Source organism: Pleurodeles waltl, chromosome 1_2 (genome assembly GCF_031143425.1).
Source record: "Pleurodeles waltl isolate 20211129_DDA chromosome 1_2, aPleWal1.hap1.20221129, whole genome shotgun sequence".
Classification (NCBI taxonomy): Eukaryota; Metazoa; Chordata; class Amphibia; order Caudata; family Salamandridae; genus Pleurodeles; species Pleurodeles waltl.
The window spans coordinates 726,558,270-726,702,448 of NC_090437.1; positions in this window are offsets into that span (position 1 = coordinate 726,558,270).

The following is a 144,179-nucleotide window of genomic DNA, read 5'->3' on the forward strand; positions in this document are numbered from 1 at the left end:
TGTCAAAAAATGTGATGTGTCCACGTTGTGTTTTGGGGCATTTCCTGTCGCGGGCGCTAGGCCTACCCACACAAGTGAGGTACCATTTTTATCGGGAGACTTGGGGGAACGCTGGGTGGAAGGAAATTTGTGGCTCCTCTCACATTCCAGAACTTTCTGTCACCGAAATGTGAGGAAAACTTGTTTTTTTAGCCACTTTTTGAGGTTTGCAAAGGATTCTGGGTTACAGAACCTGGTCAGAGCCCCACAAGTCACCCCATCTTGGATCCCCTAGGTCTCTAGTTTTAAAAAATGCACAGGTTTGGTAGGTTTCCCTATGTGCTGGCTGAGCTAGAAGCCAAAATCTACAGGTAGGCACTTTGCAAAAAACAGCTCTGTATTCTGTCAAAAAATGTGATGTGTCCATGTTGTGTTTTGGGGCACTTCCTGTGGCGGGCGCTAGGCCTACCCACACAAGTGAGGTATCATTTTTATCGGGAGACTTGGGGGAACGCTGGGTGGAAGGAAATTTGTGGCTCATCTCAGATTCCAGAACTTTCTGTCACTGAAATGTGAAGAAAACATGTTTTTTTAGCCACGTTTTGAGGTTTGCAAAGGATTCTGGGTAACAGAACCTGGTCAGAGCCCCACAAGTCACCCCATCTTGGATTCCCCTCGGTCTCTAGTTTTAAAAAATGCACAGGTTTGGTAGGTTTCCCTATGTGCCAGCTGAGCTAGAGGCCAAAATCTACAGGTAGGCACTTTGCAAAAACAGCTCTGTTTTGTGTCAAAAAATGTGATGTGTCCACTTTGTGTTTTGGGGAATTTCCTGTCGCGGGCTCCAGGCCTACCCACGCAAGTGAGGTATCATTTTTATCGGGAGACTTGGGGGAACGCTGGGTGGAAGGAAATTTGTGGCTCCTCTCATATTCCAGAACTTTCTGTCACTGAAATGTGAGGAAAACGTGTTTTTTTAGCCACTTTTTGAGGTTTGCAAAGGATTCTGGGTAACAGAACCTGGTCAGAGCCCCACAAGACACCCCATCCTGGATTCCCCTAGGTCTCTAGTTTTAAAAAATGCACAGGTTTGGTAGGTTTCCCTATGTGCTGGCTGAGCTAGAAGCCAAAATCTACAGGTAGGCACTTTGCAAAAAACAGCTCTGTATTCTGTCAAAAAATGTGATGTGTCCACGTTGTGACTTGGGGCACTTCCTGTGGCGGGCGCTAGGCCTACCCACACAAGTGAGGTATAATTTTTATCGGGAGACTTGGGGGAACGCTGGGTGGAAGGAAATTTGTGGCTCCTCTCAGATTCCAGAACTTTCTGTCACTGAAATGTGAGGAAAACATGTTTTTTTAGCCACGTTTTGAGGTTTGCAAAGGATTCTGGGTAACAGAACCTGGTCAGAGCCCCACAAGTCACCCCATCTTGGATTCCCCTCGGTCTCTAGTTTTACAAAAATGCACAGGTTTGGTAGGTTTCCCTATGTGCCAGCTGAGCTAGAGGCCAAAATCTACAGGTAGGCACTTTGCAAAAAACAGCTCTGTATTCTGTCAAAAAGTGTGATGTGTCCACGTTGTGTTTTGGGGCATTTCCTGTCGTGGGCGCTAGGCCTACCCACACAAGTGAGGTATCATTTTTATCGGGAGACTTGGGGGAACGCTGGGTGGAAGGAAATTTGTGGCTCCTCTCAGATTACAGAACTTTCTGTCACTGAAATGTGAGGAAAACGTGTTTTTTTAGCCACGTTTTGAGGTTTGCAAAGGATTCTGGGTTACAGAACCTGGTCAGAGCCCCACAAGTCACCCCATCTTGGATTCCCCTAGGTCTCTAGTTTTCAAAGATGCACAGGTTTGGTAGGTTTCCCTATGTGCCGGCTGAGCTACAGGCCAAAATCTACAGGTAGGCACTTTGCAAAAAACAGCTCTGTTTTCTGTCCAAAAAATGGGATGTGTCCACATTGTGTTTTGGGGCATTTCCTGTCGCGGGCGCTAGGCCTACCCACACAAGTGAGGTATCATTTTTATCGGAAGACTTGGGGGAAAGCTGGGTGGAAGGAAATTTGTGGCTCCTCTCAGATTCCAGAACTTTCTGTCACTGAAATGTGAGGAAAACGTGTTTTTTTAGCCACGTTTTGAGGTTTGCAAAGGATTCTGGGTTACAGAACCTGGTCAGAGCCCCACAAATCACCCCATCTTGGATTCCCCTAGGTCTCTAGTTTTAAAAAATGCACAGGTTTGGTAGGTTTCCCTATGTGCTGGCTGAGCTAGAAGCCAAAATCTACAGGTAGGCACTTTGCAAAAAACAGCTCTGTATTCTGTCAAAAAATGTGATGTGTCCACGTTGTGTTTTGGGGCACTTCCTGTGGCGGGCGCTAGGCCTACCCACACAAGTGAGGTATCATTTTTATCGGGAGACTTGGGGGAACGCTGGGTGGAAGGAAATTTGTGGCTCATCTCAGATTCCAGAACTTTCTGTCACTGAAATGTGAGGAAAACATGTTTTTTTAGCCACGTTTTGAGGTTTGCAAAGGATTCTGGGTAACAGAACCTGGTCAGAGCCCCACAAGTCACCCCATCTTGGATTCCCCTCGGTCTCTAGTTTTAAAAAATGCACAGGTTTGGTAGGTTTCCCTATGTGCCAGCTGAGCTAGAGGCCAAAATCTACAGGTAGGCACTTTGCAAAAACAGCTCTGTTTTCTGTCAAAAAATGTGATGTGTCCACGTTGTGATTTGGGGAATTTCCTGTCGCGGGCTCCAGGCCTACCCACACAAGTGAGGTATCATTTTTATCGGGAGACTTGGGGGAACGCTGGGTGGAAGGAAATTTTCGGCTCCTCTCAGATTCCAGAACTTTCTGTCACTGAAATGTGAGGAAAACGTGTTTTTTTAGCCACGTTTTGAGGTTTGCAAAGGATTCTGGGTAACAGAACCTGGTCAGAGCCCCACAAGTCATCCCATCCTGGATTCCCCTAGGTCTCTAGTTTTCAAAAATGCACAGGTTTGGTAGGTTTCCCTATGTTCCGGCTGAGCTAGAGGCCAAAATCTACAGGTAGGCACTTTGCAAAAAACAGCTCTGTTTTCTGTCAAAAAATGGGATGTGTCCACGTTGTGTTTTGGGGAATTTCTTGTCGCGGGCACTAGGCCTACCCACACAAGTGAGGTATCATTTTTATTGGGAGACTTGGGGGAACGCTGGGTGGAAGGAAATTTGTGGCTCCTCTCATATTCCAGAACTTTCTGTCACTGAAATGTGAGGAAAACGTGTTTTTTTAGCCACGTTTTGAGGTTTGCAAAGGATTCTGGGTAACAGAACCTGGTCAGAGCCCCAGAAGTCACCCCATCTTGGATTCCCCTAGGGCTCTAGTTTTCAAAAATGCACAGGTTTGGTAGGTTTCCCTATGTGCCGTCTGAGCTAGAGGCCAAAATCTACAGGTAGGCACTTTGCAAAAACAGCTCTGTTTTTTGTCAAAAAATGTGATGTGTCCACGTTGTGTTTTGGGGAATTTCCTGTCGCGGGCGGCAGGCCTACCCACACAAGTGAGGTATCATTTTTATCGGGAGACTTGGGGGAACGCTGGTTTGAAGGAAATTTGTGGCTCCTCTCAGATTCCAGAACTTTCTGTCACTGAAATGTGAGGAAAATGTGTTTTTTTAGCCACGTTTTGAGGTTTGCAAAGGATTCTGGGTAACAGAACCTGGTCAGAGCCCCAGAAGTCACCCCATCTTGGATTCCCCTAGGGCTCTAGTTTTCAAAAATGCACAGGTTTGGTAGGTTTCCCTATGTGCCGGCTGAGCTAGAGGCCAAAATCTACAGGTAGGCACTTTGCAAAAAACAGCTCTGTTTTCTGTCAAAAAATGTGATGTGTCCACGTTGTGTTTTGGGGCATTTCCTGTCGCGGGCGCTAGGCCTACCCACACAAGTGAGGTATCATTTTTATCGGGAGACTTGGGGGAACGCTGGGTGGAAGGAAATTTGAGGCTCCTCTTAGATTCCAGAACTTTCTGTCACTGAAATGTGAGAAAAACATGTTTTTTTAGCCACATTTTAAGGTTTGCAAAGGATTCTGGGTAACAGAACCTGGTCAGAGCGCCACAAGTCACCCCATCTTGGATTCCCCTAGGTCTCTAGTTTTAAAAAATGCACAGGTTTGGTAGGTTTCCCTATGTGCCGGCTGAGCTAGAGGCCAAAATCTACAGGTAGGCACTTTGCAAAAAATAGCTCTGTATTCTGTGAAAAAATGTGATGTGTCCACGTTGTGTTTTGGGGTATTTCCTGTCGCGGGGGCTAGGCCTACCCACACAATTGAGGTATCATTTTTATTGGGAGACTTGGGGGAACGCTGGGTGGAAGGAAATTTGTGGCTCCTCTCAGATTCCAGAACTTTCTGTCACTGAAATGTGAGGAAAACATGTTTTTTAGCCACGTTTTGAGGTTTGCAAAGGATTCTGGGTAACAGAACCTGGTCAGAGCCCCACAAGTCACCCCATCTTGGATTCCCCTAGGTCTCTAGTTTTCAAAAATGCACAGGTTTGGTAGGTTTCCCTATGTGCCGGCTGAGCTAGAGGCCAAAATCTACAGGTAGGCACTTTGCCTAAAACAGCTCTGTTTTCTGTCAAAAAATGGGATGTGTCCACGTTGTGTTTTGGGGCATTTCCTGTTGAGGGCGCTAGGCCTACCCACACAAGTGAGGTATCATTTTGTATCGGGAGACTTGGGGGAACGCTGGGGGGAAGGAAATTTGTGGCTCCTCTCAGATTCCAGAACTTTCTGTCACTGAAATGTGAGGAAAACAAGTTGTTTTAGCCACGTTTTGAGGTTTGCAAAGGATTCTGGGTAACAGAACCTGGTCAGAGCCCCACAAGGCACCCCCTCTTGGATTCCCCTTGGTCTCTAGTTTTAAAAAATGCACAGGTTTGGTAGGTTTCCCTATGTGCCAGCTGAGCTAGATGCCAAAATCTACAGGTAGGTACTTTGCAAAAAACAGCGCTGTTTTCCGTTAAAAAATGTGATGTGTCCACGTTGTGTTTTGGGGCATTTCCTGTCGTGGGCGCTAGGCCTACCCACACAAGTGAGGTATAATTTTTATCGGGAGACTTGGGGGAACGCTGGGGGGAAGGAAATTTGTGGCTCCTCTCAGATTCCGGAACTTTCTGTCACTGAAATGTGAGGAAAACGTGTTTTTTTAGCCACATTTTGAGGTTTGCAAAGGATTCTGGGTAACAGAACCTGGTCAGAGCCCCACAAGTCACCCCATCTTGGATTCCCCTAGGTCTCTAGTTTAAAAAAATGCACAGGTTTGGTAGGTTTCCCTATGTGCCGGCTGAGCTAGAGGCCAAAATCTACAGGTAGGCACTTTGCAAAAAAACAGCTCTGTTTTCTGTCAAAAAATGGGATGTGTCCACGTTGTGTTTTGGGGCATTTCTTGCCGCGGGCACTAGGCCTACCCACACAAGTGAGGTATCATTTTTATCGGGAGACTTGGGGGAACGCTGGGTGGAAGGAAATTTGGGGCTCCTCTCAGATTCCAGAACTTTCTGTCACTGAAATGTGATGAAAACGTGTTTTTTTAGCCACGTTTTGAGGTTTGCAAAGGATTCTGGGTAACAGAACCTGGTCAGATCCCCAGAAGTCACCCCATCTTGGATTCCCCTAAGGCTCTAGTTTTAAAAAATGCACAGGTTTGGTAGGTTTCCCTATGTGCCGTCTGAGCTAGAGGCCAAAATCTACAGGTAGGCACTTTGCAAAAAACAGCTCTGTTTTCTGTCAAAAAATGTGATGTGTCCACATTGTGTTTTGGGGCATTTCCTGTCGCGGGCGCTAGGCCTACCCACACAAGTGAGGTATCATTTTTATCGGGAGACTTGGGGGAACGCTGGGTGGAAGCAAATTTGTGGCTCCTCTCAGATTCCAGAACTTTCTGTCACTGAAATGTGAGGAAAACATGTTTTTTTAGCCACGTTTTGAGGTTTGCAAAGGATTCTGGGTAACAGAACCTGGTCAGAGCCCCACAAGTCACCCCATCTTGGATTCCCCTCGGTCTCTAGTTTTAAAAAATGCACAGGTTTGGTAGGTTTCCCTATGTGCCAGCTGAGCTAGAGGCCAAAATCTACAGGTAGGCACTTTGCAAAAAACAGCTCTGTTTTCTGTCAAAAAATTTGATGAGTCCACATTGTGTTTTGGGGCATTTCCTGTCGCGGGCGCTAGGCCTACCCACACAAGTGAGGTATCATTTTTATCGGAAGACTTGGGGGAACGCTGGGTGGAAGGAAATTTGTGGCTCCTCTCAGATTCCAGAACTTTCTGTCACTGAAATGTGAGGAAAATGTGTTTTTTTAGCCACGTTTTGAGGTTTGCAAAGGATTCTGGGTAACAGAACCTGGTCAGAGCCCCACAAGTCACCCCATCTTGGATTCCCCTAGGTCTCTAGTTTTAAAAAATGCACAGGTTTGGTAGGTTTCCCTATGTGCCGGCTGAGCTAGAGGCCAAAATCTACAGGTAGGCACTTTGCAAAAACAGCTCTGTTTTCTGTCAAAAAATGTGATGTGTCCACGTTGTGTTTTGGGGAATTTCCTGTCGCGGGCGCCAGGCCTACCCACACAAGTGAGGTATCATTTTTATCGGGAGACTTGGGGGAACGCTGGTTTGAAGGAAATTTGTGGCTCCTCTCAGATTCCAGAACTTTCTGTCACTGAAATGTGAGGAAAATGTGTTTTTTTAGCCACGTTTTGAGGTTTGCAAAGGATTCTGGGTAACAGAACCTGGTCAGAGCCCCACAAGTCACCCCATCTTGGATTCCCCTAGGTCTCTAGTTTTCAAAAATGCACAGGTTTGGTAGGTTTCCCTATGTGCCGGCTGAGCTAGAGGCCAAAATCTACAGGTAGGCACTTTGCCTAAAACAGCTCTGTTTTCTGTCAAAAAATGGGATGTGTCCACGTTGTGTTTTGGGGCATTTCCTGTTGAGGGCGCTAGGCCTACCCACACAAGTGAGGTATCATTTTGTATCGGGAGACTTGGGGGAACGCTGGGGGGAAGGAAATTTGTGGCTCCTCTCAGATTCCAGAACTTTCTGTCACTGAAATGTGAGGAAAACAAGTTGTTTTAGCCACGTTTTGAGGTTTGCAAAGGATTCTGGGTAACAGAACCTGGTCAGAGCCCCACAAGGCACACCCTCTTGGATTCCCCTTGGTCTCTAGTTTTAAAAAATGCACAGGTTTGGTAGGTTTCCCTATGTGCCAGCTGAGCTAGATGCCAAAATCTACAGGTAGGTACTTTGCAAAAAACAGCGCTGTTTTCCGTTAAAAAATGTGATGTGTCCACGTTGTGTTTTGGGGCATTTCCTGTCGTGGGCGCTAGGCCTACCCACACAAGTGAGGTATAATTTTTATCGGGAGACTTGGGGGAACGCTGGGGGGAAGGAAATTTGTGGCTCCTCTCAGATTCCGGAACTTTCTGTCACTGAAATGTGAGGAAAACGTGTTTTTTTAGCCACATTTTGAGGTTTGCAAAGGATTCTGGGTAACAGAACCTGGTCAGAGCCCCACAAGTCACCCCATCTTGGATTCCCCTAGGTCTCTAGTTTTAAAAAATGCACAGGTTTGGTAGGTTTCCCTATGTGCCGGCTGAGCTAGAGGCCAAAATCTACAGGTAGGCACTTTGCAAAAAAACAGCTCTGTTTTCTGTCAAAAAATGGGATGTGTCCACGTTGTGTTTTGGGGCATTTCTTGCCGCGGGCACTAGGCCTACCCACACAAGTGAGGTATCATTTTTATCGGGAGACTTGGGGGAACGCTGGGTGGAAGGAAATTTGTGGCTCCTCTCAGATTCCAGAACTTTCTGTCACTGAAATGTGATGAAAACGTGTTTTTTTAGCCACGTTTTGAGGTTTGCAAAGGATTCTGGGTAACAGAACCTGGTCAGAGCCCCAGAAGTCACCCCATCTTGGATTCCCCTAAGGCTCTAGTTTTAAAAAATGCACAGGTTTGGTAGGTTTCCCTATGTGCCGTCTGAGCTAGAGGCCAAAATCTACAGGTAGGCACTTTGCAAAAAACAGCTCTGTTTTCTGTCAAAAAATGTGATGTGTCCACATTGTGTTTTGGGGCATTTCCTGTCGCGGGCGCTAGGCCTACCCACACAAGTGAGGTATCATTTTTATCGGGAGACTTGGGGGAACGCTGGGTGGAAGCAAATTTGTGGCTCCTCTCAGATTCCAGAACTTTCTGTCACTGAAATGTGAGGAAAACATGTTTTTTTAGCCACGTTTTGAGGTTTGCAAAGGATTCTGGGTAACAGAACCTGGTCAGAGCCCCACAAGTCACCCCATCTTGGATTCCCCTCGGTCTCTAGTTTTAAAAAATGCACAGGTTTGGTAGGTTTCCCTATGTGCCAGCTGAGCTAGAGGCCAAAATCTACAGGTAGGCACTATGCAAAAAACAGCTCTGTTTTCTGTCAAAAAATTTGATGAGTCCACATTGTGTTTTGGGGCATTTCCTGTCGCGGGCGCTAGGCCTACCCACACAAGTGAGGTATCATTTTTATCGGAAGACTTGGGGGAACGCTGGGTGGAAGGAAATTTGTGGCTCCTCTCAGATTCCAGAACTTTCTGTCACTGAAATGTGAGGAAAATGTGTTTTTTTAGCCACGTTTTGAGGTTTGCAAAGGATTCTGGGTAACAGAACCTGGTCAGAGCCCCACAAGTCACCCCATCTTGGATTCCCCTAGGTCTCTAGTTTTAAAAAATGCACAGGTTTGGTAGGTTTCCCTATGTGCCGGCTGAGCTAGAGGCCAAAATCTACAGGTAGGCACTTTGCAAAAAACAGCTCTGTTTTCTGTCAAAAAATGTGATGTGTCCACGTTGTGTTTTGGGGAATTTCCTGTCGCGGGCGCCAGGCCTACCCACACAAGTGAGGTATCATTTTTATCGGGAGACTTGGGGGAACGCTGGTTTGAAGGAAATTTGTGGCTCCTCTCAGATTCCAGAACTTTCTGTCACTGAAATGTGAGGAAAATGTGTTTTTTTAGCCACGTTTTGAGGTTTGCAAAGGATTCTGGGTAACAGAACCTGGTCAGAGCCCCAGAAGTCACCCCATCTTGGATTCCCCTAGGGCTCTAGTTTTCAAAAATGCACAGGTTTGGTAGGTTTCCCTATGTGCCGGCTGAGCTAGAGGCCAAAATCTACAGGTAGGCACTTTGCAAAAAACAGCTCTGTTTTCTGTCAAAAAATGTGATGTGTCCACGTTGTGTTTTGGGGCATTTCCTGTCGCGGGCGCTAGGCCTACCCACACAAGTGAGGTATCATTTTTATCGGGAGACTTGGGGGAACGCTGGGTGGAAGGAAATTTGAGGCTCCTCTTAGATTCCAGAACTTTCTGTCACTGAAATGTGAGAAAAACATGTTTTTTTAGCCACATTTTAAGGTTTGCAAAGGATTCTGGGTAACAGAACCTGGTCAGAGCGCCACAAGTCACCCCATCTTGGATTCCCCTAGGTCTCTAGTTTTAAAAAATGCACAGGTTTGGTAGGTTTCCCTATGTGCCGGCTGAGCTAGAGGCCAAAATCTACAGGTAGGCACTTTGCAAAAAATAGCTCTGTATTCTGTGAAAAAATGTGATGTGTCCACGTTGTGTTTTGGGGTATTTCCTGTCGCGGGGGCTAGGCCTACCCACACAATTGAGGTATCATTTTTATTGGGAGACTTGGGGGAACGCTGGGTGGAAGGAAATTTGTGGCTCCTCTCAGATTCCAGAACTTTCTGTCACTGAAATGTGAGGAAAACATGTTTTTTAGCCACGTTTTGAGGTTTGCAAAGGATTCTGGGTAACAGAACCTGGTCAGAGCCCCACAAGGCACCCCCTCTTGGATTCCCCTTGGTCTCTAGTTTTAAAAAATGCACAGGTTTGGTAGGTTTCCCTATGTGCCAGCTGAGCTAGATGCCAAAATCTACAGGTAGGTACTTTGCAAAAAACAGCGCTGTTTTCCGTTAAAAAAATGTGATGTGTCCACGTTGTGTTTTGGGGCATTTCCTGTCGTGGGCGCTAGGCCTACCCACACAAGTGAGGTATAATTTTTATCGGGAGACTTGGGGGAACGCTGGGGGGAAGGAAATTTGTGGCTCCTCTCAGATTCCGGAACTTTCTGTCACTGAAATGTGAGGAAAACGTGTTTTTTTAGCCACATTTTGAGGTTTGCAAAGGATTCTGGGTAACAGAACCTGGTCAGAGCCCCACAAGTCACCCCATCTTGGATTCCCCTAGGTCTCTAGTTTTAAAAAATGCACAGGTTTGGTAGGTTTCCCTATGTGCCGGCTGAGCTAGAGGCCAAAATCTACAGGTAGGCACTTTGCAAAAAAACAGCTCTGTTTTCTGTCAAAAAATGGGATGTGTCCACGTTGTGTTTTGGGGCATTTCTTGCCGCGGGCACTAGGCCTACCCACACAAGTGAGGTATCATTTTTATCGGGAGACTTGGGGGAACGCTGGGTGGAAGGAAATTTGTGGCTCCTCTCAGATTCCAGAACTTTCTGTCACTGAAATGTGATGAAAACGTGTTTTTTTAGCCACGTTTTGAGGTTTGCAAAGGATTCTGGGTAACAGAACCTGGTCAGAGCCCCAGAAGTCACCCCATCTTGGATTCCCCTAAGGCTCTAGTTTTAAAAAATGCACAGGTTTGGTAGGTTTCCCTATGTGCCGTCTGAGCTAGAGGCCAAAATCTACAGGTAGGCACTTTGCAAAAAACAGCTCTGTTTTCTGTCAAAAAATGTGATGTGTCCACATTGTGTTTTGGGGCATTTCCTGTCGCGGGCGCTAGGCCTACCCACACAAGTGAGGTATCATTTTTATCGGGAGACTTGGGGGAACGCTGGGTGGAAGCAAATTTGTGGCTCCTCTCAGATTCCAGAACTTTCTGTCACTGAAATGTGAGGAAAACATGTTTTTCTAGCCACGTTTTGAGGTTTGCAAAGGATTCTGGGTAACAGAACCTGGTCAGAGCCCCACAAGTCACCCCATCTTGGATTCCCCTCGGTCTCTAGTTTTAAAAAATGCACAGGTTTGGTAGGTTTCCCTATGTGCCAGCTGAGCTAGAGGCCAAAATCTACAGGTAGGCACTTTGCAAAAACAGCTCTGTTTTCTGTCAAAAAATGTGATGTGTCCACGTTGTGATTTGGGGAATTTCCTGTCGCGGGCTCCAGGCCTACCCACACAAGTGAGGTATAATTTTTATCGGGAGACTTGGGGGAACGCTGGGTGGAAGGAAATTTGTGGCTCCTCTCAGATTCCAGAACTTTCTGTCACTGAAATGTGAGGAAAATGTGTTTTTTTAGCCACGTTTTGAGGTTTGCAAAGGATTCTGGGTAACAGAACCTGGTCAGAGCCCCACAAGTCATCCCATCCTGGATTCCCCTAGGTCTCTAGTTTTCAAAAATGCACAGGTTTGGTAGGTTTCCCTATGTGCCGGCTGAGCTAGAGGCCAAAATCTACAGGTAGGCACTTTGCAAAAAACAGCTCTGTTTTCTGTCAAAAAATGGGATGTGTCCACGTTGTGTTTTGGGGCATTTCCTGTTGAGGGCGCTAGGCCTACCCACACAAGTGAGGTATCATTTTGTATCGGGAGACTTGGGGGAACGCTGGGGGGAAGGAAATTTGTGGCTCCTCTCAGATTCCAGAACTTTCTGTCACTGAAATGTGAGGAAAACATGTTGTTTTTGCCACGTTTTGAGGTTTGCAAAGGATTCTGGGTAACAGAACCTGGTCAGAGCCCCACAAGTCACCCCATCTTGGATTCCCCTCGGTCTCTAGTTTTCAAAAATGCACAGGTTTGGTAGGTTTCCCTATGTGCCAGCTGAGCTAGAGGCCAAAATCTACAGGTAGGCACATTGCAAAAACAGCTCTGTTGTCTGTCAAAAAATGTGATGTGTCCACGTTGTGATTTGGGGAATTTCCTGTCGCGGGCTCCAGGCCTACCCACACAAGTGAGGTATCATTTTTATCGGGAGACTTGGGGGAACGCTGGGTGGAAGGAAATTTGTGGCTCCTCTCAGATTCCAGAACTTTCTGTCACTGAAATGTGAGGAAAACATGTTGTTTTAGCCACGTTTTGAGGTTTGCAAAGGATTCTGGGTAACAGAACCTGGTCAGAGCCCCACAAGGCACCCCCTCTTGGATTCCCGTTGGTCTCTAGTTTAAAAAAATGCACAGGTTTGGTAGGTTTCCCTATGTGCCGGCTGAGCTAGAGGCCAAAATCTACAGGTAGGTACTTTGCAAAAAACAGCGCTGTTTTCCGTTAAAAAATGTGATGTGTCCACGTTGTGTTTTGGGGCATTTCCTGTCATGGGCGCTAGGCCTACCCACACAAGTGAGGTATAATTTTTATCGGGAGACTTGGGGGAACGCTGGGGGGAAGGAAATTTGTGGCTCCTCTCAGATTCCGGAACTTTCTGTCACTGAAATGTGAGGAAAACGTGTTTTTTTAGCCACGTTTTGAGGTTTGCAAAGGATTCTGGGTAACAGAACCTGGTCAGAGCCCCACAAGTCACCCCATCTTGGATTCCCCTAGGTCTCTAGTTTTAAAAAATGCACAGGTTTGGTAGGTTTCCCTATGTGCCGGCTGAGCTAGAAGCCAAAATCTACAGGTAGGCACTTTGCAAAAAACAGCTCTGTATTCTGTCAAAAAATGTGATGTGTCCACGTTGTGTTTTGGGGCAGTTCCTGTGGCGGGCGCTAGGCCTACCCACACAAGTGAGGTATAATTTTTATCGGGAGACTTGGGGGAACGCTGGGTGGAAGGAAATTTGTGGCTCATCTCAGATTCCAGAACTTTCTGTCACGGAAATATGAGGAAAACGTGTTTTTTTATCCACGTTTTGAGGTTTGCAAAGGATTCTGGGTAACAGAACCTGGTCAGAGCCCCACAAGTCACCCTATCTTGGATTCCCCTAGGTCTCTAGTTTTAAAAAATGCACAGGTTTGGTAGGTTTCCCTATGTGCCGGCTGAGCTAGAGGCCAAAATCTACAGGTAGGCACTTTGCAAAAAACAGCTCTGTATTCCGTCAAAAAGTGTGATGTGTCCACGTTGTGTTTTGGGGCATTTCCTGTCGCGGGCGCTAGGCCTACCCACACAAGTGAGGTATCATTTTTATCGGGAGACTTGGGGGAACGCCTTGGTGGAAGGAAATTTGTGGCTACTCTCAGATTCCAGAACTTTCTGTCACTGAAATGTGAGGAAAACGTGTTTTTTTAGCCACGTTTTGAGGTTTGCAAAGGATTCTGGGTTACAGAACCTGGTCAGAGCCCCACAAGTCACCCCATCTTGGATTCCCCTAGGTCTCTAGTTTTCAAAGATGCACAGGTTTGGTAGGTTTCCCTATGTGCCGGCTGAGCTACAGGCCAAAATCTACAGGTAGGCACTTTGCAAAAAACAGCTCTGTTTTCTGTCCAAAAAATGGGATGTGTCCACATTGTGTTTTGGGGCATTTCCTGTCACGGGCGCTAGGCCTACCCACACAAGTGAGGTATCATTTTTATCCGGAGACTTGGGGGAACGCTGGGTGGAAGGAAATTTGTGGCTCCTCTCAGATTCCAGAACTTTCTGTCACTGAAATGTGAGGAAAACTTGTTTTTTTGTCACGTTTTGAGGTTTGCAACGGATTCTGGGTTACAGAACCTGGTCAGAGCCCCACAAGTCACCCCATCTTGGATTCCCCTAGGTCTCTAGTTTTAAGAAATGCACAGGTTTGGTAGGTTTCCCTATGTGCTGGCTGAGCTAGAAGCCAAAATCTACAGGTAGGCACTTTGCAAAAAACAGCTCTGTATTCTGTCAAAAAATGTGATGTGTCCACGTTGTGTTTTGGGGCACTTCCTGTGGCGGGCGCTAGGCCTACCCACACAAGTGAGGTATAATTTTTATTGGGAGACTTGGGGGAACGCTGGGTGGAAGGAAATTTGTGGCTCATCTCAGATTCCAGAACTTTCTGTCACTGAAATGTGAGGAAAACATGTTTTTTTAGCCACGTTTTGAGGTTTGCAAAGGATTCTGGGTAACAGAACCTGGTCAGAGCCCCACAAGTCACCCCATCTTGGATTCCCCTCGGTCTCTAGTTTTACAAAAATGCACAGGTTTGGTAGGTTTCCCTATGTGCCAGCTGAGCTAGAGGCCAAAATCTATAGGTAGGCACTTTGCAAAAAACAGCTCTGTATTCTGTCAAAAAGTGTGATGTGTCCACGTTGTGTTTTGGGGCATTTCCTGTCGCGGGCGCTAGGCCTACCCACACAAGTGAGGTATCATTTTTATCGGGAGACTTGGGGGAACGCTGGGTGGAAGGAAATTTGTGGCTCCTCTCAGATTCCAGAACTTTCTGTCACTGAAATGTGAGGAAAACGTGTTTTTTTAGCCACGTTTTGAGGTTTGCAAAGGATTCTGGGTTACAGAACCTGGTGAGAGCTCCACAAGTCACCCCATCTTGGATTCCCCTAGGTCTCTAGTTTTCAAAGATGCACAGGTTTGGTAGGTTTCCCTATGTGCCGGCTGAGCTACAGGCCAAAATCTACAGGTAGGCACTTTGCAAAAAACAGCTCTGTTTTCTGTCCAAAAAATGGGATGTGTCCACATTGTGTTTTGGGGCATTTCCTGTCGCGGGCGCTAGGCCTACCCACACAAGTGAGGTATCATTTTTATCTGGAGACTTGGGGGAACGCTGGGTGGAAGGAAATTTGTGGCTCCTCTCAGATTCCAGAACTTTCTGTCACTGAAATGTGAGGAAAACGTGTTTTTTTAGCCACGTTTTGAGGTTTGCAAAGGATTCTGGGTTACAGAACCTGGTCAGAGCCCCAAAAATCACCCCATCTTGGATTCCCATAGGTCTCTAGTTTTAAAAAATGCACAGGTTTGGTAGGTTTCCCTATGTGCTGGCTGAGCTAGAAGCCAAAATCTACAGGTAGGCACTTTGCAAAAAACAGCTCTGTATTCTGTCAAAAAATGTGATGTGTCCATGTTGTGTTTTGGGGCACTTCCTGTGGCGGGCGCTAGGCCTACCCACACAAGTGAGGTATCATTTTTATCGGGAGACTTGGGGGAACGCTGGGTGGAAGGAAATTTGTGGCTCATCTCAGATTCCAGAACTTTCTGTCACTGAAATGTGAGGAAAACATGTTTTTTTAGCCACGTTTTGAGGTTTGCAAAGGATTCTGGGTAACAGAACCTGGTCAGAGCCCCACAAGTCACCCCATCTTGGATTTCCCTCGGTCTCTAGTTTTAAAAAATGCACAGGTTTGGTAGGTTTCCCTATGTGCCAGCTGAGCTAGAGGCCAAAATCTACAGGTAGGCACTTTGCAAAAACAGCTCTGTTTTCTGTCAAAAAATGTGATGTGTCCACTTTGTGTTTTGGGGAATTTCCTGTCGCGGGCTCCAGGCCTACCCACGCAAGTGAGGTATTATTTTTATCGGGAGACTTGGGGGAACGCTGGGTGGAAGGAAATTTGTGGCTCCTCTCATATTCCAGAACTTTCTGTCACTGAAATGTGAGGAAAACGTGTTTTTTTAGCCACGTTTTGAGGTTTGCAAAGGATTCTGGGTAACAGAACCTGGTCAGAGCCCCACAAGTCACCCCATCCTGGATTCCCCTAGGTCTCTAGTTTTCAAAAATGCACAGGTTTGGTAGGTTTCCCTATGTTCCGGCTGAGCTAGAGGCCAAAATCTACAGGTAGGCACTTTGCAAAAAACAGCTCTGTTTTCTGTCAAAAAATGGGATGTGTCCACGTTGTGTTTTGGGGAATTTCTTGTCGCGGGCACTAGGCCTACCCACACAAGTGAGGTATCATTTTTATTGGGAGACTTGAGGGAACGCTGGGTGGAAGGAAATTTGTGGCTCCTCTCAGATTCCAGAACTTTCTGTCACTGAAATGTGAGGAAAACGTGTTTTTTTAGCCACGTTTTGAGGTTTGCAAAGGATTCTGGGTTACAGAACCTGGTCAGAGCCCCACAAGTCACCCCATCTTGGATTCCCCTAGGTCTCTAGTTTTAAAAAATGCACAGGTTTGGTAGGTTTCCCTATGTGCTGGCTGAGCTAGAAGCCAAAATCTACAGGTAGGCACTTTGCAAAAAACAGCTCTGTATTCTGTCAAAAAATGTGATGTGTCCACGTTGTGTTTTGGGGCACTTCCTGTGGCGGGCGCTAGGCCTACCCACACAAGTGAGGTATAATTTTTATCGGGAGACTTGGGGGAACGCTGGGTGGAAGGAAATTTGTGGCTCCTCTCAGATTCCAGAACTTTCTGTCACTGAAATGTGAGGAAAACATGTTTTTTTAGCCACGTTTTGAGGTTTGCAAAGGATTCTGGGTAACAGAACCTGGTCAGAGCCCCACAAGTCACCCCATCTTGGATTCCCCTCGGTCTCTAGTTTTACAAAAATGCACAGGTTTGGTAGGTTTCCCTATGTGCCAGCTGAGCTAGAGGCCAAAATCTACAGGTAGGCACTTTGCAAAAAACAGCTCTGTATTCTGTCAAAATGTGTGATGTGTCCACGTTGTGTTTTGGGGCATTTCCTGTCGCGGGCGCTAGGCCTACCCACACAAGTGAGGTATCATTTTTATCGGGAGACTTGGGGGAACGCTGGGTGGATGGAAATTTGTGGCTCCTCTCAGATTACAGAACTTTCTGTCACTGAAATGTGAGGAAAACGTGTTTTTTTAGCCACGTTTTGAGGTTTGCAAAGGATTCTGGGTTACAGAACCTGGTCAGAGCCCCACAAGTCACCCCATCTTGGATTCCCCTAGGTCTCTAGTTTTCAAAGATGCACAGGTTTGGTAGGTTTCCCTATGTGCCGGCTGAGCTACAGGCCAAAATCTACAGTTAGGCACTTTGCAAAAAACAGCTCTGTTTTCTGTCCAAAAAATGGGATTTGTCCACATTGTGTTTTTGGGCATTTCCTGTCGCGGGCGCTAGGCCTACCCACACAAGTGAGGTATCATTTTTATCGGAAGACTTGGGGGAAAGCTGGGTGGAAGGAAATTTGTGGCTCCTCTCAGTTTCCAGAACTTTCTGTCACTGAAATGTGAGGAAAACTTGTTTTTTTAGCCACGTTTTGAGGTTTGCAAAGGATTCTGGGTTACAGAACCTGGTCAGAGCCCCACAAATCACCCCATCTTGGATTCCCCTAGGTCTCTAGTTTTAAAAAATGCACAGGTTTGGTAGGTTTCCCTATGTGCTGGCTGAGCTAGAAGCCAAAATCTACAGGTAGGCACTTTGCAAAAAACAGCTCTGTATTCTGTCAAAAAATGTGATGTGTCCACGTTGTGTTTTGGGGCACTTCCTGTGGCGGGCGCTAGGCCTACCCACACAAGTGAGGTATCATTTTTATCGGGAGACTTGGGGGAACGCTGGGTGGAAGGAAATTTGTGGCTCATCTCAGATTCCAGAACTTTCTGTCACTGAAATGTGAGGAAAACATGTTTTTTTAGCCACGTTTTGAGGTTTGCAAAGGATTCTGGGTAACAGAACCTGGTCAGAGCCCCACAAGTCACCCCATCTTGGATTCCCCTCGGTCTCTAGTTTTAAAAAATGCACAGGTTTGGTAGGTTTCCCTATGTGCCGGCTGAGCTAGAGGCCAAAATCTACAGGTAGGCACTTTGCAAAAAAGAAGCTCTGTATTCTGTCAAAAAATGTGATGTGTCCACGTTGTGTTTTGGGGCATTTCCTGTCGCGGGCGCTAGGCCTACCCACACAAGTGAGGTACCATTTTTATCGGGAGACTTGGGGGAACGCTGGGTGGAAGGAAATTTGTGGCTCCTCTCACATTCCAGAACTTTCTGTCACCGAAATGTGAGGAAAACTTGTTTTTTTAGCCACTTTTTGAGGTTTGCAAAGGATTCTGGGTTACAGAACCTGGTCAGAGCCCCACAAGTCACCCCATCTTGGATCCCCTAGGTCTCTAGTTTTAAAAAATGCACAGGTTTGGTAGGTTTCCCTATGTGCTGGCTGAGCTAGAAGCCAAAATCTACAGGTAGGCACTTTGCAAAAAACAGCTCTGTATTCTGTCAAAAAATGTGATGTGTCCATGTTGTGTTTTGGGGCACTTCCTGTGGCGGGCGCTAGGCCTACCCACACAAGTGAGGTATCATTTTTATCGGGAGACTTGGGGGAACGCTGGGTTTAAGGAAATTTGTGGCTCATCTCAGATTCCAGAACTTTCTGTCACTGAAATGTGAGGAAAACATGTTTTTTTAGCCACGTTTTGAGGTTTGCAAAGGATTCTGGGTAACAGAACCTGGTCAGAGCCCCACAAGTCACCCCATCTTGGATTCCCCTAGGTCTCTAGTTTTCAAAGATGCACAGGTTTGGTAGGTTTCCCTATGTGCCGGCTGAGCTACAGGCCAAAATCTACAGTTAGGCACTTTGCAAAAAACAGCTCTGTTTTCTGTCCAAAAAATGGGATTTGTCCACATTGTGTTTTTGGGCATTTCCTGTCGCGGGCGCTAGGCCTACCCACACAAGTGAGGTATCATTTTTATCGGAAGACTTGGGGGAAAGCTGGGTGGAAGGAAATTTGTGGCTCCTCTCAGATTCCAGAACTTTCTGTCACTGAAATGTGAGGAAAACTTGTTTTTTTAGCCACGTTTTGAGGTTTGCAAAGGATTCTGGGTTACAGAACCTGGTCAGAGCCCCACAAATCACCCCATCTTGGATTCCCCTAGGTCTCTAGTTTTAAAAAATGCACAGGTTTGGTAGGTTTCCCTATGTGCTGGCTGAGCTAGAAGCCAAAATCTACAGGTAGGCACTTTGCAAAAAACAGCTCTGTATTCTGTCAAAAAATGTGATGTGTCCACGTTGTGTTTTGGGGCACTTCCTGTGGCGGGCGCTAGGCCTACCCACACAAGTGAGGTATCATTTTTATCGGGAGACTTGGGGGAACGCTGGGTGGAAGGAAATTTGTGGCTCATCTCAGATTCCAGAACTTTCTGTCACTGAAATGTGAGGAAAACATGTTTTTTTAGCCACGTTTTGAGGTTTGCAAAGGATTCTGGGTAACAGAACCTGGTCAGAGCCCCACAAGTCACCCCATCTTGGATTCCCCTCGGTCTCTAGTTTTAAAAAATGCACAGGTTTGGTAGGTTTCCCTATGTGCCGGCTGAGCTAGAGGCCAAAATCTACAGGTAGGCACTTTGCAAAAAAGAAGCTCTGTATTCTGTCAAAAAATGTGATGTGTCCACGTTGTGTTTTGGGGCATTTCCTGTCGCGGGCGCTAGGCCTACCCACACAAGTGAGGTACCATTTTTATCGGGAGACTTGGGGGAACGCTGGGTGGAAGGAAATTTGTGGCTCCTCTCACATTCCAGAACTTTCTGTCACCGAAATGTGAGGAAAACTTGTTTTTTTAGCCACTTTTTGAGGTTTGCAAAGGATTCTGGGTTACAGAACCTGGTCAGAGCCCCACAAGTCACCCCATCTTGGATCCCCTAGGTCTCTAGTTTTAAAAAATGCACAGGTTTGGTAGGTTTCCCTATGTGCTGGCTGAGCTAGAAGCCAAAATCTACAGGTAGGCACTTTGCAAAAAACAGCTCTGTATTCTGTCAAAAAATGTGATGTGTCCATGTTGTGTTTTGGGGCACTTCCTGTGGCGGGCGCTAGGCCTACCCACACAAGTGAGGTATCATTTTTATCGGGAGACTTGGGGGAACGCTGGGTTTAAGGAAATTTGTGGCTCATCTCAGATTCCAGAACTTTCTGTCACTGAAATGTGAGGAAAACATGTTTTTTTAGCCACGTTTTGAGGTTTGCAAAGGATTCTGGGTAACAGAACCTGGTCAGAGCCCCACAAGTCACCCCATCTTGGATTCCCCTCGGTCTCTAGTTTTAAAAAATGCACAGGTTTGGTAGGTTTCCCTATGTGCCAGCTGAGCTAGAGGCCAAAATCTACAGGTAGGCACTTTGCAAAAACAGCTCTGTTTTCTGTCAAAAAATGTGATGTGTCCACTTTGTGTTTTGGGGAATTTCCTGTCGCGGGCTCCAGGCCTACCCACGCAAGTGAGGTATCATTTTTATCGGGAGACTTGGGGGAACGCTGGGTGGAAGGAAATTTGTGGCTCCTCTCATATTCCAGAACTTTCTGTCACTGAAATGTGAGGAAAACGTGTTTTTTTAGCCACGTTTTGAGGTTTGCAAAGGATTCTGGGTAACAGAACCTGGTCAGAGCCCCACAAGTCACCCCATCCTGGATTCCCCTAGGTCTCTAGTTTTCAAAAATGCACAGGTTTGGTAGGTTTCCCTATGTTCCGGCTGAGCTAGAGGCCAAAATCTACAGGTAGGCACTTTGCAAAAAACAGCTCTGTTTTCTGTCAAAAAATGGGATGTGTCCACGTTGTGTTTTGGGGAATTTCTTGTCGCGGGCACTAGGCCTACCCACACAAGTGAGGTATCATTTTTATTGGGAGACTTGAGGGAACGCTGGGTGGAAGGAAATTTGTGGCTCCTCTCAGATTCCAGAACTTTCTGTCACTGAAATGTGAGGAAAACGTGTTTTTTTAGCCACGTTTTGAGGTTTGCAAAGGATTCTGGGTTACAGAACCTGGTCAGAGCCCCACAAGTCACCCCATCTTGGATTCCCCTAGGTCTCTAGTTTTAAAAAATGCACAGGTTTGGTAGGTTTCCCTATGTGCTGGCTGAGCTAGAAGCCAAAATCTACAGGTAGGCACTTTGCAAAAAACAGCTCTGTATTCTGTCAAAAAATGTGATGTGTCCACGTTGTGTTTTGGGGCACTTCCTGTGGCGGGCGCTAGGCCTACCCACACAAGTGAGGTATAATTTTTATCGGGAGACTTGGGGGAACGCTGGGTGGAAGGAAATTTGTGGCTCCTCTCAGATTCCAGAACTTTCTGTCACTGAAATGTGAGGAAAACATGTTTTTTTAGCCACGTTTTGAGGTTTGCAAAGGATTCTGGGTAACAGAACCTGGTCAGAGCCCCACAAGTCACCCCATCTTGGATTCCCCTCGGTCTCTAGTTTTACAAAAATGCACAGGTTTGGTATGTTTCCCTATGTGCCAGCTGAGCTAGAGGCCAAAATCTACAGGTAGGCACTTTGCAATCTGTCAAAAAGTGTGATGTGTCCACGTTGTGTTTTGGGGCATTTCCTGTCGCGGGCGCTAGGCCTACCCACACAAGTGAGGTATCATTTTTATCGGGAGACTTGGGGGAACGCTGGGTGGAAGGAAATTTGTGGCTCCTCTCAGATTACAGAACTTTCTGTCACTGAAATGTGAGGAAAACTTGTTTTTTTAGCCACGTTTTGAGGTTTGCAAAGGATTCTGGGTTACAGAACCTGGTCAGAGCCCCACAAGTCACCCCATCTTGGATTCCCCTAGGTCTCTAGTTTTCAAAGAAGCACAGGTTTGGTAGGTTTCCCTATGTGCCGGCTGAGCTACAGGCCAAAATCTACAGGTAGGCACTTTGCAAAAAACAGCTCTGTTTTCTGTCCAAAAAATGGGATGTGTCCACATTGTGTTTTGGGGCATTTCCTGTCGCGGGCGCTAGGCCTACCCACACAAGTGAGGTATCATTTTTATCGGAAGACTTGGGGGAAAGCTGGGTGGAAGGAAATTTGTGGCTCCTCTCAGATTCCAGAACTTTCTGTCACTGAAATGTGAGGAAAACTTGTTTTTTTAGCCACGTTTTGAGGTTTGCAAAGGATTCTGGGTTACAGAACCTGGTCAGAGCCCCACAAATCACCCCATCTTGGATTCCCCTAGGTCTCTAGTTTTAAAAAATGCACAGGTTTGGTAGGTTTCCCTATGTGCTGGCTGAGCTAGAAGCCAAAATCTACAGGTAGGCACTTTGCAAAAAACAGCTCTGTATTCTGTCAAAAAATGTGATGTGTCCACGTTGTGTTTTGGGGCACTTCCTGTGGCGGGCGCTAGGCCTACCCACACAAGTGAGGTATCATTTTTATCGGGAGACTTGGGGGAACGCTGGGTGGAAGGAAATTTGTGGCTCATCTCAGATTCCAGAACTTTCTGTCACTGAAATGTGAGGAAAACATGTTTTTTTAGCCACGTTTTGAGGTTTGCAAAGGATTCTGGGTAACAGAACCTGGTCAGAGCCCCACAAGTCACCCCATCTTGGATTCCCCTCGGTCTCTAGTTTTAAAAAATGCACAGGTTTGGTAGGTTTCCCTATGTGCCAGCTGAGCTAGAGGCCAAAATCTACAGGTAGGCACTTTGCAAAAACAGCTCTGTTTTCTGTCAAAAAATGTGATGTGTCCACGTTGTGTTTTGGGGAATTTCCTGTCGCGGGCTCCAGGCCTACCCACACAAGTGAGGTATCATTTTTATCGGGAGACTTGGGGGAACGCTGGGTGGAAGGAAATTTGTGGCTCCTCTCAGATTCCAGAACTTTCTGTCACTGAAATGTGAGGAAAACGTGTTTTTTTAGCCACGTTTTGAGGTTTGCAAAGGATTCTGGGTAACAGAACCTGGTCAGAGCCCCACAAGTCACCCCATCCTGGATTCCCCTAGGTCTCTAGTTTTCAAAAATGCACAGGTTTGGTAGGTTTCCCTATGTTCCGGCTGAGCTAGAGGCCAAAATCTACAGGTAGGCACTTTGCAAAAAACAGCTCTGTTTTCTGTCAAAAAATGGGATGTTTCCACGTTGTGTTTTGGGGAATTTCTTGTCGCGGGCACTAGGCCTACCCACACAAGTGAGGTATCATTTTTATTGGGAGACTTGAGGGAACGCTGGGTGGAAGGAAATTTGTGGCTCCTCTCAGATTCCAGAACTTTCTGTCACTGAAATGTGAGGAAAACGTGTTTTTTTAGCCACGTTTTGAGGTTTGCAAAGGATTCTGGGTAACAGAACCTGGTCAGAGCCCCAGAAGTCACCCCATCTTGGATTCCCCTAGGGCTCTAGTTTTCAAAAATGCACAGGTTTGGTAGGTTTCCCTATGTGCCGTCTGAGCTAGAGGCCAAAATCTACAGGTAGGCACTTTGCAAAAAACAGCTCTGTTTTCTGTCAAAAAATGTGATGTGTCCACATTGTGTTTTGGGGCATTTCCTGTCGCGGGCGCTAGGCCTACCCACACAAGTGAGGTATCATTTTTATCGGAAGACTTGGGGGAACGCTGGGTGGAAGGAAATGTGTGGCTCCTCTCAGATTCCAGAACTTTCTGTCACTGAAATGTGAGGAAAACGTGTTTTTTTAGCCACGTTTTGAGGTTTGCAAAGGATTCTGGGTAACAGAACTTGGTCAGAGCCCCACAAGTCACCCCATCTTGGATTCCCCTAGGTCTCTAGTTTTAAAAAATGCACAGGTTTGGTAGGTTTCCCTATGTGCCGGCTGAGCTAGAGGCCAAAATCTACAGGTAGGCACTTTGCTAAAACAGCTCTGTTTTCTGTCAAAAAATGTGATGTGTCCACGTTGTGTTTTGGGGAATTTCTTGTCGCGGGCACTAGGCCTACCCACACAAGTGAGGTATCATTTTTATCGGGAGACTTGGGGGAACGCCTTGGTGGAAGGAAATTTGTGGCTACTCTCAGATTCCAGAACTTTCTGTCACTGAAATGTGAGGAAAACGTGTTTTTTTAGCCACGTTTTGAGGTTTGCAAAGGATTCTGGGTTACAGAACCTGGTCAGAGCCCCACAAGTCACCCCATCTTGGATTCCCCTAGGTCTCTAGTTTTCAAAGATGCACAGGTTTGGTAGGTTTCCCTATGTGCCGGCTGAGCTACAGGCCAAAATCTACAGGTAGGCACTTTGCAAAAAACAGCTCTGTTTTCTGTCCAAAAAATGGGATGTGTCCACATTGTGTTTTGGGGCATTTCCTGTCACGGGCGCTAGGCCGACCCACACAAGTGAGGTATCATTTTTATCCGGAGACTTGGGGGAACGCTGGGTGGAAGGAAATTTGTGGCTCCTCTCAGATTCCAGAACTTTCTGTCACTGAAATGTGAGGAAAACTTGTTTTTTTGCCACGTTTTGAGGTTTGCAAAGGATTCTGGGTTACAGAACCTGGTCAGAGCCCCACAAGTCACCCCATCTTGGATTCCCCTAGGTCTCTAGTTTTAAAAAATGCACAGGTTTGGTAGGGTTCCCTATGTGCTGGCTGAGCTAGAAGCCAAAATCTACAGGTAGGCACTTTGCAAAAAACAGCTCTGTATTCTGTCAAAAAATGTGATGTGTCCATGTTGTGTTTTGGGGCACTTCCTGTGGCGGGCTCTAGGCCTACCCACACAAGTGAGGTATAATTTTTATTGGGAGACTTGGGGGAACGCTGGGTGGAAGGAAATTTGTGGCTCATCTCAGATTCCAGAACTTTCTGTCACTGAAATGTGAGGAAAACATGTTTTTTTAGCCACGTTTTGAGGTTTGCAAAGGATTCTGGGTAACAGAACCTGGTCAGAGCCCCACAAGTCACCCCATCTTGGATTCCCCTCGGTCTCTAGTTTTACAAAAATGCACAGGTTTGGTAGGTTTCCCTATGTGCCAGCTGAGCTAGAGGCCAAAATCTATAGGTAGGCACTTTGCAAAAAACAGCTCTGTATTCTGTCAAAAAGTGTGATGTGTCCACGTTGTGTTTTGGGGCATTTCCTGTCGCGGGCGCTAGGCCTACCCACACAAGTGAGGTATCATTTTTATCGGGAGACTTGGGGGAACGCTGGGTGGAAGGAAATTTGTGGCTCCTCTCAGATTCCAGAACTTTCTGTCACTGAAATGTGAGGAAAACGTGTTTTTTTAGCCACGTTTTGAGGTTTGCAAAGGATTCTGGGTTACAGAACCTGGTGAGAGCCCCACAAGTCACCCCATCTTGGATTCCCCTAGGTCTCTAGTTTTCAAAGATGCACAGGTTTGGTAGGTTTCCCTATGTGCCGGCTGAGCTACAGGCCAAAATCTACAGGTAGGCACTTTGCAAAAAACAGCTCTGTTTTCTGTCCAAAAAATGGGATGTGTCCACATTGTGTTTTGGGGCATTTCCTGTCGCGGGCGTTGGCCTACCCACACAAGTGAGGTATCATTTTTATCTGGAGACTTGGGGGAACGCTGGGTGGAAGGAAATTTGTGGCTCCTCTCAGATTCCAGAACTTTCTGTCACTGAAATGTGACGAAAACGTGTTTTTTTAGCCACGTTTTGAGGTTTGCAAAGGATTCTGGGTTACAGAACCTGGTCAGAGCCCCAAAAATCACCCCATCTTGGATTCCCCTAGGTCTCTAGTTTTAAAAAATGCACAGGTTTGGTAGGTTTCCCTATGTGCTGGCTGAGCTAGAAGCCAAAATCTACAGGTAGGCACTTTGCAAAAAACAGCTCTGTATTCTGTCAAAAAATGTGATGTGTCCACGTTGTGTTTTGGGGCACTTCCTGTGGCGGGCGCTAGGCCTACCCACACAAGTGAGGTATAATTTTTATCGGGAGACTTGGGGGAACGCTGGGTGGAAGGAAATTTGTGGCTCCTCTCAGATTCCAGAACTTTCTGTCACTGAAATGTGAGGAAAACATGTTTTTTTAGCCACGTTTTGAGGTTTGCAAAGGATTCTGGGTAACAGAACCTGGTCAGAGCCCCACAAGTCACCCCATCTTGGATTCCCCTCGGTCTCTAGTTTTACAAAAATGCACAGGTTTGGTAGGTTTCCCTATGTGCCAGCTGAGCTAGAGGCCAAAATCTACAGGTAGGCACTTTGCAAAAAACAGCTCTGTATTCTGTCAAAATGTGTGATGTGTCCACGTTGTGTTTTGGGGCATTTCCTGTCGCGGGCGCTAGGCCTACCCACACAAGTGAGGTATCATTTTTATCGGGAGACTTGGGGGAACGCTGGGTGGATGGAAATTTGTGGCTCCTCTCAGATTACAGAACTTTCTGTCACTGAAATGTGAGGAAAACGTGTTTTTTTAGCCACGTTTTGAGGTTTGCAAAGGATTAAGGGTTACAGAACCTGGTCAGAGCCCCACAAGTCACCCCATCTTGGATTCCCCTAGGTCTCTAGTTTTCAAAGATGCACAGGTTTGGTAGGTTTCCCTATGTGCCGGCTGAGCTACAGGCCAAAATCTACAGTTAGGCACTTTGCAAAAAACAGCTCTGTTTTCTGTCCAAAAAATGGGATTTGTCCACATTGTGTTTTGGGGCATTTCCTGTCGCGGGCGCTAGGCCTACCCACACAAGTGAGGTATCATTTTTATCGGAAGACTTGGGGGAAAGCTGGGTGGAAGGAAATTTGTGGCTCCTCTCAGATTCCAGAACTTTCTGTCACTGAAATGTGAGGAAAACTTGTTTTTTTAGCCACGTTTTGAGGTTTGCAAAGGATTCTGGGTTACAGAACCTGGTCAGAGCCCCACAAATCACCCCATCTTGGATTCCCCTAGGTCTCTAGTTTTAAAAAATGCACAGGTTTGGTAGGTTTCCCTATGTGCTGGCTGAGCTAGAAGCCAAAATCTACAGGTAGGCACTTTGCAAAAAACAGCTCTGTATTCTGTCAAAAAATGTGATGTGTCCACGTTGTGTTTTGGGGCACTTCCTGTGGCGGGCGCTAGGCCTACCCACACAAGTGAGGTATCATTTTTATCGGGAGACTTGGGGGAACGCTGGGTGGAAGGAAATTTGTGGCTCATCTCAGATTCCAGAACTTTCTGTCACTGAAATGTGAGGAAAACATGTTTTTTTAGCCACGTTTTGAGGTTTGCAAAGGATTCTGGGTAACAGAACCTGGTCAGAGCCCCACAAGTCACCCCATCTTGGATTCCCCTCGGTCTCTAGTTTTAAAAAATGCACAGGTTTGGTAGGTTTCCCTATGTGCCGGCTGAGCTAGAGGCCAAAATCTACAGGTAGGCACTTTGCAAAAAAGAAGCTCTGTATTCTGTCAAAAAATGTGATGTGTCCACGTTGTGTTTTGGGGCATTTCCTGTCGCGGGCGCTAGGCCTACCCACACAAGTGAGGTACCATTTTTATCGGGAGACTTGGGGGAACGCTGGGTGGAAGGAAATTTGTGGCTCCTCTCACATTCCAGAACTTTCTGTCACCGAAATGTGAGGAAAACTTGTTTTTTTAGCCACTTTTTGAGGTTTGCAAAGGATTCTGGGTTACAGAACCTGGTCAGAGCCCCACAAGTCACCCCATCTTGGATCCCCTAGGTCTCTAGTTTTAAAAAATGCACAGGTTTGGTAGGTTTCCCTATGTGCTGGCTGAGCTAGAAGCCAAAATCTACAGGTAGGCACTTTGCAAAAAACAGCTCTGTATTCTGTCAAAAAATGTGATGTGTCCATGTTGTGTTTTGGGGCACTTCCTGTGGCGGGCGCTAGGCCTACCCACACAAGTGAGGTATCATTTTTATCGGGAGACTTGGGGGAACGCTGGGTGGAAGGAAATTTGTGGCTCATCTCAGATTCCAGAACTTTCTGTCACTGAAATGTGAGGAAAACATGTTTTTTTAGCCACGTTTTGAGGTTTGCAAAGGATTCTGGGTAACAGAACCTGGTCAGAGCCCCACAAGTCACCCCATCTTGGATTCCCCTCGGTCTCTAGTTTTAAAAAATGCACAGGTTTGGTAGGTTTCCCTATGTGCCAGCTGAGCTAGAGGCCAAAATCTACAGGTAGGCACTTTGCAAAAACAGCTCTGTTTTCTGTCAAAAAATGTGATGTGTCCACTTTGTGTTTTGGGGAATTTCCTGTCGCGGGCTCCAGGCCTACCCACGCAAGTGAGGTATCATTTTTATCGGGAGACTTGGGGGAACGCTGGGTGGAAGGAAATTTGTGGCTCCTCTCATATTCCAGAACTTTCTGTCACTGAAATGTGAGGAAAACGTGTTTTTTTAGCCACGTTTTGAGGTTTGCAAAGGATTCTGGGTAACAGAACCTGGTCAGAGCCCCACAAGTCACCCCATCCTGGATTCCCCTAGGTCTCTAGTTTTCAAAAATGCACAGGTTTGGTAGGTTTCCCTATGTTCCGGCTGAGCTAGAGGCCAAAATCTACAGGTAGGCACTTTGCAAAAAACAGCTCTGTTTTCTGTCAAAAAATGGGATGTGTCCACGTTGTGTTTTGGGGAATTTCTTGTCGCGGGCACTAGGCCTACCCACACAAGTGAGGTATCATTTTTATTGGGAGACTTGAGGGAACGCTGGGTGGAAGGAAATTTGTGGCTCCTCTCAGATTCCAGAACTTTCTGTCACTGAAATGTGAGGAAAACGTGTTTTTTTAGCCACGTTTTGAGGTTTGCAAAGGATTCTGGGTTACAGAACCTGGTCAGAGCCCCACAAGTCACCCCATCTTGGATTCCCCTAGGTCTCTAGTTTTAAAAAATGCACAGGTTTGGTAGGTTTCCCTATGTGCTGGCTGAGCTAGAAGCCAAAATCTACAGGTAGGCACTTTGCAAAAAACAGCTCTGTATTCTGTCAAAAAATGTGATGTGTCCACGTTGTGTTTTGGGGCACTTCCTGTGGCGGGCGCTAGGCCTACCCACAGAAGTGAGGTATAATTTTTATCGGGAGACTTGGGGGAACGCTGGGTGGAAGGAAATTTGTGGCTCCTCTCAGATTCCAGAACTTTCTGTCACTGAAATGTGAGGAAAACATGTTTTTTTAGCCACGTTTTGAGGTTTGCAAAGGATTCTGGGTAACAGAACCTGGTCAGAGCCCCACAAGTCACCCCATCTTGGATTCCCCTCGGTCTCTAGTTTTACAAAAATGCACAGGTTTGGTAGGTTTCCCTATGTGCCAGCTGAGCTAGAGGCCAAAATCTACAGGTAGGCACTTTGCAATCTGTCAAAAAGTGTGATGTGTCCACGTTGTGTTTTGGGGCATTTCCTGTCGCGGGCGCTAGGCCTACCCACACAAGTGAGGTATCATTTTTATCGGGAGACTTGGGGGAACGCTGGGTGGAAGGAAATTTGTGGCTCCTCTCAGATTACAGAACTTTCTGTCACTGAAATGTGAGGAAAACTTGTTTTTTTAGCCACGTTTTGAGGTTTGCAAAGGATTCTGGGTTACAGAACCTGGTCAGAGCCCCACAAGTCACCCCATCTTGGATTCCCCTAGGTCTCTAGTTTTCAAAGAAGCACAGGTTTGGTAGGTTTCCCTATGTGCCGGCTGAGCTACAGGCCAAAATCTACAGGTAGGCACTTTGCAAAAAACAGCTCTGTTTTCTGTCCAAAAAATGGGATGTGTCCACATTGTGTTTTGGGGCATTTCCTGTCGCGGGCGCTAGGCCTACCCACACAAGTGAGGTATCATTTTTATCGGAAGACTTGGGGGAAAGCTGGGTGGAAGGAAATTTGTGGCTCCTCTCAGATTCCAGAACTTTCTGTCACTGAAATGTGAGGAAAACTTGTTTTTTTAGCCACGTTTTGAGGTTTGCAAAGGATTCTGGGTTACAGAACCTGGTCAGAGCCCCACAAATCACCCCATCTTGGATTCCCCTAGGTCTCTAGTTTTAAAAAATGCACAGGTTTGGTAGGTTTCCCTATGTGCTGGCTGAGCTAGAAGCCAAAATCTACAGGTAGGCACTTTGCAAAAAACAGCTCTGTATTCTGTCAAAAAATGTGATGTGTCCACGTTGTGTTTTGGGGCACTTCCTGTGGCGGGCGCTAGGCCTACCCACACAAGTGAGGTATCATTTTTATCGGGAGACTTGGGGGAACGCTGGGTGGAAGGAAATTTGTGGCTCATCTCAGATTCCAGAACTTTCTGTCACTGAAATGTGAGGAAAACATGTTTTTTTAGCCACGTTTTGAGGTTTGCAAAGGATTCTGGGTAACAGAACCTGGTCAGAGCCCCACAAGTCACCCCATCTTGGATTCCCCTCGGTCTCTAGTTTTAAAAAATGCACAGGTTTGGTAGGTTTCCCTATGTGCCAGCTGAGCTAGAGGCCAAAATCTACAGGTAGGCACTTTGCAAAAACAGCTCTGTTTTCTGTCAAAAAATGTGATGTGTCCACGTTGTGTTTTGGGGAATTTCCTGTCGCGGGCTCCAGGCCTACCCACACAAGTGAGGTATCATTTTTATCGGGAGACTTGGGGGAACGCTGGGTGGAAGGAAATTTGTGGCTCCTCTCAGATTCCAGAACTTTCTGTCACTGAAATGTGAGGAAAACGTGTTTTTTTAGCCACGTTTTGAGGTTTGCAAAGGATTCTGGGTAACAGAACCTGGTCAGAGCCCCACAAGTCACCCCATCCTGGATTCCCCTAGGTCTCTAGTTTTCAAAAATGCACAGGTTTGGTAGGTTTCCCTATGTTCCGGCTGAGCTAGAGGCCAAAATCTACAGGTAGGCACTTTGCAAAAAACAGCTCTGTTTTCTGTCAAAAAATGGGATGTTTCCACGTTGTGTTTTGGGGAATTTCTTGTCGCGGGCACTAGGCCTACCCACACAAGTGAGGTATCATTTTTATTGGGAGACTTGAGGGAACGCTGGGTGGAAGGAAATTTGTGGCTCCTCTCAGATTCCAGAACTTTCTGTCACTGAAATGTGAGGAAAACGTGTTTTTTTAGCCACGTTTTGAGGTTTGCAAAGGATTCTGGGTAACAGAACCTGGTCAGAGCCCCAGAAGTCACCCCATCTTGGATTCCCCTAGGGCTCTAGTTTTCAAAAATGCACAGGTTTGGTAGGTTTCCCTATGTGCCGTCTGAGCTAGAGGCCAAAATCTACAGGTAGGCACTTTGCAAAAAACAGCTCTGTTTTCTGTCAAAAAATGTGATGTGTCCACATTGTGTTTTGGGGCATTTCCTGTCGCGGGCGCTAGGCCTACCCACACAAGTGAGGTATCATTTTTATCGGAAGACTTGGGGGAACGCTGGGTGGAAGGAAATTTGTGGCTCCTCTCAGATTCCAGAACTTTCTGTCACTGAAATGTGAGGAAAACGTGTTTTTTTAGCCACGTTTTGAGGTTTGCAAAGGATTCTGGGTAACAGAACTTGGTCAGAGCCCCACAAGTCACCCCATCTTGGATTCCCCTCGGTCTCTAGTTTTAAAAAATGCACAGGTTTGGTAGGTTTCCCTATGTGCCAGCTGAGCTAGAGGCCAAAATCTACAGGTAGGCACTTTGCAAAAACAGCTCTGTTTTCTGTCAAAAAATGTGATGTGTCCACTTTGTGTTTTGGGGAATTTCCTGTCGCGGGCTCCAGGCCTACCCACGCAAGTGAGGTATCATTTTTATCGGGAGACTTGGGGGAACGCTGGGTGGAAGGAAATTTGTGGCTCCTCTCATATTCCAGAACTTTCTGTCACTGAAATGTGAGGAAAACGTGTTTTTTTAGCCACGTTTTGAGGTTTGCAAAGGATTCTGGGTAACAGAACCTGGTCAGAGCCCCACAAGTCACCCCATCCTGGATTCCCCTAGGTCTCTAGTTTTCAAAAATGCACAGGTTTGGTAGGTTTCCCTATGTTCCGGCTGAGCTAGAGGCCAAAATCTACAGGTAGGCACTTTGCAAAAAACAGCTCTGTTTTCTGTCAAAAAATGGGATGTGTCCACGTTGTGTTTTGGGGAATTTCTTGTCGCGGGCACTAGGCCTACCCACACAAGTGAGGTATCATTTTTATTGGGAGACTTGAGGGAACGCTGGGTGGAAGGAAATTTGTGGCTCCTCTCAGATTCCAGAACTTTCTGTCACTGAAATGTGAGGAAAACGTGTTTTTTTAGCCACGTTTTGAGGTTTGCAAAGGATTCTGGGTTACAGAACCTGGTCAGAGCCCCACAAGTCACCCCATCTTGGATTCCCCTAGGTCTCTAGTTTTAAAAAATGCACAGGTTTGGTAGGTTTCCCTATGTGCTGGCTGAGCTAGAAGCCAAAATCTACAGGTAGGCACTTTGCAAAAAACAGCTCTGTATTCTGTCAAAAAATGTGATGTGTCCACGTTGTGTTTTGGGGCACTTCCTGTGGCGGGCGCTAGGCCTACCCACACAAGTGAGGTATAATTTTTATCGGGAGACTTGGGGGAACGCTGGGTGGAAGGAAATTTGTGGCTCCTCTCAGATTCCAGAACTTTCTGTCACTGAAATGTGAGGAAAACATGTTTTTTTAGCCACGTTTTGAGGTTTGCAAAGGATTCTGGGTAACAGAACCTGGTCAGAGCCCCACAAGTCACCCCATCTTGGATTCCCCTCGGTCTCTAGTTTTACAAAAATGCACAGGTTTGGTATGTTTCCCTATGTGCCAGCTGAGCTAGAGGCCAAAATCTACAGGTAGGCACTTTGCAATCTGTCAAAAAGTGTGATGTGTCCACGTTGTGTTTTGGGGCATTTCCTGTCGCGGGCGCTAGGCCTACCCACACAAGTGAGGTATCATTTTTATCGGGAGACTTGGGGGAACGCTGGGTGGAAGGAAATTTGTGGCTCCTCTCAGATTACAGAACTTTCTGTCACTGAAATGTGAGGAAAACTTGTTTTTTTAGCCACGTTTTGAGGTTTGCAAAGGATTCTGGGTTACAGAACCTGGTCAGAGCCCCACAAGTCACCCCATCTTGGATTCCCCTAGGTCTCTAGTTTTCAAAGAAGCACAGGTTTGGTAGGTTTCCCTATGTGCCGGCTGAGCTACAGGCCAAAATCTACAGGTAGGCACTTTGCAAAAAACAGCTCTGTTTTCTGTCCAAAAAATGGGATGTGTCCACATTGTGTTTTGGGGCATTTCCTGTCGCGGGCGCTAGGCCTACCCACACAAGTGAGGTATCATTTTTATCGGAAGACTTGGGGGAAAGCTGGGTGGAAGGAAATTTGTGGCTCCTCTCAGATTCCAGAACTTTCTGTCACTGAAATGTGAGGAAAACTTGTTTTTTTAGCCACGTTTTGAGGTTTGCAAAGGATTCTGGGTTACAGAACCTGGTCAGAGCCCCACAAATCACCCCATCTTGGATTCCCCTAGGTCTCTAGTTTTAAAAAATGCACAGGTTTGGTAGGTTTCCCTATGTGCTGGCTGAGCTAGAAGCCAAAATCTACAGGTAGGCACTTTGCAAAAAACAGCTCTGTATTCTGTCAAAAAATGTGATGTGTCCACGTTGTGTTTTGGGGCACTTCCTGTGGCGGGCGCTAGGCCTACCCACACAAGTGAGGTATCATTTTTATCGGGAGACTTGGGGGAACGCTGGGTGGAAGGAAATTTGTGGCTCATCTCAGATTCCAGAACTTTCTGTCACTGAAATGTGAGGAAAACATGTTTTTTTAGCCACGTTTTGAGGTTTGCAAAGGATTCTGGGTAACAGAACCTGGTCAGAGCCCCACAAGTCACCCCATCTTGGATTCCCCTCGGTCTCTAGTTTTAAAAAATGCACAGGTTTGGTAGGTTTCCCTATGTGCCAGCTGAGCTAGAGGCCAAAATCTACAGGTAGGCACTTTGCAAAAACAGCTCTGTTTTCTGTCAAAAAATGTGATGTGTCCACGTTGTGTTTTGGGGAATTTCCTGTCGCGGGCTCCAGGCCTACCCACACAAGTGAGGTATCATTTTTATCGGGAGACTTGGGGGAACGCTGGGTGGAAGGAAATTTGTGGCTCCTCTCAGATTCCAGAACTTTCTGTCACTGAAATGTGAGGAAAACGTGTTTTTTTAGCCACGTTTTGAGGTTTGCAAAGGATTCTGGGTAACAGAACCTGGTCAGAGCCCCACAAGTCACCCCATCCTGGATTCCCCTAGGTCTCTAGTTTTCAAAAATGCACAGGTTTGGTAGGTTTCCCTATGTTCCGGCTGAGCTAGAGGCCAAAATCTACAGGTAGGCACTTTGCAAAAAACAGCTCTGTTTTCTGTCAAAAAATGGGATGTTTCCACGTTGTGTTTTGGGGAATTTCTTGTCGCGGGCACTAGGCCTACCCACACAAGTGAGGTATCATTTTTATTGGGAGACTTGAGGGAACGCTGGGTGGAAGGAAATTTGTGGCTCCTCTCAGATTCCAGAACTTTCTGTCACTGAAATGTGAGGAAAACGTGTTTTTTTAGCCACGTTTTGAGGTTTGCAAAGGATTCTGGGTAACAGAACCTGGTCAGAGCCCCAGAAGTCACCCCATCTTGGATTCCCCTAGGGCTCTAGTTTTCAAAAATGCACAGGTTTGGTAGGTTTCCCTATGTGCCGTCTGAGCTAGAGGCCAAAATCTACAGGTAGGCACTTTGCAAAAAACAGCTCTGTTTTCTGTCAAAAAATGTGATGTGTCCACATTGTGTTTTGGGGCATTTCCTGTCGCGGGCGCTAGGCCTACCCACACAAGTGAGGTATCATTTTTATCGGAAGACTTGGGGGAACGCTGGGTGGAAGGAAATTTGTGGCTCCTCTCAGATTCCAGAACTTTCTGTCACTGAAATGTGAGGAAAACGTGTTTTTTTAGCCACGTTTTGAGGTTTGCAAAGGATTCTGGGTAACAGAACTTGGTCAGAGCCCCACAAGTCACCCCATCTTGGATTCCCCTAGGTCTCTAGTTTTAAAAAATGCACAGGTTTGGTAGGTTTCCCTATGTGCCGGCTGAGCTAGAGGCCAAAATCTACAGGTAGGCACTTTGCTAAAACAGCTCTGTTTTCTGTCAAAAAATGTGATGTGTCCACGTTGTGTTTTGGGGAATTTCTTGTCGCGGGCACTAGGCCTACCCACACAAGTGAGGTATCATTTTTATCGGGAGACTTGGGGGAACGCCTTGGTGGAAGGAAATTTGTGGCTACTCTCAGATTCCAGAACTTTCTGTCACTGAAATGTGAGGAAAACGTGTTTTTTTAGCCACGTTTTGAGGTTTGCAAAGGATTCTGGGTTACAGAACCTGGTCAGAGCCCCACAAGTCACCCCATCTTGGATTCCCCTAGGTCTCTAGTTTTCAAAGATGCACAGGTTTGGTAGGTTTCCCTATGTGCCGGCTGAGCTACAGGCCAAAATCTACAGGTAGGCACTTTGCAAAAAACAGCTCTGTTTTCTGTCCAAAAAATGGGATGTGTCCACATTGTGTTTTGGGGCATTTCCTGTCACGGGCGCTAGGCCGACCCACACAAGTGAGGTATCATTTTTATCCGGAGACTTGGGGGAACGCTGGGTGGAAGGAAATTTGTGGCTCCTCTCAGATTCCAGAACTTTCTGTCACTGAAATGTGAGGAAAACTTGTTTTTTTGCCACGTTTTGAGGTTTGCAAAGGATTCTGGGTTACAGAACCTGGTCAGAGCCCCACAAGTCACCCCATCTTGGATTCCCCTAGGTCTCTAGTTTTAAAAAATGCACAGGTTTGGTAGGGTTCCCTATGTGCTGGCTGAGCTAGAAGCCAAAATCTACAGGTAGGCACTTTGCAAAAAACAGCTCTGTATTCTGTCAAAAAATGTGATGTGTCCATGTTGTGTTTTGGGGCACTTCCTGTGGCGGGCTCTAGGCCTACCCACACAAGTGAGGTATAATTTTTATTGGGAGACTTGGGGGAACGCTGGGTGGAAGGAAATTTGTGGCTCATCTCAGATTCCAGAACTTTCTGTCACTGAAATGTGAGGAAAACATGTTTTTTTAGCCACGTTTTGAGGTTTGCAAAGGATTCTGGGTAACAGAACCTGGTCAGAGCCCCACAAGTCACCCCATCTTGGATTCCCCTCGGTCTCTAGTTTTACAAAAATGCACAGGTTTGGTAGGTTTCCCTATGTGCCAGCTGAGCTAGAGGCCAAAATCTATAGGTAGGCACTTTGCAAAAAACAGCTCTGTATTCTGTCAAAAAGTGTGATGTGTCCACGTTGTGTTTTGGGGCATTTCCTGTCGCGGGCGCTAGGCCTACCCACACAAGTGAGGTATCATTTTTATCGGGAGACTTGGGGGAACGCTGGGTGGAAGGAAATTTGTGGCTCCTCTCAGATTCCAGAACTTTCTGTCACTGAAATGTGAGGAAAACGTGTTTTTTTAGCCACGTTTTGAGGTTTGCAAAGGATTCTGGGTTACAGAACCTGGTGAGAGCCCCACAAGTCACCCCATCTTGGATTCCCCTAGGTCTCTAGTTTTCAAAGATGCACAGGTTTGGTAGGTTTCCCTATGTGCCGGCTGAGCTACAGGCCAAAATCTACAGGTAGGCACTTTGCAAAAAACAGCTCTGTTTTCTGTCCAAAAAATGGGATGTGTCCACATTGTGTTTTGGGGCATTTCCTGTCGCGGGCGTTGGCCTACCCACACAAGTGAGGTATCATTTTTATCTGGAGACTTGGGGGAACGCTGGGTGGAAGGAAATTTGTGGCTCCTCTCAGATTCCAGAACTTTCTGTCACTGAAATGTGACGAAAACGTGTTTTTTTAGCCACGTTTTGAGGTTTGCAAAGGATTCTGGGTTACAGAACCTGGTCAGAGCCCCAAAAATCACCCCATCTTGGATTCCCCTAGGTCTCTAGTTTTAAAAAATGCACAGGTTTGGTAGGTTTCCCTATGTGCTGGCTGAGCTAGAAGCCAAAATCTACAGGTAGGCACTTTGCAAAAAACAGCTCTGTATTCTGTCAAAAAATGTGATGTGTCCACGTTGTGTTTTGGGGCACTTCCTGTGGCGGGCGCTAGGCCTACCCACACAAGTGAGGTATAATTTTTATCGGGAGACTTGGGGGAACGCTGGGTGGAAGGAAATTTGTGGCTCCTCTCAGATTCCAGAACTTTCTGTCACTGAAATGTGAGGAAAACATGTTTTTTTAGCCACGTTTTGAGGTTTGCAAAGGATTCTGGGTAACAGAACCTGGTCAGAGCCCCACAAGTCACCCCATCTTGGATTCCCCTCGGTCTCTAGTTTTACAAAAATGCACAGGTTTGGTAGGTTTCCCTATGTGCCAGCTGAGCTAGAGGCCAAAATCTACAGGTAGGCACTTTGCAAAAAACAGCTCTGTATTCTGTCAAAATGTGTGATGTGTCCACGTTGTGTTTTGGGGCATTTCCTGTCGCGGGCGCTAGGCCTACCCACACAAGTGAGGTATCATTTTTATCGGGAGACTTGGGGGAACGCTGGGTGGATGGAAATTTGTGGCTCCTCTCAGATTACAGAACTTTCTGTCACTGAAATGTGAGGAAAACGTGTTTTTTTAGCCACGTTTTGAGGTTTGCAAAGGATTCTGGGTTACAGAACCTGGTCAGAGCCCCACAAGTCACCCCATCTTGGATTCCCCTAGGTCTCTAGTTTTCAAAGATGCACAGGTTTGGTAGGTTTCCCTATGTGCCGGCTGAGCTACAGGCCAAAATCTACAGTTAGGCACTTTGCAAAAAACAGCTCTGTTTTCTGTCCAAAAAATGGGATTTGTCCACATTGTGTTTTGGGGCATTTCCTGTCGCGGGCGCTAGGCCTACCCACACAAGTGAGGTATCATTTTTATCGGAAGACTTGGGGGAAAGCTGGGTGGAAGGAAATTTGTGGCTCCTCTCAGATTCCAGAACTTTCTGTCACTGAAATGTGAGGAAAACTTGTTTTTTTAGCCACGTTTTGAGGTTTGCAAAGGATTCTGGGTTACAGAACCTGGTCAGAGCCCCACAAATCACCCCATCTTGGATTCCCCTAGGTCTCTAGTTTTAAAAAATGCACAGGTTTGGTAGGTTTCCCTATGTGCTGGCTGAGCTAGAAGCCAAAATCTACAGGTAGGCACTTTGCAAAAAACAGCTCTGTATTCTGTCAAAAAATGTGATGTGTCCACGTTGTGTTTTGGGGCACTTCCTGTGGCGGGCGCTAGGCCTACCCACACAAGTGAGGTATCATTTTTATCGGGAGACTTGGGGGAACGCTGGGTGGAAGGAAATTTGTGGCTCATCTCAGATTCCAGAACTTTCTGTCACTGAAATGTGAGGAAAACATGTTTTTTTAGCCACGTTTTGAGGTTTGCAAAGGATTCTGGGTAACAGAACCTGGTCAGAGCCCCACAAGTCACCCCATCTTGGATTCCCCTCGGTCTCTAGTTTTAAAAAATGCACAGGTTTGGTAGGTTTCCCTATGTGCCGGCTGAGCTAGAGGCCAAAATCTACAGGTAGGCACTTTGCAAAAAAGAAGCTCTGTATTCTGTCAAAAAATGTGATGTGTCCACGTTGTGTTTTGGGGCATTTCCTGTCGCGGGCGCTAGGCCTACCCACACAAGTGAGGTACCATTTTTATCGGGAGACTTGGGGGAACGCTGGGTGGAAGGAAATTTGTGGCTCCTCTCACATTCCAGAACTTTCTGTCACCGAAATGTGAGGAAAACTTGTTTTTTTAGCCACTTTTTGAGGTTTGCAAAGGATTCTGGGTTACAGAACCTGGTCAGAGCCCCACAAGTCACCCCATCTTGGATCCCCTAGGTCTCTAGTTTTAAAAAATGCACAGGTTTGGTAGGTTTCCCTATGTGCTGGCTGAGCTAGAAGCCAAAATCTACAGGTAGGCACTTTGCAAAAAACAGCTCTGTATTCTGTCAAAAAATGTGATGTGTCCATGTTGTGTTTTGGGGCACTTCCTGTGGCGGGCGCTAGGCCTACCCACACAAGTGAGGTATCATTTTTATCGGGAGACTTGGGGGAACGCTGGGTGGAAGGAAATTTGTGGCTCATCTCAGATTCCAGAACTTTCTGTCACTGAAATGTGAGGAAAACATGTTTTTTTAGCCACGTTTTGAGGTTTGCAAAGGATTCTGGGTAACAGAACCTGGTCAGAGCCCCACAAGTCACCCCATCTTGGATTCCCCTCGGTCTCTAGTTTTAAAAAATGCACAGGTTTGGTAGGTTTCCCTATGTGCCAGCTGAGCTAGAGGCCAAAATCTACAGGTAGGCACTTTGCAAAAACAGCTCTGTTTTCTGTCAAAAAATGTGATGTGTCCACTTTGTGTTTTGGGGAATTTCCTGTCGCGGGCTCCAGGCCTACCCACGCAAGTGAGGTATCATTTTTATCGGGAGACTTGGGGGAACGCTGGGTGGAAGGAAATTTGTGGCTCCTCTCATATTCCAGAACTTTCTGTCACTGAAATGTGAGGAAAACGTGTTTTTTTAGCCACGTTTTGAGGTTTGCAAAGGATTCTGGGTAACAGAACCTGGTCAGAGCCCCACAAGTCACCCCATCCTGGATTCCCCTAGGTCTCTAGTTTTCAAAAATGCACAGGTTTGGTAGGTTTCCCTATGTTCCGGCTGAGCTAGAGGCCAAAATCTACAGGTAGGCACTTTGCAAAAAACAGCTCTGTTTTCTGTCAAAAAATGGGATGTGTCCACGTTGTGTTTTGGGGAATTTCTTGTCGCGGGCACTAGGCCTACCCACACAAGTGAGGTATCATTTTTATTGGGAGACTTGAGGGAACGCTGGGTGGAAGGAAATTTGTGGCTCCTCTCAGATTCCAGAACTTTCTGTCACTGAAATGTGAGGAAAACGTGTTTTTTTAGCCACGTTTTGAGGTTTGCAAAGGATTCTGGGTTACAGAACCTGGTCAGAGCCCCACAAGTCACCCCATCTTGGATTCCCCTAGGTCTCTAGTTTTAAAGAATGCACAGGTTTGGTAGGTTTCCCTATGTGCTGGCTGAGCTAGAAGCCAAAATCTACAGGTAGGCACTTTGCAAAAAACAGCTCTGTATTCTGTCAAAAAATGTGATGTGTCCACGTTGTGTTTTGGGGCACTTCCTGTGGCGGGCGCTAGGCCTACCCACACAAGTGAGGTATAATTTTTATCGGGAGACTTGGGGGAACGCTGGGTGGAAGGAAATTTGTGGCTCCTCTCAGATTCCAGAACTTTCTGTCACTGAAATGTGAGGAAAACATGTTTTTTTAGCCACGTTTTGAGGTTTGCAAAGGATTCTGGGTAACAGAACCTGGTCAGAGCCCCACAAGTCACCCCATCTTGGATTCCCCTCGGTCTCTAGTTTTACAAAAATGCACAGGTTTGGTAGGTTTCCCTATGTGCCAGCTGAGCTAGAGGCCAAAATCTACAGGTAGGCACTTTGCAATCTGTCAAAAAGTGTGATGTGTCCACGTTGTGTTTTGGGGCATTTCCTGTCGCGGGCGCTAGGCCTACCCACACAAGTGAGGTATCATTTTTATCGGGAGACTTGGGGGAACGCTGGGTGGAAGGAAATTTGTGGCTCCTCTCAGATTACAGAACTTTCTGTCACTGAAATGTGAGGAAAACTTGTTTTTTTAGCCACGTTTTGAGGTTTGCAAAGGATTCTGGGTTACAGAACCTGGTCAGAGCCCCACAAGTCACCCCATCTTGGATTCCCCTAGGTCTCTAGTTTTCAAAGAAGCACAGGTTTGGTAGGTTTCCCTATGTGCCGGCTGAGCTACAGGCCAAAATCTACAGGTAGGCACTTTGCAAAAAACAGCTCTGTTTTCTGTCCAAAAAATGGGATGTGTCCACATTGTGTTTTGGGGCATTTCCTGTCGCGGGCGCTAGGCCTACCCACACAAGTGAGGTATCATTTTTATCGGAAGACTTGGGGGAAAGCTGGGTGGAAGGAAATTTGTGGCTCCTCTCAGATTCCAGAACTTTCTGTCACTGAAATGTGAGGAAAACTTGTTTTTTTAGCCACGTTTTGAGGTTTGCAAAGGATTCTGGGTTACAGAACCTGGTCAGAGCCCCACAAATCACCCCATCTTGGATTCCCCTAGGTCTCTAGTTTTAAAAAATGCACAGGTTTGGTAGGTTTCCCTATGTGCTGGCTGAGCTAGAAGCCAAAATCTACAGGTAGGCACTTTGCAAAAAACAGCTCTGTATTCTGTCAAAAAATGTGATGTGTCCACGTTGTGTTTTGGGGCACTTCCTGTGGCGGGCGCTAGGCCTACCCACACAAGTGAGGTATCATTTTTATCGGGAGACTTGGGGGAACGCTGGGTGGAAGGAAATTTGTGGCTCATCTCAGATTCCAGAACTTTCTGTCACTGAAATGTGAGGAAAACATGTTTTTTTAGCCACGTTTTGAGGTTTGCAAAGGATTCTGGGTAACAGAACCTGGTCAGAGCCCCACAAGTCACCCCATCTTGGATTCCCCTCGGTCTCTAGTTTTAAAAAATGCACAGGTTTGGTAGGTTTCCCTATGTGCCAGCTGAGCTAGAGGCCAAAATCTACAGGTAGGCACTTTGCAAAAACAGCTCTGTTTTCTGTCAAAAAATGTGATGTGTCCACGTTGTGTTTTGGGGAATTTCCTGTCGCGGGCTCCAGGCCTACCCACACAAGTGAGGTATCATTTTTATCGGGAGACTTGGGGGAACGCTGGGTGGAAGGAAATTTGTGGCTCCTCTCAGATTCCAGAACTTTCTGTCACTGAAATGTGAGGAAAATGTGTTTTTTTAGCCACGTTTTGAGGTTTGCAAAGGATTCTGGGTAACAGAACCTGGTCAGAGCCCCACAAGTCACCCCATCCTGGATTCCCCTAGGTCTCTAGTTTTCAAAAATGCACAGGTTTGGTAGGTTTCCCTATGTTCCGGCTGAGCTAGAGGCCAAAATCTACAGGTAGGCACTTTGCAAAAAACAGCTCTGTTTTCTGTCAAAAAATTGGATGTTTCCACGTTGTGTTTTGGGGAATTTCTTGTCGCGGGCACTAGGCCTACCCACACAAGTGAGGTATCATTTTTATTGGGAGACTTGAGGGAACGCTGGGTGGAAGGAAATTTGTGGCTCCTCTCAGATTCCAGAACTTTCTGTCACTGAAATGTGAGGAAAACGTGTTTTTTTAGCCACGTTTTGAGGTTCGCAAAGGATTCTGGGTAACAGAACCTGGTCAGAGCCCCAGAAGTCACCCCATCTTGGATTCCCCTAGGTCTCTAGTTTTCAAAAATGCACAGGTTTGGTAGGTTTCCCTATGTGCCGTCTGAGCTAGAGGCCAAAATCTACAGGTAGGCACTTTGCAAAAAACAGCTCTGTTTTCTGTCAAAAAATGTGAAGTGTCCACATTGTGTTTTGGGGCATTTCCTGTCGCGGGCGCTAGGCCTACCCACACAAGTGAGGTATCATTTTTATCGGAAGACTTGGGGGAACGCTGGGTGGAAGGAAATTTGTGGCTCCTCTCAGATTCCAGAACTTTCTGTCACTGAAATGTGAGGAAAACGTGTTTTTTTAGCCACGTTTTGAGGTTTGCAAAGGATTCTGGGTAACAGAACTTGGTCAGAGCCCCACAAGTCACCCCATCTTGGATTCCCCTAGGTCTCTAGTTTTAAAAAATGCACAGGTTTGGTAGGTTTCCCTATGTGCTGGCTGAGCTAGAAGCCAAAATCTACAGGTAGGCACTTTGCAAAAAACAGCTCTGTATTCTGTCAAAAAATGTGATGTGTCCACGTTGTGTTTTGGGGCACTTCCTGTGGCGGGCGCTAGGCCTACCCACACAAGTGAGGTATCATTTTTATCGGGAGACTTGGGGGAACGCTGGGTGGAAGGAAATTTGTGGCTCATCTCAGATTCCAGAACTTTCTGTCACTGAAATGTGAGGAAAACATGTTTTTTTAGCCACGTTTTGAGGTTTGCAAAGGATTCTGGGTAACAGAACCTGGTCAGAGCCCCACAAGTCACCCCATCTTGGATTCCCCTCGGTCTCTAGTTTTAAAAAATGCACAGGTTTGGTAGGTTTCCCTATGTGCCAGCTGAGCTAGAGGCCAAAATCTACAGGTAGGCACTTTGCAAAAACAGCTCTGTTTTCTGTCAAAAAATGTGATGTGTCCACGTTGTGTTTTGGGGAATTTCCTGTCGCGGGCTCCAGGCCTACCCACACAAGTGAGGTATCATTTTTATCGGGAGACTTGGGGGAACGCTGGGTGGAAGGAAATTTGTGGCTCCTCTCAGATTCCAGAACTTTCTGTCACTGAAATGTGAGGAAAATGTGTTTTTTTAGCCACGTTTTGAGGTTTGCAAAGGATTCTGGGTAACAGAACCTGGTCAGAGCCCCACAAGTCACCCCATCCTGGATTCCCCTAGGTCTCTAGTTTTCAAAAATGCACAGGTTTGGTAGGTTTCCCTATGTTCCGGCTGAGCTAGAGGCCCAAATCTACAGGTAGGCACTTTGCAAAAAACAGCTCTGTTTTCTGTCAAAAAATTGGATGTTTCCACGTTGTGTTTTGGGGAATTTCTTGTCGCGGGCACTAGGCCTACCCACACAAGTGAGGTATCATTTTTATTGGGAGACTTGAGGGAACGCTGGGTGGAAGGAAATTTGTGGCTCCTCTCAGATTCCAGAACTTTCTGTCACTGAAATGTGAGGAAAACGTGTTTTTTTAGCCACGTTTTGAGGTTTGCAAAGGATTCTGGGTAACAGAACCTGGTCAGAGCCCCAGAAGTCACCCCATCTTGGATTCCCCTAGGGCTCTAGTTTTCAAAAATGCACAGGTTTGGTAGGTTTCCCTATGTGCCGTCTGAGCTAGAGGCCAAAATCTACAGGTAGGCACTTTGCAAAAAACAGCTCTGTTTTCTGTCAAAAAATGTGATGTGTCCACATTGTGTTTTGGGGCATTTCCTGTCGCGGGCGCTAGGCCTACCCACACAAGTGAGGTATCATTTTTATCGGAAGACTTGGGGGAACGCTGGGTGGAAGGAAATTTGTGGCTACTCTCAGATTCCAGAACTTTCTGTCACTGAAATGTGAGGAAAACGTGTTTTTTTAGCAACGTTTTGAGGTTTGCAAAGGATTCTGGGTTACAGAACCTGGTCAGAGCCCCACAAGTCACCCCATCTTGGATTCCCCTAGGTCTCTAGTTTTCAAAGATGCACAGGTTTGGTAGGTTTCCCTATGTGCCGGCTGAGCTACAGGCCAAAATCTACAGGTAGGCACTTTGCAAAAAACAGCTCTGTTTTCTGTCCAAAAAATGGGATGTGTCCACATTGTGTTTTGGGGCATTTCCTGTCACGGGCGCTAGGCCGACCCACACAAGTGAGGTATCATTTTTATCCGGAGACTTGGGGGAACGCTGGGTGGAAGGAAATTTGTGGCTCCTCTCAGATTCCAGAACTTTCTGTCACTGAAATGTGAGGAAAACTTGTTTTTTTGCCACGTTTTGAGGTTTGCAAAGGATTCTGGGTTACAGAACCTGGTCAGAGCCCCACAAGTCACCCCATCTTGGATTCCCCTAGGTCTCTAGTTTTAAAAAATGCACAGGTTTGGTAGGTTTCCCTATGTGCTGGCTGAGCTAGAAGCCAAAATCTACAGGTAGGCACTTTGCAAAAAACAGCTCTGTATTCTGTCAAAAAATGTGATGTGTCCATGTTGTGTTTTGGGGCACTTCCTGTGGCGGGCGCTAGGCCTACCCACACAAGTGAGGTATAATTTTTATTGGGAGACTTGGGGGAACGCTGGGTGGAAGGAAATTTGTGGCTCATCTCAGATTCCAGAACTTTCTGTCACTGAAATGTGAGGAAAACATGTTTTTTTAGCCACGTTTTGAGGTTTGCAAAGGATTCTGGGTAACAGAACCTGGTCAGAGCCCCACAAGTCACCCCATCTTGGATTCCCCTCGGTCTCTAGTTTTACAAAAATGCACAGGTTTGGTAGGTTTCCCTATGTGCCAGCTGAGCTAGAGGCCAAAATCTATAGGTAGGCACTTTGCAAAAAACAGCTCTGTATTCTGTCAAAAAGTGTGATGTGTCCACGTTGTGTTTTGGGGCATTTCCTGTCGCGGGCGCTAGGCCTACCCACACAAGTGAGGTATCATTTTTATCGGGAGACTTGGGGGAACGCTGGGTGGAAGGAAATTTGTGGCTCCTCTCAGATTCCAGAACTTTCTGTCACTGAAATGTGAGGAAAACGTGTTTTTTTAGCCACGTTTTGAGGTTTGCAAAGGATTCTGGGTTACAGAACCTGGTGAGAGCCCCACAAGTCACCCCATCTTGGATTCCCCTAGGTCTCTAGTTTTCAAAGATGCACAGGTTTGGTAGGTTTCCCTATGTGCCGGCTGAGCTACAGGCCAAAATCTACAGGTAGGCACTTTGCAAAAAACAGCTCTGTTTTCTGTCCAAAAAATGGGATGTGTCCACATTGTGTTTTGGGGCATTTCCTGTTGCGGGCGCTAGGCCTACCCACACAAGTGAGGTATCATTTTTATCTGGAGACTTGGGGGAACGCTGGGTGGAAGGAAATTTGTGGCTCCTCTCAGATTCCAGAACTTTCTGTCACTGAAATGTGAGGAAAACATGTTTTTTTAGCCACGTTTTGAGGTTTGCAAAGGATTCTGGGTAACAGAACCTGGTCAGAGCCCCACAAGTCACCCCATCTTGGATTTCCCTCGGTCTCTAGTTTTAAAAAATGCACAGGTTTGGTAGGTTTCCCTATGTGCCAGCTGAGCTAGAGGCCAAAATCTACAGGTAGGCACTTTGCAAAAACAGCTCTGTTTTCTGTCAAAAAATGTGATGTGTCCACTTTGTGTTTTGGGGAATTTCCTGTCGCGGGCTCCAGGCCTACCCACGCAAGTGAGGTATCATTTTTATGGTGAGACTTGGGGGAACGCTGGGTGGAAGGAAATTTGTGGCTCCTCTCATATTCCAGAACTTTCTGTCACTGAAATGTGAGGAAAACGTGTTTTTTTAGCCACGTTTTGAGGTTTGCAAAGGATTCTGGGTAACAGAACCTGGTCAGAGCCCCACAAGTCACCCCATCCTGGATTCCCCTAGGTCTCTAGTTTTCAAAAATGCACAGGTTTGGTAGGTTTCCCTATGTTCCGGCTGAGCTAGAGGCCAAAATCTACAGGTAGGCACTTTGCAAAAAACAGCTCTGTTTTCTGTCAAAAAATGGGATGTGTCCACGTTGTGTTTTGGGGAATTTCTTGTCGCGGGCACTAGGCCTACCCACACAAGTGAGGTATCATTTTTATTGGGATACTTGAGGGAACGCTGGGTGGAAGGAAATTTGTGGCTCCTCTCAGATTCCAGAACTTTCTGTCACTGAAATGTGAGGAAAACGTGTTTTTTTAGCCACGTTTTGAGGTTTGCAAAGGATTCTGGGTTACTGAACCTGGTCAGAGCCCCACAAGTCACCCCATCTTGGATTCCCCTAGGTCTCTAGTTTTAAAAAATGCACAGGTTTGGTAGGTTTCCCTATGTGCTGGCTGAGCTAGAAGCCAAAATCTACAGGTAGGCACTTTGCAAAAACAGCTCTGTTTTCTGTCAAAAAATGTGATGTGTCCACGTTGTGTTTTGGGGAATTTCCTGTCGCGGGCTCCAGGCCTACCCACACAAGTGAGGTATCATTTTTATCGGGAGACTTGGGGGAACGCTGGGTGGAAGGAAATTTGTGGCTCCTCTCAGATTCCAGAACTTTCTGTCACTGAAATGTGAGGAAAATGTGTTTTTTTAGCCACGTTTTGAGGTTTGCAAAGGATTCTGGGTAACAGAACCTGGTCAGAGCCCCACAAGTCACCCCATCCTGGATTCCCCTAGGTCTCTAGTTTTCAAAAATGCACAGGTTTGGTAGGTTTCCCTATGTTCCGGCTGAGCTAGAGGCCTAAATCTACAGGTAGGCACTTTGCAAAAAACAGCTCTGTTTTCTGTCAAAAAATTGGATGTTTCCACGTTGTGTTTTGGGGAATTTCTTGTCGCGGGCACTAGGCCTACCCACACAAGTGAGGTATCATTTTTATTGGGAGACTTGAGGGAACGCTGGGTGGAAGGAAATTTGTGGCTCCTCTCAGATTCCAGAACTTTCTGTCACTGAAATGTGAGGAAAACGTGTTTTTTTAGCCACGTTTTGAGGTTTGCAAAGGATTCTGGGTAACAGAACCTGGTCAGAGCCCCAGAAGTCACCCCATCTTGGATTCCCCTAGGGCTCTAGTTTTCAAAAATGCACAGGTTTGGTAGGTTTCCCTATGTGCCGTCTGAGCTAGAGGCCAAAATCTACAGGTAGGCACTTTGCAAAAAACAGCTCTGTTTTCTGTCAAAAAATGTGATGTGTCCACATTGTGTTTTGGGGCATTTCCTGTCGCGGGCGCTAGGCCTACCCACACAAGTGAGGTATCATTTTTATCGGAAGACTTGGGGGAACGCTGGGTGGAAGGAAATTTGTGGCTACTCTCAGATTCCAGAACTTTCTGTCACTGAAATGTGAGGAAAACGTGTTTTTTTAGCAACGTTTTGAGGTTTGCAAAGGATTCTGGGTTACAGAACCTGGTCAGAGCCCCACAAGTCACCCCATCTTGGATTCCCCTAGGTCTCTAGTTTTCAAAGATGCACAGGTTTGGTAGGTTTCCCTATGTGCCGGCTGAGCTACAGGCCAAAATCTACAGGTAGGCACTTTGCAAAAAACAGCTCGGTTTTCTGTCCAAAAAATGGGATGTGTCCACATTGTGTTTTGGGGCATTTCCTGTCACGGGCGCTAGGCCGACCCACACAAGTGAGGTATCATTTTTATCCGGAGACTTGGGGGAACGCTGGGTGGAAGGAAATTTGTGGCTCCTCTCAGATTCCAGAACTTTCTGTCACTGAAATGTGAGGAAAACTTGTTTTTTTGCCACGTTTTGAGGTTTGCAAAGGATTCTGGGTTACAGAACCTGGTCAGAGCCCCACAAGTCACCCCATCTTGGATTCCCCTAGGTCTCTAGTTTTAAAAAATGCACAGGTTTGGTAGGTTTCCCTATGTGCTGGCTGAGCTAGAAGCCAAAATCTACAGGTAGGCACTTTGCAAAAAACAGCTCTGTATTCTGTCAAAAAATGTGATGTGTCCATGTTGTGTTTTGGGGCACTTCCTGTGGCGGGCGCTAGGCCTACCCACACAAGTGAGGTATAATTTTTATTGGGAGACTTGGGGGAACGCTGGGTGGAAGGAAATTTGTGGCTCATCTCAGATTCCAGAACTTTCTGTCACTGAAATGTGAGGAAAACATGTTTTTTTAGCCACGTTTTGAGGTTTGCAAAGGATTCTGGGTAACAGAACCTGGTCAGAGCCCCACAAGTCACCCCATCTTGGATTCCCCTCGGTCTCTAGTTTTACAAAAATGCACAGGTTTGGTAGGTTTCCCTATGTGCCAGCTGAGCTAGAGGCCAAAATCTATAGGTAGGCACTTTGCAAAAAACAGCTCTGTATTCTGTCAAAAAGTGTGATGTGTCCACGTTGTGTTTTGGGGCATTTCCTGTCGCGGGCGCTAGGCCTACCCACACAAGTGAGGTATCATTTTTATCGGGAGACTTGGGGGAACGCTGGGTGGAAGGAAATTTGTGGCTCCTCTCAGATTCCAGAACTTTCTGTCACTGAAATGTGAGGAAAACGTGTTTTTTTAGCCACGTTTTGAGGTTTGCAAAGGATTCTGGGTTACAGAACCTGGTGAGAGCCCCACAAGTCACCCCATCTTGGATTCCCCTAGGTCTCTAGTTTTCAAAGATGCACAGGTTTGGTAGGTTTCCCTATGTGCCGGCTGAGCTACAGGCCAAAATCTACAGGTAGGCACTTTGCAAAAAACAGCTCTGTTTTCTGTCCAAAAAATGGGATGTGTCCACATTGTGTTTTGGGGCATTTCCTGTTGCGGGCGCTAGGCCTACCCACACAAGTGAGGTATCATTTTTATCTGGAGACTTGGGGGAACGCTGGGTGGAAGGAAATTTGTGGCTCCTCTCAGATTCCAGAACTTTCTGTCACTGAAATGTGAGGAAAACATGTTTTTTTAGCCACGTTTTGAGGTTTGCAAAGGATTCTGGGTAACAGAACCTGGTCAGAGCCCCACAAGTCACCCCATCTTGGATTTCCCTCGGTCTCTAGTTTTAAAAAATGCACAGGTTTGGTAGGTTTCCCTATGTGCCAGCTGAGCTAGAGGCCAAAATCTACAGGTAGGCACTTTGCAAAAACAGCTCTGTTTTCTGTCAAAAAATGTGATGTGTCCACTTTGTGTTTTGGGGAATTTCCTGTCGCGGGCTCCAGGCCTACCCACGCAAGTGAGGTATCATTTTTATGGGGAGACTTGGGGGAACGCTGGGTGGAAGGAAATTTGTGGCTCCTCTCATATTCCAGAACTTTCTGTCACTGAAATGTGAGGAAAACGTGTTTTTTTAGCCACGTTTTGAGGTTTGCAAAGGATTCTGGGTAACAGAACCTGGTCAGAGCCCCACAAGTCACCCCATCCTGGATTCCCCTAGGTCTCTAGTTTTCAAAAATGCACAGGTTTGGTAGGTTTCCCTATGTTCCGGCTGAGCTAGAGGCCAAAATCTACAGGTAGGCACTTTGCAAAAAACAGCTCTGTTTTCTGTCAAAAAATGGGATGTGTCCACGTTGTGTTTTGGGGAATTTCTTGTCGCGGGCACTAGGCCTACCCACACAAGTGAGGTATCATTTTTATTGGGATACTTGAGGGAACGCTGGGTGGAAGGAAATTTGTGGCTCCTCTCAGATTCCAGAACTTTCTGTCACTGAAATGTGAGGAAAACGTGTTTTTTTAGCCACGTTTTGAGGTTTGCAAAGGATTCTGGGTTACTGAACCTGGTCAGAGCCCCACAAGTCACCCCATCTTGGATTCCCCTAGGTCTCTAGTTTTAAAAAATGCACAGGTTTGGTAGGTTTCCCTATGTGCTGGCTGAGCTAGAAGCCAAAATCTACAGGTAGGCACTTTGCAAAAAACAGCTCTGTATTCTGTCAAAAAATGTGATGTGTCCACGTTGTGTTTTGGGGCACTTCCTGTGGCGGGCGCTAGGCCTACCCACACAAGTGAGGTATAATTTTTATCGGGAGACTTGGGGGAACGCTGGGTGGAAGGAAATTTGTGGCTCCTCTCAGATTCCAGAACTTTCTGTCACTGAAATGTGAGGAAAACATGTTTTTTTAGCCACGTTTTGAGGTTTGCAAAGGATTCTGGGTAACAGAACCTGGTCAGAGCCCCACAAGTCACCCCATCTTGGATTCCCCTCGGTCTCTAGTTTTACAAAAATGCACAGGTTTGGTAGGTTTCCCTATGTGCCAGCTGAGCTAGAGGCCAAAATCTACAGGTAGGCACTTTGCAAAAAACAGCTCTGTATTCTGTCAAAATGTGTGATGTGTCCACGTTGTGTTTTGGGGCATTTCCTGTCGCGGGCGCTAGGCCTACCCACACAAGTGAGGTATCATTTTTATCGGGAGACTTGGGGGAACGCTGGGTGGAAGGAAATTTGTGGCTCCTCTCAGATTACAGAACTTTCTGTCACTGAAATGTGAGGAAAACGTGTTTTTTTAGCCACGTTTTGAGGTTTGCAAAGGATTCTGGGTTACAGAACCTGGTCAGAGCCCCACAAGTCACCCCATCTTGGATTCCCCTAGGTCTCTAGTTTTCAAAGATGCACAGGTTTGGTAGGTTTCCCTATGTGCCGGCTGAGCTACAGGCCAAAATCTACAGTTAGGCACTTTGCAAAAAACAGCTCTGTTTTCTGTCCAAAAAATGGGATTTGTCCACATTGTGTTTTGGGGCATTTCCTGTCGCGGGCGCTAGGCCTACCCACACAAGTGAGGTATCATTTTTATCGGAAGACTTGGGGGAAAGCTGGGTGGAAGGAAATTTGTGGCTCCTCTCAGATTCCAGAACTTTCTGTCACTGAAATGTGAGGAAAACTTGTTTTTTTAGCCACGTTTTGAGGTTTGCAAAGGATTCTGGGTTACAGAACCTGGTCAGAGCCCCACAAATCACCCCATCTTGGATTCCCCTAGGTCTCTAGTTTTAAAAAATGCACAGGTTTGGTAGGTTTCCCTATGTGCTGGCTGAGCTAGAAGCCAAAATCTACAGGTAGGCACTTTGCAAAAAACAGCTCTGTATTCTGTCAAAAAATGTGATGTGTCCACGTTGTGTTTTGGGGCACTTCCTGTGGCGGGCGCTAGGCCTACCCACACAAGTGAGGTATCATTTTTATCGGGAGACTTGGGGGAACGCTGGGTGGAAGGAAATTTGTGGCTCATCTCAGATTCCAGAACTTTCTGTCACTGAAATGTGAGGAAAACATGTTTTTTTAGCCACGTTTTGAGGTTTGCAAAGGATTCTGGGTAACAGAACCTGGTCAGAGCCCCACAAGTCACCCCATCTTGGATTCCCCTCGGTCTCTAGTTTTAAAAAATGCACAGGTTTGGTAGGTTTCCCTATGTGCCGGCTGAGCTAGAGGCCAAAATCTACAGGTAGGCACTTTGCAAAAAAGAAGCTCTGTATTCTGTCAAAAAATGTGATGTGTCCACGTTGTGTTTTGGGGCATTTCCTGTCGCGGGCGCTAGGCCTACCCACACAAGTGAGGTACCATTTTTATCGGGAGACTTGGGGGAACGCTGGGTGGAAGGAAATTTGTGGCTCCTCTCACATTCCAGAACTTTCTGTCACCGAAATGTGAGGAAAACTTGTTTTTTTAGCCACTTTTTGAGGTTTGCAAAGGATTCTGGGTTACAGAACCTGGTCAGAGCCCCACAAGTCACCCCATCTTGGATCCCCTAGGTCTCTAGTTTTAAAAAATGCACAGGTTTGGTAGGTTTCCCTATGTGCTGGCTGAGCTAGAAGCCAAAATCTACAGGTAGGCACTTTGCAAAAAACAGCTCTGTATTCTGTCAAAAAATGTGATGTGTCCATGTTGTGTTTTGGGGCACTTCCTGTGGCGGGCGCTAGGCCTACCCACACAAGTGAGGTATAATTTTTATCGGGAGACTTGGGGGAACGCTGGGTGGAAGGAAATTTGTGGCTCATCTCAGATTCCAGAACTTTCTGTCAGTGAAATGTGAGGAAAACATGTTTTTTTAGCCACGTTTTGAGGTTTGCAAAGGATTCTGGGTAACAGAACCTGGTCAGAGCCCCACAAGTCACCCCATCTTGGATTCCCCTCGGTCTCTAGTTTTAAAAAATGCACAGGTTTGGTAGGTTTCCCTATGTGCCAGCTGAGCTAGAGGCCAAAATCTACAGGTAGGCACTTTGCAAAAACAGCTCTGTTTTCTGTCAAAAAATGTGATGTGTCCACTTTGTGTTTTGGGGAATTTCCTGTCGCGGGCTCCAGGCCTACCCACGCAAGTGAGGTATCATTTTTATCGGGAGACTTGGGGGAACGCTGGGTGGAAGGAAATTTGTGGCTCCTCTCATATTCCAGAACTTTCTGTCACTGAAATGTGAGGAAAACGTGTTTTTTTAGCCACGTTTTGAGGTTTGCAAAGGATTCTGGGTAACAGAACCTGGTCAGAGCCCCACAAGTCACCCCATCCTGGATTCCCCTAGGTCTCTAGTTTTCAAAAATGCACAGGTTTGGTAGGTTTCCCTATGTGCCAGCTGAGCTAGAAGCCAAAATCTACAGGTAGGCACTTTGCAAAAAACAGCTCTGTATTCTGTCAAAAAATGTGATGTGTCCACGTTGTGTTTTGGGGCACTTCCTGTGGCGGGCGCTAGGCCTACCCACACAAGTGAGGTATCATTTTTATCGGGAGACTTGGGGGAACGCTGTGTGGAAGGAAATTTGTGGCTCATCTCAGATTCCAGAACTTTCTGTCACTGAAATGTGAGGAAAACATGTTTTTTTAGCCACGTTTTGAGGTTTGCAAAGGATTCTGGGTAACAGAACCTGGTCAGAGCCCCACAAGTCACCCCATCTTGGATTCCCCTCGGTCTCTAGTTTTAAAAAATGCACAGGTTTGGTAGGTTTCCCTATGTGCCGGCTGAGCTAGAGGCCAAAATCTACAGGTAGGCACTTTGCAAAAAAGAAGCTCTGTATTCTGTCAAAAAATGTGATGTGTCCACGTTGTGTTTTGGGGCATTTCCTGTCGCGGGCGCTAGGCCTACCCACACAAGTGAGGTACCATTTTTATCGGGAGACTTGGGGGAACGCTGGGTGGAAGGAAATTTGTGGCTCCTCTCAGATTCCAGAACTTTCTGTCACCGAAATGTGAGGAAAACTTGTTTTTTTAGCCACTTTTTGAGGTTTGCAAAGGATTCTGGGTTACAGAACCTGGTCAGAGCCCCACAAGTCACCCCATCTTGGATCCCCTAGGTCTCTAGTTTTAAAAAATGCACAGGTTTGGTAGGTTTCCCTATGTGCTGGCTGAGCTAGAAGCCAAAATCTACAGGTAGGCACTTTGCAAAAAACAGCTCTGTATTCTGTCAAAAAATGTGATGTGTCCATGTTGTGTTTTGGGGCACTTCCTGTGGCGGGCGCTAGGCCTACCCACACAAGTGAGGTATAATTTTTATCCGGAGACTTGGGGGAACGCTGGGTGGAAGGAAATTTGTGGCTCATCTCAGATTCCAGAACTTTCTGTCAGTGAAATGTGAGGAAAACATGTTTTTTTAGCCACGTTTTGAGGTTTGCAAAGGATTCTGGGTAACAGAACCTGGTCAGAGCCCCACAAGTCACCCCATCTTGGATTCCCCTCGGTCTCTAGTTTTAAAAAATGCACAGGTTTGGTAGGTTTCCCTATGTGCCAGCTGAGCTAGAGGCCAAAATCTACAGGTAGGCACTTTGCAAAAACAGCTCTGTTTTCTGTCAAAAAATGTGATGTGTCCACTTTGTGTTTTGGGGAATTTCCTGTCGCGGGCTCCAGGCCTACCCACGCAAGTGAGGTATCATTTTTATCGGGAGACTTGGGGGAACGCTGGGTGGAAGGAAATTTGTGGCTCCTCTCATATTCCAGAACTTTCTGTCACTGAAATGTGAGGAAAACGTGTTTTTTTAGCCACGTTTTGAGGTTTGCAAAGGATTCTGGGTAACAGAACCTGGTCAGAGCCCCACAAGTCACCCCATCCTGGATTCCCCTAGGTCTCTAGTTTTCAAAAATGCACAGGTTTGGTAGGTTTCCCTATGTTCCGGCTGAGCTAGAGGCCAAAATCTACAGGTAGGCACTTTGCAAAAAACAGCTCTGTTTTCTGTCAAAAAATGGGATGTGTCCATGTTGTGTTTTGGGGAATTTCTTGTCGCGGGCACTAGGCCTACCCACACAAGTGAGGTATCATTTTTATTGGGAGACTTGAGGGAACGCTGGGTGGAAGGAAATTTGTGGCTCCTCTCAGATTCCAGAACTTTCTGTCACTGAAATGTGAGGAAAATGTGTTTTTTTAGCCACGTTTTGAGGTTTGCAAAGGATTCTGGGTTACAGAACCTGGTCAGAGCCCCACAAGTCACCCCATCTTGGATTCCCCTAGGTCTCTAGTTTTAAAAAATGCACAGGTTTGGTAGGTTTCCCTATGTGCTGGCTGAGCTAGAAGCCAAAATCTACAGGTAGGCACTTTGCAAAAAACAGCTCTGTATTCTGTCAAAAAATGTGATGTGTCCACGTTGTGTTTTGGGGCACTTCCTGTGGCGGGCGCTAGGCCTACCCACACAAGTGAGGTATAATTTTTATCGGGAGACTTGGGGGAACGCTGGGTGGAAGGAAATTTGTGGCTCCTCTCAGATTCCAGAACTTTCTGTCACTGAAATGTGAGGAAAACATGTTTTTTTAGCCACGTTTTGAGGTTTGCAAAGGATTCTGGGTAACAGAACCTGGTCAGAGCCCACAAGTCACCCCATCTTGGATTCCCCTCGGTCTCTAGTTTTACAAAAATGCACAGGTTTGGTAGGTTTCCCTATGTGCCAGCTGAGCTAGAGGCCAAAATCTACAGGTAGGCACTTTGCAAAAAACAGCTCTGTATTCTGTCAAAAAGTGTGATGTGTCCACGTTGTGTTTTGGGGCATTTCCTGTCGCGGGCGCTAGGCCTACCCACACAAGTGAGGTATCATTTTTATCGGGAGACTTGGGGGAACGCTGGGTGGAAGGAAATTTGTGGCTCCTCTCAGATTACAGAACTTTCTGTCACTGAAATGTGAGGAAAACGTGTTTTTTTAGCCACGTTTTGAGGTTTGCAAAGGATTCTGGGTTACAGAACCTGGTCAGAGCCCCACAAGTCACCCCATCTTGGATTCCCCTAGGTCTCTAGTTTTCAAAGATGCACAGGTTTGGTAGGTTTCCCTATGTGCCGGCTGAGCTACAGGCCAAAATCTACAGGTAGGCACTTTGCAAAAAACAGCTCTGTTTTCTGTCCAAAAAATGGGATGTGTCCACATTGTGTTTTGGGGCATTTCCTGTCGCGGGCGCTAGGCCTACCCACACAAGTGAGGTATCATTTTTATCGGAAGACTTGGGGGAAAGCTGGGTGGAAGGAAATTTGTGGCTCCTCTCAGATTCCAGAACTTTCTGTCACTGAAATGTGAGGAAAACTTGTTTTTTTAGCCACGTTTTGAGGTTTGCAAAGGATTCTGGGTTACAGAACCTGGTCAGAGCCCCACAAATCACCCCATCTTGGATTCCCCTAGGTCTCTAGTTTTAAAAAATGCACAGGTTTGGTAGGTTTCCCTATGTGCTGGCTGAGCTAGAAGCCAAAATCTACAGGTAGGCACTTTGCAAAAAACAGCTCTGTATTCTGTCAAAAAATGTGATGTGTCCACGTTGTGTTTTGGGGCACTTCCTGTGGCGGGCGCTAGGCCTACCCACACAAGTGAGGTATCATTTTTATCGGGAGACTTGGGGGAACGCTGGGTGGAAGGAAATTTGTGGCTCATCTCAGATTCCAGAACTTTCTGTCACTGAAATGTGAGGAAAACATGTTTTTTTAGCCACGTTTTGAGGTTTGCAAAGGATTCTGGGTAACAGAACCTGGTCAGAGCCCCACAAGTCACCCCATCTTGGATTCCCCTCGGTCTCTAGTTTTAAAAAATGCACAGGTTTGGTAGGTTTCCCTATGTGCCAGCTGAGCTAGAGGCCAAAATCTACAGGTAGGCACTTTGCAAAAACAGCTCTGTTTTCTGTCAAAAAATGTGATGTGTCCACGTTGTGTTTTGGGGAATTTCCTGTCGCGGGCTCCAGGCCTACCCACACAAGTGAGGTATCATTTTTATCGGGAGACTTGGGGGAACGCTGGGTGGAAGGAAATTTGTGGCTCCTCTCAGATTCCAGAACTTTCTGTCACTGAAATGTGAGGAAAATGTGTTTTTTTAGCCACGTTTTGAGGTTTGCAAAGGATTCTGGGAACAGAACCTGGTCAGAGCCCCAGAAGTCACCCCATCTTGGATTCCCCTAGGTCTCTAGTTTTCAAAAATGCACAGGTTTGGTAGGTTTCCCTATGTGCCGGCTGAGCTAGAGGCCAAAATCTACAGGTAGGCACTTTGCAAAAAACAGCTCTTTTTTCTGTCAAAAAATGTGATGTGTCCACGTTGTGTTTTGGGGCATTTCCTGTCGCGGGCGCTAGGCCTACCCACACAATTGAGGTATCATTTTTATTGGGAGACTTGGGGGACGCTGGGTGGAAGGAAATGTGAGGCTCCTCTCAGATTCCAGATCTTTCTGTCACTGAAATGTGAGGAAAACATGTTTTTTAGCCACGTTTTGAGGTTTGCAAAGGATTCTGGGTAACAGAACCTGGTCAGAGCCCCACAAGTCACCCCATCTTGGATTCCCCTCGGTCTCTAGTTTTCAAAAATGCACAGGTTTAGTAGGTTTCCCTATGTGCCGGCTGAGCTAGAGGCCAAAATCTACAGGTAGGCACTTTGCATAAAACAGCTCTGTTTTCTGTCAATAAATGGGATGTGTCCACGTTGTGTTTTGGGGCATTTCCTGTTGAGGGCGCTAGGCCTACCCACACAAGTGAGGTATCATTTTGTATCGGGAGACTTGGGGGAACGCTGGGTGGAAGGAAATTTGTGGCTCCTCTCAGATTCCAGAACTTTCTGTCACTGAAATGTGAGGAAAACGTGTTGTTTTAGCCACGTTTTGAGGTTTGCAAAGGATTCTGGGTAACAGAACCTGGTCAGAGCCCCACAAGGCACCCCCTCTTGGATTCCCCTAGGTCTCTAGTTTAAAAAAATGTAGAGGTTTGGTAGGTTTCCCTATGTGCCGGCTGAGCTAGAGGCCAAAATCTACAGGTAGGTACTTTGCAAAAAACAGCTCTGTTTTCCGTTAAAAAATGTGATGTGTCCACGTTGTGTTTTGGGGCATTTCCTGTCGTGGGCGCTAGGCCTACCCACACAAGTGAGGTATAATTTTTATCGGGAGACTTGGGGGAACGCTGGGTGGAAGGAAATTTGTGGCTCCTCTTAGATTCCAAAACTTTCTATCACTGAAATGTGAGGAAAACGTGTTTTTTTAGCCACGTTTTGAGGTTTGCAAAGGATTCTGGGTAACAGAACCTGGTCAGAGCCCCACAAGTCACCCCATCTTGGATTCCCCTAGGTCTCTAGTTTTCAAAGATGCACAGGTTTGGTAGGTTTCCCTATGTGCCGGCTGAGCTAGAAGCCAAAATCTACAGGTAGGCACTTTGCAAAAAACAGCTCTGTATTCTGTCAAAAAATGGGATGTGTCCACGTTGTGTTTTGGGGCAGTTCCTGTGGCGGGCGCTAGGCCTACCCACACAAGTGAGGTATCATTGTTATCGGGAGACTTGGGGGAACGCTGGGTGGAAGGAAATTTGTGGCTCCTCTCAGATTCCAGAACTTTCTGTCACTGAAATGTGAGGAAAACGTGTTTTTTTAGCCACGTTTTGAGGTTTGCAAAGGATTCTGGGTTACAGAACCTGGTCAGAGCCCCAAAAATCACCCCATCTTGGATTCCCCTAGGTCTCTAGTTTTAAAAAATGCACAGGTTTGGTAGGTTTCCCTATGTGCTGGCTGAGCTAGAAGCCAAAATCTACAGGTAGGCACTTTGCAAAAAACAGCTCTGTATTCTGTCAAAAAATGTGATGTGTCCATGTTGTGTTTTGGGGCACTTCCTGTGGCGGGCGCTAGGCCTACCCACACAAGTGAGGTATCATTTTTATCGGGAGACTTGGGGGAACGCTGGGTGGAAGGAAATTTGTGGCTCATCTCAGATTCCAGAACTTTCTGTCACTGAAATGTGAGGAAAACATGTTTTTTTAGCCACGTTTTGAGGTTTGCAAAGGATTCTGGGTAACAGAACCTGGTCAGAGCCCCACAAGTCACCCCATCTTGGATTTCCCTCGGTCTCTAGTTTTAAAAAATGCACAGGTTTGGTAGGTTTCCCTATGTGCCAGCTGAGCTAGAGGCCAAAATCTACAGGTAGGCACTTTGCAAAAACAGCTCTGTTTTCTGTCAAAAAATGCGATGTGTCCACTTTGTGTTTTGGGGAATTTCCTGTCGCGGGCTCCAGGCCTACCCACGCAAGTGAGGTATCATTTTTATCGGGAGACTTGGGGGAACGCTGGGTGGAAGGAAATTTGTGGCTCCTCTCATATTCCAGAACTTTCTGTCACTGAAATGTGAGGAAAACGTGTTTTTTTAGCCACGTTTTGAGGTTTGCAAAGGATTCTGGGTAACAGAACCTGGTCAGAGCCCCACAAGTCACCCCATCCTGGATTCCCCTAGGTCTCTAGTTTTCAAAAATGCACAGGTTTGGTAGGTTTCCCTATGTTCCGGCTGAGCTAGAGGCCAAAATCTACAGGTAGGCACTTTGCAAAAAACAGCTCTGTTTTCTGTCAAAAAATGGGATGTGTCCACGTTGTGTTTTGGGGAATTTCTTGTCGCGGGCACTAGGCCTACCCACACAAGTGAGGTATCATTTTTATTGGGATACTTGAGGGAACGCTGGGTGGAAGGAAATTTGTGGCTCCTCTCAGATTCCAGAACTTTCTGTCACTGAAATGTGAGGAAAACGTGTTTTTTTAGCCACGTTTTGAGGTTTGCAAAGGATTCTGGGTTACAGAACCTGGTCAGAGCCCCACAAGTCACCCCATCTTGGATTCCCCTAGGTCTCTAGTTTTAAAAAATGCACAGGTTTGGTAGGTTTCCCTATGTGCTGGCTGAGCTAGAAGCCAAAATCTACAGGTAGGCACTTTGCAAAAAACAGCTCTGTATTCTGTCAAAAAATGTGATGTGTCCACGTTGTGTTTTGGGGCACTTCCTGTGGCGGGCGCTAGGCCTACCCACACAAGTGAGGTATAATTTTTATCGGGAGACTTGGGGGAACGCTGGGTGGAAGGAAATTTGTGGCTCCTCTCAGATTCCAGAACTTTCTGTCACTGAAATGTGAGGAAAACATGTTTTTTTAGCCACGTTTTGAGGTTTGCAAAGGATTCTGGGTAACAGAACCTGGTCAGAGCCCCACAAGTCACCCCATCTTGGATTCCCCTCGGTCTCTAGTTTTACAAAAATGCACAGGTTTGGTAGGTTTCCCTATGTGCCAGCTGAGCTAGAGGCCAAAATCTACAGGTAGGCACTTTGCAAAAAACAGCTCTGTATTCTGTCAAAATGTGTGATGTGTCCACGTTGTGTTTTGGGGCATTTCCTGTCGCGGGCGCTAGGCCTACCCACACAAGTGAGGTATCATTTTTATCGGGAGACTTGGGGGAACGCTGGGTGGAAGGAAATTTGTGGCTCCTCTCAGATTACAGAACTTTCTGTCACTGAAATGTGAGGAAAACGTGTTTTTTTAGCCACGTTTTGAGGTTTGCAAAGGATTCTGGGTTACAGAACCTGGTCAGAGCCCCACAAGTCACCCCATCTTGGATTCCCCTAGGTCTCTAGTTTTCAAAGATGCACAGGTTTGGTAGGTTTCCCTATGTGCCGGCTGAGCTACAGGCCAAAATCTACAGTTAGGCACTTTGCAAAAAACAGCTCTGTTTTCTGTCCAAAAAATGGGATTTGTCCACATTGTGTTTTGGGGCATTTCCTGTCGCGGGCGCTAGGCCTACCCACACAAGTGAGGTATCATTTTTATCAGAAGACTTGGGGGAAAGCTGGGTGGAAGGAAATTTGTGGCTCCTCTCAGATTCCAGAACTTTCTGTCACTGAAATGTGAGGAAAACTTGTTTTTTTAGCCACGTTTTGAGGTTTGCAAAGGATTCTGGGTTACAGAACCTGGTCAGAGCCCCACAAATCACCCCATCTTGGATTCCCCTAGGTCTCTAGTTTTAAAAAATGCACAGGTTTGGTAGGTTTCCCTATGTGCTGGCTGAGCTAGAAGCCAAAATCTACAGGTAGGCACTTTGCAAAAAACAGCTCTGTATTCTGTCAAAATGTGTGATGTGTCCACGTTGTGTTTTGGGGCATTTCCTGTCGCGGGCGCTAGGCCTACCCACACAAGTGAGGTATCATTTTTATCGGGAGACTTGGGGGAACGCTGGGTGGAAGGAAATTTGTGGCTCATCTCAGATTCCAGAACTTTCTGTCAGTGAAATGTGAGGAAAACATGTTTTTTTAGCCACGTTTTGAGGTTTGCAAAGGATTCTGGGTAACAGAACCTGGTCAGAGCCCCACAAGTCACCCCATCTTGGATTCCCCTCGGTCTCTAGTTTTAAAAAATGCACAGGTTTGGTAGGTTTCCCTATGTGCCAGCTGAGCTAGAGGCCAAAATCTACAGGTAGGCACTTTGCAAAAACAGCTCTGTTTTCTGTCAAAAAATGTGATGTGTCCACTTTGTGTTTTGGGGAATTTCCTGTCGCGGGCTCCAGGCCTACCCACGCAAGTGAGGTATCATTTTTATCGGGAGACTTGGGGGAACGCTGGGTGGAAGGAAATTTGTGGCTCCTCTCATATTCCAGAACTTTCTGTCACTGAAATGTGAGGAAAACGTGTTTTTTTAGCCACGTTTTGAGGTTTGCAAAGGATTCTGGGTAACAGAACCTGGTCAGAGCCCCACAAGTCACCCCATCCTGGATTCCCCTAGGTCTCTAGTTTTCAAAAATGCACAGGTTTGGTAGGTTTCCCTATGTTCCGGCTGAGCTAGAGGCCAAAATCTACAGGTAGGCACTTTGCAAAAAACAGCTCTGTTTTCTGTCAAAAAATGGGATGTGTCCACGTTGTGTTTTGGGGAATTTCTTGTCGCGGGCACTAGGCCTACCCACACAAGTGAGGTATCATTTTTATTGGGAGACTTGAGGGAACGCTGGGTGGAAGGAAATTTGTGGCTCCTCTCAGATTCCAGAACTTTCTGTCACTGAAATGTGAGGAAAATGTGTTTTTTTAGCCACGTTTTGAGGTTTGCAAAGGATTCTGGGTTACAGAACCTGGTCAGAGCCCCACAAGTCACCCCATCTTGGATTCCCCTAGGTCTCTAGTTTTAAAAAATGCACAGGTTTGGTAGGTTTCCCTATGTGCTGGCTGAGCTAGAAGCCAAAATCTACAGGTAGGCACTTTGCAAAAAACAGCTCTGTATTCTGTCAAAAAATGTGATGTGTCCACGTTGTGTTTTGGGGCACTTCCTGTGGCGGGCGCTAGGCCTACCCACACAAGTGAGGTATAATTTTTATCGGGAGACTTGGGGGAACGCTGGGTGGAAGGAAATTTGTGGCTCCTCTCAGATTCCAGAACTTTCTGTCACTGAAATGTGAGGAAAACATGTTTTTTTAGCCACGTTTTGAGGTTTGCAAAGGATTCTGGGTAACAGAACCTGGTCAGAGCCCACAAGTCACCCCATCTTGGATTCCCCTCGGTCTCTAGTTTTACAAAAATGCACAGGTTTGGTAGGTTTCCCTATGTGCCAGCTGAGCTAGAGGCCAAAATCTACAGGTAGGCACTTTGCAAAAAACAGCTCTGTATTCTGTCAAAAAGTGTGATGTGTCCACGTTGTGTTTTGGGGCATTTCCTGTCGCGGGCGCTAGGCCTACCCACACAAGTGAGGTATCATTTTTATCGGGAGACTTGGGGGAACGCTGGGTGGAAGGAAATTTGTGGCTCCTCTCAGATTACAGAACTTTCTGTCACTGAAATGTGAGGAAAACGTGTTTTTTTAGCCACGTTTTGAGGTTTGCAAAGGATTCTGGGTTACAGAACCTGGTCAGAGCCCCACAAGTCACCCCATCTTGGATTCCCCTAGGTCTCTAGTTTTCAAAGATGCACAGGTTTGGTAGGTTTCCCTATGTGCCGGCTGAGCTACAGGCCAAAATCTACAGGTAGGCACTTTGCAAAAAACAGCTCTGTTTTCTGTCCAAAAAATGGGATGTGTCCACATTGTGTTTTGGGGCATTTCCTGTCGCGGGCGCTAGGCCTACCCACACAAGTGAGGTATCATTTTTATCGGAAGACTTGGGGGAAAGCTGGGTGGAAGGAAATTTGTGGCTCCTCTCAGATTCCAGAACTTTCTGTCACTGAAATGTGAGGAAAACTTGTTTTTTTAGCCACGTTTTGAGGTTTGCAAAGGATTCTGGGTTACAGAACCTGGTCAGAGCCCCACAAATCACCCCATCTTGGATTCCCCTAGGTCTCTAGTTTTAAAAAATGCACAGGTTTGGTAGGTTTCCCTATGTGCTGGCTGAGCTAGAAGCCAAAATCTACAGGTAGGCACTTTGCAAAAAACAGCTCTGTATTCTGTCAAAAAATGTGATGTGTCCACGTTGTGTTTTGGGGCACTTCCTGTGGCGGGCGCTAGGCCTACCCACACAAGTGAGGTATCATTTTTATCGGGAGACTTGGGGGAACGCTGGGTGGAAGGAAATTTGTGGCTCATCTCAGATTCCAGAACTTTCTGTCACTGAAATGTGAGGAAAACATGTTTTTTTAGCCACGTTTTGAGGTTTGCAAAGGATTCTGGGTAACAGAACCTGGTCAGAGCCCCACAAGTCACCCCATCTTGGATTCCCCTCGGTCTCTAGTTTTAAAAAATGCACAGGTTTGGTAGGTTTCCCTATGTGCCAGCTGAGCTAGAGGCCAAAATCTACAGGTAGGCACTTTGCAAAAACAGCTCTGTTTTCTGTCAAAAAATGTGATGTGTCCACGTTGTGTTTTGGGGAATTTCCTGTCGCGGGCTCCAGGCCTACCCACACAAGTGAGGTATCATTTTTATCGGGAGACTTGGGGGAACGCTGGGTGGAAGGAAATTTGTGGCTCCTCTCAGATTCCAGAACTTTCTGTCACTGAAATGTGAGGAAAATGTGTTTTTTTAGCCACGTTTTGAGGTTTGCAAAGGATTCTGGGAACAGAACCTGGTCAGAGCCCCAGAAGTCACCCCATCTTGGATTCCCCTAGGTCTCTAGTTTTCAAAAATGCACAGGTTTGGTAGGTTTCCCTATGTGCCGGCTGAGCTAGAGGCCAAAATCTACAGGTAGGCACTTTGCAAAAAACAGCTCTTTTTTCTGTCAAAAAATGTGATGTGTCCACGTTGTGTTTTGGGGCATTTCCTGTCGCGGGCGCTAGGCCTACCCACACAATTGAGGTATCATTTTTATTGGGAGACTTGGGGGACGCTGGGTGGAAGGAAATGTGAGGCTCCTCTCAGATTCCAGATCTTTCTGTCACTGAAATGTGAGGAAAACATGTTTTTTAGCCACGTTTTGAGGTTTGCAAAGGATTCTGGGTAACAGAACCTGGTCAGAGCCCCACAAGTCACCCCATCTTGGATTCCCCTCGGTCTCTAGTTTTCAAAAATGCACAGGTTTAGTAGGTTTCCCTATGTGCCGGCTGAGCTAGAGGCCAAAATCTACAGGTAGGCACTTTGCATAAAACAGCTCTGTTTTCTGTCAATAAATGGGATGTGTCCACGTTGTGTTTTGGGGCATTTCCTGTTGAGGGCGCTAGGCCTACCCACACAAGTGAGGTATCATTTTGTATCGGGAGACTTGGGGGAACGCTGGGTGGAAGGAAATTTGTGGCTCCTCTCAGATTCCAGAACTTTCTGTCACTGAAATGTGAGGAAAACGTGTTGTTTTAGCCACGTTTTGAGGTTTGCAAAGGATTCTGGGTAACAGAACCTGGTCAGAGCCCCACAAGGCACCCCCTCTTGGATTCCCCTAGGTCTCTAGTTTAAAAAAATGTACAGGTTTGGTAGGTTTCCCTATGTGCCGGCTGAGCTAGAGGCCAAAATCTACAGGTAGGTACTTTGCAAAAAACAGCTCTGTTTTCCGTTAAAAAATGTGATGTGTCCACGTTGTGTTTTGGGGCATTTCCTGTCGTGGGCGCTAGGCCTACCCACACAAGTGAGGTATAATTTTTATCGGGAGACTTGGGGGAACGCTGGGTGGAAGGAAATTTGTGGCTCCTCTTAGATTCCAAAACTTTCTATCACTGAAATGTGAGGAAAACGTGTTTTTTTAGCCACGTTTTGAGGTTTGCAAAGGATTCTGGGTAACAGAACCTGGTCAGAGCCCCACAAGTCACCCCATCTTGGATTCCCCTAGGTCTCTAGTTTTCAAAGATGCACAGGTTTGGTAGGTTTCCCTATGTGCCGGCTGAGCTAGAAGCCAAAATCTACAGGTAGGCACTTTGCAAAAAACAGCTCTGTATTCTGTCAAAAAATGGGATGTGTCCACGTTGTGTTTTGGGGCAGTTCCTGTGGCGGGCGCTAGGCCTACCCACACAAGTGAGGTATCATTGTTATCGGGAGACTTGGGGGAACGCTGGGTGGAAGGAAATTTGTGACTCCTCTCAGATTCCAGAACTTTCTGTCACTGAAATGTGAGGAAAACGTGTTTTTTTAGCCACGTTTTGAGGTTTGCAAAGGATTCTGGGTTACAGAACCTGGTCAGAGCCCCAAAAATCACCCCATCTTGGATTCCCCTAGGTCTCTAGTTTTAAAAAATGCACAGGTTTGGTAGGTTTCCCTATGTGCTGGCTGAGCTAGAAGCCAAAATCTACAGGTAGGCACTTTGCAAAAAACAGCTCTGTATTCTGTCAAAAAATGTGATGTGTCCATGTTGTGTTTTGGGGCACTTCCTGTGGCGGGCGCTAGGCCTACCCACACAAGTGAGGTATCATTTTTATCGGGAGACTTGGGGGAACGCTGGGTGGAAGGAAATTTGTGGCTCATCTCAGATTCCAGAACTTTCTGTCACTGAAATGTGAGGAAAACATGTTTTTTTAGCCACGTTTTGAGGTTTGCAAAGGATTCTGGGTAACAGAACCTGGTCAGAGCCCCACAAGTCACCCCATCTTGGATTTCCCTCGGTCTCTAGTTTTAAAAAATGCACAGGTTTGGTAGGTTTCCCTATGTGCCAGCTGAGCTAGAGGCCAAAATCTACAGGTAGGCACTTTGCAAAAACAGCTCTGTTTTCTGTCAAAAAATGTGATGTGTCCACTTTGTGTTTTGGGGAATTTCCTGTCGCGGGCTCCAGGCCTACCCACGCAAGTGAGGTATCATTTTTATCGGGAGACTTGGGGGAACGCTGGGTGGAAGGAAATTTGTGGCTCCTCTCATATTCCAGAACTTTCTGTCACTGAAATGTGAGGAAAACGTGTTTTTTTAGCCACGTTTTGAGGTTTGCAAAGGATTCTGGGTAACAGAACCTGGTCAGAGCCCCACAAGTCACCCCATCCTGGATTCCCCTAGGTCTCTAGTTTTCAAAAATGCACAGGTTTGGTAGGTTTCCCTATGTTCCGGCTGAGCTAGAGGCCAAAATCTACAGGTAGGCACTTTGCAAAAAACAGCTCTGTTTTCTGTCAAAAAATGGGATGTGTCCACGTTGTGTTTTGGGGAATTTCTTGTCGCGGGCACTAGGCCTACCCACACAAGTGAGGTATCATTTTTATTGGGATACTTGAGGGAACGCTGGGTGGAAGGAAATTTGTGGCTCCTCTCAGATTCCAGAACTTTCTGTCACTGAAATGTGAGGAAAACGTGTTTTTTTAGCCACGTTTTGAGGTTTGCAAAGGATTCTGGGTTACAGAACCTGGTCAGAGCCCCACAAGTCACCCCATCTTGGATTCCCCTAGGTCTCTAGTTTTAAAAAATGCACAGGTTTGGTAGGTTTCCCTATGTGCTGGCTGAGCTAGAAGCCAAAATCTACAGGTAGGCACTTTGCAAAAAACAGCTCTGTATTCTGTCAAAAAATGTGATGTGTCCACGTTGTGTTTTGGGGCACTTCCTGTGGCGGGCGCTAGGCCTACCCACACAAGTGAGGTATAATTTTTATCGGGAGACTTGGGGGAACGCTGGGTGGAAGGAAATTTGTGGCTCCTCTCAGATTCCAGAACTTTCTGTCACTGAAATGTGAGGAAAACATGTTTTTTTAGCCACGTTTTGAGGTTTGCAAAGGATTCTGGGTAACAGAACCTGGTCAGAGCCCCACAAGTCACCCCATCTTGGATTCCCCTCGGTCTCTAGTTTTACAAAAATGCACAGGTTTGGTAGGTTTCCCTATGTGCCAGCTGAGCTAGAGGCCAAAATCTACAGGTAGGCACTTTGCAAAAAACAGCTCTGTATTCTGTCAAAATGTGTGATGTGTCCACGTTGTGTTTTGGGGCATTTCCTGTCGCGGGCGCTAGGCCTACCCACACAAGTGAGGTATCATTTTTATCGGGAGACTTGGGGGAACGCTGGGTGGAAGGAAATTTGTGGCTCCTCTCAGATTACAGAACTTTCTGTCACTGAAATGTGAGGAAAACGTGTTTTTTTAGCCACGTTTTGAGGTTTGCAAAGGATTCTGGGTTACAGAACCTGGTCAGAGCCCCACAAGTCACCCCATCTTGGATTCCCCTAGGTCTCTAGTTTTCAAAGATGCACAGGTTTGGTAGGTTTCCCTATGTGCCGGCTGAGCTACAGGCCAAAATCTACAGTTAGGCACTTTGCAAAAAACAGCTCTGTTTTCTGTCCAAAAAATGGGATTTGTCCACATTGTGTTTTGGGGCATTTCCTGTCGCGGGCGCTAGGCCTACCCACACAAGTGAGGTATCATTTTTATCGGAAGACTTGGGGGAAAGCTGGGTGGAAGGAAATTTGTGGCTCCTCTCAGATTCCAGAACTTTCTGTCACTGAAATGTGAGGAAAACTTGTTTTTTTAGCCACGTTTTGAGGTTTGCAAAGGATTCTGGGTTACAGAACCTGGTCAGAGCCCCACAAATCACCCCATCTTGGATTCCCCTAGGTCTCTAGTTTAAAAAAATGCACAGGTTTGGTAGGTTTCCCTATGTGCTGGCTGAGCTAGAAGCCAAAATCTACAGGTAGGCACTTTGCAAAAAACAGCTCTGTATTCTGTCAAAAAATGTGATGTGTCCACGTTGTGTTTTGGGGCACTTCCTGTGGCGGGCGCTAGGCCTACCCACACAAGTGAGGTATCATTTTTATCGGGAGACTTGGGGGAACGCTGGGTGGAAGGAAATTTGTGGCTCATCTCAGATTCCAGAACTTTCTGTCACTGAAATGTGAGGAAAACATGTTTTTTTAGCCACGTTTTGAGGTTTGCAAAGGATTCTGGGTAACAGAACCTGGTCAGAGCCCCACAAGTCACCCCATCTTGGATTCCCCTCGGTCTCTAGTTTTAAAAAATGCACAGGTTTGGTAGGTTTCCCTATGTGCCGGCTGAGCTAGAGGCCAAAATCTACAGGTAGGCACTTTGCAAAAAAGAAGCTCTGTATTCAGTCAAAAAATGTGATGTGTCCATGTTGTGTTTTGGGGCATTTCCTGTCGCGGGCGCTAGGCCTACCCACACAAGTGAGGTACCATTTTTATCGGGAGACTTGGGGGAACGCTGGGTGGAAGGAAATTTGTGGCTCCTCTCACATTCCAGAACTTTCTGTCACCGAAATGTGAGGAAAACTTGTTTTTTTAGCCACTTTTTGAGGTTTGCAAAGGATTCTGGGTTACAGAACCTGGTCAGAGCCCCACAAGTCACCCCATCTTGGATCCCCTAGGTCTCTAGTTTTAAAAAATGCACAGGTTTGGTAGGTTTCCCTATGTGCTGGCTGAGCTAGAAGCCAAAATCTACAGGTAGGCACTTTGCAAAAAACAGCTCTGTATTCTGTCAAAAAATGTGATGTGTCCATGTTGTGTTTTGGGGCACTTCCTGTGGCGGGCGCTAGGCCTACCCACACAAGTGAGGTATCATTTTTATCGGGAGACTTGGGGGAACGCTGGGTGGAAGGAAATTTGTGGCTCATCTCAGATTCCAGAACTTTCTGTCACTGAAATGTGAGGAAAACATGTTTTTTTAGCCACGTTTTGAGGTTTGCAAAGGATTCTGGGTAACAGAACCTGGTCAGAGCCCCACAAGTCACCCCATCTTGGATTCCCCTCGGTCTCTAGTTTTAAAAAATGCACAGGTTTGGTAGGTTTCCCTATGTGCCAGCTGAGCTAGAGGCCAAAATCTACAGGTAGGCACTTTGCAAAAACAGCTCTGTTTTCTGTCAAAAAATGTGATGTGTCCACTTTGTGTTTTGGGGAATTTCCTGTCGCGGGCTCCAGGCCTACCCACGCAAGTGAGGTATCATTTTTATCGGGAGACTTGGGGGAACGCTGGGTGGAAGGAAATTTGTGGCTCCTCTCATATTCCAGAACTTTCTGTCACTGAAATGTGAGGAAAACGTGTTTTTTTAGCCACGTTTTGAGGTTTGCAAAGGATTCTGGGTAACAGAACCTGGTCAGAGCCCCACAAGTCACCCCATCCTGGATTCCCCTAGGTCTCTAGTTTTCAAAAATGCACAGGTTTGGTAGGTTTCCCTATGTTCCGGCTGAGCTAGAGGCCAAAATCTACAGGTAGGCACTTTGCAAAAAACAGCTCTGTTTTCTGTCAAAAAATGGGATGTGTCCACGTTGTGTTTTGGGGAATTTCTTGTCGCGGGCACTAGGCCTACCCACACAAGTGAGGTATCATTTTTATTGGGAGACTTGAGGGAACGCTGGGTGGAAGGAAATTTGTGGCTCCTCTCAGATTCCAGAACTTTCTGTCACTGAAATGTGAGGAAAATGTGTTTTTTTAGCCACGTTTTGAGGTTTGCAAAGGATTCTGGGTTACAGAACCTGGTCAGAGCCCCACAAGTCACCCCATCTTGGATTCCCCTAGGTCTCTAGTTTTAAAAAATGCACAGGTTTGGTAGGTTTCCCTATGTGCTGGCTGAGCTAGAAGCCAAAATCTACAGGTAGGCACTTTGCAAAAAACAGCTCTGTATTCTGTCAAAAAATGTGATGTGTCCACGTTGTGTTTTGGGGCACTTCCTGTGGCGGGCGCTAGGCCTACCCACACAAGTGAGGTATAATTTTTATCGGGAGACTTGGGGGAACGCTGGGTGGAAGGAAATTTGTGGCTCCTCTCAGATTCCAGAACTTTCTGTCACTGAAATGTGAGGAAAACATGTTTTTTTAGCCACGTTTTGAGGTTTGCAAAGGATTCTGGGTAACAGAACCTGGTCAGAGCCCACAAGTCACCCCATCTTGGATTCCCCTCGGTCTCTAGTTTTACAAAAATGCACAGGTTTGGTAGGTTTCCCTATGTGCCAGCTGAGCTAGAGGCCAAAATCTACAGGTAGGCACTTTGCAAAAAACAGCTCTGTATTCTGTCAAAAAGTGTGATGTGTCCACGTTGTGTTTTGGGGCATTTCCTGTCGCGGGCGCTAGGCCTACCCACACAAGTGAGGTATCATTTTTATCGGGAGACTTGGGGGAACGCTGGGTGGAAGGAAATTTGTGGCTCCTCTCAGATTACAGAACTTTCTGTCACTGAAATGTGAGGAAAACGTGTTTTTTTAGCCACGTTTTGAGGTTTGCAAAGGATTCTGGGTTACAGAACCTGGTCAGAGCCCCACAAGTCACCCCATCTTGGATTCCCCTAGGTCTCTAGTTTTCAAAGATGCACAGGTTTGGTAGGTTTCCCTATGTGCCGGCTGAGCTACAGGCCAAAATCTACAGGTAGGCACTTTGCAAAAAACAGCTCTGTTTTCTGTCCAAAAAATGGGATGTGTCCACATTGTGTTTTGGGGCATTTCCTGTCGCGGGCGCTAGGCCTACCCACACAAGTGAGGTATCATTTTTATCGGAAGACTTGGGGGAAAGCTGGGTGGAAGGAAATTTGTGGCTCCTCTCAGATTCCAGAACTTTCTGTCACTGAAATGTGAGGAAAACTTGTTTTTTTAGCCACGTTTTGAGGTTTGCAAAGGATTCTGGGTTACAGAACCTGGTCAGAGCCCCACAAATCACCCCATCTTGGATTCCCCTAGGTCTCTAGTTTTAAAAAATGCACAGGTTTGGTAGGTTTCCCTATGTGCTGGCTGAGCTAGAAGCCAAAATCTACAGGTAGGCACTTTGCAAAAAACAGCTCTGTATTCTGTCAAAAAATGTGATGTGTCCACGTTGTGTTTTGGGGCACTTCCTGTGGCGGGCGCTAGGCCTACCCACACAAGTGAGGTATCATTTTTATCGGGAGACTTGGGGGAACGCTGGGTGGAAGGAAATTTGTGGCTCATCTCAGATTCCAGAACTTTCTGTCACTGAAATGTGAGGAAAACATGTTTTTTTAGCCACGTTTTGAGGTTTGCAAAGGATTCTGGGTAACAGAACCTGGTCAGACCCCCACAAGTCACCCCATCTTGGATTCCCCTCGGTCTCTAGTTTTAAAAAATGCACAGGTTTGGTAGGTTTCCCTATGTGCCAGCTGAGCTAGAGGCCAAAATCTACAGGTAGGCACTTTGCAAAAACAGCTCTGTTTTCTGTCAAAAAATGTGATGTGTCCACGTTGTGTTTTGGGGAATTTCCTGTCGCGGGCTCCAGGCCTACCCACACAAGTGAGGTATCATTTTTATCGGGAGACTTGGGGGAACGCTGGGTGGAAGGAAATTTGTGGCTCCTCTCAGATTCCAGAACTTTCTGTCACTGAAATGTGAGGAAAATGTGTTTTTTTAGCCACGTTTTGAGGTTTGCAAAGGATTCTGGGAACAGAACCTGGTCAGAGCCCCAGAAGTCACCCCATCTTGGATTCCCCTAGGTCTCTAGTTTTCAAAAATGCACAGGTTTGGTAGGTTTCCCTATGAGCCGGCTGAGCTAGAGGCCAAAATCTACAGGTAGGCACTTTGCAAAAAACAGCTCTTTTTTCTGTCAAAAAATGTGATGTGTCCACGTTGTGTTTTGGGGCATTTCCTGTCGCGGGCGCTAGGCCTACCCACACAATTGAGGTATCATTTTTATTGGGAGACTTGGGGGACGCTGGGTGGAAGGAAATGTGAGGCTCCTCTCAGATTCCAGATCTTTCTGTCACTGAAATGTGAGGAAAACATGTTTTTTAGCCACGTTTTGAGGTTTGCAAAGGATTCTGGGTAACAGAACCTGGTCAGAGCCCCACAAGTCACCCCATCTTGGATTCCCCTCGGTCTCTAGTTTTCAAAAATGCACAGGTTTAGTAGGTTTCCCTATGTGCCGGCTGAGCTAGAGGCCAAAATCTACAGGTAGGCACTTTGCATAAAACAGCTCTGTTTTCTGTCAATAAATGGGATGTGTCCACGTTGTGTTTTGGGGCATTTCCTGTTGAGGGCGCTAGGCCTACCCACACAAGTGAGGTATCATTTTGTATCGGGAGACTTGGGGGAACGCTGGGTGGAAGGAAATTTGTGGCTCCTCTCAGATTCCAGAACTTTCTGTCACTGAAATGTGAGGAAAACGTGTTGTTTTAGCCACGTTTTGAGGTTTGCAAAGGATTCTGGGTAACAGAACCTGGTCAGAGCCCCACAAGGCACCCCCTCTTGGATTCCCCTAGGTCTCTAGTTTAAAAAAATGAACAGGTTTGGTAGGTTTCCCTATGTGCCGGCTGAGCTAGAGGCCAAAATCTACAGGTAGGTACTTTGCAAAAAACAGCTCTGTTTTCCGTTAAAAAATGTGATGTGTCCACGTTGTGTTTTGGGGCATTTCCTGTCGTGGGCGCTAGGCCTACCCACACAAGTGAGGTATAATTTTTATCGGGAGACTTGGGGGAACGCTGGGTGGAAGGAAATTTGTGGCTCCTCTTAGATTCCAAAACTTTCTATCACTGAAATGTGAGGAAAACGTGTTTTTTTAGCCACGTTTTGAGGTTTGCAAAGGATTCTGGGTAACAGAACCTGGTCAGAGCCCCACAAGTCACCCCATCTTGGATTCCCCTAGGTCTCTAGTTTTCAAAGATGCACAGGTTTGGTAGGTTTCCCTATGTGCCGGCTGAGCTAGAAGCCAAAATCTACAGGTAGGCACTTTGCAAAAAACAGCTCTGTATTCTGTCAAAAAATGGGATGTGTCCACGTTGTGTTTTGGGGCAGTTCCTGTGGCGGGCGCTAGGCCTACCCACACAAGTGAGGTATCATTGTTATCGGGAGACTTGGGGGAACGCTGGGTGGAAGGAAATTTGTGGCTCCTCTCAGATTCCAGAACTTTCTGTCACTGAAATGTGAGGAAAACGTGTTTTTTTAGCCACGTTTTGAGGTTTGCAAAGGATTCTGGGTTACAGAACCTGGTCAGAGCCCCAAAAATCACCCCATCTTGGATTCCCCTAGGTCTCTAGTTTTAAAAAATGCACAGGTTTGGTAGGTTTCCCTATGTGCTGGCTGAGCTAGAAGCCAAAATCTACAGGTAGGCACTTTGCAAAAAACAGCTCTGTATTCTGTCAAAAAATGTGATGTGTCCATGTTGTGTTTTGGGGCACTTCCTGTGGCGGGCGCTAGGCCTACCCACACAAGTGAGGTATCATTTTTATCGGGAGACTTGGGGGAACGCTGGGTGGAAGGAAATTTGTGGCTCATCTCAGATTCCAGAACTTTCTGTCACTGAAATGTGAGGAAAACATGTTTTTTTAGCCACGTTTTGAGGTTTGCAAAGGATTCTGGGTAACAGAACCTGGTCAGAGCCCCACAAGTCACCCCATCTTGGATTTCCCTCGGTCTCTAGTTTTAAAAAATGCACAGGTTTGGTAGGTTTCCCTATGTGCCAGCTGAGCTAGAGGCCAAAATCTACAGGTAGGCACTTTGCAAAAACAGCTCTGTTTTCTGTCAAAAAATGTGATGTGTCCACTTTGTGTTTTGGGGAATTTCCTGTCGCGGGCTCCAGGCCTACCCACGCAAGTGAGGTATCATTTTTATCGGGAGACTTGGGGGAACGCTGGGTGGAAGGAAATTTGTGGCTCCTCTCATATTCCAGAACTTTCTGTCACTGAAATGTGAGGAAAACGTGTTTTTTTAGCCACGTTTTGAGGTTTGCAAAGGATTCTGGGTAACAGAACCTGGTCAGAGCCCCACAAGTCACCCCATCCTGGATTCCCCTAGGTCTCTAGTTTTCAAAGATGCACAGGTTTGGTAGGTTTCCCTATGTGCCGGCTGAGCTTCAGGCCAAAATCTACAGGTAGGCACTTTGCAAAAAACAGCTCTGTTTTCTGTCCAAAAAATGGGATGTGTCCACATTGTGTTTTGGGGCATTTCCTGTCGCGGGCGCTAGGCCTACCCACACAAGTGAGGTATCATTTTTATCGGAAGACTTGGGGGAAAGCTGGGTGGAAGGAAATTTGTGGCTCCTCTCAGATTCCAGAACTTTCTGTCACTGAAATGTGAGGAAAACTTGTTTTTTTAGCCACGTTTTGAGGTTTGCAAAGGATTCTGGGTTACAGAACCTGGTCAGAGCCCCACAAATCACCCCATCTTGGATTCCCCTAGGTCTCTAGTTTTAAAAAATGCACAGGTTTGGTAGGTTTCCCTATGTGCTGGCTGAGCTAGAAGCCAAAATCTACAGGTAGGCACTTTGCAAAAAACAGCTCTGTATTCTGTCAAAAAATGTGATGTGTCCACGTTGTGTTTTGGGGCACTTCCTGTGGCGGGCGCTAGGCCTACCCACACAAGTGAGGTATCATTTTTATCGGGAGACTTGGGGGAACGCTGGGTGGAAGGAAATTTGTGGCTCATCTCAGATTCCAGAACTTTCTGTCACTGAAATGTGAGGAAAACATGTTTTTTTAGCCACGTTTTGAGGTTTGCAAAGGATTCTGGGTAACAGAACCTGGTCAGACCCCCACAAGTCACCCCATCTTGGATTCCCCTCGGTCTCTAGTTTTAAAAAATGCACAGGTTTGGTAGGTTTCCCTATGTGCCAGCTGAGCTAGAGGCCAAAATCTACAGGTAGGCACTTTGCAAAAACAGCTCTGTTTTCTGTCAAAAAATGTGATGTGTCCACGTTGTGTTTTGGGGAATTTCCTGTCGCGGGCTCCAGGCCTACCCACACAAGTGAGGTATCATTTTTATCGGGAGACTTGGGGGAACGCTGGGTGGAAGGAAATTTGTGGCTCCTCTCAGATTCCAGAACTTTCTGTCACTGAAATGTGAGGAAAATGTGTTTTTTTAGCCACGTTTTGAGGTTTGCAAAGGATTCTGGGAACAGAACCTGGTCAGAGCCCCAGAAGTCACCCCATCTTGGATTCCCCTAGGTCTCTAGTTTTCAAAAATGCACAGGTTTGGTAGGTTTCCCTATGAGCCGGCTGAGCTAGAGGCCAAAATCTACAGGTAGGCACTTTGCAAAAAACAGCTCTTTTTTCTGTCAAAAAATGTGATGTGTCCACGTTGTGTTTTGGGGCATTTCCTGTCGCGGGCGCTAGGCCTACCCACACAATTGAGGTATCATTTTTATTGGGAGACTTGGGGGACGCTGGGTGGAAGGAAATGTGAGGCTCCTCTCAGATTCCAGATCTTTCTGTCACTGAAATGTGAGGAAAACATGTTTTTTAGCCACGTTTTGAGGTTTGCAAAGGATTCTGGGTAACAGAACCTGGTCAGAGCCCCACAAGTCACCCCATCTTGGATTCCCCTCGGTCTCTAGTTTTCAAAAATGCACAGGTTTAGTAGGTTTCCCTATGTGCCGGCTGAGCTAGAGGCCAAAATCTACAGGTAGGCACTTTGCATAAAACAGCTCTGTTTTCTGTCAATAAATGGGATGTGTCCACGTTGTGTTTTGGGGCATTTCCTGTTGAGGGCGCTAGGCCTACCCACACAAGTGAGGTATCATTTTGTATCGGGAGACTTGGGGGAACGCTGGGTGGAAGGAAATTTGTGGCTCCTCTCAGATTCCAGAACTTTCTGTCACTGAAATGTGAGGAAAACGTGTTGTTTTAGCCACGTTTTGAGGTTTGCAAAGGATTCTGGGTAACAGAACCTGGTCAGAGCCCCACAAGGCACCCCCTCTTGGATTCCCCTAGGTCTCTAGTTTAAAAAAATGAACAGGTTTGGTAGGTTTCCCTATGTGCCGGCTGAGCTAGAGGCCAAAATCTACAGGTAGGTACTTTGCAAAAAACAGCTCTGTTTTCCGTTAAAAAATGTGATGTGTCCACGTTGTGTTTTGGGGCATTTCCTGTCGTGGGCGCTAGGCCTACCCACACAAGTGAGGTATAATTTTTATCGGGAGACTTGGGGGAACGCTGGGTGGAAGGAAATTTGTGGCTCCTCTTAGATTCCAAAACTTTCTATCACTGAAATGTGAGGAAAACGTGTTTTTTTAGCCACGTTTTGAGGTTTGCAAAGGATTCTGGGTAACAGAACCTGGTCAGAGCCCCACAAGTCACCCCATCTTGGATTCCCCTAGGTCTCTAGTTTTCAAAGATGCACAGGTTTGGTAGGTTTCCCTATGTGCCGGCTGAGCTAGAAGCCAAAATCTACAGGTAGGCACTTTGCAAAAAACAGCTCTGTATTCTGTCAAAAAATGGGATGTGTCCACGTTGTGTTTTGGGGCAGTTCCTGTGGCGGGCGCTAGGCCTACCCACACAAGTGAGGTATCATTGTTATCGGGAGACTTGGGGGAACGCTGGGTGGAAGGAAATTTGTGGCTCCTCTCAGATTCCAGAACTTTCTGTCACTGAAATGTGAGGAAAACGTGTTTTTTTAGCCACGTTTTGAGGTTTGCAAAGGATTCTGGGTTACAGAACCTGGTCAGAGCCCCAAAAATCACCCCATCTTGGATTCCCCTAGGTCTCTAGTTTTAAAAAATGCACAGGTTTGGTAGGTTTCCCTATGTGCTGGCTGAGCTAGAAGCCAAAATCTACAGGTAGGCACTTTGCAAAAAACAGCTCTGTATTCTGTCAAAAAATGTGATGTGTCCATGTTGTGTTTTGGGGCACTTCCTGTGGCGGGCGCTAGGCCTACCCACACAAGTGAGGTATCATTTTTATCGGGAGACTTGGGGGAACGCTGGGTGGAAGGAAATTTGTGGCTCATCTCAGATTCCAGAACTTTCTGTCACTGAAATGTGAGGAAAACATGTTTTTTTAGCCACGTTTTGAGGTTTGCAAAGGATTCTGGGTAACAGAACCTGGTCAGAGCCCCACAAGTCACCCCATCTTGGATTTCCCTCGGTCTCTAGTTTTAAAAAATGCACAGGTTTGGTAGGTTTCCCTATGTGCCAGCTGAGCTAGAGGCCAAAATCTACAGGTAGGCACTTTGCAAAAACAGCTCTGTTTTCTGTCAAAAAATGTGATGTGTCCACTTTGTGTTTTGGGGAATTTTCTGTCGCGGGCTCCAGGCCTACCCACGCAAGTGAGGTATCATTTTTATCGGGAGACTTGGGGGAACGCTGGGTGGAAGGAAATTTGTGGCTCCTCTCATATTCCAGAACTTTCTGTCACTGAAATGTGAGGAAAACGTGTTTTTTTAGCCACGTTTTGAGGTTTGCAAAGGATTCTGGGTAACAGAACCTGGTCAGAGCCCCACAAGTCACCCCATCCTGGATTCCCCTAGGTCTCTAGTTTTCAAAAATGCACAGGTTTGGTAGGTTTCCCTATGTTCTGGCTGAGCTAGAGGCCAAAATCTACAGGTAGGCACTTTGCAAAAAACAGCTCTGTTTTCTGTCAAAAAATGGGATGTGTCCACGTTGTGTTTTGGGGAATTTCTTGTCGCGGGCACTAGGCCTACCCACACAAGTGAGGTATCATTTTTATTGGGATACTTGAGGGAACGCTGGGTGGAAGGAAATTTGTGGCTCCTCTCAGATTCCAGAACTTTCTGTCACTGAAATGTGAGGAAAACGTGTTTTTTTAGCCACATTTTGAGGTTTGCAAAGGATTCTGGGTTACAGAACCTGGTCAGAGCCCCACAAGTCACCCCATCTTGGATTCCCCTAGGTCTCTAGTTTTAAAAAATGCACAGGTTTGGTAGGTTTCCCTATGTGCTGGCTGAGCTAGAAGCCAAAATCTACAGGTAGGCACTTTGCAAAAAACAGCTCTGTATTCTGTCAAAAAATGTGATGTGTCCACGTTGTGTTTTGGGGCACTTCCTGTGGCGGGCGCTAGGCCTACCCACACAAGTGAGGTATAATTTTTATCGGGAGACTTGGGGGAACGCTGGGTGGAAGGAAATTTGTGGCTCCTCTCAGATTCCAGAACTTTCTGTCACTGAAATGTGAGGAAAACATGTTTTTTTAGCCACGTTTTGAGGTTTGCAAAGGATTCTGGGTAACAGAACCTGGTCAGAGCCCCACAAGTCACCCCATCTTGGATTCCCCTCGGTCTCTAGTTTTACAAAAATGCACAGGTTTGGTAGGTTTCCCTATGTGCCAGCTGAGCTAGAGGCCAAAATCTACAGGTAGGCACTTTGCAAAAAACAGCTCTGTATTCTGTCAAAATGTGTGATGTGTCCACGTTGTGTTTTGGGGCATTTCCTGTCGCGGGCGCTAGGCCTACCCACACAAGTGAGGTATCATTTTTATCGGGAGACTTGGGGGAACGCTGGGTGGAAGGAAATTTGTGGCTCCTCTCAGATTACAGAACTTTCTGTCACTGAAATGTGAGGAAAACGTGTTTTTTTAGCCACGTTTTGAGGTTTGCAAAGGATTCTGGGTTACAGAACCTGGTCAGAGCCCCACAAGTCACCCCATCTTGGATTCCCCTAGGTCTCTAGTTTTCAAAGATGCACAGGTTTGGTAGGTTTCCCTATGTGCCGGCTGAGCTACAGGCCAAAATCTACAGTTAGGCACTTTGCAAAAAACAGCTCTGTTTTCTGTCCAAAAAATGGGATTTGTCCACATTGTGTTTTGGGGCATTTCCTGTCGCGGGCGCTAGGCCTACCCACACAAGTGAGGTATCATTTTTATCGGAAGACTTGGGGGAAAGCTGGGTGGAAGGAAATTTGTGGCTCCTCTCAGATTCCAGAACTTTCTGTCACTGAAATGTGAGGAAAACTTGTTTTTTTAGCCACGTTTTGAGGTTTGCAAAGGATTCTGGGTTACAGAACCTGGTCAGAGCCCCACAAATCACCCCATCTTGGATTCCCCTAGGTCTCTAGTTTTAAAAAATGCACAGGTTTGGTAGGTTTCCCTATGTGCTGGCTGAGCTAGAAGCCAAAATCTACAGGTAGGCACTTTGCAAAAAACAGCTCTGTATTCTGTCAAAAAATGTGATGTGTCCACGTTGTGTTTTGGGGCACTTCCTGTGGCGGGCGCTAGGCCTACCCACACAAGTGAGGTATCATTTTTATCGGGAGACTTGGGGGAACGCTGGGTGGAAGGAAATTTGTGGCTCATCTCAGATTCCAGAACTTTCTGTCACTGAAATGTGAGGAAAACATGTTTTTTTAGCCACGTTTTGAGGTTTGCAAAGGATTCTGGGTAACAGAACCTGGTCAGAGCCCCACAAGTCACCCCATCTTGGATTCCCCTCGGTCTCTAGTTTTAAAAAATGCACAGGTTTGGTAGGTTTCCCTATGTGCCGGCTGAGCTAGAGGCCAAAATCTACAGGTAGGCACTTTGCAAAAAAGAAGCTCTGTATTCTGTCAAAAAATGTGATGTGTCCACGTTGTGTTTTGGGGCATTTCCTGTCGCGGGCGCTAGGCCTACCCACACAAGTGAGGTACCATTTTTATCGGGAGACTTGGGGGAACGCTGGGTGGAAGGAAATTTGTGGCTCCTCTCACATTCCAGAACTTTCTGTCACCGAAATGTGAGGAAAACTTGTTTTTTTAGCCACTTTTTGAGGTTTGCAAAGGATTCTGGGTTACAGAACCTGGTCAGAGCCCCACAAGTCACCCCATCTTGGATTCCCCTAGGTCTCTAGTTTTCAAAGATGCACAGGTTTGGTAGGTTTCCCTATGTGCCGGCTGAGCTACAGGCCAAAATCTACAGTTAGGCACTTTGCAAAAAACAGCTCTGTTTTCTGTCCAAAAAATGGGATTTGTCCACATTGTGTTTTGGGGCATTTCCTGTCGCGGGCGCTAGGCCTACCCACACAAGTGAGGTATCATTTTTATCGGAAGACTTGGGGGAAAGCTGGGTGGAAGGAAATTTGTGGCTCCTCTCAGATTCCAGAACTTTCTGTCACTGAAATGTGAGGAAAACTTGTTTTTTTAGCCACGTTTTGAGGTTTGCAAAGGATTCTGGGTTACAGAACCTGGTCAGAGCCCCACAAATCACCCCATCTTGGATTCCCCTAGGTCTCTAGTTTTAAAAAATGCACAGGTTTGGTAGGTTTCCCTATGTGCTGGCTGAGCTAGAAGCCAAAATCTACAGGTAGGCACTTTGCAAAAAACAGCTCTGTATTCTGTCAAAAAATGAGATGAGTCCACGTTGTGTTTTGGGGCACTTCCTGTGGCGGGCGCTAGGCCTACCCACACAAGTGAGGTATCATTTTTATCGGGAGACTTGGGGGAACGCTGGGTGGAAGGAAATTTGTGGCTCATCTCAGATTCCAGAACTTTCTGTCACTGAAATGTGAGGAAAACATGTTTTTTTAGCCACGTTTTGAGGTTTGCAAAGGATTCTGGGTAACAGAACCTGGTCAGAGCCCCACAAGTCACCCCATCTTGGATTCCCCTCGGTCTCTAGTTTTAAAAAATGCACAGGTTTGGTAGGTTTCCCTATGTGCCGGCTGAGCTAGAGGCCAAAATCTACAGGTAGGCACTTTGCAAAAAAGAAGCTCTGTATTCTGTCAAAAAATGTGATGTGTCCACGTTGTGTTTTGGGGCATTTCCTGTCGCGGGCGCTAGGCCTACCCACACAAGTGAGGTACCATTTTTATCGGGAGACTTGGGGGGAACGCTGGGTGGAAGGAAATTTGTGGCTCCTCTCACATTCCAGAACTTTCTGTCACCGAAATGTGAGGAAAACTTGTTTTTTTAGCCACTTTTTGAGGTTTGCAAAGGATTCTGGGTTACAGAACCTGGTCAGAGCCCCACAAGTCACCCCATCTTGGATCCCCTAGGTCTCTAGTTTTAAAAAATGCACAGGTGTGGTAGGTTTCCCTATGTGCTGGCTGAGCTAGAAGCCAAAATCTACAGGTAGGCACTTTGCAAAAAACAGCTCTGTATTCTGTCAAAAAATGTGATGTGTCCATGTTGTGTTTTGGGGCACTTCCTGTGGCGGGCGCTAGGCCTACCCACACAAGTGAGGTATCATTTTTATCGGGAGACTTGGGGGAACGCTGGGTGGAAGGAAATTTGTGGCTCATCTCAGATTCCAGAACTTTCTGTCACTGAAATGTGAGGAAAACATGTTTTTTTAGCCACGTTTTGAGGTTTGCAAAGGATTCTGGGTAACAGAACCTGGTCAGAGCCCCACAAGTCACCCCATCTTGGATTCCCCTCGGTCTCTAGTTTTAAAAAATGCACAGGTTTGGTAGGTTTCCCTATGTGCCAGCTGAGCTAGAGGCCAAAATCTACAGGTAGGCACTTTGCAAAAACAGCTCTGTTTTCTGTCAAAAAATGTGATGTGTCCACTTTGTGTTTTGGGGAATTTCCTGTCGCGGGCTCCAGGCCTACCCACGCAAGTGAGGTATCATTTTTATCGGGAGACTTGGGGGAACGCTGGGTGGAAGGAAATTTGTGGCTCCTCTCATATTCCAGAACTTTCTGTCACTGAAATGTGAGGAAAACGTGTTTTTTTAGCCACGTTTTGAGGTTTGCAAAGGATTCTGGGTAACAGAACCTGGTCAGAGCCCCACAAGTCACCCCATCCTGGATTCCCCTAGGTCTCTAGTTTTCAAAAATGCACAGGTTTGGTAGGTTTCCCTATGTTCCGGCTGAGCTAGAGGCCAAAATCTACAGGTAGGCACTTTGCAAAAAACAGCTCTGTTTTCTGTCAAAAAATGGGATGTGTCCACGTTGTGTTTTGGGGAATTTCTTGTCGCGGGCACTAGGCCTACCCACACAAGTGAGGTATCATTTTTATTGGGAGACTTGAGGGAACGCTGGGTGGAAGGAAATTTGTGGCTCCTCTCAGATTCCAGAACTTTCTGTCACTGAAATGTGAGGAAAATGTGTTTTTTTAGCCACGTTTTGAGGTTTGCAAAGGATTCTGGGTTACAGAACCTGGTCAGAGCCCCACAAGTCACCCCATCTTGGATTCCCCTAGGTCTCTAGTTTTAAAAAATGCACAGGTTTGGTAGGTTTCCCTATGTGCTGGCTGAGCTAGAAGCCAAAATCTACAGGTAGGCACTTTGCAAAAAACAGCTCTGTATTCTGTCAAAAAATGTGATGTGTCCACGTTGTGTTTTGGGGCACTTCCTGTGGCGGGCGCTAGGCCTACCCACACAAGTGAGGTATAATTTTTATCGGGAGACTTGGGGGAACGCTGGGTGGAAGGAAATTTGTGGCTCCTCTCAGATTCCAGAACTTTCTGTCACTGAAATGTGAGGAAAACATGTTTTTTTAGCCACGTTTTGAGGTTTGCAAAGGATTCTGGGTAACAGAACCTGGTCAGAGCCCACAAGTCACCCCATCTTGGATTCCCCTCGGTCTCTAGTTTTACAAAAATGCACAGGTTTGGTAGGTTTCCCTATGTGCCAGCTGAGCTAGAGGCCAAAATCTACAGGTAGGCACTTTGCAAAAAACAGCTCTGTATTCTGTCAAAAAGTGTGATGTGTCCACGTTGTGTTTTGGGGCATTTCCTGTCGCGGGCGCTAGGCCTACCCACACAAGTGAGGTATCCTTTTTATCGGGAGACTTGGGGGAACGCTGGGTGGAAGGAAATTTGTGGCTCCTCTCAGATTACAGAACTTTCTGTCACTGAAATGTGAGGAAAACGTGTTTTTTTAGCCACGTTTTGAGGTTTGCAAAGGATTCTGGGTTACAGAACCTGGTCAGAGCCCCACAAGTCACCCCATCTTGGATTCCCCTAGGTCTCTAGTTTTCAAAGATGCACAGGTTTGGTAGGTTTCCCTATGTGCCGGCTGAGCTACAGGCCAAAATCTACAGGTAGGCACTTTGCAAAAAACAGCTCTGTTTTCTGTCCAAAAAATGGGATGTGTCCACATTGTGTTTTGGGGCATTTCCTGTCGCGGGCGCTAGGCCTACCCACACAAGTGAGGTATCATTTTTATCGGAAGACTTGGGGGAAAGCTGGGTGGAAGGAAATTTGTGGCTCCTCTCAGATTCCAGAACTTTCTGTCACTGAAATGTGAGGAAAACTTGTTTTTTTAGCCACGTTTTGAGGTTTGCAAAGGATTCTGGGTTACAGAACCTGGTCAGAGCCCCACAAATCACCCCATCTTGGATTCCCCTAGGTCTCTAGTTTTAAAAAATGCACAGGTTTGGTAGGTTTCCCTATGTGCTGGCTGAGCTAGAAGCCAAAATCTACAGGTAGGCACTTTGCAAAAAACAGCTCTGTATTCTGTCAAAAAATGTGATGTGTCCACGTTGTGTTTTGGGGCACTTCCTGTGGCGGGCGCTAGGCCTACCCACACAAGTGAGGTATCATTTTTATCGGGAGACTTGGGGGAACGCTGGGTGGAAGGAAATTTGTGGCTCATCTCAGATTCCAGAACTTTCTGTCACTGAAATGTGAGGAAAACATGTTTTTTTAGCCACGTTTTGAGGTTTGCAAAGGATTCTGGGTAACAGAACCTGGTCAGAGCCCCACAAGTCACCCCATCTTGGATTCCCCTCGGTCTCTAGTTTTAAAAAATGCACAGGTTTGGTAGGTTTCCCTATGTGCCAGCTGAGCTAGAGGCCAAAATCTACAGGTAGGCACTTTGCAAAAACAGCTCTGTTTTCTGTCAAAAAATGTGATGTGTCCACTTTGTGTTTTGGGGAATTTCCTGTCGCGGGCTCCAGGCCTACCCACGCAAGTGAGGTATCATTTTTATCGGGAGACTTGGGGGAACGCTGGGTGGAAGGAAATTTGTGGCTCCTCTCATATTCCAGAACTTTCTGTCACTGAAATGTGAGGAAAACGTGTTTTTTTAGCCACGTTTTGAGGTTTGCAAAGGATTCTGGGTAACAGAACCTGGTCAGAGCCCCACAAGTCACCCCATCCTGGATTCCCCTAGGTCTCTAGTTTTCAAAAATGCACAGGTTTGGTAGGTTTCCCTATGTTCCGGCTGAGCTAGAGGCCAAAATCTACAGGTAGGCACTTTGCAAAAAACAGCTCTGTTTTCTGTCAAAAAATGGGATGTGTCCACGTTGTGTTTTGGGGAATTTCTTGTCGCGGGCACTAGGCCTACCCACACAAGTGAGGTATCATTTTTATTGGGAGACTTGAGGGAACGCTGGGTGGAAGGAAATTTGTGGCTCCTCTCAGATTCCAGAACTTTCTGTCACTGAAATGTGAGGAAAATGTGTTTTTTTAGCCACGTTTTGAGGTTTGCAAAGGATTCTGGGTTACAGAACCTGGTCAGAGCCCCACAAGTCACCCCATCTTGGATTCCCCTAGGTCTCTAGTTTTAAAAAATGCACAGGTTTGGTAGGTTTCCCTATGTGCTGGCTGAGCTAGAAGCCAAAATCTACAGGTAGGCACTTTGCAAAAAACAGCTCTGTATTCTGTCAAAAAATGTGATGTGTCCACGTTGTGTTTTGGGGCACTTCCTGTGGCGGGCGCTAGGCCTACCCACACAAGTGAGGTATAATTTTTATCGGGAGACTTGGGGGAACGCTGGGTGGAAGGAAATTTGTGGCTCCTCTCAGATTCCAGAACTTTCTGTCACTGAAATGTGAGGAAAACATGTTTTTTTAGCCACGTTTTGAGGTTTGCAAAGGATTCTGGGTAACAGAACCTGGTCAGAGCCCACAAGTCACCCCATCTTGGATTCCCCTCGGTCTCTAGTTTTACAAAAATGCACAGGTTTGGTAGGTTTCCCTATGTGCCAGCTGAGCTAGAGGCCAAAATCTACAGGTAGGCACTTTGCAAAAAACAGCTCTGTATTCTGTCAAAAAGTGTGATGTGTCCACGTTGTGTTTTGGGGCATTTCCTGTCGCGGGCGCTAGGCCTACCCACACAAGTGAGGTATCCTTTTTATCGGGAGACTTGGGGGAACGCTGGGTGGAAGGAAATTTGTGGCTCCTCTCAGATTACAGAACTTTCTGTCACTGAAATGTGAGGAAAACGTGTTTTTTTAGCCACGTTTTGAGGTTTGCAAAGGATTCTGGGTTACAGAACCTGGTCAGAGCCCCACAAGTCACCCCATCTTGGATTCCCCTAGGTCTCTAGTTTTCAAAGATGCACAGGTTTGGTAGGTTTCCCTATGTGCCGGCTGAGCTACAGGCCAAAATCTACAGGTAGGCACTTTGCAAAAAACAGCTCTGTTTTCTGTCCAAAAAATGGGATGTGTCCACATTGTGTTTTGGGGCATTTCCTGTCGCGGGCGCTAGGCCTACCCACACAAGTGAGGTATCATTTTTATCGGAAGACTTGGGGGAAAGCTGGGTGGAAGGAAATTTGTGGCTCCTCTCAGATTCCAGAACTTTCTGTCACTGAAATGTGAGGAAAACTTGTTTTTTTAGCCACGTTTTGAGGTTTGCAAAGGATTCTGGGTTACAGAACCTGGTCAGAGCCCCACAAATCACCCCATCTTGGATTCCCCTAGGTCTCTAGTTTTAAAAAATGCACAGGTTTGGTAGGTTTCCCTATGTGCTGGCTGAGCTAGAAGCCAAAATCTACAGGTAGGCACTTTGCAAAAAACAGCTCTGTATTCTGTCAAAAAATGTGATGTGTCCACGTTGTGTTTTGGGGCACTTCCTGTGGCGGGCGCTAGGCCTACCCACACAAGTGAGGTATCATTTTTATCGGGAGACTTGGGGGAACGCTGGGTGGAAGGAAATTTGTGGCTCATCTCAGATTCCAGAACTTTCTGTCACTGAAATGTGAGGAAAACATGTTTTTTTAGCCACGTTTTGAGGTTTGCAAAGGATTCTGGGTAACAGAACCTGGTCAGAGCCCCACAAGTCACCCCATCTTGGATTCCCCTCGGTCTCTAGTTTTAAAAAATGCACAGGTTTGGTAGGTTTCCCTATGTGCCAGCTGAGCTAGAGGCCAAAATCTACAGGTAGGCACTTTGCAAAAACAGCTCTGTTTTCTGTCAAAAAATGTGATGTGTCCACGTTGTGTTTTGGGGAATTTCCTGTCGCGGGCTCCAGGCCTACCCACACAAGTGAGGTATCATTTTTATCGGGAGACTTGGGGGAACGCTGGGTGGAAGGAAATTTGTGGCTCCTCTCAGATTCCAGAACTTTCTGTCACTGAAATGTGAGGAAAATGTGTTTTTTTAGCCACGTTTTGAGGTTTGCAAAGGATTCTGGGAACAGAACCTGGTCAGAGCCCCACAAGTCACCCCATCTTGGATTCCCCTAGGTCTCTAGTTTTCAAAAATGCACAGGTTTGGTAGGTTTCCCTATGTGCCGGCTGAGCTAGAGGCCAAAATCTACAGGTAGGCACTTTGCAAAAAACAGCTCTTTTTTCTGTCAAAAAATGTGATGTGTCCACGTTGTGTTTTGGGGCATTTCCTGTCGCGGGCGCTAGGCCTACCCACACAATTGAGGTATCATTTTTATTGGGAGACTTGGGGGACGCTGGGTGGAAGGAAATGTGAGGCTCCTCTCAGATTCCAGATCTTTCTGTCACTGAAATGTGAGGAAAACATGTTTTTTAGCCACGTTTTGAGGTTTGCAAAGGATTCTGGGTAACAGAACCTGGTCAGAGCCCCACAAGTCACCCCATCTTGGATTCCCCTCGGTCTCTAGTTTTCAAAAATGCACAGGTTTAGTAGGTTTCCCTATGTGCCGGCTGAGCTAGAGGCCAAAATCTACAGGTAGGCACTTTGCATAAAACAGCTCTGTTTTCTGTCAATAAATGGGATGTGTCCACGTTGTGTTTTGGGGCATTTCCTGTTGAGGGCGCTAGGCCTACCCACACAAGTGAGGTATCATTTTGTATCGGGAGACTTGGGGGAACGCTGGGTGGAAGGAAATTTGTGGCTCCTCTCAGATTCCAGAACTTTCTGTCACTGAAATGTGAGGAAAACGTGTTGTTTTAGCCACGTTTTGAGGTTTGCAAAGGATTCTGGGTAACAGAACCTGGTCAGAGCCCCACAAGGCACCCCCTCTTGGATTCCCCTAGGTCTCTAGTTTAAAAAAATGTACAGGTTTGGTAGGTTTCCCTATGTGCCGGCTGAGCTAGAGGCCAAAATCTACAGGTAGGTACTTTGCAAAAAACAGCTCTGTTTTCCGTTAAAAAATGTGATGTGTCCACGTTGTGTTTTGGGGCATTTCCTGTCGTGGGCGCTAGGCCTACCCACACAAGTGAGGTATAATTTTTATCGGGAGACTTGGGGGAACGCTGGGTGGAAGGAAATTTGTGGCTCCTCTCAGATTCCAAAACTTTCTATCACTGAAATGTGAGGAAAACGTGTTTTTTTAGCCACGTTTTGAGGTTTGCAAAGGATTCTGGGTAACAGAACCTGGTCAGAGCCCCACAAGTCACCCCATCTTGGATTCCCCTAGGTCTCTAGTTTTCAAAGATGCACAGGTTTGGTAGGTTTCCCTATGTGCCGGCTGAGCTAGAAGCCAAAATCTACAGGTAGGCACTTTGCAAAAAACAGCTCTGTATTCTGTCAAAAAATGGGATGTGTCCACGTTGTGTTTTGGGGCAGTTCCTGTGGCGGGCGCTAGGCCTACCCACACAAGTGAGGTATCATTGTTATCGGGAGACTTGGGGGAACGCTGGGTGGAAGGAAATTTGTGGCTCATCTCAGATTCCAGAACTTTCTGTCACGGAAATGTGAGGAAAACGTTTTTTTTTATCCACGTTTTGAGGTTTGCAAAGGATTCTGGGTAACAGAACCTGGTCATAGTCCCACAAGTCACCCTATCTTGGATTCCCCTAGGTCTCTAGTTTTAAAAAATGCACAGGTTTGGTAGGTTTCCCTATGTGCCGGCTGAGCTAGAGGCCAAAATCTACAGGTAGGCACTTTGCAAAAAACAGCTCTGTATTCTGTCAAAAAGTGTGATGTGTCCACGTTGTGTTTTGGGGCATTTCCTGTCGCGGGCGCTAGGCCTACCCACACAAGTGAGGTATCATTTTTATCGGGAGACTTGGGGGAACGCTGGGTGGGAGGAAATTTGTGGCTCCTCTCAGATTCCAGAACTTTCTGTCACCGAAATGGGATGAAAATGTGTTTTTTAGCCACATTTTGAGGTTTGCAAAGGATTCTGGGTGACAGAACCTGAGGAGAAAATCCACAGCTAGGCCTCAAAACCTTATCTTGAGCCCATTTTGGAAATGCAAAGGTTTTCTTGATACCTATTTTTCACTCTTCATATTTCAGCAAATGAATTGCTCTTTACCCAGTATAAATGGAAACCAACTACAGGGTGCAGCTCATTTATTGGCTCTGGGTACCTCGGGTTCTTGATGAAATTACAAGCTCTTTATATCCCCGCAACCAGAAGAGTCCAGCAGACAAAACAGTATATTGCTTTCAGAAATCTGACATCGCAGGAAAAAATTACAGAGTAAAACATAAAAACAAATGGCTGTTGTTTTCAGCTCAATTTCAATATTTTTTTATTTCAGCTGTTATTTTCTGTAGGAAAACCTTGTAGGATCTACACAAATGACCCCTATCTGAATTCAGAATTTTGTCTAGTTTTCAGAAATGTCCAGGATTCAGCATTGGTTTCATACCCATTCCTGTCACTAACTGGAAGGAGGCTGAAAGCACCAAAAATAGTACAAATGGGGTATGTCCCAGTAAAATGCCAAATTTGTGTTGAAAAATGTGGTTTTCTGATTCATGTCTGCCCGTTCCTGAAAGGTGGGAAGATGGTGATTTCAGCACCAGAAAACCTTTTGTTGATGGCATTTTTAGGGAAAAAACCACAAGCCTTCTTCGGCAGCCCTTTCTTCCCATTTTTTTGGAAAAAACGAAATTTTCACTGTATTTTGGCTAATTTCTTGGTCTCCTCCAGGGGAAACCACAAACTCTGGGTACCATTAGAATCCCTAGGATGTTGGAAAAAAAGGACGCAAATTTGCCGTGGATAGCTTTTGTGCACAAACAGTTCTGACTGCCTAAGCGCAAACTACCCCAAATAGCCAAAAAAGGGCTCAGCACTGGGGGGGGAACGGCCCAGCAGCTAAGGGGTTAAGGGACCAAATCTTCGCAACCGATGCTGCCTCTTGTCCACCGGTCCACAGCAAGGACCCAACATCTCTTCATGAAGCCTCCGCTCCTTCACCCTGCAGCATGGGAACTGATGCCACATCGGATCCAGTGACACCTAGCTCCCCAACTCTATGCACCGGCCTGTTCTTCCACACTTTTGCTAAGTTACTGTACCTGGGGGTCTGTGTGACTCTGTAACCGGTGCCAGTGGCGTCACATTGTGAGAAACTTCTCTGTCACAATGCCACTTTAACATAAGATTGCAGCATTTGAGCCTCTAGGTAGTACTCTATTTTTGTGTTTTTAAGTGCTAAAGTCATATTTTTACTTGTGTATGATGGATTTTTATCTTACTTGGTCTTGTTTTATTTAGATAAATATTACTATTTTTCTAGACCTGTGTGGTGTCCATTTTGCAGTTTTTTACTGTATTACTTTGTGTGTTGGTACAAATACTTTACACATTGCCTCTGGGTTAAGCCTTTCTGCTCGCGCCAAGCTACCAAGGGAATCGAGCTGGGGTTAACCGGGTGTGTTTCTCCTTTACTTTGACTAAAGTGAAAGTCCTTGCTTGGACAGTGGGCAACCTGACTGCCAACCAAAGACCCCATTTCTAACAGAAAGGATGTGTTGGTGTTGATCCTGACGATAAAGGTGATGCTTGGTTTAGAGCCATGCAAAGTCTGGCATCTTGAATGTAGATGATGCATCATGTCATCAGCAATGCAATGCTCTAAATCCTCATAGCAGCCCTTCATACCCACTTCCAGTGGCCCAGGACTAGATTGGCACCACTAGGCAAGGCAAGACTTGCAGCAATCAAGTCCAGGTGCTGTTGATGATGAGTTGGAAGTCTCTTGTGTCCTTGAGACTTCAGAAGAGCAAGGTGCAAGCCAGCAAGCCCTTGAAGTCACTCTGGGTTCAAATGAGATGGGTCCAGCCCTTCCTCAGCAGGGCAGAGGGCAGCAGGCAGCACGTCACCACAGCAGAAAAGCAGTTCTTTCAGGGCAACAGTCCATAGTGGCAGTCCTTGTAGCAGCACAGCAGTCCTTCCTTCTGGTAGAGATCTTCAGAGGGCTAATAGTGTACTAACTTTATAGAGGCAGAGGTCCAGTAGTTATACCCAGTTGTGCCTTTAAAGTGGGGGTGACTTCAAAGAAGGGTCTTTAAAGTGCACAGAGGGTCTTTCTTCCTGCCCTGGCTTCAGTCTCACTACCAGGGGTTATGCAGCATTTTGTGTTCAAGCAGGTGTATAGCTGCCTATTCAGGTGTGTCAGCTCCTCCCTCCCACCCTGCCCAGGATGGGCCATCAGGATGTTGATGGCACATCAGTCACACTTAAGGTGCCTTTATGTGTGGCTGTCTGGAGTTAATGCACAAAGTCCAGCTGTCAACCTGCACAAAAGTGTATTGGAAACAGGCTCCAGACACACAGGGCTAAGTGCAGCAAAATGCCAACTTTCTAAAAGTGGCATTTTCATAATTGTAACCATAAATCGGACTTTATAATTAAAGAGTATTTCGTATTACAGTTCCATTGGAACTATAAATGATATAACTACTCCTTCTCAACTGGGAATTACAGCTTATTACATTTATAGGAATCCCTAATGTTAACCTATGAGAGGGATAGGCCTCACAGTAGTGAAAAAACACATTTGGTAGTGTTTTACTACCAGGACATGTAAAACATAAAAGTAAACACAATATGCTGAAAATAGCTAACACTCTTAGGGAATGCAAGATTAAATAAAACACATGAAATAAAAAGAGGAACTAAATCGCTGATATGCATTACCTTAACTTTTTTAACATTCCTTGTTCAGAACCCCACCAGTCTTATTGCATTAATGTTGTAGACATGAAAATAGGGTCCAAAAAGGACTTGTTTCAATCTCTGATTTAATGCCATATAACAGAGCCAGATCCCCAGAATAATGCAACTACAAACATCAGGCATGCTACAGCTTCTGTCTTTAAAGTCCAAACATAGAACATTTCATAACCATTGTGCAGATTAACCTAAATAAAAAAGGACCTTTCTAGGCACCTAGCATGCATGCCATATTCTAAACATGCATTCTCATAGCATTGAATATTTTTTACATTTTTATGCCACTCTACAAATCAGCACACTGTAACTACATATTTCTAACATTTTACTTGACTGTGATATATGGATCAAATTTGCAAGGGAACAAAAGCCTGCATGTCTTTTGGATTAGCTTTGCCAGGGACCAAATACAGCACCTGCACTTCTGATGAGGCCAGCGAGCTACAGGCGCATGTCAATGTGTGAACAAGTCTTTCAGCACAATATACCCAAGTTTAGCATTATAGCATGTACTATGACAGAGGACAAGACACTAAGGGGCATATTTATACTCTGTTTGTGCTGAATTGGCGTCACAAATTTTGACGCACATTCAGCGCGAACCGTGCACCATATTTAAACTTTGATGCCCGTGTGCATAATTTTTTGGATGCAGGAAACTGCCTTGTGTTAATGACATGCAAGGTAGGCGTTCCCTCCCAAAAAATGACTTTAAGGCCTGTGCGCCTTATTTATACTCCAGCGTCATTTTGACGCACAGGATGGGGAGGGCCTTAAAAAACGGCGCACAGCCTGATGTGTGCCGTTTTTTAATGCCAGGGTCAGAGCAGGCGTTAAGGGACCTGTGGGCTCACATCCATGGTCTCTGACCATGGAAGAAGTCCAGAGGTACCCTTCCCTGCCCCCAGGGACACCCCCTGCCACCCTCCCCCACCCCTGGAGGACAACCGTGGATGGGGGGACCCATGCCAGGTAAGTACAGGTAAGTTGAGGTAAGTATTTTTTTTTATTTTTTTTAAGTGGCATAGGGGGCCTAATTTGCCCCCCCCCCCCCCCCACATGCCACTGTGCCCAATGACCATGCCCAGGGGACAGAAGTCCCCTGGGCATGGCCATTGGGCAGGGGGGCATGATTCCTGTCTTTCCTAAGACAGGAGTCATTTCAATGGGGGTTGTGTGTCAAAAAATGGCACAAGTCCACGATTTTTTACTCTAACCTGACTTGCATCATTTTTTGACGCACAACCCCCATTCTTCCCCATGCTTGCGCTGCCCGGTTAGAGTCTTTTTTTTTTTTTACTCTAACCAGCCCACAGCGCTGGCTAAAGTCATTCCTTAAATAAGGCGCCCGCATGGCCGGCGCTGGTTTGCGTAAAAAAGTATAAATATGGGCCCAAATCTCACTTAAAACTATGATGAAGCATGCTACTACTATTTGTGGGTGATGTGTCTTCTCCTAATATATAAATATTTCTGTGTAGCTGGTGGTTCCATATTAAGAGATCACCCCAGTTAGAGCCCTTGTACCCTTTTGTTTCTCATGGGGCGTATGTACAATGGCCAATGAAATCAGGCAGACTCTCTGTTTATGTGTAGGTAAGAGTGGGGAAGTAAGCCAGTCTCTGGGGCCTCAGCACTTCGATTTCACAGATAAGGCACCTCTCTGTAATTACCCTGTCCACCAGTGCTTCATTTTATATAACGGGAGGTTTCTCCAGGGGCGGGATAAGTTACACAGACAGAAGAATATCTAGGCTCATGAAAGTTAAAACGGTACAAACATTTTTATAGTTTCTTGAATTTAAAACGGCTTATTGTTTGTCACATTAAGCAATGGAATTGTGTCAGATTGCAAAGGGAACTATTTGTTTTTGCTTGCCCAGTTTCTGTAAAATTGTAGTTTTAAGCAACCTCCCCTCTTAACAAATTTAAATGGAATTATAAATAAGTAACCCTAATGAACTCTTTCTTACAAGTTTCCTACCGAACTAGTCTGATAAAATGTAACCTTACTAGGACGAACCCATCATTACTTTAATTTGAAACAGTTGCACTTTGTGACCCCATCCTCACAACGTTCACCAGTAAAGAGCTATACATGGAACAACGTTTAAGTGGATTTTCCATTCGGTGTTAGAGCTTGTAGAAGTACTGTTATTATAAATGACTGTCAAATGTTCAGTGGAGCTTAAAAGGGCTTCGTATGTGCCCTTCATTTTAATGTTAGCTCGGCAGAACAAAACTGCTGCAGTTGCAATTGTGAGATGTCGTTCTGTGAGGGTAAAACATTGAGGAGTGTGAACATATTAAGAAATGTAGGTATTATTATGTCGATCTCATGAGTCTTATTGTTTGTGTAAGCTTCTGTTTATTGAACTTAGAAGGGCGGATTTATGCATTTTGAGCAGTACATTTAGTGCAAGGCATAATTTCACTAATGTATTGTATGCACTGAAATATCTATAAAAGCTGTCTTTTGGTCTCACTTGTTTCTTGAACAGTTGATGAGCTGGGGCAGCAGTATTTTACACCCTTAGTTATTGTTAAATAGTTGCTTGTGGCGATACGTTTAATGTATGTACTGAATTTGGTCGGACACTAGACACATTTGTTGGCATCGCTGAAGTAAACAAAGGAGTACAACAATGACATGCACAAAGCAACATGACACAGTTAAAGTATAATAGGGCATAATACAATTAAAAGGTGCACACAGACATAATAAACACAATACAAATGCAACATTAAAGTGGAAGAAAGCACAAAAAATATCAAAACAATTGGCCATCCTAGTAGAATGGTTCACAGCTAATATGTACATAATTCTTGTCACACATTGCTACCTTAAGAATTCTGTTTTCACAACTTGGAGGCAAATGGTGTTTGCATCATGCATTGACCTATTTTTCAACAAGAGCATGAAATATCACTAGTGAAAAAGTTTTGCTATGCAGCCCCTAGTCTCTCCACAGTTTTGGTTGAAACGCGAGAAGTGCCATTTTACCACTTTAGACAAGAGTAAATGCATGTCACTGCAACTTTAAAGTAATGGGTTGCTTTTGAAAGGAAGAGGCATTCGTTGACACCTTCAAATGACAGCACAACAGAACACAACACAGTAATGTAACACATAGCATAATAGTGACACAACAAAAACTTAACAGTCAGTACACAATAAAGGAAACAACACAGAACATAGCACTATACCTATTCTACAACACCACAATAAGATGAAGCAACAATGCAGTACAAAAACACAACCCCACAAGAAACCACAACACATCCCCACCACAGCAAATTGCTAGCTACACAACAAATATGGACACATATTACTATCATATATTAACACCATCACGGATCGTCTTTCCTAATATGGTGGTAAGAGGTATTTGTACCAAACAATGCCTTACTTACTGACAAGAGCATGCAATAGCACCAAATGAAATATTTTGTTATCCGGCCCTATCTCATAAGCAAATTACTTGACAAATTTTAGAGCAGGCCCTAAAATGCATTTAATTATATTAATGAGTCATCGAGTTAGAAGAAACCTATTTTCCTACTACATGTTCTATGTGAAATAATTACTGGTAATATTAATTTAACTGAGGCCTACTTTTTCAAGTCTCAACCTACCTAGCTGAGGTGACAAGCATCTAGTTGGTGCAAATGGTTTGTATACTTTTTAACGGTCCTTCTTTGCCTTTATTGACTATAAACGAGGTCACCCACTAGTCTATCTTTGACTATCTGCAATAAGACAAAGATAGACTACCAACAGAGGCATTTACGGTAAAATAATTCAATTTACGAATGACCAAGATTGTGGAGACATAGGGGGTCATTCTGACCCTGGCGGCCGGTGACCGCCAGGGTCACCGACCACGTGAGCACCGCCAACAGGCTGGCGGTGCTCCCGAGGGCATTCTGACCGCGGCGGTTCAGCCGCGGTCAGAAAGGGTAAACCGGCGGTCTCCCGCCGGTTTACCGCTGCCCCATTGAATCCTCCATGGCGGCGGAGCGCGCTCCGCCGCCATGGGGATTCAGACACCCCCTACCGCCATCCTGTTCATGGCGGGAAACCCGCCATGAACAGGATGGCGGTAGGGGGTGCCGCGGGGCCCCTGGGGGCCCCTGCAGTGCCCATGCCAATGGCATGGGCACTGGAGGGGCCCCCGTAAGAGGGCCCCGCAAAGTATTTCAGTGTCTGCTTTGCAGACACTGAAATACGCGACGGGTGCAACTGCACCCGTCGCACCCCTGCAACTACGCCGGCTCAATTCTGAGCCGGCGTCCTCGTTGCAGGGGCATTTCTGCTGGGCCGGCGGGCGCTCTTTTGGAGAGCGCCCGCCGGCCCAGCGGAAATGTCTGAATGGCCGCCGCGGTCTTTTGACCGCGGTGCGGTCATTCGGCGGCGGAACCTTGGCGGACGGCCTCCGCCGTCCGCCAAGGTCTGAATCAGGCCCATAGTCACAGCTGAGTATATAATCTCTATTGAATGGCGTATTTGGACAAGTAGGGGAGTTTTGCGTGCAAGAAGGGGAGGACTGTGACAAGAAGCTCTTAACATGTTGCTTAAACTCTAACAAAAGTAACATATATCAGCAGGGCAAGTGATTTTGTACGATGGAAACTATGGTTGCGGCAAGGACATGTTGCTTACAATCTAAGGCCCATATTTATACATTTTTAGCACCACATTTGCATCTTTTTCTGACGCAAAAGCAGCGAAACGTACAAAATATTTTATTTTGTAAGTTTGTGCCATTTTTGCATAAACAAATGGCGCAAACGTGGCGGTAAAAAAGTATAAATATGGACCTAAGTAACATAGTAGAATGGCAGGTGGTTGTGTAAGAAAAGGACTGCAGCTATGAAAAGGACATGGTAGATTGTAGTCAATGAGACAGGGAGAAGGCTATGTGACAATGTGTTTTTTTTAATATTAAAGGCAGTTCCTGGAGGAGTTGGGGAGAGCTTGTGATTTGATCAAAGGAATCATCCAGCGTGAGGTTGTGTATTTAAAGGGCTCTCTTGCCAGATACGCAATAATGATCTTTCTGCTGTTATTGTTGAAGTGTGTTTCCCACCCGTGAATCAAACATAAGTAAAACATCTTTCATGGTGCTATGCATGTATTTTCTTAATCAAGGAGTGGGACGAAGTGCAATTTAATTTAATTTAATTTAATTTAATAGCACAATGTATCGCAATATCACAAGGCAGAAATGTGAACCCTTTAAGAAACTTATAATGCAAGGTTGTTGTCTGTAAAAAAATATAATCATTAATGAAATCATGAATGAAATCATGCAAGCAACAGCTTGCATGACCAACACAGTAGTGGTTCTCAGCTGAGCCATTTCAAATGTTGAAGAAACAGTTAACTTATCATGATTAGTAAATGTATGAGACTCCTCACAGATCTTCAGAATGAGACCCTTTCCACTCCACCCAGGTTACTGCCACACCCCTGCTTGACCCACTGGGAATGCCATCTGACAGGCCAACGTGCCAGGTTATAAAATAAAGAAATGACCATGTAGATTCACCTTCAGATTATGGTTACTGGATGTTTTTGCACAGGAGTAAGATCAATGGACACAAATAGGAAATCAAACACTTGGAGCTCTGCAGTATAGGTTGGGTTATTCCACAGAGTTCTGGCACCAATGAAAGAATTAATCAAACAGGATTTGTAAAGCGTGACTGACCAGCCTCAAGGGTATCCAGGCACTTGCAGGTCTCAGAGGCTTATTCAAATAGCCAGGCCTTTAGGGCTCAACGGAATTTTGGGGCAGAGGTGATGGCCCAGAGATGTGTGGGGAAGTTGGTCCAGGTTTTTGCTACTGTGTGGGAGAAAGCACATCCTCCACTTCTGCCTCAGTGGATGTGTGGAGTGTGGGCAAGTGATAGGGAGGGGTGTGTGAACCTTTTGGCAGTTGGTGGAAATTCAGGTGATGGTTAATGTAGATGGGCCCTTAGTTGTGTAGAGCTTTGTGTGCATGGGTCAGCAGCTTGAATAATCACCTCTTCTACACAGGGAGCCAGTGGAGGTGTCTAAGGTGTGGTGTGATGTGGGGTCGCCGGGGAAGGTCAAGGAATAGTCTGGCTGCGGTGTTCTGTATGGTCTGAAGTCTTTGCAGGAGTTGTGTGGTGATTCCTATTACAAGGTTTTGTCGTAGTCTAGTTGACTGGAGATGAGGGCCTATGTCATGGTGCATCTTGTGTGTGGGTATAGCCACTTGAAGATCTTATGTAGCATGTGGAGAGTGAAGAACCAAGCAGAGCAGATGGTGTTAATTTGTGATTCCATGGTGAGCCTGTTATCAATGATGATTCAGGTGTGTCATTCATCCCAACTGAGTTGGTGGCAGAACAGTCCTGGGCTTGAGAACCAGAAAGATCTACAGGGTAAGTGTCATCAAAGAACAATATGGTTCAACATGTCATGCAGTGCAGTGAAGCAATGCACTTTGCTGTGGTGCACTGCACTGTGTGCAAGGGAAAGGGTAGACATGTCTAACATGTCAACCCATCATCACATAAATATAATTTGTTGTCAGCAGCAATTGGTCCAGGCAGGTCAAGCTCTGCCACATTTCTCTTGTTCATGCATAATGTGCTGCCAAAGTCTAGGTTGTCCCTTCAACACTGCAACTTGTGGTCCAATGTTTAACATGAGTGACCAGGACTACAGGCCCCACAATACAAAGCAAAAAACCTGGACTGGAGCAGTACATCATGAATAGACATGAGAAACATATCCAACCTTACTGTGACATTACAGTCCTCCTTGCACCATGAGGCAAATGTGTTTGTCCTGGGGCTACACAGCCAACATTGGAGTGTGAACTAATGGGATGAAATTGGGGTTGCCAGAGGATTAACATCTCACCTGAGAGGGGCGTGGCGTGGCCGACCAGCAAGATGGCCGCCACACCGTGAGGCTCTGCAAGGCGGGGGAATAAATCGTCCCGTTTATCCTGCAGGACAGACTCCCGATACCCAGGGCCGCGTTCGTGTGCAGCGCCGGAAAATTCCAGGAGGCTGCTGGCGGCATTGAAACTGCGGAACAGGCAGAGAATGAGAAGGCCGGCCAGGCGGGCTCAGCGGTATTCAGCGTGGTGCAGGCCTTGGCTGTAGAGGTAAGCTGCTGGTGCTCCCTAGCAGGTGGCGTGGGGAGCGACCCCTTAACTTTTGGGCCTATTATTGCTCCCATTGAGGGGAACGCATCTTTGGGGCAGCCCCCTCCCCTTCTTCTTTGGGTGCGCGGGCTTTGCCTGCCTCGCTTCTGCTCCTGGAGGGCCCAATCGCGGCACCTGCTGGGAGTGGGTCAGGCGGCCGTTGGTGTGTTTTCTGGGGTGGTGCCCCCTTTGATTGATTTTTCCGCCATTTTTGGATTTTTTCTGGACTCTTGGTGCCCCACTTAACAGGGGGTGGGGGGTTTGGTGTACACATTTAGCTCCCGTAGGGGTGTAGGGACTTTTGGGGTTCAGGGGGCTGTCCTTGTCAGCTCGTGGCCTTTGTGCCTGGGTGCTCTTTTGGTGCCTGTTGCTGTCTGAGGCCTGCAGAGGTTTGCCCCCCCCTTTTTTGTGCATGTGGAGAGTGGGAGACCGTTAGGGGTCTACAGGTTGGCGCCTTGATCTGGATTAGGCCCAGCTGCGTTGACTGATGGGGCCTGATCAGCAGCAGGATTCAAGCCGCGTGCCCCATCGGTGTTTTGGTCGCTCTCTGGGTGGCTATTGGAGATGTTTGCACCCAGACTGGTTTTGCGGCTCCAGCTGTGGGAACGGCTAGGGGGCCCCGACATTTAGCTCCTCACTTCAGGCTGAGACAAGACGGAACTGGAGACTTGGAGTTAGTACCTATGAGGCACCATTGTCCTGGGTGGTTTTGCTTGGTGAGCGACTAGTGCTGGTGAGGTGTGACACACTTGAGCTTGCTGCCTCGGAGACCTGCGCAGAAGATGGGGAAGGCTGACCATAAACAGCCTAAGCTCACCTATGAGGGGGGAAGAAGAGGAGCGGTTGCGCCGGTCCTTTGGCAGATGACTCGTCACCTGAGGAGGGGGCTTTTGCTTCGTCCATAAAGGCTATGTTCTTAGATCTCATGCATAGCCTGGCTGGCATTGATGCTAAGCTTGACCATCTGACTGAGCAGATGCATCGGTTAAAAGAGCGTGTGGATGGTCATGAGGTCCGTTTTGAAGAGTTGTAATCCCGCACCTCGGACTTGGAGGATGGCTGTGGTGGTGACGGAGAACAGTTGCTGCGCATGGAACGTGTGCTGGAGCTGATCCGCAACAAGAACGAGGACTTGGAAGCTCGGTCGCGCCGCAACAACATACACATTGTTGGCATACCCGAGTCGATGGCTGTGGGCCGTATGGAGGACTATATTGAGACAATGCTGTCTGATCTATTTACCGGTGAGCTCTGCCAGGTCTTAGTGGTGGGGAAGGCTAATAGGTCTTTGGGTCCCTGGCCCCCGCCGGGATCTCTGCTGCGCCCTATAATTGTTAGTTTGCTGCACTACCGGGACAGAGGCACTCTGCTTAGACTTGTCAGAGAGCATAGACCGGTGATTCACAACAATACTGAGCTTAACTTTTTACCTGATTACACTCCTGGGGTGCAGGCTGCACGCAAGGCCTTTCTGCCGGTCAAGCGCACTTTGAGCCAGATGGACGAAAAAAATACTCCCTCATTTATCCAGCCAAGCTACGTATGCAGCATAAGGGCAAGCTGCCCTTCTTTACTGATCCGAAACAGGCCGCCAAGTTTTCAAAATCGGTTCCCAAAAAGGCACTGTCAGAGAGTTCGAGAGATGCTGCTGGAGAGAGAGGTGCTCTGAGTGACCATGACTGAATGGTCTCTACTGTGCTGAGACGTTGGCGACCCTTCCTGCCGCCTCATTGCTAATATACTGGTTATTGTTTCTAATATGTAAGATGGCTGCTTTACTGCACTTGTTGCATTGTGAGTTCCTCTGCCGCCCGTCCCGTAAGGGATGGTGTCTCGGCTGGCCTGTTCCGTGCCCCTTTGGATGAGTTCTTTGACACTGTTTAATACTGTTATTTGGGAGGTACATTTGGGGCAGGGTGGGATTGCTGCACAGACCCATTTGGGGGGTCAGCGTGGGTGGGTGTCAGGGTTGTTCTGGTTTGGATTGCTTATTATGTCTTTCTTTCTCGTCTTTACTTTCCTTTCTTCATACTGATGTCACCTGGACTTTATAGTGCAGAGGGTTGGGGGGCTGGATGACTGCTGAGAATGGTTGGGCGTGGTGTGATGCTTGTGCGCTGCCTTACTTGGAACGTACGCAGACTAAATGATGGATGGAAGATGAGACTACTGTCCGCCCATATGCAGCGTCACACGATTGACATGTGTATGCTACAGGAGACACATTTGGTTGCAGCCACCCGTATTAAGATAAAGGCTGGCTAGATTGGAGAGTGTCATACCACTGTATACTTGAGTTATGCTAGAAGTGTGGCGATTCTGATTAGGAAGGGGTTACAGTGGCGTCCCGAAAAGATGATTGTGGATCCGGACAATCGCTATGTTTTGCTGCGTGGCACGCTGCATGATAGGCCCTGTAGATTGGTGTTGCTTTATGGCCCAAATACTGACTACCCTGATTTTTTCCGTGGGGTGGGCCGGCTGATCGATTAGTTGGGATCTGGGACCTTGCTGTGGGGTGGAGATTTAAATGTAATATTGGATCCGCTCGGCCGCAGCATGTGGGGGCTGCTAGGGCCCTCCTGCATGTGATGACTGAGGGTGCTATCGTAGATATTTGGAGGGCAAAGCACGGTACTGATAGGGAGGGCACCTGCATCAATTACACTCACAATAGCTGGTCCTGCATTGGCAGGTGCTTGGTACCAGGGATGCTTTGGACCAGCCGCTGAGGCATATGGCATGCACTTTATCGGACCTTTTTCCAGTTCTGCTGGAGTTGACTGTGCCGGGAGGCCCCTCACGGGCCTTTCATGTGGTGACTTCCTCATGGCGCTCTTAGAGATCAGGTATTCCAAACTGAGATATGTGAAGCCATTCTACATTACTTTGCTGAGAATCGAGGGTCTGTGGCCTCAGCTGGGAAGGTTTGGGAGGCTTTTAAGATAGTGATTTGTGGCATTTGCACCACTATTCAGCATGGAATGCTGAAGGTGCTGAGAATGGAGTTGGTGGAGCTGGAGGCCCAGCTTGCTGATCTGGAAAAACGCTTAGCAACGTATTGGTCGGGTGATAGTCTGGCCACCTTGCGAAGTACGATGACACAGTACGAGGAGGCTGCTCTGCAAGAGGTTTGTTTTTTTGGGAAACATGCTGTGGCAAGAAGATATGGTGAAGGGGAGAGAGCTGGTCGCATGCTAGCAGGCCTACTCCGCAAGCCGTGGGCAAGTAATTACGTTGTAGAGTTGACGGATTAAGCTGGCGATCGCTATACTGGCACAGACAAGATTAAGCGCGCTTTCACAAAATGTTATGCTGACCTGTATACGGAGCCTTCTTGACTGGACTCGGCTGTGTCAGCTGAATATTTTGAGGATATCAGTTTGTTGTGGCTTGAATGTTTGCATCGGGCATATCTAGATGCCCCCTTTTCAGTGGATGACTTGGTCCCGGCGATCTGCAGTTTGCCGGATGATAAAGCTCCTGAGCTGGATGGCTTACGGCATCCTTTCATAAGGAATATGCTGACATCCTTGTGCCACACCTCTTGGAGGTTTATGGGGAGGCACTTGATGCTGGAATCCTCCTTGCCTCGTTGCGTGAGGCCATCATCGTGACTATTTTGAAGCCAGGGAAAGGTCCTTGCAGCTGCGATTCTTACCACCCTCTTTCATTAAATAATATAGGTAGTAAGATCCTGGTGAATCTACTTGCTGCACGACTGTAGCCTTTGCTCTCATCCCTGGTGTTACCGGACCAGTCTGGCTTTATACCGGGCCGTTCCACAGTGCACAATCTCTGTGCCTACTTTGCAGTTTGTGGCACGCTAGACCCTGATATATGCACGGCGGTGGTGTTCTTGGATGCTACCAAGGCTTTTGACTCTCTTGCCTGGTCGTACATGTTTACCCTACTGGCTCAGGTAGGGCTGAGCTCCAGGTTTATTCATTGGATTCGTTTGCTGTATTCGAGGCTTTCAGCCAGACTGAGAGTAAATGGGACCATTTCTGACCCCTTTGTGATAGCTAGAGGTACTCGTCAGGGCTGCCCATTGTCCCCGCTGTGTTTTGCAATAGCGATGGAGCTGTTGGCTGCCCGGCTGTGGTAACACCCTAATCATAGAAGGTTGGCATTCAGACAGCGGCTGTAACGCCGCGCTCTGACACAGCGCCTCTCTTTCTGTCCTCGGGGGTGGAACGCACGACCGATATTCAGAGCGCCGTTCCCCGCGTTTTTTGACTATGCTTTCTGGGAAGCATATATTTCGCTCCCGCTCGTGCTACACTTACTTGTAGCCTTTTTTCGTCTTTTGTTGTTGGTGGTGGGTTTTTTGCTGGTCCTTTTGCCTGTCTCTATCCATGTTGTGTCCATTTCGTCTTCTTCGTGTTTTTGTCCCAGCATGCTCTGTTTTTCTTTTATACTACTTCCTTTTTCCTATACTGGTCTATGGGCTTTTCCCAATCCAAGATGGTGTTACTTCCCTTTCCTGTGATGTCACTTCCCTTTTCTCAGTATATAAGTCAGTCAGTCTTGTTCCTCCTTGCATTGCAAACACTTCCTTCTGGTTGTGCTTTTCGCTCCTGTTCTTTGTTCCTGCTTTTTGCCTTGGGAGATTTTTGCCTGTTCTTTGTTCCTGCTTTTGCCTTGGGAGATTTTTGCCTGTTCTTTGTTCCTGCTTTTGCCTTGGGATATTTTTGCCTGTTCCTTTTTTCCTGCCTTTTACCCTAGATATTGCCTATTTTTGTTTCCTGTTGTCAAGTCCTGTTTTTTCTTGTTTTCCTTCAGGAGTTCCTGTTAGAGGCTTTTTCCCCAGTGTTGGGGTTTTTTCCCTCTGGGACTCCTTCTGGAAGGTACGGTCTGCTTTGGCGTAGCCTGTCAAGCGGCACCGTGGCTACTAGAAGGGGTCGCCCTTATCTGGGAGTATCCAGGACCTGTAGAAGACTTGGTGTATTCGCCAATCCGAAATCCAGAGGTGAGAAGTCCTGCGCAGTACGTGACAAATTGCAACGCCAAAAGATTCTGCGTTGCGAGAGCGCCATGGAAGATCCACAGGGAGAGGTGTCAGAAAATGCTCAAGCTATGTTACAGACTGTCCAACAACAAGCCCAGGAGTTACAACAGTTACGGGCAGAGAACACTGCGCTACGACAGGTCTTGTCTTCCCGATCAATGGACATACCACCCTATGGACATAGTATCTGCTACTATTCCTCGATATTCCGGAGATTCTTTAAAGATGAAGGAATTTTTGGACGCCCTAACAGTTTTCTTTGCCTTTCGTCCACTCCAGTTTTCTTCGGATAAGACTAAGGAGGGCTATCTGATCAGCGCCTTGTCTGGTCAAGCGCTTGCTTGGGTGACTCCTCTGGTTTCTGCAGATGACCCAGTCCTGGCTAACTATTCCACTTTCCTGACTGTTTTCAAACAAATGTTTGAGAGACCTAGGGTAGAAGCAGCAGCTGAAGAAGCCTTATGTGACATTCAGCAGGGTAATCAGGATGTACTGCAGTATATAACCCGCTTCAAACAGCTGGCAGCTAAAACCTCCTGGGTAGAACGCACCTTCGTAACCCTTTTCCACCAAGGCCTGCATGAAGAAATTAAAGATGAGCTTGTACACTCTTCTCCAGCTGGTTCTTTGAAAGAATTAATGGATCAATCTATGAACATCGAGTATAGACCTCGAGAGCGCAAGATGGAAAGACGTAGAACTAGAGCTCCATACCAGTCCGGTACCTTCCGTGCTAGCAGTCAGCGAACGGAAGATAGTCCATCTGAAGCCTCTCCACCTCCCCATGAAGAGCCCATGCAGATAGATCTGGTTTGTGGGCCATTGATGGAGTCAGAAAGGGAGGAACGACGACGAAGGGGACTTTGCCTATACTGTGGTAAGGCTGGCCACCTGATCCGTAGTTGTCCGGTACGTCCCTCAAGGCCTGCGGGAAATGCCAGCTCCCGTCCCCTGTAAGGAGGAAGGAGACGGGAGGAGCTGAAGTACCATCAATATGTTCCTCCAAAGAAAGCATGTCCACCCTGTTTATCCTCTCGGTCAAGTTACAAAGTTCACAAGATCAAGAAGAACATCTTCTGGCTCTCCTTGATTGTGGAGCCAGTGGACTCTATCTGGATGAGACCTGGGCTACGAGTAAAGGAATTCCCTGCATTCCTAAAGAAACTCCTGAGCAGGTTCACACGGTGGATGGCTCTCCGTTAACCTCAGGACCTGTGGTGGCCTCAACTCCTACTCTTTGTTTGACATTTGGGGGGCATCAAGAACACGTTGCCTTTGATCTCATAGCCTCACCAAATAACATCATGATTTTGGGAATTCCCTGGTTAGCCCGACACAACCCCTATATCAATTTGGAAACACAAACTATATCCCTAACATCTTCATTTTGTCAACAGAATTGTTATTCCACTACTTCTTATTGGACTCCAAAAAAGTCCTGTCAGTCAACTAAGGATAACACTAACTCTATCAATATTATCCAGGGGGTTCCAGATTGTTATCAGGAATATATCAAAAATTTTCAGAAACCTAGTAATCCTATTTTGCCACCTCATCGCAGTTATGACTGTGCTATTCCTTTAATTCCTGATGAAGTCGTCCCCTTCGGTCGAATGTATTCTCTGACAGACCAAGAAAAGAAGGTGCTAAGGGAATATTTAGACAACAACTTACACAACGGTTTGATTGCTCCTTCCACGTCCCCCGCTGGGGCTCCTCTCTTCTTCGTCCCAAAGAAGACTAAGGATCTGCGTCCTTGTGTGGACTTTCGTGAACTCAACAGAATAACGATTAAGGATCGATATCCACTGCCTTTAATCAGAGATATATTGGATGCCATTCAAGGAGCCAAGATATTTACTAAATTAGACTTACGGGGTGCCTATCATCTCCTTCGGATCAAAGAAGGAGATGAATAGAAGACTGCTTTCCGTACCCCTTTTGGGCACTATGAGTATTGTGTTATGCCCTTTGGACTGACCAACACCCCTTCTGTTTTTCAACGATTTATGGATTCAGTGTTCTCTGATGTACTCAATCAATATGTAGTCATTTATTTGGATGATATCTTGATATATTCCCGTGATCCTGAGCACCATGGAGGTCATGTCCTGAAAGTCCTGGAAAGACTCAAGAAAAAACAATTGTTTTGTAAACCTGAGAAGTGTGAGTTCCATAAATCTGAAGTAAGGTATCTCGGGTTTTGTATTAATCAGCACGGAATATCCATGGATCCTGACAAGGTCAGTGCCAGATTAGATTGGCCTTCTCCAACTTCCATTAAAGAAACGCAATGTTTTCTTGGTTTATCAAAATATTATCGTCAGTTTATTCAGAACTTTGCCCACCTACAAAGTTTCATAACACAAACAATCAAGAAAGAGAACCTGAAGAAGGGTTTAATTTGGACCAAGGAGGCTGAACGCGCGTTTCAAGAATTAAAGATAGCCTTTGCCCAAGCACCCGTGTTGCGTCATCCTGACAATACCAAGAAATTTATCGTTGTGACTGATGCCTCAGACAGAGCTATTGGAGCAGTTCTGCTGCAGAAGCAAGACAATGATGGATTGGAACATCCTAACTTTTATCTGTCGCATATTCTATCAGAGGCTGAACGAAATTATTCTGTACTGGAACGAGAACTACTCGCTCTCAAAGTAGCTTGTAAGGAATGGAGGCATTTCCTGATGGGTTCCAGAGAGCCTTTTGAAGCTAGGACTGATCACCGTAATCTCCAGTGTCTTCGGAGCTTTCAGTGTCACAACAGTCGTCAGGCTCGATGGGCTTTCTTCTTTAGCCAGTACGATTTTATGATCACGTACATACCTGGTTCCCAGAATTTAGTGGCAGATGCCTTATCCCGCAGATATCCTGACATAGCCCAGAACTCCTCTCCACATCTTATTGAGTCTAGCAGGATCATCGGAGCTACTCAATCTTTTCAAGAACGCATTCAATACGAGTACCAGTTTCTGTCTGCTTCAGAATGGGATAGAGTGACTCCTTTTTTGCAGAAGAAGGACAACTACTTCTATCATCAACATGCTCTTTTCCTACCTACCAAGAAAGTGCAGACAGAAGCCCTGCAAATGTGCCATGATTCTCCTGTAGCCGGTCATCGAGGTATCAGGAAGACCCAGGAGCTGCTTCAGCGATCTTTTTGGTGGCCTTCGCTAAAGACAGACACTGAAACCTATGTGTCAGCATGCCCAGTTTGTGCCCAGACTAAGACACCCGAACTAAGGTGGCAGGTTTATTAAGACCTTTACTGGTTCCTTCCGCTCCTTGGTGTACTCTATCCACGGATTTCATATGCTCTCTACCTACCTCCCCTGGTAACCAAGTAATCATGGTAACCGTAGATTCATTCACCATGATGGCCCATTTTTCAGTCTTGAAGAAACTACCAACAGCCCCAGAAATGAGTCGCATTTTTCTACGGGATATTTTTCACCTCCATGGTCTTCCTCAAGAGGTCATTTCGGACAGAGAGCCTCAATATGTATCACGTTTCTGGAAAGCCTTTTGTGCCTTCTTTAACATTGAGATTTCTTTATCCTCGGGTTTCCATCCACAAACGAATGGGCAAACTGAACGAGTAAATCAAGAACTTCAGCAGTATCTGAGATATTACAGTAATGCAACACAAAGCAATTGGTCAGAATATCTTGCTCTTGACGAGTTCTCCTATAACAACACAATACATAGTGCGACCAAGACCACACCCTTTTATTTTACTTATGGATTTCATCCGAGGACTTTCACTACTGTTTCTCGAACATCCTCTTCTGTAGCTGCAGTCACTTCTTTTTCACGACAGATCAGTTGAATCCAGGGCCTACTTCACACAACTCTCCTAGCTTCGAAACAAGCTATGAAGTGAAAGGCGGATCGTTATCGGCAAGCCGCACATTTGTATCAAGTGGGCCACAAGGTATGGCTTTCTTCCAGATTTCTACCATCCCGGTTTTCCACCAATAAGTTCAAACCATGTTTTTATGGACGCTTTCGAATTTCACACATCCTGAATCCTGTAGTTGTGCGTCTCCGCTTATCTCATAACTGGAGGGTTCATCCTGTGTTCCATGTGTCCCAGTTAAAACCCTTTATTCCTGATCCTTACCATCGCCAGTTCCAATGTCCACCTCCTCTTTCTATCAACGGACAGCCTGAGTATAAAGTCCAGGAGATCTGTGATTCCAGAATTATTCGACGCAAACTACAGTTTTTGGTCCATTGGAAAGGGTACCCCTTCAGTGACTGTTCTTGGGAGGATGCTTTCTCCGTCCATGCTCCCCGTTTGGTTCGCCTGTTTTTTGACAATCATCGTGACAAACCTGGTGCCTCGGGGAGGGGACCTACTGTAACGCCGCGCTCTGACACAGCGTTTCTTTCTGTCCTCGTGGGTGGAACGTGCTACCAATATTCAGAGCGCCGTTCCCCGCGTTTATTGACTATGCTTTCTGGGAAGCATATATTTCGCTTCCGGTCGCGCTAAATTTACTTGTAGCCTTTTTTCGTCTTTTGTTGTTGGTGATGGTTTTTTTGTTGGTCCTTTTGCCTGTCTCTATCCATGTTGTGTCCATCTTGTCTTCTTCGTGTTTTTGTCCCAGCATGCCCTGTTTTTCTTTTATACTACTTCCTTTTTCCTATACTGGTCTATGGGCTTTTCCCAATCCAAGATGGTGTTACTTCCCTTTCCTGTGATGTCACTTCCTTTTTCTCAGTATATAAGTCAGTCAGTCTTGTTCCTCCTTGGGTTGCAAACACTTCCTTCTGGTTGTGCTGTTCGCTCCTTTTCTTTGTTCCTGCTTTTTGCCTTGGGAGATTGTTGCCTCTTCTTTGTTCCTGCTTTTGCCTTGGGAGATTTTTGCCTGTCCTTTGTTCCTGCTTTTGCCTTGGGATATTTTTGCCTGTTCCTTTTTTCCTGCCTTTTACCCTGAATATTGCCTATTTTTGTTTCCTGTTGTCAAGTCCAGTTTTTTCTTGTTTTCCTTCAGGAGTTCCTGTTAGAGGTTTTTTCCCCAGTGTTGGGGTATTTCCCTCTGGGACTCCTTCTGGAGGGTACGGTCTGCTTTGGCGTAGCCTGTCAAGCGGCACCGTGGCTACTAGAAGGGGTCACCCTTATCTGGGAGTATCCAGGACCTGTAGAAGACTTGGTGTATTCGCCAATCCGAAATCCAGAGGTGAGAAGTCCAGCGCAGTATGTGACAGTGGCCCATATTGATCTCTATGTATGTGAATGATATGGCTCTGTATGTCCGTGATCCACAGCGACATCTTGATGTTTTGCTTGATGATATTGTGTGCTCTGGAGGTTTCTCTGGGCTTACCATCAACTAGTCCAATTCAGTGGTGGTACCTCTCTCCGCGGGTATGACACAGTTTCCTTCTGAATATCCACTTGGCTGGGCTGATGGTCTGGTGAGGTATTTAGGCATCTGGTTAAGCTGGGATGTCATTACACTCTGGTCGGCGAATTACGACAGAGCTATTGCATGGTTGGAAGAAAAGGTGGAGATGTGGTGTTCTCTACCACTGTCGCTGATGGGTCGTATTGCCATAGCGAAGATGGTAATTTTGCCAAAGTTTCTTTATCTGTTAATAAACCTACCACTTGATCTCACCATGTTTTTTTTTAAAAGGCTTAGGTCTGCTCTGGTGAGATTAGTCTGTGCCGGTAGGCAGCCTAGAATTTTGTTGGAGAGATTGACACTTCCGTTTGAGATGGGTGGTTTGGCGGCCCCAGATTTAGAGCTTTATTATTACTGTGCACAGGTGCATTTTGCACATTTTTGGCTGTATCCTGTGCGGTACCTGCCACATTTGGCACCTGAAGCAGATACTATATGGCCTGATAGGCTGCTGCACGTGTTGGGGAGCCTGGTTACGCCAAAGCTGCGAGAGATCAATACAGTGGCTTGCACAGCGAGGGCCTGGTCAGCCTTGCTGAGGCGTGTTAGAGTGCACAAGCTGTTTGCGCTGGCGATGCCAATTTTGGATTTTGCAGACACGCAGTTGTCGGGAGACGCCTGCGCGCATGGGTTTCTTTGTGAGTCCAGCCTGACCACCTTGGGCTCCTGGTTTTCTGACGGACTGGTCATCTCGCCTGAGGTGGCGCTAAGTGATGGGCATGACATTGCGATGAATTGGCTATCTGTGCTTAGAATTGGTGCTATGCTCTGCTCGCGTTACCCCTGTCTCCCTGCGATGCCTCTGGTGTGTCATGCGCTGGAGCGCCTGAATCAGATGCGGTCTCCGAGCAGACTTATTACCAAGCTTTATGCTTGTATGCAAAGCGTGTTGCCTGAGACTGAGGGGGGGGCGGGAGTGCACTGGGAGGCGGGTATTGGTGAGGCTATCGTGGATGAGGTGTGGCACAGATTCTGCGCGCATATGAGAGAGTTGTCCCCAAATTATCGATAACGCCTTATTCATTTCAAGTTTTTGCATCGGCTGTATCATATGCCCTGTAGCTTGAGATGCATGGGGCTACATGCTGAACTATGCTGTGCGATACGCGGGGCCCCTGATGCGGATTTTCTGCACCTTGCATGGAATTGTGCCAGAGTGAATACTGGATGGAAGTGTGGCGTATTATTGAAGCAATGACTGATGCGGAGCTGCCGCACACTCCTAAACTTGCTCTCTTGGGATATGGGGAGGGGGTCCCCCCTGCTCACAGAAGACTGGTGGGGCTGCTGTTGCTGCTTGCCAAGCGCAGGGTTGCGATGTGCTGGGGCCGTGGTGGTGTACCTAAGAGTTGTGAGTGGCTGCGGGATGCTTCGTACTGCCAGGAGCAGCTGATGATATATTGGGAGCTCATGCCTGAGGGTTCTCGCCCAAAAGATATATGGAGTCCACTGCGAGCCTTTTTGGCAAATCGAGGTTTGGGCAATGACTAGATGCTTTGCGTCTCCTATAGATTGCGTTGGTAGGTTTCTGTCCCTTTGCACTATCTCAAAAGGTCTGCAGGAATATAGATGAAATGGCGGAGGCGGAACTGTCCTGATTCTTTTTTTGAATCCTTATTCTCTATTTCTCACTTTCCTCTTCAACTCCTTCCCTCTTCTTAGTTTCCTGGGATAAACCTTCTGGTTGTTGTTCTCTTGATTTTCAATGTGCTCATTGGGAGTGCACAGAATTTGATAGTCTTGTAGTAAAAAAATCTCACCTGAGAGGGGATCCAGGGATTGAGTATGTAAAGTATCTCCAAGTAGGATCACAGGAAGAGCCATGTGTACAGTCATCAGAATAAAGCCATATTGCACACAGCTCTCCTGATGTGCTTGGTCAGATCTCACAGGTGTTGCCTGCCACATTGGAGACTATGCTACCTCCTGTCTTATACAAATGAATATAGGGGATGAGTGAGAATACATGTGATACACACCAGAGGACCATGGGTGTTTGCCTAAGAATGGATGGTGTGTGAGCTTGGTGTGCCTTGTAGTGTACTGCCATGTGGGTGTGACTGAGCACTTTGAACCTGCAGTCTGTCTGAATGGGGACCCATTGGATCTCAAGGAGGAGAGGGGCAATGTTTGTTCCATAAGGTAGCCTGAGTGATAGTCATGCTGTGCTGCTTTTTGATAGAGTCGCACTTATGTAGTTGTGTGAAAAGGATGGATTAGAACAGTGCATTAGTGCATTACACTTGACATGTGATGTGGGCCTGGCAGAATTTGTAGCAGGTATCAAGAGGGAGGTGTAAGCAGAAAGGTTTGACATATGTCAAAGCATAAGGATGTTAAACAGGGAACTATGAAGTGACAAGATGATGGGCAGGGTTTGGGGATGGTTGGAGGGTGAGGTGCCTTGGCCTAGTTGTGTGGGCAACCAATATAGGTGCATCTTACAGATTATCATCATACCCTCTTGTGAGGTTCAACATGAGCCATAGTTCTCAAATATAGGTAGGCATATTGGGCAATTGCATATTGTAACTAATAAGGGTGGTGTTGGTGTCTCCTGAGAATCAATGTATGATATGGGCATCATCAGTGTCTGAGAGTAAGTCCTGGCCCAGGGCCAAAATGATGATGGACAGAGGAGTCATGTACAGGAAAAAGTGAGCAGGGCTGAGTGACAAGATCTGTGATACTCTGCAGTGGGCCAACTGACAAAATGGGGTGAGCTTCAGTGGTTGCATATTTCCTAGTGTGACGGTGCTTAGCCCCTCAGAGATGGTTCACATTGCCTATTGTCCTGGACTCTGGTGATGACTGCGTGTGCTAGGAAATCACAGGTGTACACACACATTTGTAAACCATGGTAAGCACATTCCCTTTCTCATTCCTGCAGTGTATCAAGGCTGCTTGTTGTGTAGAATTGTGTGGATATGTGTCAAGTACCAGCTCTTGGCCACATGAGTGCACAAATTGCATGCAATATAGCACTTCAAGGCAGATTGGTGTGGTGTACTGTGTGAAAAGCAGAGTGATGGACCAAAACTAATATGACCAAACTAACATCAATTTCTCTGGAGCTGTGGGCTACATAATGGTTAAGAGGAATGCAGGCACCTTGGTGACATGGTGCAATGTTCTCAGTAGTAGTGTTAATAAGTGAACTTTATGTCAATATAGCCACAATATCAAAATAGGCCCAAAAACATGGTAAAGGGGCCTTAACATGCACTCACCCTTTCAGCTAGGAGAAGCTATCAAGCTGCATAACTGCCTTTCCATGTGTGCTTGACACAAAAATGCCCCATTGTCACACAGTGGTTGTTTGAACAATATAAAGATATAGCCAATTGGATGACAAAAATAGTGTAATATGCCATCATTTTCTGTTATAGCACATGTTCCACACATCTAGGGGTAACAAAAAGTAAATAAGAATAAAGTTTGGTTGTCAACAGAATTACTATTGGCAACAGCTATCATAGATCATCAATGAAAATATTACAATTTCATCACCAACACCACCTCCTGTCTAGCAGTCTATCCTGGATGACCGACTTGTTGGTGATGACATTCAGCCCCCATGGATGATGACACCTTCCAGAAACTCCTGTATTCCATAGAGTCTCCTTCTCTGAGCATGACAAGGAATGACAGCATTGCAGGTTCCCCAGAGGACTTGCCACCCACAGATCAAAGCCCATCTGCTTGTTCAAGCCTAGCTGCTGACTATGAGGTCCCCAAGTTGTCTTCCAGAGGCGAGTGGTAGGAGTCCAGTAGAGGGTGTTTGATGAGGTATGGGAAGGGATAAAGCTCATAGCGGGCACCCTACAAGAAGATAGTAGGTGCCTCAGTACCAATAAGGATACATCTGAGGCAATTAAAGGCACCTACACTTGCCTCCATAGTGGCATGAGTCCCTAGCTGACATTTCAGGTGTCACGAAGCAGATGCATTAACAACAGGCTCCAACATCTGACACCAGTGAGGTTGCCACCAAGCTGGGGACCATCATTAACATCATGGCATCTATTGAGCTCAAGTTGAACTCCTACATAGCAATAACGGATGCCCTCCATAGAGATGTTGTTGCATTGCTGAGAAGACATCAGACCCTTGTCAGCACTGTGAACTGCCAGGTCACATTTGTCTTTGGACACTGGACAGTTCCCCAGTGGTCCTGTGTCTATCATCCTTTGCTTCTACTTGTTCCTTCCTTTGCTACCCAATACTGCCAATTTTAGTATGTGCATCTGTTAATCTTATCCAGATTTGGGATGTTGAAGTGGCCTACCTTTCCTAAAAGCAACTTTTATCTCATCACTGAAATTCTCATCACCTCTACATGTCGCATGCCATGTCTCCAATATGGACTCTGTCTGGACATCCTTTGGTCACTTTCAATTTTGGTGGTGTTGCTCCAAACAATGCACAAATATTCATGATGACCAAATCACACTTGTAAATAAATTCACTCCTATAAACCTGAGTGTTATATGCCTGTTGCAGAAAGAACTAGTTATACCATAGTGGATGTGTATATATAAAACCCACTTCTTAGCATCCCAAGGAGATTGAGCTAAATTCACTATCATCTGCTCTTGTTGTATTTGCCCATCATTATGTACATCCACTGTTGTGGCGTTATGCAAAATGCCCTGTATACCTATTTAAGGTCATGGTGTAGCAATAAGCTTAAGTGACTTGACTGCATATGGGTGAAAATTCCCTACTAAACACCCAAGTGCCTACCTGCTCCAAATTGGGCCTGTAAGGCATGTGAGCCAATAACACTGTTTCACTCATCCACATATATTTAGCTCAGTGAACATGACAATGTGATCAAGTACATAAGATAGCCTCAATGCTTACAATGCAGATATCCTAAAGTAGTTCAATAATGCTTGTGCTGATAATATGCAGATACCCATGCCCAGACTCCTTCTGAATTGGCATCATACCTATGCTGCACAAGGATGTACAAGGCCAGTCCAATACCTTGACTGTCAGTATGCATGAAATGCAACCAATTATTTTCGGGATCCTGTTTCAAATGATAAATGGCATTGAAAGGTACACTGGGATATGCAGTGTATTGAGTGTGAGTTTAACCACACATGACATCAATTGTACAATATATATACGTTTTACTAATTAGGAGCCAGAGCACAGACCCAGGAACAAAGCAACACATTTAAGGAAATGGGATATGTATGGTTTTAAAACGTTTCCAGTAGTTGTACAAAGTTACATGCATTTAGTGCCACACTTAGCAAGTACTCAGTGCCGAGGATGATTGAGGTTCTGCAGCCAGGTGGGGGCCACATTCATGATTTGTAACCAGCTAACAACAACTACCTACTTGCACAATGGTGCAAAGGTGTGTGTGTTAGTGGCAGGCACTAGTGTGTGTCCCAGCGCAACTCGGAATTTGTATTCTGTAAAAACAAAACCATCCAAATGATACATGGTGTACAACTTTCACACATAATGCTACAGTAGGTGACACTAAGACAAGCCCTACAATGCATTAAGAACATGAAATAGTCCTTCAGTGACTCAAATGTGAGGTACACTAAGGTGGTCATTCCAACCCTGGCGGTCCATGACCGCCGGGTTGGAGGACCGCGGGAGCACCGCCGACAGGCCGGCGGTGCTCCAATGGGCATTCCGACCGCGGCGGTAAAGCCGCGGTCGGACCGGCAACACTGGCGGTCTCCCGCCAGTGTACCGCCGCCCATTGGAATCCTCCAAGGCGGCGCAGCTAGCTGCGCCGCCGAGGGGATTCCGACCCCCCCTACCGCCATCCAGTTCCCGGCGATGGCGGTAGGGGGGGGTAGCGGGGCCCCTGGGGGCCCCTGCAGTGCCCATGCCACTGGCATGGGCACTGCAGGGGCCCCCGTAAGAGGGCCCCTAAATGTATTTCACTGTCTGCTGCGCAGACAGTGAAATATGCGACGGGTGCAACTGCACCCGTCGCACAGCTTCCACTCCGCCGGCTCGATTCCGAGCCGGCTTCATCGTGGAAGCCTCTTTCCCGCTGGGCTGGCGGGCGGCCTGAAGGCGGCCGCCCGCCAGCCCAGCGGGAATGTCAGAATTACCGCTGCGGTCTTTCGACCGCGGAACGGTAACCTGACGGCGGGACTTTGGCGGGCGGCCTCCGCCGCCCGCCAAGGTCAGAATGAGGGCCTAACTGTTGACCACAGGCCTTTCACAAAAAAAACATATACCTTTAAAGACTGCAGGGCAATAGCTACATCATATGCTCAATTCAACATACTCAGTGTTCTAAACTCTCAATGATACAATGATTACGATGTTTTGAAAGTATAAAACATTTTAATGATAAGACAAACTACATCTACTATCCTACACTGACTCACCTTAACACTACCTTAAATTAACTTAACTTATCCTAACCTATGTTAATCACTAAACAGAAATAACGTTAAACGTCATCCTCCCACCCACTGAACACACATAGATTGTCACAATACAAAGAGCAGCTACACTTAAACTAACTACGCATGTAAACCTAAACAAATACATACTTTTTTGGTATTCTTGTGTATAGTTGTATATTTATTTTTCTTTTTTTAACAGATACTAAACATGAACCCTCACCCAATAAAAACCTTAAAACATGGAAAAAGATATAAAACCATTTACCTAAAAAACATGTAAAGCTAAATCCTAACTACACTAAATCCATCCTAATCACAAACTAACTCTTTGCATAATTATTTAAATACCAAACTATAAATTTAAACAACCAGCAATATTGTCTATGACAGAGTTCATATGAGTTGGGGCACCTGCACTAGGGCCTCTTCCATAGTTTCTACTCGTGGCCGTAGGCTGACCTGCTCCCTCTGAATACCATCCAGCCTCAGGTTGATTTTCTTAAATTCCTTCCATATACAATACATGAACAGGGAGTTACAGTGTCTTGTGGGACTCCTGATCCATGTGGTTATGTGCTTGGTGGGTGCAGGTGTAGCTGCTGGTCCCTGAGGTTGGGGTGCCTGTTGATGGACTCGTCCTGCTGTGGTTGGGGTTGTGGCAAGGGGTTGCTGTTGTTGTGGTCTGAGGGACATTCCAGGACTCCTCTGCCTTAGCCCGCTCAGAACGTTTTTCCATCTTGCAATAGACCTTTGAAATATTTCTGATATGCCTGTATCAGTCCTGCTGCATGTCAAATGCCCTGGCCTCTTCAGCTATCATTTTATCTATGACAGTAATGGCAAAACATTTGTAGCAAAAGCTGTGTATCTAGACTAGACTAACTCCAGAACCAGAAATAGTGATGGATATATGGACAATATACAGTCACTACATAAACATCCCCTACTTGAGCAAGAAAAACTGAGTCAGGTGCCATCTTTGTAAGTGCACAATATGTAAATGAAGTCACAATGAGATCATAACTATATCATACAGAGCAGTGATTTACACTCATGATGATGTCCAGCTTTTAAATTGAACACATGGTCCAGAATTTGAAAATGTGGGTTTTAAATTGCATCATGCAAGTTGTCTGATCCTTGCTAATCAACAGAAGTGAAAGTGTTTAAGGTGATACAGTCTAGGCAGTATGGCTCTGCATTCGATGCCCCATTTGTAGTAACACAAGGCAGCACATATTGCTGGCTTCACTTACACTGTGTCAGATAGCCAAAACATGGATAGAGGTTGTCATGTATCTCCTGTAGAACATGACTTGGGTACATTACAATATGTACCCTGAGGCATATGTACAGTAATGTAAGATGTGTCTTACGGTTCACAAATGCAGTCAAACATAGTGTCATACTTCAACACGTCTCTGTACACACATCATCCCAAGGCTGCGTTTGGCTGCACACATTGTAAATTAGACAATGCATCTCAGTGGTGTGTGTATGTATGCTGGAGTATTCATCTGACCAATCATTTTGTTGCATATAATGCATGACTCTGAGGGAGACTCAAGTACCCCTGATGCTGGGATTACAACATCCATAACCTGTGGTGGGCTAAGAAATTGAAGATCTAGATGTATGTTAGAAATTGGGTCTTTAGTTGGCAGAGGTTTGCACCTGGCCCAAGTGAAGACCACAATCCTAGTCAGAGAAAATCAGTTACACTCCCTAAATTAACCTATGCCCCCCCCCCCCCGGTAGCTTGGTACAGAGCAGTCAGGCTTAACTTAGAAGACAATGTGTAAAGTATTTGTGCAACACTGATTTACAGTAACACAATGAAGGACACCACAAAAAGGACTCAACACCAGGTAGGAAAAATAAAGAGTATTTATCTGTTGCAAGCAAGACCAAAATGACAAAAATCCAATAAACCAATCAAACACTATGCAGTGGTGACTAAATTAGATTAGCTAGCAGGATGATTCTGTCTACTAAAGGTTTATTCAATAATGTGGATGTATGTACTGTTGCTACTCCCTTCAATACAGAAGTAGAGCTTTGCATCAAAAGAAAAATAAGTGTTCCAATCAGTAAAGCGAGCACGAGGTATTATGTCTGTCCTCATACTCTTCCAGAGTGTGCAATGCGTCGTGCTCAAGCCTCAGATGAAAGAAAAACATGAGGGAGTTACAGTAGGGTGCACCAGTGCTTTTGAGACTCCAAAGTGCAGCATGTTGGCACAGCCCCTAGTTGTTCGTGGTGCTGCAGAGTAAACCAAGGCAGTTTCCTTAGGTCTCTGTCGAGTCTGATGCTGTCGGGGTCTGTGCAGCTCGGGACCTTGGGGCGATCTTCATTGCAGCACTGCAATGTCAGTGACGGTGAGTTGGTGCTTCTTCTTCAGCCCCAGCAGTCCTCCCACCTGATCCTCCCACAGGCAACCAGGGAGGCGGGGTTTCCAGATGACTCTCGATAAAGGGTAGCCTGGGGCTTGGCGTCACTTGAAGATCCATTGTCTGCAGTGCAATACATCAGAGTGCACCCGCAGCCTGAGGCAGTGGTCGCTTGGATTGTCGCACAGCTGCTAGGTGACCCCGCTCTTCGGCTGCAGGAGGTGGATGAGTCCTGTCTCGGTGGTGGGGCCTGTAGTGGATCGGTACAACAGAATTCAGTCAGTGCTTGACCACAGTCATCCTCGTGGGTGCACGGTGTCTTGAGGCACTAGTGGGGAGGTACTTGGTAAGCACCTAAGTGCGTTCATATTAATGGGCGCACATCTTGAGGTACTAGCAGGATGATCGTTGGTCAGAGCCTGAGCACAGTCGCTTGAGTTGTCCATTGGCAGTACTGGGGAAAGCAGCAGTTGTAGTGCCCGCGGCCAGTTCTTTCTTGCCCCTGAGGCAGCAGGAAGCAGGCCATCACACAGAACACTGTACTAAGTGGCAGTCCCTCCTGATAGCATAGCAAATGGAGTGCAGCAGGCCAACACAGCAAAGCAAAGGGCTAAGTGGCAGTCCCTCGTGGCAGCGGGCAGTCAGAGTATATTAGGCCAACACAGAAAAGTGGTTAAGTGGCAGTCCCTCCTGGCAGAACAGCTCCTCGTAGTTGCAGAGTCTCCCCATGACTTCAAGTGAGAGCCAAAAAGGAGGGTTTTGGGGTCCAGCATTTATACCTTGGTGCCCAGGTTCTAGAAGGCCGGAGAAACTTCCACACCTTCTTTAGAGCCCCCAGGGTTCCTTTTATGCTCTACGCAGCTCCAGACACTACGCAAGGGGTAATGTGCAATGTGTGAGGAAAGGCACAGCCCTATTCAGAATTGTCAGCTCCTCCATCCCACCTAACTCAGGAAGACCCACTAGCCTTGTGATGGGTCATTAATATGCTAATACCACACCCATACTACCTTTGTGTGTAACTGTCTAGTGGAAATGCACAACGACCACCTGTCATTTACCCCAGATGTGTATTCAGGGACAAGTAGAGGCACAGAATGGTTACAGTAAGAAAATGCCAACTTTCTAAAAGTGGCATTTTCAGACTTACAATTTAAAATCCAACTTCACCATAAGTTGTGATTTTAAATCATGAGTCCAGAGCCAACAAACACCACATTTTTATCTCTTCCTATTTGAAAGTTTTCCTTAAAAGTTGTTTTAAGGCAACACCAATGCTATTCTATGGGAGAGATAGGCCTTGCAGTAATGAAAAATGTATTTAGATGTTTTTCACTACTTGGACATGTTAAACATACAAAGTACATGTGCAACCTTTTATGTACACATCACTTTTGGGGCTAACTAGGGTCTACTTTAGGGATGACTTACTTGCAATAAAAGGGAAGTTTTGGGCCTGGCGAGTGGGAACACTTGCCAGGTAAAAATGGCAGTTTAAAACTGGAGACACAGGCTCTCCAGTGGCAGGCCTGAGACGTGTTTGAGGGGCTACTGCAGTGGGTGGCACAATCAGTGCTGCAGGCCCACTAGTAGCATTTAATTTGCAAGCCCAGGGCACATATAGTTCACTGTACTAGGGACTTACAACTAAATTAAATATGCCAGTTGTGGAGAAGCCAATATTACCATGTTTTAGCGGACAAATCACCTGCAGTTTAGCTCTGGTCAGCAGTGGTAAACTGCACAGATCCCTAAAGGCCTGCAAAAATAGGTCAGAAAAACGGGGGGTCAGAGGACAAAAAGTTAGAGGAGCCCACGCCAAGGAGACCAGGTCTAACAATGTCCATATCATAAAGCACAAACACATGAACAGCCACAGATGTAGCCATGTCGGCCATGTCATTTGTTGTCCGTCATGGATCAAATACAACAATTATGAAGAATTTTGGTGATCACAAAAACATATGTCACAACTATCATATTCAAAATTGGTTAGATTGTGATTGCTACACTGCTGACACTGTTACATGTTTTCACAATTCTGCTTAAGGTTTGTCATACTGCTACTGGAACAGGTATTGTGTCTTCAAACAAATTAGGTGTAACACAGCAGGTATGTCTGGCCTCCTGTTGGACCTGGCCCTTTTACAGGGTCATTCCTCAAACTTATTGCCTTTTTTCCTCGTTTTTTTCTGACCCTTAGTGGCTGATGTTATGACTCTGAACACTTTGTTTACTGCTACTCAGTGCTAAAGTGCATGTGCTCTCCCTTGTAAATTTGGTATGATTGGCTTATACCTATTTGGCATATTTAATTTACCTATAAGTCTCTTGTAAAGTGGTATCCCTATACCCAGGGCCTGTAAATTAAATGCTACTGGTGGGCCTGCAGGTTTGTTTACGCTACCCACTGACATAGCCTTTCAAACCTGTCTCGGACCAGCTAGCGCAGGACCTGTGTGTGCAGTTTACTGCCACAGGGTCCTGGCATCTAAGTTTTATTGCCAGGCCCAGAACTCCCCTTTTACTACATGTAAGTCACCCCTGAGGTACGCCCTAGCTAGCCCTATGGGCAGGGTGCCATGTATGTAGAAGGCAGGACATGTGCATAGTAATGTGGCCTGTACTGGTAGTGACAAACAGCCTGTTTGGTTTCTCACTGCTGTGAGTGCTGCCTTCTTATAGGATTGCATTGAAAATGCCCTGCCTTATGTGTAAGGGATATTGTCTAATTTATGAGGGGGAGCGTAGGCATGTTTCGTATGGTTGTAATGGTGGTAGGAAATGCTGCTTACTGGTGTAGGTGTATCGTTTATTACTATTACAGAAATGCCACTTCTAGAAAGTGAGCATTTCTCTGTGCATTATGACTCTGGTGTTTTGCAGCTTTACTCCTATCCACGTCTGGGCAGAGTGACAGTTGGAATTTGTGCATACTTTTCAGACAGCCTGTACACAGGGAGGGTGGTGGTGTCACAGAGGTGCATTTGCATACTGAATAGTATTCCTGGGCTGAGAGGTAGGAAATACCTGCATTTGTAAAGGCTATGCCCTGGCCTCACACATTAGGGTTGTTTACCCTCCACTGATGTTTGGAGCCTGTGCTGCAGGAGAGAAGAGGGCACTCCCAGAATTAGTTGTAACTGGTTGAAAACTCCTCTCCTTCTTATTGTAAAACACACTGTAAACTGAGTATAAGTACAGGGGACTTTTCCCCACAATTTAGTCATGAAGACTTGAGTACACTTACCTGAAATTGGACACAGGACGCTGCTGAATGGGCTCACCAAGACCCACCTTGGACTGTTACTGCTGTGCTGACCTGTGACCTGCCTGGTTACTAGGAGGAACTGCCACCATCTGCATCCCTTGTGCTGGCCTGTTGCTGGGCCTGCTAGCCCTGTGCTGCCCCCCATTTCTTGTCTCCAGGAGCAGGGTGCTGTGGTCCCTGACCCCTGCAATTGCCGACAGCATAAGGAGTTCAACAGCTGGGCCCCTCCTGGAGCCTAGGGAAGCCCTCTTTCTTACAAAGAAGATAGCACCTCGTGAGCACTTTTTCCTTAGTGCTAGTGCTTCAGAGAGTGCCTCTTTTCAAGTTATGGCATCTTCAGGGCACCTCCGTTGTCTTGCGCCGCGCTTTGGGAAGCGTTTGTGACTATTTTTAAAGATCACTGCTGCCCCGTGCTAAGAAGCGCTCATCGGGGCTTTTTAATAACCGCCACCGCCTGGTCGGACCTAGCATGTCTCAGTGTGCTCTGGACTGTGCCCCCGGGGCACTGGAGCAAATTGAGAAGTGCCTCAGGGGCGCCACCAGGCTCCTGTTTGTGAGCCTCGTCACTGCGGCGGCCCAGGGAGAAGGGCTCAAGATGGGGCTGTGCACCGTATCGTGTGCACCAGATAGGGTGGGTGGGAAGACTCACTAGAGGCCCTCGCTCCACCAGGCCCCAGCGACATTCAGGAGTGTGGGGTAGAGAAGGAGGCCTCAACGGAGGCTCTCCACCCTTGCCTCATTTTTTGCACCACATGAGGACCACGGACGGGTGAAAGCCTCATCAGAGAGGCCCCCGCACCGCAGGGTCTCTCGGTTCCTCCTTTGTGGATAGGGGTTACATTCTGCTTTTCCTCTTCCTCCCTTGTCCGAGGGCCCCTAGCGGCCCGGGAGGGAATCCAAGGTATCACGGGCACCAGGAGGTGCAATCGAAGAACCGGAGAGGAAGCAGACCGTCCCCTCCCACATGATAAACACACAGCCCCTGTTTGGCGCAAGGAGTGCTGGGGACCCCCCCTGCCTGTCCACATGATGGCACTAGAGGTGCCTTGGCACAATAAACCAGGTACTTTTCAAACAGCTCATAAAGCTTCTAATGTTCCTAGTATGGACCTTTTTGAATGGATTAGGGTAACCTGTGTCTTTCTGCGCCACATACTTGCTGATGTGCATTTTAAGGGGCAGACATGTTGTTTTGATTTGATTACTTGCCATGTGGTTTTATAATGTTCCCAATATAGGCATTTTTTAAACTTTTATGACAAGTGCATTTATTTCCTTACTGTGATTCCTGACTACTGCTTATGTTGCAAAATCCTGAGTACTTACGTGTTCTAATGTGACTACTGCTTATTCTTGTAGAGTATAAGTAACTTGTGTAATGTTCTGAAAACTGCTAAGGTAGCAGGGTGTTTCTAACATGTAATGTTTGGTCTAATTATGTTTTGTGCAATACAGTTTATTTTTACGTAGCTCAGTGTTGTGTTTACTTTGTGGTGTACATATTGCGTCATGTGTGTTGCGGGTGTTGTGCAAACGCTTTACACATTGCCTCCGGGTTAGGCCTAACTGTTCATGCCAAACTACCAAGGGAGTGAGCAGGGGTTATTTTGGATGTGTAGCTCCCTTGCCCTGACTAGAGTGGGTGGGTATTGCCCATCTTATGTGCATACCCTAGCCAACCAGAAACTCCATTTGTAACACATCTCTTATGGTCATTCAATCGGAAATGTGATTGCTGGAGAGCTCAAAGTATGATGCGTGTCAGAGCCCAGTATAGTGCATGTTGATGGAACATATGTCACATATTCACAGTGTGTGATTCTGATTCCATGATACCTACCTATTCATGCTTGCTTAGAGTGTCTGTGTATTAATATTGCACATTATCTGCACCTGCGTCATGCACAATTTTGGACCTTTGGACATATGCAACAAAAACCTGCACAGACATGCTTAGCAACACACATTTCACTGTCCTGCTACATAGGTTGAATCATTGTTGTTTGGGTTTGTGCCACTTGTTGTATGAGCTAATGTGTTTGTGTTGAACAAATCATATTCTGCACCAGATGATGGTTACTGTGCCCATAGACACATGAGTGTAGATGTATAAACAGTAACACAAATGTAAAGATGCTTCGATCCTGTGGGCCTGCTTACATACTCCCTATATTGACAATGGTACTCCTCCTTCTTTATTCCAAATGAATCTGTGGGCAGGTTCTGTTGTGTTTCATACACCAACAGCAAATTGATAGTAGGTAAGTGTTACCTCCCAAAACACATCACAATGTTACATTTCATATAGAACACCCAAATATGTCAAAATGCTACATACGTGTACTTATAACAGTTACTGCTAGCATTGGGGTCCCAGAAGGAGTCCACCTCTATGGGGGTTATTCCAACTTTGGAGGAGGTGGTAATCCGTCCCAAATGTGACGGATTTACCACCAGCCGTATTACGAGTTCCATAGGATATAATGGACTCGTAATACGGCTGGTGGTATATCCGTCACTTTATCGTCACTTTTGGGACGGATTACCACTTCCTCCAAAGTTGAAATAACCCCCTATATGTGTAAATGGCAGCTGTTGACCTAAAAGACGTGATTTTGGTTACTGCATTGTAAATAGTGCTTTCACATATGCATACATGTATATCTTACAAACTATGCTATCCCAGTATTTCAGATATTACAACAGATTGGACACATATCTAAATATGACCAGATTATTGGACACAGATATTCCGCTTGTAGGCCTAAGCTGGCTGGATGATGACTTTCAGATATATTCATAATCACATGCCTGAAGCAAGACTCAAGCATGTCATGTATTTAGTAATGCTGGCCAGCATCATGTCAGACTCCGTTGTACCATGACACATGAACATTGACCCTCTGAATAACTAAGTCATGTTATGATGGAAAAGGACAGTCATACACTGTATGTAACATTGTAAAAGTCAAATGAGGGTTTACTGGCACTGTTGCACATAGTGCTGACTAGTGTTAAATCTTTGTACCTTCCAACTTTGTGAAAGAATGCATCCTTTGTCAGCAGGTATAATGTTTTGGTGTTGCCATGAAACACAGTTCTGCATAAGTAGATATTAATAACGCATTGTTGGAAACTGAGATGTTAGTTGTGTCCTCAGTAGGAACCAAACACCCCATTATATCGCTTGACTTTCACAGGGTAGGGAGGCAGACCTGTACAACACATACTCAAGGGAGATGGTGTGGGCTAGGAGTCACCAATAAGTCACCAGTAACTAGCATGCAATACTAACACTCAATAAATGTGTCCGTCTTTTTCTTTGTAAAAAAGGGAAGTACATTTATTACACATATACTACTAAATACTATGCAATAATTTACAAATATTTACAATAGCAGAAGGAGCATAGCATAGATAACATTGTGTAATCACTGGTTATCCCCTAGAGGGATCACCCACAAATATCAAGTGTGTTCAACTGTCGTTTTGTAATAACCACATTATTTTGGCATGAGTCATTGGAATTACTACAATAATGATGAATCAATAAAACACTTATCAAGAATAAACTTTCTGTTTGTGCATCCTTTCATATATTTAGCATTAAACTCTAATGGTCAGAACAATCCCTAGAGGGCACCACAGTGAAATAGCATTATAAAAAAGCACTGCATTGCAACCATACAATCAGCCCATACAGGGCATAACCGCACAAATAGTGGATTATATATTTTAGGCCTTCCAGGCCTTCTAAAATGTTACCATACACATGGCCACTAAAGGGCATTCCACTCCCAGTTGTAGAACAAAAAGTCCAGCCATATTAGATCTTGAAAATGCATAGGACCTAGGAGATTTACTGCTAATTACTTCTTTTGTGTGTTAGGGTCATTGTTCCTGCTGCTAAAGAAAATGTAATTACTGGGCATAACAGGACGAGACAAGGCCTGGGCTCTGATCCTGAGCTGACCAGGCTAGTAGGAAAAAACAGAATGACCCATCAGATGTACACTAATCATTTTGGAAGTTAAAAATTTAGTTTTCTGGAACAGGTTACACTCCAATTCAAAACATCAATGGTCTCTATAGGCCAAGGGGAAATGAATCTACAGTCTAAGGCAGTTCCCTCCCTATGTGTATAATATAGGGTCACGATAGTTAAAACATTAAAGCACACTTACTTTCCCTAGTAGCGTACACTACCCTCATGAGGCCTATTCCAGGCCCCCAGGAGTCACCAGTGCTGTTACCAGGCTGTGCATGATAGTAGTATCTCAAGTGCAGCCCACACATGTGTGCACATATGCTCACATGAAACCAGCCAAGTGTCCCTTCCCCATGCTTCATAGTTATGACCTTGTCTTAAAAGACAGACACTGACTGTAAGCATACATAGCCCATTTGCCATGTGATTATTGAGCGTGAGACACCATAAGTGAGACTCACTCAAGGTTAAAAGCCCAAAAATTGGGTGATCAGAATAGAAAAAAAAACAGGCATACTGCAGGGGCAGAACCCAGTGCAACAGGCACATTAATCTGTGTGTATGTGCAGCACAATGCAGCACACATGGAGGACTTCACATAATTGGAGTTTGGCCATAGAAGTCCCACTAAGCCTTCAACAGTGGGTGTTCTGGCAATTTGGAAGCATCCCCTGTTCATCCATGTATATTACCTAAGGAGATGCTCATAATTCCATGCAGTTGCACTCAGAACTACCACCCATTAACCATTGAACAGCCCCTTGTGGCAGGATATGGGGATGGAGCAATTGGCATTGTGTTTGCTTTATGTTTGCTTAATGTGGCACTCAAAGTTCCCTTAGTTTCCCTCATTTCCTTATATTATTCTATTTTGATACACATCGTGCATGTTTCAATATGAAAAAAACAACTACACGAATGATGTAAAGTCCATGTTTATGTTTGCCAGTACTGATATAGCTACATCACAAAATGCAGGAGGAGCATTCATACATTCCTATAGTCCGCCAATCTCCAGTTGATATTTTATCCGGACGCTGGTTCGATCAACATGAAATGTGTTCTGGTGGTGCCAGCGCACATGCTCCTATTGATACATCTTATCCTTGGCTGGGTAGCCCTGGCTCACCCTACCCCAGCAGCCAGCATCCTGGGCAGGTAATTGCCAATGAACCATATCAGTGCCCCCAGCTCTAACCCTATCAAATTCTTTCCCCTCTCAGACATGTCCCTATCCCTCCCAAACACACTAAACCCAAAATACCTCTGCCAACTACCACTAACAATAAATCCCAAAGAGACAAACTCTCAACAATGAACTGAGAAATATCTTTCCAAAACAATGAAAAAGGACAAAAGGGTACTACAAAGACACAAGACAGGGAAGGAACACACACTGATAAGACTAAAAAATCACCACTTACACAAACACTCTCAAAACACCTCCAGGACCCAGCACACTAACAAAGAGTAGAGAAAGTAAAAGTAACTTCACATTTCCTAGTATGCAGCCTGCCACACACATTGAGTAATTTCCTGGGTGTATCCTGCCCATTTTCGACAAATGCTTCGTTTTCATACAATGCATCTGTATTGAAATTTCAATTGCATGATGTACAAACAGTGCATGAACACTTATGCAGTTTTTTCCATGCATTGCCATCAATGCACAGTTTATGACGGGTTCAACTGGTGCAATGCTATTATTTTTGTGCGTTTCTTTCACTTACACCACATGGCACATTTTGGTGAAGGATTCAATGAAGTACTCCAACATGCTTAAATTTAGGTTGTTTGTACTTGGTTTCCTGTAGCCCTGATGAAGTCGTAGGTGACCGAACCACAGCGGTGAAACGCAAGGTAGCTACATTGCTGTAATCAAGGTAATATTATGATGACTACATGTGTTTCACTCAAGACAACACTGTGATATTCAAGAACACAAATACTTCAAATAAAAGACCAGTTTGGAATTCATGGACTATCTGGTGTGGAATAATACTTTGGTTGCTCGAGGGGTTATTTGTAATTGTAACTAGAAGCCTGGTGCTCCTTATATGAAGGTTTAATTTGGCCCCTTCGTCCTCTCTTGAGCACCATACGGAACTGTGAATCATATTTAAGTTGGGTACGCAAGGGTTTGTCCCTTTTTATACCTGGCCACTTGCTTGTAATGTTTTGAGACATTTTCAATTTATCTTCCTTTTGCAGGTTAATTGTCAGGCACCCATGTATTTGCACACAAAGCTAGGCAAGTTCCACCATGTAATGTGATGGTTAAGACACATCAGCACTCAGAGCTATATGTCTAAACCAATATGAGTGGTGCTTGCACAATGCACCATGGTAAATGTGCTATGCAAATCTTGTTGTCTATTGTTTGAGCCTAACAAGGCCAGCCTAAGTAGCCCAGATAAATGTCATTAATCACAAGTGACACAATATATTGCAAATTACTACATTGCCTTACTCAGCAAGGGAGAACGACCCCTTGACGGTTTCATGTGGGTAGTCATTCACATTTGATGGTTATATATGCATTACCATATGACACCTGGTAAACCTTGAAAAGTGCCACTAAACACTTTGCAGATGTGGCATTACATGGAGTTATAACTTAAATTCTTCTCCTTACTTCATTTTTTAATGTGTCCTTTGTTCTGAAGCACACATAGATGATGTAATACGGCTCCCAGGATATTTTGGTTAGCAGGAAGATGCAAGTTCATGCACACATACTTTCCTGCATGTGATAGTTGCATCTTTGCCCCATTGCTGTGAATGTGCCTGTGTTGGCCCTAGGCAGCCAAGACAACACCGGCACAGGGTAAAAGCATGATTGTTTGTTGTCTTGCCCAGGCACATGTGTTCTGCATATGGCATTGTAATGCACATATATTTCTATCAATATGATGTTGGACAGGGGTGAGTGTGACACACAGCAAAATACCTTTAGAATAGATGAGTGAGCCATTAGGTCTCACCACAGTGAGCCAGGGTCACATGATCATTTTCACTGATGTTTAATGAACATTATGCTGTCAAACACACATGATCTCTGTATTTTTTCTGTCAAAGTTAGTAGCAGTATATCTTGTCTCATGACAGGTCTTTGTGCAGCACTCCTGGTCCAAGAAGACTGCATTTCCTGACAGATGCAAATGTAATGGTACACGCTTAATTGCCATTTCCGATAAGGGATGAATCAAGATCCCCTCAACTAAGCACTGGTACACTCAGGTCAAGTGTAAACTGCTCTTGCCATGCAGAGGTAAGTTCTTATCCAAATTCCTGCATCACACTATGCTTAAAGAGTTAGTGTGTGTACGCATACACTTTTATCTGGCTTTTGGAATAGACACTTCACACTCTTGGCATCTCTGTATTTTTCAGGTGCTGTGATGTTTGCTAAAACATCTCAATTGTCATAATTGTCTGAGAAATTACTCACGCTGCAACATCATCTGCTCATATTGTTGTATTATAGGACTTTGAGTCTCATCACATTGCTGTGCAATGCCTGTGAAAACGGTATCTTGGCAACTGTGGCCTGAAGTGGTAATTATGACATTGTGACTAGGAATTGATTCATATGTGAGGGTTTAGAGGATCCCTAGACATGCACATATGTATTCTGTACAAACACAATTTTAACTGACAATCATGATCTGTGAAGGTATGTGCTACAACATTTGCTTCAGCAAAGTGCTGCTGTTTTTCATGCTACCACATTGAGGAGACACACCACAATGAGTTGTTCGTCACAGTTATGGGCATATTGGGTGATGTGTGTTGCAACACTCACTGGGTCCCATGGGAAGCAAACTTTGCTGCTGAAGAAAACAGCAAGACTGCTAGCTGTGCAGTACTACTCTGCTCAAGAGTGTGAGAACTGAAATGTCATATTTAGATGTGGACATGTGGCAAGCCTAGTTTGTCCCTTAAATGCAGTACACTGCATCACATTGCATTACTGCATTGCTTGTCTGAATATTTGGAGCCATGGACCCATGTTGCTCAATGGGTCTGACAACATGATTGAGACATTTTTAGGCCTACCTCTAGTAGAGGAGATGGGATTGACTTGATATTTACATTGACTGTGACATCCAGACAACACAATGAATGAGTTCAAACATTTATTTTCGGGTTGAACATTGATGACTTTTAAAACATTTTGACCACAATGCAAAAAACGTATGAAAAGAAATTAGACACAATGTTATCACGTCACTGACATCCTGACATCGTGTGTCGGAGGTCTCCAAAATTGTCCTCCTCTTCCTCCGTTGGCTCACTCTCCTGCGGCTCACAGTTCCATGGCACTTTTGTCTGGACACAAATGTTGTGTAAAATGGCCCATACCAAGATGGTCTTGCACACAATAAGGGACGAGTAGAGCAATCTTCCCCCAGACATGCCCAACACCAAAACCTGGACTTAAGAACCCCAAACGAGAGTCTGGTTTTACCTTTTTTCAGCCTCCATCTGGGGATGGGGGAGAGGGGTCATGATCAATGGCTGCAGACCATATCCTTGGCCAGCTGAAAGTAGAAAACATAGATTAGTTAGTTCTTATGCACATTGTTACCTAGACATACCTGTCCATGTGTGTTATGTATACTGACTAACTCGGTTTTTTCTTACAGTATAGAACTTTATGGGTTAAAATACAGTTGACCATGGTTTGGCATATGTGTCTTCCAGTTAATTGTGTCAATGCTTATATTGTCTATGTCCTGATATTTAAGATACTTCCACATACTGTTTTTATGTTCATGCAGTAGATTACTGTGATAGGTATTTTTGAAAGTTGTAGATAACTCTATGTCTGTGCACTCTCTACATGTACTCAGAGACAAAATAGTGATCCAATATTATATCATATATTCAGTACTGGGTAGCTTTGGACAGTGGAAACCTGTTTGACACTCACACATACATATGCCACCTTGAAGGTTTGGGATGTTGTTGCTGGGCTACATTATTATGATTCTGCCTTTGATGTGTTCACTTACTTTAATGTTGAAATTGCTGCTTACGTGTACTGATTTTGCAACATGTGACATGGTTAGTTATACACTTTGTAGTCAACCTTCAGATGTTGCTTGTTGTCAGACAAGTAATGCTGAACTTGGATGGACACATAGGTCTGCCAACATGGGCCATTAGTATGTAGGGCACACTGATGTGGATACAAGTAGCTTTCTGCCACAGACCTGGACACAATATTTTATTTTTTACCATGCTTGTATATGAGTCTTCCTTGTAGGGGAATTTGTACTTCTATACCCTGATTCGGTCATTATTGATGTGGCTTGAGAATGTTGAGATTTGGATGCTGGCTAAATTGGGATACCTTATCCTGGTTGCATTCCTTTGCCTAGTTACAAAAAACAGTTGTATCACATTGGCTGCATATGTCAATGTGGCTTGATACATATGTATGTGTGTGTACCTAGACTGTCAGTATGGCATAGACATATGTGTGTTTTATAAAGTTGACTCTCACATTGGTACACTAAATTGACTTTTACAAATGATTGTAGCCTACACTTTCATTGCATGATTCAAATGGAATTTACAACTAGTTTTTCCATAGTTGCTCCAGGAACTATGGTCAAAATACAAGTCTTCAGCCATGTGTGACACACTTACTTATGAACAAAGGATTAGTTCACACACCATTCATTCTTTGGAAGTTTAACTGATACTGAGATAAGGTACCCCATTGAACAAGCACTCATCCCACACTTAGACATCATGTGCAGTTTGTACTTATAATATGTTGCCTTGTGATCCACATGTTTATTACCTTGATTTGTTAACCATGGCAGATGATGTGGTTAGGTCCATTCAGACAGTGTGAGATGAGACAATACAGTACACAGATGTTCTTTTACTACTGCCATTACAGAATTAGTGAAGGCATGACAGAATGTGAAATCATTGGCTGCACATTGCATGTTTTTCATACTATGTGCACATGACAGTAGGGGCCAGATATTTCACAAAGTGGCATTGCGCAGCATAGCAGGTGACCTTGCTGTGCTGCACTGCATCACAGGGAAAGGGCTGGAATGCACAGTTTTTAAGCCATATGGTACATTCCTGTTGTTTCACCATGCAGTGGCATACAATGGGCTGCCTAGCACAAACACAGGCACCCTTGACCCATGGTGTAAGTATGTCTATGTTGCATGCATTATTAGTTTTATTACAGGAAAGGGCATATTTTTGGCACATAAACAATCCTTAGAGGCATATTCCTCTATCTATGATTGCCACAGGATGCAGCATATATAGGAAGCAGAAGCGACTCGGACAACTTACATCAATTATACTTGTTAGGCATCAACTGGGGAAGCAAATTTATTTAAGACATTCCCAGGTTCATCATGTGTGGTATACATGACGTGTCATCAAACATGAGATTTGCTTGGGTACACCCATACAACACACACTAATGCAACACAGCATTTGTCACTATGATTCATGACTCCAGAATAACTATGACATTCCAAACCACACCAAGTGACTTGACATGCCCTCAAAATCATGTACCACAATGCATGGTGCATGTATGAAGCACACCCCTTTTACATATGCACCAAGCTCCATCAACAGACACATAGGGGGTGATTCTAACTTTGGCGGGCGGCGGGCGGCGGAGGCCGCCCGCCAAAGTACCCCCAAAATAACGCTCCGCGGTCGAAAGACCGCTGAGGGTATTTTGGGATTTACCCAGGGCAAATCAACCTTCCCACGAGGACGCCGGCTCAGAATTGAGCCGGCGTAGTGGGAAGGTGCGACGGGTGCAGTGGCACCCGTCGCGTATTTCAGTGTCTGCATAGCAGACACTGAAATACTTTGTGGGGCCCTCTTACGGGGACCCCTGCAGTGCCCATGCCATTGGCATGGGCACTGCAGGGGCCCCCAGGGGCCCCGCGGCACCCCCTACCGCCATCCTGTTCCTGGCGGGAGACCCGCTAGGAACAGGATGGCGGTAGGGGGTGTCAGAATCCCCATGGTGGCGGAGCGTGCTCCGCTGCCATGGAGGATTCTGCAGGGCAGCGGGAAACCGGCAGGAGACCGCCGGTTTCCCGCATCTGACCGCGGCCGAACCGCCGCGGTCAGAATGCCCTGCGGGGCACCGCCGGTCTGTCGGTGGTGCTCTCGCCGACCCTGGCCCCGGCGGTCTCTGACCGCCGGGGTCAGAATGACCCCCATAGACGTCTATCATGTCATACATTTCTACATGTTTGTTGGTAAAGTGTGAGCTTCAGATTTCCTTACCAACAAGTAGGCCATTCCCATATTGGCCACTGGGGAAGTGTATATTGACAATACTGTTCTGGAAAATGTAGGTGTTAGACCTGACTGCCTTAGGGTAGTCACCCCTAACTTTTTGCCTGCCGCCCTCCACTTTTTGGACACTGTTTTTGCTGGTTTATAGACTCTGCGCACTTTACCCCTGCTAACCAGGGCTAAAGTGCATATGCTCTCTCCCCTAAAACATGTTAACTTGGAATCATACCTGATTGGACTATTAATTTACTTATAAGTCCCTAGTAAGGTGCACTCTATGTGCATAGGGCTGGTAAATTAAATGCTACTAGTGGGCCAGCAGCACTGGTTGTGCCACCCACTTAAGTAGCCCCTTCTCCTTGTCTCAGGCCTGCCATTGCAAGGCCTGTGTGTGCAGTTTCACTGCCACATCGACTTGGCATTTAAAAGTTCTTGCCAAGCCTAGAACTCCCCTTTTTCTACATATAAGTCACCCTTAATGTGTGCCCTAGGTAACCCCTAGGGCAGGGTGCTGTGTAGGTAAAAGGCAGGACATGTACCTATGTAGTTATATGTCCTGGTAGTGTAAAAACTCCTAAAATCGTTTTCACACTACTGTGAGGCCTGCTCCCTTCATAGGCTAACATTGGGGCTGCCCTCATACACTGTTGAAGTGGCAGCTGCTGATCTGAAAGGAGCAGGAAGGTCATATTTAGTATGGCCAGAATGGTAATACAAAATCCTACTGACTGGTGAAGTCGGATTTGATATTACTATTCTAGAAATGCCACTTTTAGAAAGTGAGCATTTCTTTGCACTTAAATCCTTCTGTGCCTTACAATCCACGTCTGGCTGGGCTTGGTTGACAGCTCCTTGTGCATTCACTCAGACACACCCCAAACACAGGGTACTCAGCCTCACTTGCATACATCTGCATTTTGAATGGGTCTTCCTTGGCTGGGAGGGTGGAGGGCCTGCTCTCACACAAAGGACTGCCACACCCCCTACTGGGACCCTGGCAGACAGGATTGAACTGAAAGGGGACCTGGTGCACTTCTTAGCCACTCTTTGAAGTCTCCCCCACTTCAAAGGCACATTTGGGTATAAAACAGGGCCTCTGCCCTACCTCATCAGACACTTGCTGGAGAAGAAACCTGAACCAGAAAATACATCCTGCCAAGAAGAACTGCCTGGCTGCTCAAAGGACTCACCTGTCTGCTTTCTACAAAGGACTGCTTTCTTGCTGTTGCCCTGCTGCCTTGCTGAACTCTTGTCTGGCTGTGAAAGTGCTCTTCAAGGGCTTGGATAGAGCTTGCCTCCTGTTCCTTGAAGTCTCAGGACCAAAAAGACTTCTCTCTTTTACTTGGGCGCTCCGTGCGCCGAAAATTTCGACGCACAGCTTGTTTCGCGGCGAGAAAAAAGCCGCACTCCGACGCTGATCGACGCGACACTCTGGGGACGATCGAAGATCCGACGCACGGCCTCACAAGGACAACGCCGCCCGACCTCTAGGGGAGAAATCAACGCGACGCCTGCCGTGAGATCGTAATTTCAACGCGCAGCCCCGCAGATCGAAGTCTAGAGGAGAAATCGACGCAACGCCTGCCGTGAGATCGTAATTTCAACGCGCAGCCCCGCAGACCGACGCACAGCCGGAGAACAAGCAGGAAAATCCACGCACAGACCCGGGACATCTGGTAATCCCCGCAATCCACAGAAAGAGATTGTCCGCACGCCGGAAAACGACGCCGACTTCCCCGCGTGGAAAATAACGACGCAAGTCCGTGTGTGCTCGGGAGAAATCGACGCACACACCCTTTTTCCACGCACCTCTTCTCTTGTAGCCTTCTGAGGAGATTTTTCCACTCCCAACCAGGTACTTGTGCTTGAAAGAGACTTTGTTTATATTCTAGACTTAAGACACTTTATATCACTTCTCTGTGATATTCCTACATTTTTCCATTGCAACTTTACTCTTTTTTGACCTACAATTATCCTGATAAATATTATATATTTTTCTAAACACTGTGTGGTGTATTTTTGTGGTGCTATATGGTGGTATTTTATGATTTATTGCACAAATACTTTACACATTGCCTTCTAAGTTAAGCCTGACTGCTCGTGCCAAGCTACCAGAGGGTGGGCACAGGATAATCTTGGATAGTGTGTGACTTACCCTGACTAGAGTGAGGGCTTTTGCTTGGACAGAGGGTAATCTGACTGCCAACCAAAAACCCAATTTCTAAAATTGGTGATCAGCGGTGAGGATACGACTTGTATTTGTGCAGTGACATACAGTAGCTAAGTATATCACTACCTACCCACAGTTGAAGGTCAACTTAGTTTTTATCTCTTTTTTGAAAATCCGATTTTTTTCCTGACAATTTTCAAAAACTAAATGCTCACTCAACATGTCTCTGACTGGGTCTCAGACAGGGGACTTTGACCTAGTCCAGTTGGATACATATACGGTCAAACAACTAAGAGGATTCTGCAGGGCATTGAGGGTACCCACCCAAGGGGCCTCCAGAAAGGAGGACTTTCAAGTGGCGCTGAAGGCCTGGGCAGAAGCCCATTTAGAGGATGATGAGGAAGAGGAGCCAGAACATGGCCCCTCAGAGGAATTTTCACTATCTGTGGATGGTGTTACCACTGCAATTGTGCCCCCTTCCAGACCAGGGATCAGTGTCTCTATGCAAGGCCTGACCGCAGAGGAAAGGAGAGAGGAAAGGGAGTTCCAATTGCAAATGGCAAAACTGAAAATAGAGGCTCAACAGGAGGAGAGGAGGGCGGAAAGAGAAGCCAAACAAACTGAGGCTGAAAGAACAGCCAAACAGATTCAAGAGGAAGCTGAAAGAGCAGCCAAACAGGTGGAAGCTGAAAGAGCTTTGGCTGAAAAGAAACTATTGTTGGCTCATGAACTGAGTCTCAAATAACTGGAGATCAAGGCGAGACAGTCTGACTCCAGCAATAATGGTGGCAGCATACAGACAGGACCTGCTGGAGAAAAAAAGGTTTGTATACCCAAAAATGTGGTGTCCAGTTTTGTGGTGGGAGATGACATAGATAAATGGTTAGCTGCTTATGAAGTTGCACTAAGGGCTCATGAGGTTCCTGAAGGGCAATGGGGGGTAGCTATGTGGGGTTATGTGCCACCATTGGGGAGGGACACACTTCTCACATTGGATCAACCTGATCAAAACACATACCCACTTCAGAAAGCCACTTTACTTGCCAAGTTTGGGCTGACCCCTGAGGGATACCGTCAGAGGTTCAGGGACAGCACCAAACAAACCACACAAACATGGGTAGATTTCTTTGATTTCTCCAGTAAGGCACTGAATGGATGGGTGCGGGGCAACAAAGTAGCAGATTATAAAGGTTTATATAACTTGATTCTGAGAGAGCATATGCTTAATATTACTTATACAGATTTGCGCCAGCACATAGTGGATAGTAAGCTGACTGATCCCAGAAAGCTTGCTGAGGAGGCGGACCTCTGAGTTAGCACCAATGTCCAAGAAGGTACCTGGGGGGGACTCCCACAAAGGTGGTCAGGGTTCCCAACAGAAGAAAGAGGGGGGAGATAAACTTGCAGATAAGGAACTCTCCAAAGGCCCCCAAAAGAACTCCCAGGGAGGGGGTGGCAACCCTACCTTTTCCAAATTTGGGAAAAAGCCAGGGACATATGACAAGTCAGGGAAATCTAGCCCCAAATGCATGGAGTGTTACCAGTATGGTCACTACAAAGGCGATCCACAGTGCCCCAAGAGGGCACCGTCCACTACCGGACAGGCACCTGGGTTGACTAGTGTAGCGCTCGGGGGGAGATGGACCCAAATAGCTTTGGGGAGCAGGTAGAGATTTCCCTAGTGTCCCTGGGAGAAGGAGAAATGGTGCCCAAGGCCCACATGCCCAGAAATACTTCTAAGTACCGGCAGTGGGTCACCATTGATGGGCAGAAGGTGGAGGCTCTGCGTGACACAGGAGCCAGTATGACTACTATCAAGAGTCAGCTGGTGTCAACAGAGCAGATAGTACCTAATACATTCCACCAGGTCAGAGTCGCTGACAATCGCGAGAGTCACCTACCGGTGGCTCTGGTTCCCTCTGAGTGGGGGGGGTCTCTGGTACTCTAAAAGTAGCTGTGAGTCCTGCCATGCCTGTAGATTGTCTGTTAGGCAATGATCTTGAGCACACTGCTTGGAAAGAAGTGGAGCTCAGGTCTCACCTGGAGATGTTAGGGTTACCTGAGTGGGTCTGCATGACCACACGGTCCATGGCTGACCGAGAGGGAAGTCAAGGGCATCTGGAGCCTGGAACGATGGCCCAGAGAGCTGCCAAGAAGAGGGACCAGGGGCGCGGGAAACCGGGCCCAGAAGTTCCCACAGTGGCTGACGGGGCTCCTGAGGAGGAGGCTCCCGAGCAAACTGGGGAAGACATTGCCGCCCTAGGTGACTTACCTGAGCTTGCTGGCTGGCAAGTTGAGGGTGGACCCACCAGGGAGGAATTCTGCAAGGCGCAGAAAGAATGTCCCACTCTGGAAGGTTTGAGGAAACAAGCCTCAAACCAGGCAGCAGGCGACGCCTCTGGCGATCACCACCTATATTGGAAGAATGATCTCCTCTACAGTGAGCCTAAGGTTCCGGCCTTTGGGGCAGCACGTATGCTGGTGGTCCCCCAATGTTACCGAACCTTCCTACTGGGTCTGGCTCACGACATTCCCCTGGCAGGACATTTGGGGCAGGGCAAGACCTTTAACAGGCTTGTCACTCACTTTTATTGGCCCAAAATGAGGACACACTCAGATAAGTTCTGCAGATCTTGTCCTACCTGCCAGACCAGTGGTAAAGCAGGAAAAAGGGTTAAAACCCCCCTGATTCCACTTCCTGTCGTTGGCACCCCCTTTGAAAGGGTGGGCATCGACATTGTTGGTCCCTTGGACCCCAAAACTGCCTTAGGCAACAGGTTCATCCTGGTTTTGGTGGACCATGCCACCCGTTACCCAGAGGCAATCCCTCTGAGGACCGTAACTGCACCGGTGGTGGCCAGAACCCTGATGGGAATATTTACCCGTGTGGGATTCCCCAAGGAAATAGTGTCTGACAGAGGCACTAACTTCATGTCTGCATACATGAAGTCTCTGTGGGATGCGTGTGGTGTAACTTACAAGTTCACCACACCCTATCACCCCCAGGCTAATGGTCTTGTGGAGAGATTCAACAAGACCCTGAAAGGCATGATTGGTGGCCTCCCTGAGGCCATGAGGCGTAAGTGGGACGTCCTCTTACCATGCCTTCTCTTTGCTTACAGAGAGGTCCCCCAGAGGGGGGTAGGGTTCAGTCCCTTTGAGCTTCTCTACGGGTACCCTGTCAGGGGACCCTTAAGCATTGTCCAGGAGGGATTGGAGAAAGCTCCAAAGACACCCCCTCAGGATATGGTCAGCTATATGTTGGCCCTCCGCAACCAGATGACCCGCTTCTGGAAAGAGGCCCAAAGTAACCTTGAGGCCAGTCAAGAGGTAATGAAACACTGGTATGACCAGAAGGCCACCCTGGTAGAGTTTCAACCTGGAGACAAAGTGTGGGTAATGGAGCCAGTAGAGCCCAGAGCTCTCCAGGACCGCTGGTCTGGCCCATTTGAAATAAAGGAGCGGAAAGGGGAGGCCACTTACCTAGTGGACCTCCAAACCCCTAGGAATCCCCTAAGGGTGCTCCATGTGAACCGACTAAAAGCTCATTTTGAGAGGTCGGAGATCAACATGCTTCTGGTCACAGATGAGGGAACGGAAGAGGAGAGTGAACCTCTCCCCGACCTCTTCTCTGCCCAAGAAGGTGATGGGTCAGTAAGCGGGGTCATTCTGTCTGACTCCCTGACTCTAAACCAAAAAGGAGACTGCTATGAGCTGTTGGAGCAGTTCTCCCCCCTGTTCTCTCTTACTCCTGGACTGACCCACCTCTGTGTTCATGATATTGACACTGGTGACAGTCTCCCTGTGAAGAACAACATTTACAGGTTGTCGGATAAGGTGAAGGCCAGCATCAAGGAGGAGGTCTCCAAGATGTTGACTTTAGGGTTTATCGAGAAATCCAGTAGTCCCTGGGCCAGCCCAGTGGTGTTGGTCCGTAAGGCTACTGCCCGAGGTGCGAAGCCAGAACTCCGGTTCTGTGTGGACTACCGGGGTCTCAACTCAGTCACACGGACTGATGCTCACCCCATCCCCCGAGCTGATGAGCTCGTGGACAGGCTAGGCGCTGCCAAGTTCCTGAGTACGTTTGATCTTACTTCAGGGTACTGGCAGATCACCCTGACTGAGGGGGCCAAGGAAAGATCCGCATTCTCAACCCCTGATGGCCATTACCAGTTCCGGGTGATGCCGTTTGGGTTGAAAAATGCCCCTGCTACCTTCCAACGGTTGGTTAACGGGGTCCTAGCTGGCAAGGATGCCTTCTGTGCAGCCTACCTGGATGACATAGCTGTCTACAGTTCCAGCTGGGAGGAACACCTGCTTCACCTCAAGGAGGTGCTTCAGGCCCTGCAACAGGCAGGCCTGACCATCAAGGCCAGTAAGTGCCATATTGGGCAGGGTTCCGTGGTGCACTTGGGACACCTAGTGGGTGGTGGCAAGGTGCAGCCACTCCAGGCCAAGATTGAAACTATCAAGGCCTGGCAACCACCACGAACGCAGACTGAGGTGAGAGCCTTTCTAGGCCTCACCGGATACTACCGCAGATTTGTCAAGGGCTATGGTACCATTGTAACAGCCTTGACAGAACTCACTTCCAAGAAACAACCTAGGTTGGTGAATTGGACAGAGGCTTGTCAGAAAGCCTTTGACGCCCTGAAGGAAGCCCGGCATGGCCCCCGTACTCATGGCCCCTGACTACTCCCAGGAATTTATTGTGCAGACAGACGCTTCAGAGCATGGCATAGGGGCAGTCCTAGCACAGCTGAATGAGGAGGGCAGAGATCAACCGGTAGACTTTATTAGCAGAAGGCTATTACCACGGGAACAGAGGTGGAGTGCTATTGAGAGAGAAGCTTTTGCTGTGGTCTGGGCACTAAAGAAGCTAAGACCCTGCCTGTTTGGGACTCACTTCCGGGTTCAGACAGACCACAGGCCCCTCAGATGGCTCATGCAGATGAGGGGTGAGAATCCCAAACTCTTGAGGTGGTCCATTTCCCTACAGGGGATGGACTTTACGGTGGAACATCGCCCAGGGGTTGACCACGCCAATGCTGATGGTCTCTCCAGGTACTTCCGCCTTAGCGATGAGAGCTCCCAGGAGGTCGGGTAGCTCTCCCCACTTTCAGCTGGGGGGACACATGTTAGACCTGACAGCCTTAGGGTAGTCACCCCTAACTTTTTGCCTGCCTCCCTCCACTTTTTGGACACTGTTTTTGCTGGTTTATAGACTCTGCGCACTTTACCCCTGCTAACCAGGGCTAAAGTGCATATGCTCTCTCCCCTAAAACATGGTAACCTGGAATCATACCTGATTGGACTATTAATTTACTTATAAGTCCCTAGTAAGGTGCACTCTATGTGCATAGGGCTGGTAAATTAAATGCTACTAGTGGGCCAGCAGCACTGGTTGTGCCACCCACTTAAGTAGCCCCTTCTCCTTGTCTCAGGCCTGCCATTGCAAGGCCTGTGTGTGCAGTTTCACTGCCACATCGACTTGGCATTTAAAAGTTCTTGCCAAGCCTAGAACTCCCCTTTTTCTACATATAAGTCACCCTTAATGTGTGCCCTAGGTAACCCCTAGGGCAGGGTGCTGTGTAGGTAAAAGGCAGGACATGTACCTATGTAGTTATATGTCCTGGTAGTGTAAAAACTCCTAAAATCGTTTTCACACTACTGTGAGGCCTGCTCCCTTCATAGGCTAACATTGGGGCTGCCCTCATACACTGTTGAAGTGGCAGCTGCTGATCTGAAAGGAGCAGGAAGGTCATATTTAGTATGGCCAGAATGGTAATACAACATCCTACTGACTGGTGAAGTCAGATTTGATATTACTATTCTAGAAATGCCACTTTTAGAAAGTGAGCATTTCTTTGCACTTAAATCCTTCTGTGCCTTACAATCCACGTCTGGCTGGGCTTGGTTGACAGCTCCTTGTGCATTCACTCAGACACACCCCAAACACAGGGTACTCAGCCTCACTTGCATACATCTACATTTTGAATGGGTCTTCCTGGGCTGGGAGGGTGGAGGGCCTGCTCTCACACAAAGGACTGCCACACCCCCTACTGGGACCCTGGCAGACAGGATTGAACTGAAAGGGGACCTGGTGCACTTCTTAGCCACTCTTTGAAGTCTCCCCCACTTCAAAGGCACATTTGGGTATAAAACAGGGCCTCTGCCCTACCTCATCAGACACTTGCTGGAGAAGAAACCTGAACCAGAAACTACATCCTGCCAAGAAGAACTGCCTGGCTGCTCAAAGGACTCACATGTCTGTTTTCTACAAAGGACTGCTGCCTTGCTGTTGCCCTGCTGCCTTGCTGAACTCTTGTGTGGCTGTGAAAGTGCTCTCCAAGGGCTTGGATAGAGCTTGCCTCCTGTTCCTTGAAGTCTCAGGACCAAAAAGACTTCTCTCTTTTACTTGGGCGCTCCGTGCGCCGAAAATTTCGACGCACAGCTTGTTTCGCGGCGAGAAAAACGCCGCACTCCGACGCTGATCAACGCGACACTCTGGGGACGATCGAAGATCCGACGCACGGCCTCACAAGGACAACGCCGCCCGACCTCTAGGGGAGAAATCGACGCGACGCCTGCCGTGAGATCGTTATTTCAATGTGCAGCCCCGCAGATCGAAGTCTAGAGGAGAAATCGACGCGACGCCTGCCGTGAGATCGTAATTTCGACGCGCAGCCCCGCAGACCGACGCGCAGCCGGAGAACAAGCAGGAAAATCCACGCACAGACCCGGGACATCTGGTAATCCCCGCGATTCACAGAAAGAGACTGTCCGCGCGCTGGAAAATGACGCCGACTTCCCCGCGTGGAAAATAACGAAGCAAGTCCGTGTGTGCTGGGGAGAAATCGACGCACACACCCTTTTTCCACGCACCTCTTCTCTTGTGGCCTTCTGAGGAGATTTTTCCACTCCCAACCAGGTACTTGTGCTTGAAAGAGACTTTGTTTATATTCTAAAGACTTAAGACACTTTACATCACTTCTCTGTGATATTCCTACATTTTTCCATTGCAACTTTATTCTTTTTTGACCTACAATTATCCTGATAAATATTATATATTTTTCTAAACACTGTGTGGTGTATTTTTGTGGTGCTATATGGTGGTATTGTATGATTTATTGCACAAATACTTTACACATTGCCTTCTAAGTTAAGCCTGACTGCTCGTGCCAAGCTACCAGAGGGTGGGCACAGGATAATCTTGGATAGTGTGTGACTTACCCTGACTAGAGTGAGGGCTTTTGCTTGGACAGAGGGTAACCTGACTGCCAACCAAAAAACCCATTTCTAACAGTAGGCATCATGAGCACTTCCAGGGCATTTGGCCTGCACATTGATGAGCCTCTCCAGATGGTCCCCTTTGGCCTGGACATTGATTAAGTATGTTTGGGATACCCAAACCCATATCACCGAGTTAGTCTTCCATCATATTTCATGGGGGAATACCTTCCTTGCATATTTTAATTTGTGCCTGAGATAGCTGCTTTAGGTGCGGTATTTGCCTGACGCAAGTTTTAAAAAATGACGTATTTGGACAAATGCATAATCTCAGACATATGGTGTACTGCTTGAGTTGACATTGCTTCATACTTTTTGCCCCTATGTTCAATTAAAACAGAACTCTAGCCAAACACTCCAGATGTTGCCAGATAGAACAACACTTCTTGGCCACTTGCAATAGACAAAAAAGGAAGACCTACCTCTAGATGACAAGGGGACAGGGTAGTTATATGAAATAACAAAAAGAGCTCCCACTAACCACTTCTAATGGGCTTGGTTGAGATAATATGCACCTATACACACTTATTTTCGTTTCACTGAGATCTTACATCAAATTTGTATCCATTGTTGTTTGAATTATTCTGAAAAAAATGTCATGTGAAGTTCTTATATCTTTAAAAAACATTATACACATTTATCATTGATAGGAAATCAATTTCACATAATAACTTCACACCCTTATATCACATACATTGCCATTTATATCCTCTTCCTTTTCCTAGGCTCTACTAACAAATACAAATGCATCCTTTTTTTTAAATAATGTTTTGTCAGAGAATAGTGCAGTGTAAACAGTAATCCAGTTCCTGAAGTCTACATGTTTTTACTTAAGGGGCCTAAGGGCAAATACATAATCATAAACTGAATCATAAATCATAAATCGGGCTCTTTGCTTATCCCACATACAAATTCTTCGGATAGTTCCAAATACCTAAGCAGCAATAAAGACAATGGGACTGAGTAGAAAAGCTAACCTTCAGAGAGTTATGTGAGAAAGTGGTGTAACAGCCCATTACACAACAATATTGTTATAAAGGAAAAAACTGTAATGTCAAATTATGAGAACTTCAATGTCCAAATCCACTTTTTAAACAAATAAAGGTTTACAAAAATAAAAAAAAAGCTTGGAAAAGGGGTAAAAAGTAGTTCTAGAAAATAATATGGTGCCATTAATGAACAATAGAAACAGCTATATTAACTGAGGCCTCCGAGGATAATGAACAACTATAGTAGAATACGAGAGTAGCACACAAAGGCGCAGGGGCATGGTAATGGTGACAATTGGATCTGGAACATGGCCTCTTGAAGGATCTTACCATCAGGCACTGAACATGCTGGAGAGGAAAATTGCTGTCCATTTTATTTTGAACCAGAAGTCTATGTCCAAATAGGTATTCCAAAGCCATTTGGGAATGATTCTATGTTTTAGAGAACCAAGTGCAAGTCAGAAAAAAGCTTCAGGCCAATGAAGGTGCCTTTTGATGACTAAGGACTAATGCAATGAGAAAGCACAAACATTAAGGGGGTCATTACGACTTTGGCAGTCTTTTCTTAAGACTGCCGAAGCCGTGGATGCCACAATACCGCCATTGCTGGTGGTATGCTTGGTGCCATATTATGTTTCCACCCGCTGGCCCAATGGAAAAGTCACAAAAACATTGAGGCTGGCTTGTAATCGAGCCAGCGGCAATGTTGATTTGCAGTGGGTGCAGCAGCACCCGTTGTGCATTTCACTGCCCTTAATTCGCGATGGGGCTGTGCCTGGGGGCCCCGGCACTGCCCATGCCAAGTGCATGGGCAGGGCAGGGGCCCCTAGGGGCACCCGAGTACCCCTTACCGCCAGCCTTTCCATGGCAGTGTTTACCAGGCTGGCAGATGGGGATTCATAATCCACAGGGCAGCGCTGCCCTGGCGGATTACTGGCGGTACCGGCGGTATGACCGTGGCGAATGTGCCATGGTCATAATACACCTGGTGGACACTGCCAGCCTGTTGGTGGTACTACCGCCACCACCGGCGGGGCGGTCCGGGACCGATGGGGTCGTAATGACCTCTAAGTCTTCCCGTATTCATTATATCTTTTGATTGGTCTCATGTTTTTAGCAAGGATGCAATTGAATGTATTTAAGGATGACTTTACTAGGCTGGATTGTTGTTCTCAGAACTCGTGCTGAATATGTTTCATGAAGACGTATTTTTGTTAAGCACTTCGAGTAGTAGCCAAACATTCTACAAGTTTCTAGCCCACCACTAACCTAACTCACATATTCACAGCCTCTTTGGGGACATCACCTCTCGCTCATCTTGTTTCAAACATCTTCCAGTGCCCCAATCAGGCAAGCAATATGCATCCTTCAGGTCCTTTCAGTTTCCAGAAACATCCAGCCTCAGAATGGAGGCTCCCCAACAGGATGAAAACACCAGTAGACCAGAGACTCCATCAGGTTCTGGAGTTTGTCAGGATGCTATCTTCCTTAAACCTCTTACCAAGTCCATATAGCATAACAGAAACAGGCACATATCAGGACAGTGTAACATATGCTTCCTCAGCAGGAGAAACATATATTTTATTTAAACAAACATTAATATTTACCATCACCTGCCAAATTGGTTCAGCAATGAATGAGCATAAATATGGGCCATAATTTTATTTTGCATGGCCACTTTTGTGTAAAAGATGCAAATGTGGCGCTAAGAAAAGTATAAATATGGGCCAAAGTGCTCCCTCCTAATGAAGACCTAAATCAGGCCTAAAAGCTACATTTGTGAATATAAGAAAAAGGCCGAATATTTTATTATATAGTTTTTAAGGTGCTCTAAGGGGGTTAGTGCACCGTCAGCAGTGTGGGCAATCAGGAGCTGTAGGTTTAAATTCCCACGAGACACACTCAAGCATTCCTCCTTCTGAGGCGATTTAATTCAATAGCATTTAGGTCGTAACAGAACTTGAGCTTTCAAACTGGAAAATCTGTGGTAGCAGAGAAAAACAGGAACGTGGTCGATGGTAAAGCAAAAGGAAGAAACATTTAAAAGCAGTGGGAGTCAGCAATGTTTAATTTCGTCACACCGATGTGCACTGATCTGATGGTGATTGTAGGAAACTCTAAACTGTAGCGATGGCAATGTACAAGGAAACTAACCTTTCGGGTGCGCTCTATTTTAACATGAAGTGAGAGATTTTAATACCTTTTGTACTGATTGCCTGCCTCCTTGATTCACAGAAGTGGAGAGCTGCACAGCCAGTGCAGTTATTCTAAATTAAAGCCAGTGCATTTTTCAGTTATTTCACAAATTAATTTGATACGATTGTTGCGGCACCAGCTTTAATCATTACTTTTAGTGATACTATTGAGATCATGCTAATATTTAGAAATAATTGATTTACATACACAATATGCACAAAAATGTAAAAAGTGTTCTAAGTATTACTCCATTCATATAGGTGACGTGATTATTCTCGATTCCCTGATTTTTTTCAAGACTAGAATCGTATATTCTAAACAATAAAATTAAAATACAACCAACAATAAAATAAAAAGGATATCATCGGCACTGCAAGAACAGGACAGGTGCTTTTTGAAGGAAGTGCACTCAACATGCTCTCAAATCAATATATAGGATTTGACAGGCATACCAGAAATGCCATTAAGGAAAGGTCAAGATAGAGCTGGTTTGAAGTAAAAATACATTTACACTTTCAGTCCACAACAGTGTGAAATTGAAAGGGTGCTTTTTCATACATACAACAGCTTAAATGAATGTCCAATCAAGCGCAATCATGTCACACCCTGCCTTAGCTACAGGTAGTGCCTATGTATGCCCATTAAGTGCCTATGTATAGATTACTTCAAGCACCTATAAAGATTACGCTAAGCGAGAAGCACAATAGAAAATGCCACGTGTGTAATGACATTCCACCAATTTCTTCTTGGGCTATACCGGCTGCAGGACTATAAAACATGTGCCTAGCCATGCCTACTGAAGCATAAACTACAGCTTGAGGGTTAAAAGACAAAGGGTGAGATTTATGGAGCCCTTGCGCCTTCCAACTCCACATTAGTGTATTTTTTTTATGCTAATGTAGCGTTGGAAGGGGACAAACGCAGCACCATATTTACAAAGTGGCTGAATGCATGAATTGCACCATTTTGTAACCCCTTGTGCCACATTATGCTTGTGCCAGGCATAATGTATGCAAGGGGGCGTTCCGGCGTTAAGAAGGCTGCAAAAATGGGGCAAAG